The sequence below is a fragment of the Salvelinus fontinalis genome, chromosome 9, assembly GCF_029448725.1.
Source record: "Salvelinus fontinalis isolate EN_2023a chromosome 9, ASM2944872v1, whole genome shotgun sequence".
Classification (NCBI taxonomy): domain Eukaryota; kingdom Metazoa; phylum Chordata; class Actinopteri; order Salmoniformes; family Salmonidae; genus Salvelinus; species Salvelinus fontinalis.
The window spans coordinates 28970465-29114643 of NC_074673.1; the positions used below are offsets into that span (position 1 = coordinate 28970465).

General features: G+C 43.6%; 3 protein-coding genes across 10 annotated transcripts in view; all 3 read left to right on the top strand.

Moving 5' to 3' along the window:
• Positions 1–12565: 12565 nt before the first annotated feature.
• Positions 12566–22544, top strand: LOC129861813 (paired box protein Pax-3-B-like). The gene is made up of 6 exons (XM_055932965.1): positions 12566–12712; positions 13059–13190; positions 13234–13319; positions 13523–14111; positions 14461–14580; positions 22046–22544. Exons 1-5 carry the CDS (start codon positions 12566–12568, stop codon positions 14494–14496), a joined length of 990 nt encoding a protein of 329 aa, XP_055788940.1. The 3' UTR covers positions 14497–14580; positions 22046–22544.
• Positions 22545–25306: 2762 nt separating this feature from the next.
• LOC129862380 (protein bicaudal D homolog 1-like) lies at positions 25307–104809 on the top strand. 6 transcript variants are annotated; one of them, XM_055933980.1, is made up of 10 exons: positions 25308–25482; positions 25616–25888; positions 73988–74200; positions 90617–90769; positions 92238–92711; positions 94995–96158; positions 96384–96535; positions 98066–98279; positions 101723–101805; positions 104114–104809. In XM_055933980.1, the coding sequence occupies exons 1-10, from the start codon at positions 25429–25431 to the stop codon at positions 104409–104411; spliced, it is 3078 nt and encodes a 1025-aa protein (XP_055789955.1). In that variant the 5' UTR covers positions 25308–25428; the 3' UTR covers positions 104412–104809. The 6 variants fall into 6 exon arrangements, with proteins under 6 accessions (XP_055789960.1, XP_055789955.1, XP_055789959.1 ...); XM_055933984.1 differs by having other exon boundaries at positions 101733–101805; positions 104114–104199; XM_055933983.1 differs by lacking the exon at positions 101723–101805 and having other exon boundaries at positions 104114–104335.
• Positions 104810–107006: 2197 nt separating this feature from the next.
• Positions 107007–144179, top strand: part of LOC129862381 (FYVE, RhoGEF and PH domain-containing protein 4-like) — a 122048-nt gene continuing 84875 nt past the window's right edge. For 2 of the 3 annotated variants that reach the window (XM_055933988.1, XM_055933987.1), the window contains exon 1: positions 107012–107405. In XM_055933988.1, coding sequence (XP_055789963.1) covers positions 107219–107405 — 187 coding nt within the window. In that variant the 5' untranslated portion in view covers positions 107012–107218. Of the gene's footprint in view, positions 107406–144179 lie in introns of all 3 variants that reach the window. The other variant, XM_055933986.1, reaches the window with a different exon arrangement.

A 144179-nucleotide genomic window follows, 5' to 3' on the forward strand; every position in this document is an offset into this window, starting at 1 on the left:
TTAAACAAGCCTTAGAAAGTTGGTTGCAATTTCAGTTTAATCCACCTGAAAGGACGGAACAAATAGTACAACAAATATTGTGGTTAAATTCAAATATAATAATTGATAAAAAAACTGTATTTATCGAAGAAATGTTTAAAAAAGGTATAATTTTTGTGAATGATATCATAAATAGGACTGGTGGAGTTATGTCACACATGCAGCTAACACAGACATATGGAAAAGTCTGCTCTACCCAAAATTACAACCAATTAATTGCAGCATTACCACAAAAATGGAAGAGGCAAGTAGAAGGGGAAAAAAGTAAGGAACTTGTATGTCGGCCCTGTATTAAAGAACAAAAATGGTTAAAGAAAAGTGTGATAAATAAAAACATATACCAATTTCATTTAAGGACCAAAAAACTAACAGCTGTGCCATACAAATTGCAAAATAGTTGGGAAGAGATTTTCGATGTACCCATTCCATGGCACATGGTTTATGAATTGATACGCAAAACAACGCCGGATTCAAAACTTCGAATTTTTCAATATAAATTACTGTACAAAATTCTTGCAACTAATAGAATGTTATATATATGGGGTATACAATCTTCCCAGCTCTGCAGATTCTGTTGTGAGGAGGCAGAGTCATTAGATCATTTATTTTGGTATTGTCCATATGTAGCTCGTTTTTGGTCACAGGTCCAGGAATGGCTGAAGAATTGCAACATTTGCCTAAAACTAACGCTACAGATAGCAATACTGGGGGATTTGAAAAGCCATAGTCAATCAATCAATAATATAATAATTATTTTGGCAAAGATGTTTATTTTTAATTTACAATCTGTAGAAGCTATGAGAATAGGAAGGTTCAGGTCTTTTGTGAAGCATCACAGCACAGTTGAGAAATGTATGGCAAATAGAAATCCGAAATGGATGATGTTGGAAGATAGATGGGAGGGGTTGGGTGGAGCTGAAGGGTGGGACTAATAACAATATAAACAATATAGGGCATACGGGATCTGTGAAATGTGTATAGGTGCGGAGCTTTTGTGAAATAGCACAGTTACAAGTGGAAATAAAATTGGATGGACAACAGAAATAGAGGAAGGACTAAGAACAAATAAGAGAGAACTATTGTAAAGTGGACTGTGTCTGTAAGATAGGTATAAGATGTAGAAATTGAAGGTAAAAGCAGAAGTGTTTATAAGTTTACTCCAATTGGGGGATTGGTGGTAGGGTCGTGGGGAATAATAATAAAGGCATATTCTTTAAAAAAGTATGTATGTCTATATAGGTATGTGTATGTATATATGTGTATATGTATGCATACGTGTATGGATATATATATTTACCCAAAAAAATATGGGGGAATGGAAATGATGCAGACAATTACATTGGAAGCAGCATTCTTTCCGCAATACTAAGCTGATCCACCCCTAAAAAAAGAAAAAAAAAAAAAAAAAAAAAAAAAAATTGCTCCGCCCACAACCGTAAGGCTCTCCAGAGGGTAGTGAGGTCTGCACAACGCATCACCAGGGGCGAACTGTCTGCCCTCCAGGACACCTACACCACCCGATGTCACAGGAAGGGCAAAAAGATCAACAACCACCCAAGCCACTGCCTGTTCACCCCGTTATCATCCAGAAGGCGAGGTCAGTACAGGTGCATCAAAGCGGGGACCGAGAGACTGAAAAACAGCTTCTATCTCAAGGCCATCAGACTGTTAAACAGCCATCACTAACATTGAGTGGCTGCTGCTAACATACTGACTCATCTCTAGCCACTTCAATAATGAAAAATGTATGTAATAAATGTATCACTAGCCACTATAAACAATGCCATTTTATGTAATGTTTACATACCCTACATTACTCATCTCATATGTATATACTCTACTCTATACCATCTACTGCATCTTGCCTATGCTGTTCGGCCATCACTCATTCATACATTTTTATGTACATATTCTTAGTCATTCCTTTACACTTGTGTGTATAAGGTAGTTGTTGTGAAATTGTTAGATTACTTGTTAGATATTACTGCATGGTCGGAACTAGAAGCACAAGCATTTCGCTACACTCGCATTAACATTTGCTAGCCATGTGTATGTGACAAATAACATTTGATTTGATTTGATTTGTAGTGGATGGTGCTTGTTTACCATTACAAGAGAGCACTTTAGGTAAATGGAGTTTCTCCATTGAACATGTTTATCTTCAGTGGGGAGTAGGCCGGGTCTGGAAAAGCAGCCCTGGGGTTGTAATCCATATCTTGCTTTAAAGACAAAATAGTTTGTGGAGAATTTTTTTTTATGTCAAATAAAATTCCATTACTGTAAACATAAAATCTCAGGGGAGCATTGAGATATTTGGCCTAGCGCTATTCCACACCTCCTCTGAAATCCTTGGCAGTCTATAGGCCAAATTAACCCATCCTCTTCTGAAATGCCAGGTATAGACAACGCCCACCACCCCAAAATATTGATTCAAATAATCTTTAAAGAGGTCATCTGTAGTTGCTACATCCATATTTTTATCAGAACCCAAAATATAAGCTTGTTTTACTCTGTTTGCAAACAAAGTAAATGTAAACAAACACTATATAACCTCAAAACATAATTTTGCTATCATGGATGGTCGGTCCATGGATCCATAGCTCTGTCTATGAATTTGAGAGTCGTTAAATTTCTCCAACCCCATCCCTCAGCTTTTTACCAAAAGAGGGGTGGGGTATTTGCTTTGTTATTTTTTCAACTGCTGATTGCTACTTTAAGGATTTTTAAATGTATTTATTTCACTCCCTAGAGTCGATGTCCATGCCCCAGCAAAAATCGAATTAGCATAATAAAAAAATCCCTAGAAAAATCTTTGGGTTTTAAATAGAGATGTCTCAATCCACCACATCTGCGGTGAAAGGTGACAGAGCCAGAGCGGTGTTTGTCAGACCATAAGACATCCTGAAAAACGGTCTTCTCACAAAATCTTCTGTAGCGTCTTAACGGTCTGAACACAATGTTGTTCTCCATTTTGCTCTACGACCCCCACAAGTGTCTGAAGGTACAGCCGATCTGCTGTGATCTGTAGCGTCAGAACAGTTAGGCTACACACTAATATGACCCCTCTGTGGAAAGGTGAGACTCTCACGAACACGTACAGGTTGTTTTGCTCTAGGATGCCCACAGGCCTCACAAGACTCGTCTTAAGGTCCCCTGGTATGCTGCTGGCAGGGGGAGGGACTACTAAACATATGATGGCCCATGAGCAAATCCTGGTCATTAGCATGCAATAGTGTGGTCACTCTGTAATGGCCGGTTTGAAATCAACTTAATGATGTGCTGTTCAGAGGGGATCTGGAATCTGGCCCAATAATTGGCGAGTATCCACTGGGCCGCCGAGGTTTGTCATGAGTTCCCCTCGTGTGTGTGTGTAGACATTACTGTCACGTTACCATATCAGTCCCTACTAGTGTCACTCACAAGACTTCCCTCTGTGATGGAGACATGCATCAGTCAAGCCAAACACTTTTACTCAAAGGCACATGATGTCCAGACAGGGGAGCATCTGTAATGTATTCTACATTATGTTGTTATTATTGAATTGGGTTAAAGGTTGTTAGGTATCATGAAAGGTCTTTCTTGATTTTCATTGAAGTGTGGATCTAGAGTACATGTTTGTTTTTTAAAGCATTGAGTGGTTAAAGACACGGCAGTGGGAAAACCCTACTGTGCAAGAATCATTCTGACTAATGTACCCTATGCACCCTTTGGGAGTGAACGTTATTTATAACAAGGGTTACATGGAGAAAATCTGACCTCTCTGTAATGAAAATGGATGGTCCTTCCTTCAGCAAAATACATTTGACCTAAACCCTCCCTGAATGCCTGAAAAACAAGTGACTCTCCCCTATACTCAAAATAATAATTAAAAGAAAGTGGATAGCAGAGAACACTGTCTACCGTTTATCCACACTTTTGCACAGACCAGTTTTAGAAACTGGTCTTTGTCCTGTAAGTATTACAGTGCCTTCGGAAAGTACTCAGACCTCCTGACTTTTTCAACATTTTGTTACTTTACAGCCTTATTCTAAAATGTATTTAAAAAAAAATGTATCTCAGCAATCTACACACAATACCCCATAATGACAAAGCGAAAACAGGTTTTTTGAATTTTTTGCAAATTTATTAAAAATAATAAACAGAAATACCTTATTTACATAAGTATTCAGACCCTTTGCTATGAGACTCGAAATTGAGCTCAAGTACATAATGTTTCCATTGATCCTCCTTGAGATGTTTCTACAACTTGATTGGAGTCCACCTGTGATTGGACTTGATTTGGAAAGGCACACAGCTGTCTATATAATGTCCAGTTGACAGAGCATGTCAGAGCAAATACCAAGCCATGAGGTTGAAGGAATTGTCCGTAGAGCTTTGAGACAGGATTGTGTCGAGGCACAGATCTGGTGAAGGGTACAAAACAATTTTGGCAACCATGAAGGTCCCCAAGAACACTGTGGCCTCCATCAATCTTAAATGGTATGGAACCACCAAGACTCTTCCGAGAGCTGGCCGCCCTGCCAAACTGAGCAATTGAGGGAGAAGGGCCTTGGTCTGGGAGGTGACCAAGAACTCAATGGTCACTCTGACAGAGCTCTAGAGTTCCTCTGTAGAGATGGGAGAACCTTCCAGAAGGACAACCATCTCTGCAGCACTCCACAAATCAGGCCTTTGTGGTAGAGTGTCCAGACGGAAGCTACTCCTCAGTAAAAGGCACATGACAGCCCGATTGGAGTTTGCCAAATGGCACCTAAAGACTCTCAGACCATGAGAAACAAGATTCTCTAATCTGATGAAACCAAGACCTCTTTGGCCTGGATGCCAAGCGTCACGTCTGGAGGAAACCTGGCACCATACCTACGGTGAAGCATGGTGGTGGCAGCATCATGTTGCGGGGATGTTTTTCAGCGGCAGGGACTGGGAGACTAGTCAGGATTGAGACAAAGACGAACGGAGCAAAATACAGAGAGATCCTTGATGAAAACCTGCTCCAGAGTGCTCAGGACTTCAGACTGGGGCGAAGGTTCACCTTCCAATAGGACAACGACCCTGAGCACACAGCCAAGACAACACAGAAGTGACTTCGGGATAAGTCTCTAAATGTCCTTGAGTGGCCGAGTCAGGGCTCGGACTTGAACCCGATCGAGCATCTCTGGAGAGACCTGAAAAAAGCTGCGCAGCAACGCTCTCCATCCAACCTGACAGAGCTTGAGAGGATCTGGAGAGAGGAATGAGAGAAACTCCCCAAACACAGGTGTGCTAAGTTTGTAGTGTTCTTTCCAAGAATACTTGAGGCTGTAATTGCTGCCAAAGGTGCTTCAACAAAGTACTGAGTAAAGGGTCTGAATACTTGTGTAAATGGGGCAGCAGGTAGCCTAATGGTTAGAGCATTGGAATTGTAACCAAAGGTTGCAAGATCGAATCCCTGAGCTGACAAGGTAGAAATCTGTTGTTCTGCCGTCATTGAAAATAAGAATTTGTTCTTAACTGGCTTACCTAGTTAAATAAAGGTAATAAAAAATGCGGTATTTCCTCCTATTTGCAGGTCAGTGAAAAATGTGCATTTTATTAAAAAATTATACAATTCTATGTTATTTTACATAATAGCAGAATGTTTCATACCACACAAATTGACTAAATTATTGGCTAAGAATGGACAGAGAGATCAGCCTGGTCTCATAGACTAGATGTAACAATAAAAGTAAATCTGTAACACTCAAATTTGTATGATATGGAACGTTTAGTATGGTTACATGAGACGTATAAGGCGAACGTCTAGCAACCCAACGTTGCAAGTTCAAATCTCGTCATGGACAATTTTAGCTAATTAGCAACTTTTAAACTACTTTTTAGCTACTTTGCAACTATTTAGCATGTTAGCTAACTCTTCCCCTAACCCTAACCTTAACCCTTTAACCTAACTCCTAAACTTACCCCTAACCCTCACCCCTAGCCTAGCTAACGTTAGCCAGCTAGCTAACGTTAGCCACCCTGCTAGAATTCTTAACATATCATAATTTTGCAAGTTCATATCATATTGTACATTTTGCAATTGTAAATAGTGTACATAACATATAATATGAATTGTAATTCGTAACATATCATGCAAAATGGGTGATGGACATCCACAAATGACTACATACCATAAGGAACGTAACATATCATAATAAATGAACCTAGATATGCCTACCGACACAGAAAAATTGAAGCTTTAACTGCTACTCTCTTCCGTGGCTTAACCCAACGAGAGAAGGTCACAAGCGTTTCATTCAAAGCTGTCTGGGTTTAAACATATTCTATTGTACAGAAAGTGAATAGCTTAATCAATTGATTGTGACATAATTTGATTACTTCCCAAGCAAAGTAAATTTTTGTATCCTCGGCTATAGAAGGTTGTAGCTCAGCCTCAATGTCAAAGAAACAAAACCATGATATCCCCATATACATCTGAGTCACGTCTTTCCTGGGTATTTTAAAGCTTGTTTCTAGAATAAAGCATTATGAACCAAAGCTCTCCTATAAGTCACTTTATATAATCGGATCCATTTAAAATCGTAAGCTAACAAAGGGTAGCTAACAAGGGGCACCCGTGGCTCATCGGTCTGCATCTCAGTGATAAAGGTGTCACTACAGACCCTGGTTTGTTTCCAGGCTGTATCACAACTGGATGTGATTGGGATTGACCAGTTAGGGTTTTATTTTTTATTTTTTTATTTCACCTTTATTTAACCAGGTAGGCTAATTGAGAACAAGTTCTCATTTACAACTGCGACCTGGCCAAGATAAAGCAAAGCAGTTCGACACATACAACAACACAGAGTTACACATGGAATAAACAAACATACACTCAATAATACAGTAGAAAAGTCTATATACAGTGTGTACAAATGAGGTAGGATAAGGGAGGTAAGGCAATAAATAGGCCATAGTGGCGAAGTAATTACAATATAGCAATTAAACACTAGAATGGTAGATGTGCAGATGATGAATGTGCAAGTAAAGATACTGGGGTGCAAAGGAGCAAGATAAATAAATAAATACAGTATGGGGATGAGGTAGTTGGATGGGCTATTTACAGATGGGCTGTGTACAGGTGCAGTGATCGGTGAGCTCACAGCTGGTGCTTAAAGCTAGTGAGGGAGATATGAGTCTCCAGCTTCAGTGATTTTTGCAGTTCGTTCCAGTCATTGGCAGCCAAGAACTGGAAGGAGAGGCGGCTTGGCTATGGGGGTGACCCGTGAGATATACCTGCTGGAGCACGTGCTACGGGTGGGTGCTGCTATGGTGACCAGTGAGCTGAGATAAGGCGGGGCTTTAACTAGCAGAGACTTGTAGATGGCCTGGAGCCAGCAGGGTGGCTACGAGTATGAAGCGAAGGCTAGCCAACGAGAGTGTACAGGTCACAGTGGTGGGTAGTATATGGGGCTTTGGTGACAAAACGGATGGCACTGTGATAGACTGCATCAAATTTGTTGAGTAGAGTGTTGGAGGCTATTTTGTAAATGACACCGCCGAAGTCGAGGATCGGTAGGATGGTCAGTTTACGAGGGTATGTTTGGCAGCATGAGTGAAGGATGCTTTGTTGTGAAATAGGAAGCCGATTGTAGATTTAATTTTGGATTGGAGATGTTTAATATGAGTCTGGAAGGAGAGTTTACAGTCTAACCAAACACCTAGGTATTTGTAGTTGTCCACATATTCTAAATCAGAACCATCCAGAGTAGTGATGCTGGACGGGCGGGCAGGTGCGGGCAGCGATCGGTTGAAGAGCATGCATTTAGTTTTACTTGCATTTAAGAGCAGTTGGAGGCCACAGAAGGAGAGTATGGCATTGACGCTCATCTGGGGGTTAGTTAACACAGTGTCCAAAGAAGGGCCAGAGGTATACAGAATGGTGTCGTCTGCGTAGAGGTGGATCAGAGAATCACCAGCAGCAAGAGTGACATCATTGATGTATACAGAGAAGAGAGTCGGCCCGAGAATTGAACCCTGTGGCACCCCCACAGAGACTGCCAGAGGTCCGGACAACAGGCACTCCAATTTGACACACTGAACTCTATCAGAGAAGTAGTTGGTGAAGCAGGCGAGGCAATCATTTGAGAAACCAAGGCTGTTGAGTGCCAATAAGAATCTGGTGATTGACAGAGTTGAAAGCCTTGGCCAGTTCGATGAAGACGGCTGCACAGTAATGTCTCTTATCGATGGCGGTTATGATATCGTTTAGGACCTTGAGCGTGGCTGAGGTGCACCTATGACCATCTCTGAAACCAGATTGCATAGCGGAGAAGGTACGGTGGGATTCGAAATGGTCGGTGATCTGTTTGTTAACTTGGCTTTCGAAGACCTTAGAAAGGCAGGGTAGGATAGATATAGATCTGTAGCAGTTTGGGTCTAGAGTGTCTCCCCCTTTGAAGAGGGGGGTGACCGCGGCAGCTTTCTAATCTTTAGGGATCTCAGACGATACGAAAGAGAGGTTGAACAGGCTAGTAATAGGGGTTGCAACAATTTCGGCAGAACATTTTAGAAAGAGAGGGTCCAGATTGTCTAGCCCAGCTGATTTGAAGGTGTCCAGAATTTGCATCTCTTTCAGAACATCAGCTATCATGATTTGGGTGAAGGAGAAATGGGGGAGGCTTGGGCGAGTTGCTGTGGGGGGTGCAAGGCTGTTGACCGAGGTAGGGGTAGCCAGGTGGAAAGCATGGCAAGCCATAGAGAAATGTTTATTGAAATTCTCAATTATCATGGATTTATCGGTGGTGTGTTTCCTAGCCTCAGTGCAGTGGGCAGTTGTGAGGAGGTGCTCTTATTCTCCATGGACTTTACAGTGTCCCAGAACTTTTTTGAGTTTGTGCTACAGGATGCAAATTTCTGCTTGAAAAGCTAGCCTTTGCTTTCCTAACTGCCTGTGTATATTGGTTCCTGACTTCCCTGAAAAGTTGCATATCACGGGGGATATTCGATGCTAATGCAGAACGCCACAGGATGTTTTTGTGCTGGTCAAGGGCAGTCAGGTCCGGAGAGAACCAAGGGCTATATCTGTTCCTGGTTCTACATTTTTTGAATGAGGCATGCTTATTTAAGATGGTGAGGAAGGCACTTTTAAAGAATAACCAGGCATCCTCTACTGACGGGATGTGGTCAATATCCTTCCAGGATACCCGGGCCAGGTCGATTAGAAAGGCCTGCTCACTGAAGTGTTTTAGGGAGCGTTTGACAGTGATGAGGGGTGGTCGTTTGACCGCAGACCCATTACGGATGCAGGCAATGAGGCACTGATCGCTGAGATCTTTGTTGAAAACAGCCGAGGTGTATTTGGAGGGCAAGTTGGTTAGGATGATATCTATGAGGGTGCCCGTGTTTACGGATTTTAGGTTGTACCTGGTGGGTTCATTGATAATTTGTGTGAGATTGAGGGCATCAAGCTTAGATTGTAGGATGGCCGGGGTGTTAAGCATGTCCCAATTTAGGTCACCTAGTAGCACAAGCTCTGAAGATAGATGGGGGGCAATCAATTCACATATGGTGTCCAGGGCACAGCTGGGCACAGAGGGTGGTCTGTAGCAAGCGGCAACGGTGAGAGACTTGTTTCTGGAAAGGTGGATTTTAAAAGTAGAAGCTTGAATTGTTTGGGTACAGACCTGGATAGTAAGACAGAACTCTGCAGGCTATCTCTGCAGTAGATTGCAACACCGCCCCCTTTGGCAGTTCTATCTAAATTTCAGGGTTTTGGTGGTCTTCCTAAGCCAGGATTCAGACACGGCTAGGACATCCGGGTTGGCAGAGTGTGCTAAAGCAGTGAATAAAACAAACTTAGGGAGGAGGCTTCTAATGTTAACATGCATGAAACCAAGGCTTTTACGGTTACAGAAGTCATCAAAAGAGAGCGCCTGATATTAGGGAGAGGCATATGTAGCCGAGTGATCGTAGGGGTCCAGTGAGTGGTTGGGCTGGCTGGAGACTGCGATTCAGACAGCTAGCAGGCCAGGGATAGCAAGCCAGCAGAAGGACCTTAGAGGGACGTCGCAATGGAGGAAAGTCTGTTGTAGCCTCCGCGTGCGGTGACATCGATAGACCAGTCGTGATGGATTAGTAGGGTTCCGAGTAGCAGAGGGGTCCAAGTCCAATTGGCAAAATAGGTATAGCGGCCCAAGAAATTGCCCGATGGATCTATTCAGCTAACAGTCCAATATGCTCTAGACAGCTAGCGGGCCGCGGCTAGCAGGCTAGCAGATGGGCATTCAGGGGACGTCGCGACGGAGGGGCCTGTTGGGAAAAAAACCTCGGGCAGATTATGTTGGTAGTCCAGTCGTGATGGATAAGCAGGGCTTCGTTAAGTAAAAGGGGCCCAAAATAGGTATAGTGGCCCGATAAATTGGCCGATGGGCCTATTAGCTAACAGTCCAATATGCTCCAGACAGCTAGCGGGCCGCGGCTAGCAGGCTAGCAGATGGGCATTCAGGGGACGTCGCGACGTAGGAGCCAGTTGAGTACCCCCTCGAGCAGATTACGTCGGTAGTCCAGACGTGACGGCTCGGCGGGGTTCCGTGCCCCGTACTGGCAGTAGAAGGGGTCCGGGTATTGTAGCCCAGGAGTGGCTGATGGGCCTCTTCAGCTAGCCGGGAGATGGGCCTAGCATGGGCTAGCTCCAGGTTAATTGGTGCTTGCTTCGGGACAGAGACGTTAGCCACGAGTAGTCACTCAGATTGCAGCTAGCTTGCTGCGATGATACAGGTGAAAAGGTTCAGAGAGAAAATAGGTCTGGTTTGAACAGCGTTGTACAAACCGGCGAGAGCTTTCTGAGCTAGAGGTTAGCTGATGACCGTTAGCAGTGGTTAGCTGACTCCCCTCTGTTTGGGGATTCCGGTTCCGAGGTAAATAAAAAATACTTTCGAAAAAAAACAGATCCCCACCACATTGGGTGAGGCGGGTTGCAGGAGAGTATTTTGAAGTTGAGGTTTAGAAAAATATAAAAAATATATGCAAAGAAAAAGATATGTACATGTGACACGACAAGACGAAGGACAAAGACGTCTGACTGCTACGCCATCTTGGATATTCAAGGATATTCAGGGTGTGGCCCGGGGTAGGCTGTCATTATAATTAAGAATTTGTTCTTAACTGACTTGCCTTGTTAAATAAAGTTTTTTTTAAAGCAGGGTAGGTAGGTCAAACACACACGCCACACACTGTCTCTCTCTGTGTCGTGTGTACATCTCTCTCTGTGTCATCCAAAAAAGAAGTGGGGCATGGAGTCCTTCCTCGTACTCCCCACTCTGATTTGGTAAGGTCTCAGCTGCTTTCAGTATAATGTATGAAAACACAAAAGTTCCTGTGTCAATTGAATGCAAGCAATCTTCAGAGCAAACCAGACAGGTGATCTAAGATACATTTTATCAACATTTTTTGGACAGTCAAAGCCGTTGTTGCAACAAGAAATCTGGGGACTAAAAGGTCATTCAGGGTGGTTGTTGTTGTTGCTCTGAGTTGCTAAATTATTACGTTGATGTTATTGGACTGGATCTAATCCAAAGTCTCCTATAGGAGAAAATAAAGATATTTTACTGCCATACTTTTTCTACCATACTCCACCATACAGTGCCATACTTTTCTCCACCAGTAGAGAGAGACACCCTCAAACCTTCGATGGCTCTGCTCTGTAGTACCATAAGAAGTCCCTCACAAACAGCAGACTAAAAGGTGAAGCAAGGTAGGCTGCGTTTACACAATTCTGATATTCTTTTACTCTAAATTGGTCTTTTGACCAATCACATTAGATATTTTTTCAGAGCGTTTCTGATTGGTCAAAAGCCTAATTCTGATCTTTTAAAAATATGAACAAGTGAAAAGAAGATCAGAATTGGGCTGCTTGTGTAAACACAGGCGTAGTGTATGAGAGTTCATGTGGAGGCCAGAGTAGTAAACGTAAAGATATGTGGGCAATATACCTGTAAACAAGGAAGAGCAGCAACACTTACAACACTTACAACATGACACAAGATATTCTTAACTAAAGTTTCAAAACATTACATTGATTAAATTGATTAGAATTACACAACTACAAATAATTAAATATCCCTTCAGATATAGATAGTGTTGCTATTTTAGATAACGATAACGATGAAGTTGTTGGTACGTGTGTTCAACACTGTTCAAATTGCGCTGGTAGTAAAACATGCAGCTGTGAAAAAGAAAAAGTGACACAAGGTAAATTGGAGTTGGGATATCTCAGCTCAGCGCAACACTGATTAGTGTTAGTGGATTACCATGAAAGGCATAGTTCAACAGTAAACTTTACCCCTCCTCTTAATGATCATATGATGCTGGCCAAACACAATCTGCTTGATGAGGAAGAAAGGAGGAGGACAACTAGCTTACTCCCTTTACCTGACAGAAAGAAGAAAAGAACGACAGAAGGAGAGAAACAGAGAGTTGCTTTGAAGGCATAGGAATAGACCAAGAACAGACAACAGAAGACATCAGGAGCCTACAAGTACAAAGGATTTTAAAAAGGGGGAGCATGACTACTATGCAAGTGACGGTGCATGGACCAAAGAAACGTTTGAGAGAGAATTCTAATGAACTGCTCACTCTGGATAGAGGAGTGGACAACACTGCGAGTACTCCTAAAAAACTGTCCCACTCTATTGAGGAGATCCTGAAGAAGCCATCCAGAGTGGGAGAAGAGAGGCAAAAGGGGCTAGGTGGATGGTCGGTTAACAGACAGAATGAAGAATGTCCATACTAGCATGTACATACAGGCACTGTGTGTTCAATTGACCTTGACTTGTTATGTTACTATTATGGGCAGGCCTATGTAACATAAGAGATTTTGGGGGAGTATACATTACAAGGAGGCAAAGGGGTTAGATGTCAAACTGCTGATTCTGTCTCAAGTCTGGGAAATTGTATTCTGTGTATCATATTTTATGGTAACATTATCTGAATTGAGCTAGTAGTTCATAGAGTTATTTTTAGGACAAAGATAATCAGGCAATATTGTGCTTTCTTTCTGTCCACAGAAGGAACTTTTCAACACAGGGTGCTGCCACAGCATGTGCACATCGTCAGTGACTGGAGAGGTGACCACAACACAGAGGTCACAAGACTACACTCTGGAGAGTGCAATATTGACCGCATCTCCCAAGACCACAGTGGGGACTCCAGCAGCCACAGTAATGGCTCCTGTAAAGATAGTATTGTTCAGGACAGAGCAGGGAGAGAGGAGGGCCAGGACGAAGGCAGAATCCAGTGGGAGAGGAACAGCTGCCAAGCTCATCATGGTGAGATTTAGCACAAGTCTTACAGTCAATATTGCTGGAATCAAGGAGCGGAATCATATCTGAGGATGAACGACATTATAAAAAATGGGTTTTTGATTATGACGATGATAAGAATGAGGAGGACGAGGATGGAGGATGATGATGATGATAATGGTCATTTTGACGATGATACAGACTCTTTTGCTTGTGTTTGGTGTGCACAGTGCAGAGGAGGAGAAGAAAGACCTGGACAATCTTCACTCCAGGTCAGGTGGAAAAGGAAGATCCGGACCATCTTCACTCCAGGTCAGGTGGAGAAGGAAGATCCGGACCATCTTCACTCCAGGTCAGGTGGAGAAGGAAAATCCGGACCAGCTTCACTCCAGGTCAGGAGGAGAAGGAAGATCCGGACCAGCTTCACTCCAGGTCAGGAGGAGAAGGAAGACCCGGACCAGCTTCACTCCAGGTCAGGAGGAGAAGGAAGATCCGGACCAGCTTCACTCCAGGTCAGGTGGAGAAGGAAGATCCGGACCAGCTTCACTCCAGGTCAGGAGGAGAAGGAAGACCCGGACCAGCTTCACTCCAGGTCAGGAGGAGAAGGAAGATCCGGACCAGCTTCACTCCAGGTCAGGTGGAGAAGGAAGATCCGGACCAGCTTCACTCCAGGTCAGGAGGAGAAGGAAGACCCGGACCAGCTTCACTCCAGGTCAGGTGGAGGAGCTGGAGAAGGTGTTCTTGGAGACCCACTATCCTGATGTCCACATCCGGGACACACTTGCCTCTCATCTGAAGCTCACCGAGGGAAGAGTGCAGGTATGCTAGCATGAAACATCTGAGACATGCTGAAATATATCTACAGTATGAGCTTCTTATACGAGTACATTGGTTACAAGTACAATTCATTAAACATGGTAGTATATGGGTTCAACAAAGATTTCCAATTGAATCTTACAAAAAAATCATACAATATTACAGCAATAATCCGTGAGAATGAATCATTGACAGTGTTATGAAGAGTTGTCTTGAGTTATCACTGTTATCCATGTTTGCCATCTGGAGAAACAGAAACAGTCCTTATCATCTGCTTGCATAAGTCGAACACCAAGTTATCTGTCAGAGGGCACAAACATCCATTTGCTATCATGCTCACTGTTGTCTTCAGATTTGGTTCCAGAACCGCAGAGCCAAATGGAGATAGACTGAGATGCTAAGGGACGTGGAAATGATGGCCAGAGACCAGACCCCTATATGTACATCCTAACCTGGGCTTCTTTATAGTGAGGTGGGTGTAATATAGTTTTAATCAACACCAGCAAGTGTATAATTACATTACATAGGCATCGAAACAAACTATTAAGTACAACATGTGCAGTTTTAGAATACTTGTATTACCTGTCAGATAAGGATACATATACTCGGTATACAGTGGAGGCTGCTGAGGGGAGGATGGCTCATAGTAATGTCCGGAATGGAGTGAATGGAATGGTATCAAACCATTGTGTGTTTGATACCATTCCATCTACTCCGTTCCAGCCATTATTGTGAGCCGTCCTCCCCTCAGCAGCCTCCACTGACAGTACAGTCGTGGCCAGAAGTTTTGAGAATGACACAAATATTAATTTTCCCAAAGTTTGCTGCTTCAGTGTCTTTAGATATTTTTGTCAGATGTTACTATGGAATATTGAAGTATAATTACAAGCATTTCAGAAGTGTCAAAGGCTTTTATTGACAATAACATGAAGTTGAATGCAAGAGTCAATATTTGCAGTGTTGACCCTTCTTTTTCAAGACATCTGCAATCCGCCCTGACATGCTGTCAATTAACTTCTGGGCCACATCCTAACTGATGGTAGCCCATTCTTGCATAATCAATGCTTGGAGTTTGTCAGAATTTGTGGGTTTTTGTTTGTCCACCCGCCTCTTGAGGATTGACCACACGTTCTCAATGGGATTAAGGTCTGGAGAGTTTCCTGGCCATGGACCCAAAATATCGATGTTTTGTTCCCCGAGCCACTTAGTTATCACTTTTGCCTTATGGCAAGTTGCTCCATCATGCTGAAAAAGGCATTGTTCGTCACCAAACTGTTCCTGAATGGTTGGGAGAAGTTGCTCTCGGAGGATGTGTTGGTACCATTCTTTATTCATGGCTGTGTTCTTAGGCAAGTCTTCGCCTCACTGTGTGTGCAGATAAACTCACACCTGCTGCCATTCCTGAGCAAGCTCTGTACTGGTGGTGCCCCGATCCCGCAGCTGAATCAACTTTAGGAGATGATCCTGGCACTTGTTGGACTTTCATGGGCGCCCTGAAGCCTTCATCACAACAATTGAACCGCTCTCCTTGAAGTTCTTGATGATCCAATAAATGGTTGATTTAGGTGCAATCTTACTGGCAGCAATATCCTTGCCTGTGAAGCCCTTTTTGTGCAAAGCAATGATGACTGCACGTGTTTCCTTGCAGGTAACCATGGTTGGCAGAGGAAGAACAATGATTCCAAGCACCACACTCCTTTTGAAGCTTCCAGTCTGTTATTCGAACTCAATCAGCATGACAGAGTGATCTCCAGCCTTGTCCTCGTCAACACTCACACCTGTGTTAACGAGAGAATCACTGACATGATGTCAGCTAGTCCTTTTGTGGCAGGGCCGAAATGCAATGGAAATGTTTTTGGGATTTAGTTAATTTGCATGGCAAAGAGTGTCACGCCCTGGCCTTATTATTCTTTGTTTTCTTTATTATTTTAGTTAGGTCAGGGTGTGACATGGGGAATGTTTATATTTTGTTGGTTTTGGGTGTTTATTTGGTAAAGGGGTTATGGGGTGTAGTAGATGGTTTTGTGTTGAGTGTATATGTCTAGCGTTGTCTATGTTGGTTAGTTATCTAGGAGAGTCTATGGTTACCTGAATGAGTTCCCAATTAGAGACAGCTGATTTCGGTTGTCTCTGATTGGGAGCCTTATTTAGGGTAGCCATAGGCTCTCATTGGTTGTGGGTAATTGTCTATGTAAGAACGTTAGTAGCCTGTATGTTTGTGCACAACGTTTGTAGCTTCACGGTCGTTTTGTTATTTTGTTGTTTTGTTAAAGTGTTTTTGTGTCGTGTTCATCTTCGTGTTAAAATAAAAGAAGATGGCATATTTTCCAACTGCTGCATTTTGGTCCGTTAATCCGCCACACGATCGTGACAGAATTACCCACCATAGGACCAAGCGGCATGGAAGGCGGCAACAGGACCTACCTACACAGGATCTCTGGAGTTGGGAGGACGAATTGGAAAGAGATGGACCTTGGGATCAACCTGGAGAGTATCGCCTCTCTCGTGAAGAGCTGGAGGCAGCGAAAGCCGAGAGGAGGCGATATGAGGAGGGAGCACGGAGACAAGGCTGGAGACCCGTGAGTACAACCCAAAAATTTCTTGGGGGGGGCCTTAAAGGGAGTGTGGCGAAGTCAGGTAGGAAACCTGCGCCTACTCCCTGTACTTACCGTGGAGAGCGGGAGTACGGGCAGACACCGTGTTACGCAGTAGAGCGCACGGTGTCTCCTGTACGCGTGCATAGCCCGGTGCGGTACATTTCAGCTCCACGTATCGGCCGGGCTAGACTGAGCGTTGAGCCGTATGTCATGAAGCCGGCCCAACGCATCTGGTCACCAGTGCGTCTTCTCGGGCCGGCGTACATGGCACCAGCCTTACGCATGGTGTCCCCGGTTCGCCTACATAGGCCGGTGCGGGTTATTCCACCTCCCCGCACTGGTCAGGCGACGGGGAGCATAGAACCAGGTAAGGTTGGGCAGGCTCGGCGTTCAAGGGAGCCAGTACGCCTGCACGGTCCGGTATTTCCGGCGCCACCTCCCCGCCCCAATCCAGTACCACCAGTGCCTCCTCCACGCACTAGCTATATGGTGCGTGTCTCCAGCCCTTTACCACCAGTGTCTAAACCACGCACCAAGCCTCCTGTGTGTCCCCAGAGTCCTGTGCGTCCTGTTGCTGCTCCCCGCACTAGCCCTGAGATGCGTGTCCCCAGCCCGGTGCCACCAGTCCCGGCACCACGCACCAGGCCTACAGTGCGCCTCAGCCGGCAGGAGTCTGCCGTCTGCAAAGCGTTGACTGAACTGCTCGTCTCCCCAGCGCCATCTGAGCCATCCGTCTCCCCAGCGCCATCTGAGCCATCCGTCTCCCCAGCGCCATCTGAGCCATCCGTCTGCAATGAGCCTGCAAAGCCGCCCGTCTGCCATGAGCCTGCAAAGCCGCCCGTCTGCCATGAGCCCACTGAGCCGTCCGACAGACAGGAGCCGCTAGAGCCGCCAGCCAGACAGGAGCCGCTAGAGCCGTCCGTCAGACAGGATCTGCCAGAGCCGCCAACCAGACAGGATCTGCCAGAGCCGCCAACCAGACAGGATCTGCCAGAGCCGCCAACCAGACAGGAGCAGCCAGATCAGTCAGCCAGCCATGAGCAGCCAGATCCGTCAGCTAGCCATGAGCAGCCAGATCCGTCAGCCAGCCATGAGCAGCCAGATCCGTCAGCTAGCCATGAGCAGCCAGATCCGTCAGCTAGCCATGAGCAGCCAGATCCGTCAGCTAGCCATGAGCAGCCAGATCCGTCAGCTAGCCATGAGCAGCCAGATCCGTCAGCTAGCCATGAGCAGCCAGATCCGTCAGCTAGCCATGAGCAGCCAGATCCGTCAGCTAGCCATGAGCAGCCAGATCCGTCAGCTAGCCATGAGCAGCCAGATCCGTCAGCTAGCCATGAGCAGCCAGATCCGTCAGCTAGCCATGAGCAGCCAGATCCGTCAGCCAGCCATGAGCAGCCAGATCCGTCAGCCAGCCATGAGCAGCCAGATCCGTCAGCTAGCCATGAGCAGCCAGATCAGTTAGCCAGCCATGAGCAGCCAGATCTGTCAGCCAGCCATGGGCCGTCCCTCAGTCCGGAGCTGCAGTCCCTCAGTCCGGAGCTGCAGTCCCTCAGTCCGGAGCTGCAGTCCCTCAGTCCGGAGCTGCCATTCCTCAGTCCGGAGCTGCCCCTTACCCTGGTGCTGCCCCTTACCCTGGTGCTGCCCCTTACCCTGGTGCTGCCCCTTACCCTGGTACTGCCCCTTATCCTGGTACTGCCCCTGACCCTGGTACTGCCCCTTACCCTGGTACTGGTCCTTAGTCCGGAGCTGTCCCTTAGTCCGGAACTCCCCCTTAATGCAATGGGGTTAATGTGGAGGGGGGTCGTTTGGAGGAAGCCTAGGAGGTGGTTAGGTACTGTGGTGACGTGGGGACTACGACCAGAGCCGGAGCCGCCACCGTGGAGGGGAGCCCACCCAGACCCTCCCCTAGACTGTGTATGGTGCGCCCGGAGTTCGCGCCTCAAGGGGGGGGTTATGTCACGCCCTGGCCTTATTATTCTTTGTTTTCTTTATTATTTTAGTTAGGTCAGGGTGTGACATGGGGAATGTTTATATTTTGTTGGTTTTGGGTGTTTATTTGGTAAAGGGGTTATGGGGTGTAGTAGATGGTTTTGTGTTGAGTGTATATGTCTAGCGTTGTCTATGTTGGTTAGTTATCTAGGAGAGTCTATGGTTACCTGAATGAGTTCCCAATTAGAGACAGCTGATTTCGGTTGTCTCTGATTGGGAGCCTTATTTAGGGTAGCCATAGGCTCTCATTGGTTGTGGGTAATTGTCTATGTAAGAACGTTAGTAGCCTGTATGTTTGTGCACAACGTTTGTAGCTTCACGGTCGTTTTGTTATTTTGTTGTTTTGTTAAAGTGTTTTTGTGTCGTGTTCATCTTCGTGTTAAAATAAAAGAAGATGGCATATTTTCCAACTGCTGCATTTTGGTCCGTTAATCCGCCACACGATCGTGACAGAATTACCCACCATAGGACCAAGCGGCATGGAAGGCGGCAACAGGACCTACCTACACAGGATCTCTGGAGTTGGGAGGACGAATTGGAAAGAGATGGACCTTGGGATCAACCTGGAGAGTATCGCCTCTCTCGTGAAGAGCTGGAGGCAGCGAAAGCCGAGAGGAGGCGATATGAGGAGGCAGCACGGAGACAAGGCTGGAGACCCGTGAGTACAACCCAAAAATTTCTTGGGGGGGGCCTTAAAGGGAGTGTGGCGAAGTCAGGTAGGAAACCTGCGCCTACTCCCTGTACTTACCGTGGAGAGCGGGAGTACGGGCAGACACCGTGTTACGCAGTAGAGCGCACGGTGTCTCCTGTACGCGTGCATAGCCCGGTGCGGTACATTTCAGCTCCACGTATCGGCCGGGCTAGACTGAGCGTTGAGCCGTATGTCATGAAGCCGGCCCAACGCATCTGGTCACCAGTGCGTCTTCTCGGGCCGGCGTACATGGCACCAGCCTTACGCATGGTGTCCCCGGTTCGCCTACATAGGCCGGTGCGGGTTATTCCACCTCCCCGCACTGGTCAGGCGACGGGGAGCATAGAACCAGGTAAGGTTGGGCAGGCTCGGCGTTCAAGGGAGCCAGTACGCCTGCACGGTCCGGTATTTCCGGCGCCACCTCCCCGCCCCAATCCAGTACCACCAGTGCCTCCTCCACGCACTAGCTATATGGTGCGTGTCTCCAGCCCTTTACCACCAGTGTCTAAACCACGCACCAAGCCTCCTGTGTGTCCCCAGAGTCCTGTGCGTCCTGTTGCTGCTCCCCGCACTAGCCCTGAGATGCGTGTCCCCAGCCCGGTGCCACCAGTCCCGGCACCACGCACCAGGCCTACAGTGCGCCTCAGCCGGCAGGAGTCTGCCGTCTGCAAAGCGTTGACTGAACTGCTCGTCTCCCCAGCGCCATCTGAGCCATCCGTCTCCCCAGCGCCATCTGAGCCATCCGTCTCCCCAGCGCCATCTGAGCCATCCGTCTGCAATGAGCCTGCAAAGCCGCCCGTCTGCCATGAGCCTGCAAAGCCGCCCGTCTGCCATGAGCCCACTGAGCCGTCCGACAGACAGGAGCCGCTAGAGCCGCCAGCCAGACAGGAGCCGCTAGAGCCGTCCGTCAGACAGGATCTGCCAGAGCCGCCAACCAGACAGGATCTGCCAGAGCCGCCAACCAGACAGGATCTGCCAGAGCCGCCAATCAGACAGGAGCAGCCAGATCAGTCAGCCAGCCATGAGCAGCCAGATCCGTCAGCTAGCCATGAGCAGCCAGATCCGTCAGCTAGCCATGAGCAGCCAGATCCGTCAGCTAGCCATGAGCAGCCAGATCCGTCAGCTAGCCATGAGCAGCCAGATCCGTCAGCTAGCCATGAGCAGCCAGATCCGTCAGCTAGCCATGAGCAGCCAGATCCGTCAGCTAGCCATGAGCAGCCAGATCCGTCAGCTAGCCATGAGCAGCCAGATCCGTCAGCTAGCCATGAGCAGCCAGATCCGTCAGCTAGCCATGAGCAGCCAGATCCGTCAGCTAGCCATGAGCAGCCAGATCCGTCAGCTAGCCATGAGCAGCCAGATCCGTCAGCCAGCCATGAGCAGCCAGATCCGTCAGCCAGCCATGAGCAGCCAGATCCGTCAGCCAGCCATGAGCAGCCAGATCAGTTAGCCAGCCATGAGCAGCCAGATCTGTCAGCCAGCCATGGGCCGTCCCTCAGTCCGGAGCTGCAGTCCCTCAGTCCGGAGCTGCAGTCCCTCAGTCCGGAGCTGCCATTCCTCAGTCCGGAGCTGCCCCTTACCCTGGAGCTGCCCCTTACCCTGGTGCTGCCCCTTACCCTGGTGCTGCCCCTTACCCTGGTGCTGCCCCTTACCCTGGTACTGCCCCTTATCCTGGTACTGCCCCTGACCCTGGTACTGCCCCTTACCCTGGTACTGGTCCTTAGTCCGGAGCTGTCCCTTAGTCCGGAACTCCCCCTTAATGCAATGGGGTTAATGTGGAGGGGGGTCGTTTGGAGGAAGCCTAGGAGGTGGTTAGGTACTGTGGTGACGTGGGGACTACGACCAGAGCCGGAGCCGCCACCGTGGAGGGGAGCCCACCCAGACCCTCCCCTAGACTGTGTATGGTGCGCCCGGAGTTCGCGCCTCAAGGGGGGGGTTATGTCACGCCCTGGCCTTATTATTCTTTGTTTTCTTTATTATTTTAGTTAGGTCAGGGTGTGACATGGGGAATGTTTATATTTTGTTGGTTTTGGGTGTTTATTTGGTAAAGGGGTTATGGGGTGTAGTAGATGGTTTTGTGTTGAGTGTATATGTCTAGCGTTGTCTATGTTGGTTAGTTATCTAGGAGAGTCTATGGTTACCTGAATGAGTTCCCAATTAGAGACAGCTGATTTCGGTTGTCTCTGATTGGGAGCCTTATTTAGGGTAGCCATAGGCTCTCATTGGTTGTGGGTAATTGTCTATGTAAGAACGTTAGTAGCCTGTATGTTTGTGCACAACGTTTGTAGCTTCACGGTCGTTTTGTTTTGTTGTTTTGTTAAAGTGTTTTTGTGTCGTGTTCATCTTCGTGTTATAATAAAAGAAGATGGCTTATTTTCCAAAAGCTGCATTTTGGTCCGTTAATCCGCCACACAATCGTGACAAAGAGGGACTTTGCAATTAATTGCAATTCATCTGATCACTCTTCATAACATTCTGCAGTATATGCAAATTGCCATCATACAAACTGAGGCAGCACACTTTGTGAAAATTTATATTTGTGTCATTCTCAAAACTTTTGGCCACGACTGTATATGTGATTGTATAAGACGTGAGTCATGCTTGAAACAGTTGACAAAAACCTCAATAAAATTATCCTGTCATTTGTTTCCATGACCAAACAGTTTCCGTTGAATGCTTGCTCACTACCGTACGGGCCATACCAACTACTACAAAAGCTTTACCGAGGGGTATTGCCGTTCCAACCTTTTCTACCTATGTTGCCACACCTGCATCACCAAGCTCTATGCTCCCCCTGGACCCAACATTAATTCCCAATCCCAAGAGTCACGTTCAGTTGACACAATGAACACTAAAGAAATGTATCTTCAAAAGCTTTGTAAATAGGATGTATCTGTATGTTGTCATCTGTGTCCGTATAGAGGGAATCATGGTGCTGCTATCTCAGAAGCTGTTGAAACTGATGAATGAATTGATAATGGAGTATTATCTCTCACAGATAAAGCAATATGGCTGAGTAAAGTGAATAACATTTTGGTGTTTTTTTATCAACTCACTCTCCACTCATCCAGATATGTTGACTGGAATTGTATAATGATATTGTAAATACATGAATACACATACATAAATAAATACTGTAATACATCTCATTTCTAATGATTACATTTGTGTGGTGTCTGTATTTCTCATGTGGCTGTGGTTCTGAAAATATTGTTTAACGTTGATGTTAAGAATAGTCCCTGTACAGTAAAATAGTCTCTGAAAGATAATCCCTATTCTAGGACTTCTAATGTACAGATATAAATACATGTGAAAGTGTACATGTCTATATATAAAGTCCTTTATTTACAACAGAATGCATCTGAAGCTGCTTATTCAACCTACAGTACTAGTGTTTTGGTGATAACTCTCAATACAGATATTATGTGAGGAGTGTATATCTGAGTACAACGGTTTAATGGCATAATTATCTGCAGGACAGAAGGTTTAGCTATGTCTTCTGATCACACTACCTCCTCTTGTAAATCTTAGATAGTTTGACCATTGTATGACATACCCTTTTGACTTTAACATTTTTGCTCAGTGTGTTTATAGTCTACAAAGTTCTACTATTGCGTGCCCTAGCAGCCCTTCCCTTCCTTCTCCTTTCTATGGCTGTATTGTTATATTGAGCTATAGCTCTCCTTATCTTCATTTGAGCTGGGGTTATTTACGGGTCAGATGGTGAATTCAGAGAAGTACATTTCCAAGAATTTCAGCTATATTTGACCCATACTGACAAAATGTAGACAGGATATAACATTTTCAAACTTTTTTTGTGTCATCCTCGACGATTGTAAGTGCATTGTGTCCACATAATGTGGTTGTATTTTATGTTTTTTTAATGTTCAAATAAATCAAATAAAAAATACAGTATATCTTGTCCCAGGCAAGATACTGTACATATCTGATACTATTATGGTTCCAAAGACTCAGAACGTTGGATCATATAGTGCTTGCAACCTCATAATATACTGTGTTGTTTTGTGAAAGGGCCACATACGGAATGAGTTAACTGTATAACTCACTTTGGAGTAAAATTGTCTGCTTATACCTGATAAATATATATATTCTTATTTATCACTTATACATATTAACAATGCTGATACACCAATTAGTTAAGTAAAGGTGCATGTGGAAAGTGAAATGATTAACGAATAAAAAACACATTTTCTGTAGTACAAATGCATTTTATTGGACTTCATTTATTCTATATTTATTCCACTGAGCTTTTATTTTGTACTATTTTTCAAAGGAATTACTTCTATTTGTATTACTGTCACATTTTTGAGAGGTGAATCTGCAAGTACGCATTTCATTGTACTGTGTACACCATGTGTATCCTGTGCATGTGACAAATACACTTGACTTGACGTAATTGCTATATGGGGCCAAATGGGGCCATTTTGGATTTGTCGAACATCTCATTCCAACATCATGGGCATTAATATGGAGTTGATCCCCCCTTTGCTGCTATAACAGCCTTCACTCTTCTGGGAAGGCTTTCCACTAGACGTTGGAACATTGCTGCGGTGACTAATGTTGGGCGATTAAGCCTGGCTCGCAGTCGGCGTTCCAATTCATCCCAAAGGTGTTCGGTGAGGTTGAAGTCAGGGCTCTGTGCATGCCAGTCAAGTTCTTCCACACCAATCTCAACAAACTATTTCTGTTTGGACCTCACTTTGTGCACGGGGGTATTGTCATACTGAAAAAGGAAAGGGCCTTCCCCAAACTGTTGCCGCATTCTCCTAGCATCCACCAAACCCAGATTAATCCGGCGGGTTGCCAGATGGTGAAGCGTGATTCATCACTCCAGAAAACGTGTTTCCACTGCTCCAGAGTCCAATGACGGCGAGCTTTACACCACTCCATCCGACGCTTGGGATTGCGCATGGTGATCTTAGGCTTGTGTGCAGGTGCTACGCGCTTCAGCACTCGGCGGTCCCATTCTGTGAGCTTGTTTGGCCTACCACTGAGCTCTTAGATGTTTCCACTTTAAAATAACAGCACTTACAGTTGAACGGGGCAGCTCTAGCAGGGCAGAAATTTGACAAACTGATTTGTTGGGAAGGTGGCATCCTATGATGGTGCCATGTTGCCTATGACGGTGCCAAGTCACTGAGCTCTTCAGTAAGGCCATTCTAATGCCAATGTTCGCCTATGGAGATTGCATGGCTGTATGCTAAATTTTATACACCTGTCAGCAACGGGTGTGGCTGAAATAGCCGCATCCACTAATTTGAAGGGGTGTCCACATACTTTTGTATAGATAGCGTCCCTCGTCACAGACATATTTCAGACAGGTGTTTGTGCTTATAAAGTAGCCTAGGTCAGAAAGACCATAAGTTGCGACCTGTTGCCTTTGTCGGTCATTTGGAAAACAGAAGTGTAACAGGTATATACATTTTTGTTAATAGTTTTCTTCTTTAAAAAACTGCCTGAAGCAAGCACTGTAAGTTATGATCCTTACTGGCCATTGCGTTGCTGTGGGATGTTCCTGTATCATCCATTAGATGACCATGTTGAGTGCAATTAATGTAACCAACATTAACCCAGTTCAAATGACTCTGCTTGTATTTTATTTTTATTTTTTGTAGCATCATGAAGCTAATTTAACATTTAAATTGTTTTATGCATATAATACACTTTAACACCATAGACATGGGCTTATATGGTTTGGTCATTTATTCAGCATAATACACGAATATTGACAGTGATTGAATCCAATATCTCTTAAGAAGATAACGTTTTCGGTATCTCTAAAGATAATATTTGCCTAATAATTTTATATTGTTCAAAATTCTGATCTTCACAGGTTTCAGGTAGGCCTATTAAAATGTACTCAGACAATACATTTTATTTTCTCAGCGTTGACAGCAAAATGCGTCGACGTGTAGTCCTAGTGACGACACGAGAGATGGATGCTTCGTGGACCACTTTTCTTTAAAAAAATCGAGAGATGGCGTCCTGCATCCCGTGAATAATCAAAAATGATTATAAAGAATTGATGAAGAGGTCACTCTACCGTAATGTATCATTATGCTACGACCCCTCAATTGAAGTAGGCTAATAATCGTCATCTTTCACTGATAGAAACAGCATTTATTTTGGTGCTGTTCTGCCATAGCCTATTCGTATTCCACCTGGCTTTCCCACATTTAACAGGGGGGTTTGTTCCGCTGCGTTTGTTTCAGCATCCTCCAACTTCCGCCTCTGCGTGTCCAACGCAAGGAGACAGGGAGAGAAGGGTGATGGCTGCCGGTGGAGGATGCGGGGAGACTGTGGATCAGTACCGGGCGGAGGTGGCGCGGCTTACCCAGGAACTTGCGGAAGCGAACAGAGAGAAGATAAGGGCGGCAGAATGCGGTCTTGTTGTGTTGGATGAGAACCACACTCTAAAGCACCAGTATGCCGATCTGGAATCGGAACAGGAGACGCTGAAGCAAGAGTTGGAACAATTACAAGAGGTAGGTTATACAGTATGTTACAGTAGGATACAGCCTTTCTTTCCTTAGTCAAGAGAATTCAATGCTGGATGGGTCAATCAGTACCAAACCTATTATTAGATCATTTTATTAGGCTACATGAAATGGCAAGATACATATATTGTATATAAACTATAGCATGTTTATTTAAATTTGGGTGACCTTATTGCCATATGTTGGTAAATTCTGAGACATTAATTACATATTATTTGTATGGAAAAGGTGTGTGTGTGTGTGTGTGTGTGTGTGTGTGTGTGTGTGTGTGTGTGTGTGTGTGTGTGTGTGTGTGTGTGTGTGTGTGTGTGTGTGTGTGTGTGTGTGTGTCTCAGTGTTTCCGTTAGCTGATAATATCTGACTTTAGGTAACAACAACAAAAAAGAAAAGCAATAAATAAAATTGGCACCAGCCAATGTCTGGGAGAACAAAAAAATCCCATTGCTAACTAAACATGTTTAGCCTATTCTTTGATGAAAACAACCATTCAATGTAAATATAGATGAATTTGCATAATGTAGTGGAATTGGTGCTCGTGTATTTTCATTAGTTATTATGATTCTTACTTGTCACATGTGCACAACATACAGATACAGAGCATAGTTTAAGCAGAAAATCTGTCAGACAGAGCCAGAGCTGCTGCTCCTGTTGCTGCTGGAGTGAATTGTGCTTTTATAAACCCAGTGGTGGAAAAAGTACCAAATTGTCATACTTGAGTAAAAGTAAAGATACCGTAATAGAAAATGTCTCAAGTTAAAGTGAAAGTCATCAAGTAAAATGTTACTTGAGTAAAAGTCTGGAAGTATTTGGTTTTAAATATACTCAAGAATCAAAAGTAAAAGTATAAATAATTTAAAATTCCTTATATTAAGCAAACCAGATGGCACCATTTTCTTGTTTTTTTAATTCATGGATTGCCAGGGGCCAGGGGCATGCTCCAACACTCAGAAATTATTTACAAATGCAGAATGTGTTTAGTGAGTCCGCCAGATCAGAGGCAGTAGGGATGACAAGGGATGTTCTCTTGATAAGTGTGTGAATTAGACCATTTTCCTTTCCTGCTAAGCATTCAAAATGTAACGAGTACTTTTGGGTGTCAGGGAAAATGTATGTGTATGTTTGTATCTGTGGGTTAGTTTACCCATGGGCATGGGGTTGCTGCTGTGAGGTCATTATGAGCTAATAAGTAATACAGTTATATCATTCATATACTATCATTTTTGATAACAATGAACTTGGATAGAAGATGTAAAAATATGTAAAAATATAACCATAGACCAGACCAGATATTCCCCCTCACTATTCCCCCTCACTAATATCACTAATGTTAGTGAGATATACACTTTAGTTGTTTTCTTCCGATAAAGAGCCAGACAGAAGCTGTATTGTGTTATTCATCTCTGAAGTGTTTCATTGTTACTGTAAAGAATATCATAAACTCCATAGATACTGAGTTTTGTCTGCCTCCACTTGCTAGAGCTTGAATAATGTATGACTATGTGTTTATGAATTCTGTCATTACTGCAAACATGCATGAAGCAACAGGAAGAGGCAGCTGCTGACAGAGCTCAAAGCTCAAGGTCCGTGTGGACATGGGGAAGCTATAGGGCTATTGGGAGGAGAGACTGGAGGCAAGGATGGTCGACGTGGCGTGAGAGGTGGGCAGTAATGGCAGTTTGATATGGAATAACTTCCCTTTGCAAAGCAGCCCGGTTCTATATCAGATTTAACCAGTCATCTCTTACAGTACAGTACATGGGTAACAAGCACTTACAGTCTTAGTTCTCAGGATGTATTTTGCTGGCCTGAATCTAAAGCCTGGATAATCTTGGTCGACCGAAAGTTTTCTGTTTTTTCGACCAATGGATTGGTCGACATTTTTAAAGGTGTATTTTTCCATATATAGTGAAATCAATTTAATAAAATGAACTATATGCATTGAGCTTTCTCTGATGCTTTAAGCTTACGGTTTGATTAAATAAGACACATGCCTCAAGAGAGATCTAGAAACCAGAAGAAAAAAACTTAACCTGAGCCAACTATTCTCCTCCCGCTCCTGATGGCTTTCGCAGATTCTGCCATTACTCTCCTGAAGTTGCCGGTAAATGGATGCATGAGGAGTCGGCAACCTTTCTCATTTATCTTACCATTTCTGTGTACCAGTTATGGTTTTCATATGTACATTTTTGTGAAACAGTTTATACTGTCTTCATATCTCAAAATCATTGCCATGTGGTGAATCAACATTCTATCCAAATTTAAATGAAAATTATACAAACCTAAAAAGTAACTTATTTTACCATTGCCAACTATATAAAAATAGCCTACATAAAGCGAACAAATAAAAACATTGCAGCCTGCATGTAGAAAATATCCTGATAAAAATGAATATCCTATGAATCTCATTGGCTACACATGGCCTGTATGTAACGAACTTGAAACATTGTATCAACTTTTAACATGGGTCTGGCCTGAAGTTCACACTAGCGAACTAGCAACAATTTATGAAATATTCTGGGCCTTCAGGTTCCTCCGCCAGTGAGCTCGGGACCGACACAGCTGTCGGCTATTTGCGGAAGGGATAAGAAGCCGTGCTTGACTTGGGCAGGAGCTCACCGGAGCTGAGTACCAAATGTTCTACTGCTTGAGCTCCTGTTCCTCTTACAGAATTTTAGCTAAAAGCTATTGTGGGGCTCTTGCTACTAAATATAAGCAGTACCAGCATCCAAAATGAGTACCGGTACCTATTTCAGTCCAAGTCAAGCACTGATAAGAAGTAATCAGGGAAGCCTGTTTTATGGCGTTTCCACTGGATCAGAGCAGGACATTTTCCCTTTCAAGCTGAGTGGTTACCGCGCATCATTAGCTCATTGTTATGTATGTATCCAAATAAATGTCACTAAAAAACAGCTTAAACATTTGCAAATGCATCTACTTTGCTATTATTCTGGCTTTCTGATGTGTCTGTAAATTAGCCATAGTTGGCTAGCTAGAAAGCGTTGCCAGCCAGTATGGCAATGGAACATTTAAAACGAACAATTGGGTCACGTCTATAGATGCAGAACAAAAAGACTGAACGTCTGGGTCGCGTCTCTAGCAACCGAACCGATAGAACGACCAGCCGGCTTGGGTAGCAACCCTAGATTTGTGTCGGGAATATAGCTTGTGGAAGGTTAAAATAGTATGAAAAAATTTATGAAAATAACCTTTTTAATAAAAATATGTCAATTATTATTTTAATATGTTGGTAACCCGTTGAATAAAAGTGATAATGCCCTCGAAGCCGGTGTTTGGAGGACATATTGGCATGGTTTGCCGGCCCTCGACGAACAAGAAACGTGACAATATATCCTCCAAACACTGGCATTAACACTTAAATGGATGTGCACACATTGGCGGGAGAGAGCGCATTCTGGAGAGAGAAGTGCATTGTGCATCTGGGCGCATGTTCAATCTGACGTCTGCGTTGGCTATGCAGCATTTCATGGTGATATGGCCTCAGCAGAAGTCAGGGCATTTTAAAAATGTTATTCCACCTTTATTTAACCAGGTAAGCTAGTTGAGAACAAGTTCTCATTTACAACTGCGACATGGCCAAGATAAAGCAAAGCAGTGCGACACAAACAACAACACAGAGTTACACATGGAATAATAAAGCTTACAGTCAATAACACAATATGGGAAAAAAGTCTATATACAGTGTGTGCAAATGGCGTGAGGAGGTAAGGCAATAAATAGGCCGAAGTAGCAAAGTAATTACAGTTTAGCAAATTAACACTGGGGTGATAGATGAGCAGATGATGATGTGCAAGTAGAAATACTGGTGTGCAAAAGAGCAGAAAAGTAAATAAAAACAATATGGGGATGAGGTAGGTAGATTGGGTGTGCTATTTACAGATGGGCTATGAACAGCTGCAGCAATCGGTTAGCTGATGTTTAAAGTTAGTGAGGGAAATATAAGTCTCCAGCTTCTCCATACTCCATACTTCTTGCGTTTCGCAGAGCTGTTGTCAAGGAAGTGAGTTTGTGTTTATACAGGATGTATAACGTCCACCAATCATGTCAATGCGGAGCTATACAGAGCCCTCTGCTTTGTTACAAAATGTGGGAGGCGCAATGAGATGGAGTATGCAGCTCGATTTGGCCTCCTCATGCCGATGGAGGAAATTATGTCACACTCTCCATATGGAGCCTCCGACCATCAAGCTCACTTAGATGGGCGCAAATATATATGTACATTTGTTACTGCTCGACTAAAACAATCTTGGTCGATCAACAGCCTAACGACCAAACAATCTAGCAGTTGTTTGGGGTCAATGTGGTCAGCCCTACTGCACTTAGACCTGGGTTTAGACACCTTAGAAAGTTATTAGCGCCATATTTTTGTAGCTAGCCAATAACAGAGTTCCCTTGTCAACTTATTTGAATATTCGTTAAGTTTAGCCCTGGGCTAAGAAAGTTTATCTTTTACAAGATTCCTAATCTGATATAATTGTGGAATTTCACTCCTTGGTTTTGTCTTGTGTCTTATAGCCAAAGAAATGTTGTCATTATCCCTTTCCCCAAAGCCAGTTTAATACTTCACTTATATACTGTAGTTCATATGCACTCAATCTGGGAATGGCCAACCTGAGCCTGAGAACTGATTGGAGAACATCTGCTCTGTTATTCTCTTTCTCTCATTTTCTATTTCTACCAACACAGTGGGTGTTCTGTTGTTAATCCATGGCTGAGCATATATGTGCCAGATTAGAAAGTCATGATAATATCCCACTGGGCACACACAGGTTGGGTCAACGTTGCTTCCATGTCATTTCAATGAATTTATGTTGAACCAAGATGGAATAAACATTTAATTGACGTCTGTGCCCAGTGGTATAGCATGCTCTGGATGAGGAACTTCAAATATTAAATTCTACATGCATCATGGCTAGTTTTGTGTGCATTTCTGGGTTGTATGCATTCTGGACTTCAAAGGATGGCATGAATATGTTTTTGCTTTCACTAGCACTCAGATTGCAGATCATCAAAATGAACTAGGCCTCCTGCTGAATTTGTATTTATACTTGTTTATTCAGATTGATAAAATATTGATTTTCAAAGCATTTTGTTGTAGTATAGTGTATGATGTTTGTTTGAGTGTGTGTTGTGTTGATGCCACCCTTTCATCTGACGATCGTATCTGAGAGAAATAGAGAGACTTACTAATGCCTAGCAGTATACTCATTGTTAGAGTGGGATTGGCGTGGGGTGTCGGTGGGGGTGTCGGGGGGTCCGTTGATGACTTTTGACCGCTTCTTTGGATTCCTCATGTCTTACACATTGTTTAAAAAAGGTTTGGTCAAAATCGAATGCTAGGTACTACAATCATTGAATATTATATGAATCCTCTAAATTAAAATGATCCATTTGGGTGCAATCTATTACCTTAATTTCTCAGAGATCAAATTATATTTCAACAAAATAATTTTTCAGTAATGCTAATCTTATCTGTTTCTAACAGTATAAACTACAGTACCAGTCAGAAGTTTGGACACTCCTACTTATTCAAAGGATTTTATTTATTTGTACTATTTTCTACATTGTAGAATAATAGTGAAGACATCAAAACTATGAAATAACACATGGAATAATGTAGTTAAAAAAAGTGTTTAACAAATAAAAATTTATTTTATATTTGAGATTCTTCAGAGTAGCCACCCTTTCTTTGACAGCTTTGCATGTTAAAGCATCACTCCCTGTCTCTCAAGAGCTCTGCTCCACACACGTCTGCTTATTGATTTAGATATGGTGTTTTGATTTGTGTGTACGTTTGTGTTTTCATATGTCTTTGTGTGTCTGGCATTGTGGATGTTTATTCTGACTCCACCACGGTTGTATAACAGAAGCCAGTGTTGACTAAGCCACATCACTCTGGCTTGGCTGGGCCGGATCTTAGCTGTGCTGACTTGGCAGGGCCTCAGCATGGTCGGTCCACTATAGTGATGAGTCTGTCTCAGAGACTAGGTCAGTCAGAGCAGAGGGCTCAGCAACCAGCCCACACTGGGCTAGAAAGCTGATGTTGCATTCTACACACTGACACATTCCTATGGACAATCAGTATGACTCAGGGGTGAACCCATACCTGAGAAATGTCAAAAACTTGCTAATGACATGACGGTAATGACATGTTGGTAATGACATGTCGGTAATGATGTGTTGGTAATGGCATGTCTGTAACGACGTATTGGTATTGACGTGTCGGTAATAATATGTCGGTAATGACTTTTTGATAATGACATGTTGGCAATGATGTTCTGGTAATGACATAAAATCACCAACACTGACCAAACACAGACCAAACCGCCACTGTTCTCACTGTGTGGAACCATATAAAGTATCAATGTCAGTAGCTTACTGTATATGCATGTTTCTAACATCGATTTTCATGCTCTCCACAGACTGTTGCATCATGCTTATTGTTCTATGCCTGAAGGACAGAGCAGAAATAGGCTCTAGTACTGTATGTGCTTGTTGCACTAAAAGCAACCAATACATTTTTATCTCTTATGGGTGAATCCCCAGTGTTTATAGAGTATTTGGGTTGGCTGTCATGGGTTGTCCATTGTTTACTCACAGACCAGTGTTTTAGTGACAGGCCAGACTCCATGGTTGCAGCTGGATCCTTTTCCACAGTGATGGTGTCTCCATTACCCTCCATTTCAAATCAAATGTTATTGTTCACAAACACATATTTAGCAGATGTTATTGCGGGTGTACCGAAATACAGTAATATCTAACAGTGTACAGTAATATCTAACAATTCACAACAATATACACAAATCTAAAAGTAAAATAATGTAATTAAGAAATATATAAATATTAGGACGTGCAATGTCGGAGTGGCATTGACTAAAATACAGTAGAATATAATACATTTCAAAACAAATCAAATGTTATTGGTCACATACACATGGTTAGCAGATGTTAACCGGAGTGTAGCTAAATGCTTGTGGTTCTAGTTCCGACAGTGCAGTAATATCTAACAAGTAATCTAACAATTTCCCAACAACAACAGTGGCTTGCGAAAGTATTCACCCCCTTAGCATTTTTCCTATTTTGTTGCCTTACAACCTGGAATAAAAAAAATATATTTTGGGGGGTTAGTATCATTTTATTAACACAACATGCCTACCACTTTGAAGATGCAAAATATTTTTTCTTGTGAAACAAACAAGAAATAAGACAAAAATGTAAACTTGAGCATGCATAACTATTCACCCCCCAAAGTCAATACTTTGTAGAGCCACCTTTTGCACCAATTACAGCTACAATTATCTTGGGGTATGTCTCAATAAGCTTAGCACATCTAGCCACTGGGATGTTTGTCCATTCTTCAAGGCGAAACTGCTCCGGCTCCTTCAAGTTGGAAGGGTTCCTCTGGTGTACAGCAATCTTTAAGTCATTCCACAGATTCTCAATTGGATTGAGGTCTGGGCTTTGACTAGGCCATTCCAAGACATTTAAATGTTTCCCATTAAACCACTCGAGTGTTGCTTTAGCAGTATGCTTAGAGTCTTTGTCCTGCTGGAAGGTGAACCTCCGTCCGGCGTACTCATTACGGTTACATGCACACAATAATGTAATTATTGTGGATTGTGTCAGATAAATATAATAGTTAGATTAAACTTCTTCGGGATCGGTGTCCCTCCCACGGGACGGTTGAGCTAACGTAGGTTAATGCGATTAGCATGAGGTTGTAAGTAACAAGAACATTTCCCAGGACATAGACATATCTGATATTGGCCGAAAGCTTAAATTCTTGTTTATCTAACTGCACTGTCCAATTTACAGTAGCTATTACAGTGAAATAATGCCATGCTATTGTTTGAGGAGAGTGCACAATTTTGAACATGAAAAGTTATGAGGCACATTTGGGCAGTCTTGATACAAAAGTTTGAACAGAAATGCAATGATTCATTGGATCAGTCTAACACGTTGCGCATATACTGATGCCATCTAGTGGCCAAAATCTAAATTGCACCTGGGCTGGAATAATACATTATGGCCTTATCCCAGAGTCGCCTCTTCACTGTTCAAATCAAAGTTTATTTGTCCCGTGCGCTGAATACAACAGGTGTATACCTTACAGTGAAATGCTTACTTACAGGCTCTAACCAATAGTGCAAAAAAAGGTGTTAGGTGAACAATAGGTAAGTAAAGAAATAAAACAACAGTAAAAAGACAGGCTATATACAGTAGCGAGGCTATAAAAGTAGCGAGGCTACATACAGACACTGGTTGGTCAGGCTGATTGAGGTAGTATGTACATGTAGATATAGTTAAAGTGACTATGCATATATGATGAGAGTAGCAGTAGCGTAAAAGAGGGGTTGGCGGGTGGTGGGTGGCGGGACACAATGCAGATAGCCCGGTTAGCCAGTGTGCGGGAGCACTGGTTGGTCGGCCCAATTGAGGTAGTATGTACATGAATGTATAGTTAAAGTGACCATGCATATATGATAAACAGAGGGTAACAGCAGCGTAAAAAGAGGGTTTGGGGGGGGGGGGGGGGGTGCAAATAGTCCGGGTAGCCATTTGATTACCTGTTTTGCCTGTCTTATGGCTTGGGGGTAAAAACTTTCCAACTGTCTGACGTTGAGACTGGTGTTTTACGGGTACTATTTAATTAAGCTGCCAGTTGAGAACTTGTGAGGCATCTGTTTCTCAAACTAGACACTCTAATGTACTTGTCCTCTTGTTTAGTTGTGCACCGGGGCCTCCCACTCCTCTTTCTGTTCTAGTTAGAGCCAGTTTGCGTTGTTCTGTGAAGGGAGAAGTACACAGCGTTGTACGAGATCTTCAGTTTCTTGGCAATTTCTCGCATGGAATAGCCTTCCTTTCTCAGAACAAGAATAGACTGACGAGTTTCAGAAGAAAGTTCTTTCTTTCTGTCCATTTTTAGCCTGTAATCGAACCCACAAATGCTGATGCTCCAGATACTCAACTAATCTTTAATCAATACACCAGTTTTCAGCTGTAATAACATAATTGCAAAAGGGTTTTCTAATGATCAATTAGCCTTTTAAAATGGTACATTTGGATTAGCTAATACAACGTAACATTGGAACACAGGAGTGATGGTTGCTGATAATGGGCCTCTGTACGCCTATGTAGATATTCCATTAAAAATCTGCCGTTTCCAGCTACAATAGTCATTTACAAAATTAACAATGTCTACACTGTATTTCTGATCAATTTTATGTTATTTTAATGGACAAAAAATGTGCTTTTGTTTCAAAAACAAGGACATTTCTAAGTGACAACCAAACTTTTGAACGGTAGTGTATGACGTAGAAATTTGACTACTATTTGACTACTTTTGTAGGGAGGCGAGATTTTTCTTGAAGAGTTCAGTTATGAAGCTAAGGATCAGGACGCCATGTTAATCATGGATGATTAATGGTTGTGTTTGGTGGTGAGCATGGTAACCATCTCTGTAGTTCTGGGCCTGTGGTTGGAGTGTGTTGGAGTCCATAGAAGACCAGCTCAAAGTCACTTTAGTTAGCAGGCTGGCGATAGAGGACCTCTGTGTGTCAGAGATTAAGATATTGTTTTCATAATGTATTGTGTACTTTTATAACCAATTGCCTCCACTACATTGTAGCAGAACTGTCTTCAATGCCTAGTTGGAAAAACTTTGTTGATGCCTGATTGTTCACTTCATTGACAATGCCACTGAAACCCGTCGTGGTGTGAAATGAAGATAAGTGAAGATCTGAATGTTCTCTCAGTTCGACAGGTTGTGGCATATGGAGAGAACATTGAAAAGTTAGAGAATAGATGAAAATAAAAAAACTTCAATTTGGAAAAGTATGCTTATTAGCCCTACTTTGCTTTGCTGATTCTGCCTACTGTGGTTGCCTCCATCCAGTGACTAAAGAAGGAGTGGGAAGGAGATATGCTTCAGCCCTACTGTGGGGACAACTCTGGTAGTAAATCTGTATTTTCTGTCTGGAAAAAAAGAGAATGGAGAGATGCATCACGGATGTCTTTACCCTGCTCTCCACCTCCCTCCTAATGACATCAGCATTGGGAAATGGGAACGGGGAGGGCAGAATCGATACCCCATGAAATCCCCTTCCCCCCTGCAAAGTCTCTCCTCCCTCTCCCTGCAACTCCTTCTTTCCCCCTCACCTTTTCCTGCTCCTTCCCCCTCCTTCCCTAGCTTCAGAGAGACTTCCATGTGGCTCCCCCTGGGGAGAGGAAGGGGGAAATATGCATTGAAATGGGGGAAATATGCATTGATTTCTGCCTGTTGTTGTAAAAAATATATTATGCCTGAGAGGCATTGTGTTGGGCTGGTTAGTAACCTGCAGTATGTGGAGAAGCATGTGGAAACGAGAGGGAGGGGGACGTGACATGGGGGTGTGTGGGTGTTATTACTGAGTACACAGAGGGACGAATGACAGGGGAGGGGTGGAGGATGACACTGACCTGTCACGCTCCACAGAAAGTGATCTTGTGTGTTGTTTCAGGCTTTTGCGACAGTGTGGACATTGTGACGGTGTTGACTCTGGAGAGAAGAGGGGAGGGAGCCGCAAGCAGATTACACAATACGCAGTAGTAGGAGAGGTGTGGCCTGCAGATAGAGAGATAATCCAAAAAAATAGGTAGCAATAACTGATACATGTGGGGTAGAAAGTTTACCCTTAAGGCCATGCAAACTTGAACAAATCGAGCGAGCAAAGAAATGTGAAGAGGGGCATTATCTAAACATGGTACATTTTACTTGTTTTAGATTAAGCATTAAAAAGATGGTTACTGTGAGGATTAAGTCAACTTTGACGTTCATCAGATAAAGCTAATCAATCATGTTGCCAGCGAGGCCTCTTAGAAAGTCTATATCCTGTATAATTAGTCTATGTGTATATTTAGTCCCCTCTGTGTTTTTTTTGTCCTCCCTTGTGATTCTCGTATGAGTAAATCAAGGTCTAATGCTGGTCTATGGGAGCAGCCTGGGGTGCGTCCAAGATATCATGTTTTTCAAATAGCTCTTTTTACTGCAGTGAAATGATTCTGGAAAGGGAACTGGACTCCTGTGCCTGTAGGCTTCTGTATTGATTGTAGAACCCTACTTCAGCTGTTTGTGCCACAAACTCAACTTTGAAGTCACTGCAAAAAGGAGTAGACCCATTCACAAGAGAAGGTTTGTTTTAGTTGGTTTTATACCCAAATGGCCTCATTGTGCTGTTTTAGGCTATTTTGAGGAAACTATTTCTGTTGATTTTTGTAAGTATACTTCATGTACTTTTCACTGTTATACACTTTTGTATGTCAGTGTGAAACTTTTTTTTTTCACCTTTATTTAAGCAGGTAGGCTAGTTGAGAACAAGTTCTCATTTACAACTGCAACCTGGCCAAGATAAAGCAAAGCAGTGTGTAACGGCTTTCTTCGTGGGATGAAGGAGAGGACCAAAACGCAGCGCGGCTAGTGTTCAACATGATTTAATAAAGATAATAACGTGAACACTACAAGCAACAAAACAATAAATGTGAAAACCAAAAACAGTCCTATCTGGTGCAGAACACAAAGACAGGAAACAATCACCCACAAACAAACAGTGAAAACAGGCTACCTTAATATGGTTCCCAATCAGAGACAATGACAAACACCTGCCTCTGATTGAGAACCATATTAGGCCAAACAACAAACCCAAAATAGAAACACAAAACATAGAATGCCCACCCAGCTCACGTCCTGACCAACTAAACAAAGACTAAACAAAGGAAATAAGGTCAGGAACGTGACAGTACCCCCCCCCCCCCCCCTCCCAAGGTGCGGACTCCGGCCGCAAAACCTGAACCTATAGGGGAGGGTCTGGGTGGGCATCTGTCCACGGTGGCGGCTCTGGCGCTGGACGTGGCCCTCACCCCACCATAGTTAATTCCTGCTTCCGTGGCCTCCTCTTAACGGTGACCCTCCAAATTAACCCCACTGGACTGATGGGCGCCTCTGGACGGAGGGGTAGCTCCGGACCGAGGGGCAGCTCCGAACCGAGGGGCAGCTCCGAACCGAGGGGCAGTTCCGGACTGACTGACGGCTCTGGCAGGTCATGGCTGGCTGACGACTCTGGCCGGTCCTGGCTGACTGACGGCTCTGGCAGGTCCTGGCTGACTGACGGCTCTGGCAGGTCCTGGCTGACTGACGACTCTGGCCGGTCCTGGCTGACTGACGACTCTGGCCGGTCCTGGCTGACTGACGTCTCTGGCCGGTCCTGGCTGACTGACGACTCTGGCCGGTCCTGGCTGACTGACGACTCTGGCCGGTCCTGGCTGACTGACGACTCTGGCCGGTCCTGGCTGACTGACGACAGGTGTGCCAAAATGTTTGCGTCATACCCAAGAAGATTTGAGGTTGTAATTGCTGCCAAAGGTGCTTCAACAAAGTACTGAGTAAATTGTCTGAATACTTTTCCCCGTTTTTTATTTTTAATACATTTGTAAAAATGTCTAAAAACCTGCTTTGACTTTGTCATTATGGTGTGTTGTGTGTAGATTGACGAGAAAAAACTAACGTAACAAAATGAGCCGCTAGTGCTGATGACATCACCCCTGTGAGTGGACCTACCGTAGACCCAAATTCCAAGGCCTACCAGCACACATTCACACCAAGAGCGCTTTGTTGACTGCTCTGTAAACTCTCTCCTGTAATGATTAATGTTGTGTAAGGAGAATACTGGATTGTTCCCAATCACCCAGTGCACTAAAGACTGGCTGTGGGTCTTGTTCCCAGCCCAGTACTCCATGTTCCTGGCTATAGACCTGGCAAGCGAGTCACGGAGACTGTAGACTCTCTCGGTCTCTTACATAACTCCTGCTTTGTGACACAGCCATAAGTTGCCTCTGTCTCATACTCACCTCCTGCTCTGTAACACAGCAATTAGCAGCCTTTCTCAGGGTGTCTGCTGGAAAACCAATCAGCCTGCCTGGGATTAACAGTGTCTCTCTCTTTCTCTCTCTCTCTTTCTCCCCCTTTCTCCACCCTCTCTTCCTATATCTCTCTCCCTCTCTAACATGCAATTAATCGGCTAATGCAGATTTGTCAAAGAGAGCGTGTGTGTGGGAGGGGTTCTCCACATTAGAGCTTTGATTCTATCTCACCCTATGGTATCAACGGAACACTTGGCATAAAGATTCATACTGTAGAATTGGAAGGGTGAAAGGTGTTGTCAGTCAGATGCTTCTGGATGGAGGAACCACATGGACCTTGACATAAGAGTTGTCAGGGTGGAAGGTGTTGTGTCATTCAGAATGTTCTGGATGGAAAACCACAAGGACCTTGAGATGTATTGTTGGTTGAATGGGTTCATTTAATTAGACCTTCAGTTAATGTAATTTATAACCTTTAATTTCTTCAAGAAGCGGAAAACTGGAGAGACATTCTGAAATATGACATTTGAAACAACTTGCAACAAAAAAGTAAATGGAAAACAAATGTATGATTTGATTAAACACAGTGCTTCCCCAATGTGCTTCCCTAAACATTGATATATAATGGTATTCTACAGATACTAGGGCCGGGAAACGATACAATTTTAAAATCTAATTAATCGCAGGACTTGCTGTGATTAATCACAATTAATTGCATATTCAGAATTAGCTCAAATTGAGCTGTAATTTAAGATTTTTTTACACAAAAAGCATTACAAGAATATTCAGGTCTTAATTTTGTCCAAATTAACGGTAGCCAAATCAGGTAAATTGATAAAGCACACTTTCTTTAACCTTGTTGTGACATCACAACATTTTTAGCTGTATATGATATGTATTTTCGATGTTTTCAATTTATTTTGAACGCATTCAGACAATGCGATTCATTAAAAAATGTAAACTAACTCTGACAGCCTCAATACATTGAGTGTACAAAACATTAGGAACACTTGCTCTTTCCATGACATAGACTGACCAGGTGAAAGCTATGATCCCTTATTGACGTCACTTGTTAAATCCACTTCGATCAGTGTAGATGAAGGGGAGGAGACAGGTTAAAGAAGGATTTTTAAGCCTTGAGAGAATGGAGACATGGATTGTGTATGTGTGCCATTCAGAGGGTGAATGGGCAAGACAAATTATTGTAGTGCCTTTGAACAGGGTATGGTAGAAAGTGCCAGGCGCGAGTGTGTCGCTGTAGGTTTTTCACGCTCAACAGTTTCCCGTGTGTATCAAGAATGGTCCACTACCCAAATGACATCCAGCCAACTTGACACAACTGTGGGAAGCATTGGAGTCAACATGGGCCAGTATCCCTGTTGAACGCTTTTGACACTTTGTAGTCTATGCCCTGATGAATTTAGGTTGTTCTGAGTGCAAAAGTGGGGGGTGCAACTCAATATTAGGAAGGTGTTGCTAATATTTTGTATACTCAGTGTATATACACATTGTAAGTTGCATTTTATCAATTTTCAGGCTTTTTCAAAAGTTAAGAAATGAATACTCAGATGTTGATTGACTGGGGTAATGACTAATGGGGCTGAGTTTTCACCATCATCGTCAGTGCCAGTGCTAAAGAATGGATAGAGTTTCTTATTGAAAGTGTAACCAGTGAAGGAGTAGATATGAGACCTGTTATCCACATCATAGAAGGAGACCTGGCCTTGTTCATAATCAACATAAACCCCTATCTTCTGGGGCTTCTGACTAAGAGCAATGAGGATAGCAGGGCTTTCAGCAGCTACATACCTATCCCCATCCCTCAGACATATAGCCAGGTATCCATGGCCAGGGCTCAGGGTGACCCCACTCTTCCTGTTGATGGACTCTACGGCCACTCCTAAATCCAACCTAGTCTTACCTTTCACCTGCACCTCATAGTAGAATCTCCCTGAGGAGAAGCCCTCCTTTGCTAGGACATTAACACCTAAATTAAACCTTTCAGGGCCATCTGTGACATTTTGCCAGAGATCTCCAATTCTCACTTGTTTCCCGTCTTCAGAGACAATGAGGTACGGATGTGCTGTATCAGGGTCCAGAGTCACATTCACTGCACACTTTTTAATCCTTCCCAACTCAGCTGCAGACAGCCTGCTCTCTTCACTATTGAGTGCTTCTCTCAGCTTGTTCACAGCTCTCCTCATAGACCCCACACTGGGATCACTGTGAACGCTGACCTCAGACCAGTCAATGATGGCCGGTGGGGTACACAGGGACGGGAACATCTGGAGAAGGCGAAGGTGGTCCTCAGTGTGTGAGAGCTGCTCCAGTTCAGAGCTTCTCTCCTGTAGTTTAGAGATTTCCTGTGTTAGCTCTAGAATGTGTTCTATAGCCCCGGTTGTTGCTGCTTTCTGCTTCTTTTTGATCTCCTCAATGACATCTACGTAGGTCTTCTGAACGAGCCGTGCCACTTCAGTCAGGAACAGCAAAGTGTCCTCTTTCTCCCTCTCCACATTTTTCTCTGTGAGTTTTGCAGAGTGTACAATCTCCTTCATCTTCTTTCGTCGGTCCTGGATCATCAGCTGCATTTCCCCCCGCACTTTCTTGAAGTCTGTCTCTCCACACTCATCCCTTGTGTGGACATAGTGGTGAATGACCTGGTCCTTGTCCTTACAGAATGGATACTGACCAGTTTGGCCGCTTCCACAAGTGTGTCTGTCTTGTTTCATACTGTACTCATACTCCAGGTCTTCCTCTTCATCATCAATCTCAATATCTTCTTCGTCCAGAGTAGCGGTGCGCACCAGGCACACAAATAAAAGCAGGTACAACAGGCTGGCATGCAGGCCCCTCACTATCCACTTGTTGTTTGGCGACATAGCTGGGAACAAGACAACACAGTCAGTTATTTTTTTGTTTTGTTTCTATTTAGTTTAGTTCAGTTTAGCTTAGTTTCAGTTCAATCTATGTAAAACATGAATGGAAATTCCCATTCATGAACTGAAACTTGATTGACTGGTGCAGATCAGATGTACAGATTAAGCCAGCATTGGTCACAGGTATTCTCGGGGTAAAACCTTTGGTTGGCACAGTCTGCCAGTCAGTGACTCATGCATCACATGCCTTGTTAAACTGAAACCAAAACAATGATAGAGATACGTATATTTGCCTCTAAAATAGACTTTAGATTTCAGTTTTAAAAAGACTACAAAAAAAACACAGTAGGGACAGTAGGGTTGTTCCACTAACAGAGTGTCCTTTGCCTCCCTTTGATATTTTATACTGAACAAAAATATAAACGCAACATGTAAAGTGTTGGTCCCAGAAATGTTCCATATGCACAAAAAAGCTTATTTTTCTAAATTTCTGCACAAATTATTTTACATCCCTGTTAGTAAGCATTTCTTCTTTACCAAGACAATCCATCCAGGAATGGAAAAAGTACCTAATTTTCAAACTTGAGTAAAAGTAATGTTATGTTAATAGAAAATTACTCAAGTAAAAGTGAAAGTCACCCAGTAAAATTCTACTTGAGTAAAAGCCTAAAAGTATTTGGTTTTAAATATGCAAATCAAAGTAAATGTAATTGCTCAAATATACTTAACTATCAAAAGTAAAAGTATTTACAATTCAAATTCTTGATATTAAGCAAACCAGACGGTACAATTAAATTTCTTATTTTTTTATTTACACATAGCCAAGAGCACACTCCAACGCTAAGACATCATTTACAAATGAAGCATTTGTGTTTAGTGAGTCCGCCAGATCAGATGCAGTGGGGATGACCAGGGATTTTCTCTTGATAAGTATGTGAATTGGACCAGTTCCCTGTCCTGCTAAGCATTCAAAATGTAATTAGTACTTTTAGGTGACATGGAAAATGTCTAGGGTAAAAAATACACCTTTTTTTTAGGAATGTAGTGGTGTAAAAGTAAAAGTGGTCCAAAATATAAATACTAAAGTAAAGAACAGATACCCCCAAAAAACTACTAGAGTAGTACTTTAAAGTATTTTTACTTAAGTACTTTACACCACTGAATACATCCACCTGACAGGTGTGGTATATGAAGAAGCTGATTAAACAGCATGATCATTACACAGGTGCACCTTGTGCTGTGGAAAATAAAAGGCCACTCTAAAATGTGCAGTTTTTTCACACAACACAATACCACAGATGTCTCAAGTTTTGAGGGAGCGTGCAATCGGCATGCTCTCGGCATGGTCAGATGAAGCAGATGCTAAACTACAGGACTGTTTTGCTATCACAGACTGGAACATGTTCCCGGGATTCTTCCAATGGCATTGAGGAGTACACCACATCAGTCACTGGCTTTATCAATAAGTGCATCGAGGACGTCGTACCCACAGTGACTGTACGTACATACCCCAACCAGAAGCCATGGATTACAGGCAACATTCTGAGCTAAAGGGTAGAGCTGCCGCTTTCAAGGTGCGGGACTCTAACCTGGAAGCTTACAAGAAATCCTGCAACGAACCATCAAACAGGCAAAGCGTCAATACAGGGCTAAGATTGAATCATATTACACCGGCTCTGACGCTCGTCTTATGTGGCAGGGCTTGCAAACGATTACAGACTACAAAGGGAAGCACAGCGTCGAGCTGCCCAGTGACACGAGCATACCAGATGAGCTAAATCACTTCTAGAGCCTGTTGGAGCTAGGAACACAAGCATTTTGCTACATCCGCAATAACATCTGCTTAATATGTGTATGCAACCAATAACATTTTATTTGACTACCCAAAATGCACTCTATTGGTGGAATGGCCCAGTAACCAGCTACACATCCACCAGAGCAGTACAAAATGAAAAGCACTGTGAATATCACTTAATAAACACCAACCACAAACAAATACAATAATGTGTACCAGAGCCCAAAGAGTTTCATCTATCCTGGGGCATATTAGTAGTATACTACAATACAATAACATTTGTGCTGTATAATGCAATGTAGAACTGCCACACGTTATGTAATGTTGAACAGTCAGCTGATGACTGTCAAGCAAATAACTGTCAGTCTCATGGTAATTGACCGTTAATTAACATAAACATATTTAGCATCTCCTGGCTTCCAATCCTACAAGCCACTGATGCAGACCTTTGGAATATCTACATTTTAAAAAGTCTATTAATTCCATGTAATATAGCCTACACAATAAATCCATTATTTATTTTAGACCAGTCTAAAAAAAAACATGATATGAATAAAATGTAGTCTATTTCAGAAGAGCAGAATAGCATACTCTGAGTTGTGCTTATGTTAGGCCCTGATCAGGCTACGCCATATGGCTGTGAGCCACACTAGTTCATTAGCCAGACAAGATTTGCTTAGAATTCCGTGTCATTATTATATATTATTTTATAGTGTGAAGAATACAATTGAACGTAGCTGAATAAAATAGAAAGGATATTTTCTCCAAACGAATTGAGGCAGTGCGCACATGTAGCTATTATTTCTGTGTTGAGCGGTTAACAAAGAAACAGTTCCTCCTATATGCTTAATTTAGAGTTATTTATGCAACTTTAATTGTGATATGAACGTTGGGCTGTATGTTTTGATTTTTAAAACATTCTAAGGCTGCATGATGCTACTCTAATAATGATTTGAAAAAATCTCATGAAAGGCATGAGCTCTGCTTTGTTTTTTTAGCAGGCTGCACACATTTCATCAGTCTCTCGTTCACAATTTTACAAGCACTTGATAAAGCATATCCCTTTGGTGTGGCCGTAATGCCCCCTAAAAAAATGCATGCCTTTTGTGGCCAGTATCCTTGGGCTTAATATAATAAATATAATTCCCTTCTCCCGGCTGTTTGCTCCGAAGCATCTGTCACTCACATGGCTCTCTCTGCCCTTCACGTGATCAGGTCTTTCTCACAGGCTACAAGTGAAGACAGACACTTCGGGGACGCAACTGCGCTCGTCCTTATCCAATTCCGAGGTGCACATTGAAGACATTGGAAGAACTGGCCACATTTACATTTTGTCAGCCAACAAGATGAGTAGACCTAATGAACAGCGAAAGCACTAGCCTATATCAATCTACTTTTCCCCATAGTACAAAAGTTGATCTTTTCTATTCTGTGTGAGAAATAAATATTCCAAAGATAGTCTGAGACAGTTGTGGGATGCAATAGATCCCAAATGAATACACCCACTAGCATCAAAAAAACTTTTACGCGATGAGGCTGAAGCAACAGATCAGAACGTTTAGCTTAAAATATTGATCAACAATTAGGCTATTTCTTTGCATTATAAGCGTAGTAATGCACACTAGGCTATAAGCTCAAATGTTCCAAAATGCAATCAATTAGCAGAAAAATACCATTCTCAAAAGTGACCGCAAATCCAATTACCCATGTAATTCTTTTATTATAAAAGTGAATTGTTATGGTGAAAATTATCTTCCCCAAACTTGGAACTTATGTGCTGTGTATGTATGCCAGGTCGGGTTTACACCCGTTGTAAATCAGGATTAATGTGCTTCATTTTAAGACGTTAGTTGTGATACAAACCTTATCAAAAATAGGCCTATGGACTACGCTACATGAGGTGTGCGACTATTATTTGAAAAAGTTGCAAAAAAGGTATGTGCTGTATCTTGCCTTACTGCACACAAGCTGGGCATCACTCACAAGTGATAGGCTAATATTGTCACCCATCAGACTATTCTTGATTTAATCTTGTCTTTACATACTGTATACTAAATAATATATGTGTGAAATTTGTTTAGAATGGCCCATTATCATGCACCTTTCTTAAAAAATGTCATGTTTTGTCTTTGATCTTCTTGTCTTGTCCCTGTGCTTCCCTCTGCTGGTCTTATTAGGTTCTGTCCCTCTTTCTATCCCTCTCTCTCCTCCTCCCTCTCTCCCTCTCCCGCTCTCTCTCTCTATCGTTCCGTTCCTGCTCCCAGCTGTTTCTCATTCTCCTAACGACCTCATTTACTCTTTCACACCTGTCCCCTATTTTGCCCTCTGATTTGAGTCCCTATTTCTCCCTCTGTTTTCCGCTTCTGTCTTTGTCGGATTCTTGTTTGAGGTTTGCTGCTCTGTGTCCTTGTTCCGCCCTGTCGTGTTTTTGCCTTTGTCAGATGCTGCGTGTGAGCAGGTGTCTATGTCAGCTACGGTCTGTGCCTTCCTGAAGCGACCTGCAGTCTGTGGTCGCGTCTCCAGTCGTTCCTCTCTACTGACGAGAGGTTTTCAGTTTCCTGTTTTGGATTTACCTTTGATAATATCCAGGAGAATCATTGTTTGTTTAAAACTGGAATAAAGACTCTGTTTCTATTACGTCGCTTTTGGGTCCTCCTTCATCAGCATAACAGAAGAATCCGACCAAGAATGGACCCAGCGACTACGGATTCTCGCAAGACTGCCATCGAGATCCAGGGAGCAATGCTCGGCAGACACGAGCAGGAATTGTCTGCTGCTCGTCATGCCGTTGAGACCCTGGCCGCTCATGTCTCCGATCTCTCAGGACAGTTTCAGAGTCTTCGTCTCGTGCCACCAGCTACTTCCTGGTCTTCCAAGTCTCCGGAACCTAGGGTTAATAACCCACCTTGTTACTCTGGGCAGCCCACTGAGTGTCGCTCCTTTCTCACCCAGTGTGATATTGTGTTCTCTCTCCAGCCCAACACATACTCAGGAGAGAGAGCTCGGATCGCTTACGTCATATCGCTCCTTACTGGTCGGGCTCGGGAGTGGGGCACAGCTATCTGGGAGGCAAGGGCTGAGTGTTCTAACGTTTATCAGAACTTTAAGGAGGAGATGATACGCGTTTTTGATCGTTCTGTTTTTGGGAAGGAGGCTTCCAGGGTCCTGGCTTCCCTATGTCAAGGTGATCGATCCATAACGGATTACTCTATAGAGTTTCGCACTCTTGCTGCATCCAGTGACTGGAACGAGCCGGCGTTGCTCGCTCGTTTTCTGGAGGGACTTCACGCTGAGGTTAAGGATGAGATTCTCTCCCGGGAGGTTCCTTCCAGCGTGGACTCTTTGATTGCACTCGCCATCCGCATAGAACGACGGGTAGATCTTCGTCACCGAGCTCGTGGAAGAGAGCTCGCGTTAACGGTGTTTCCCCTCTCCGCATCTCAACCATCTTCTCCCATCAGCTCAGAGACTGAGCCCATGCAGCTGGGAGGTATTCGCATCTCGACTAAGGAGAGGGAACGGAGAATCACCAACCGCCTTTGTCTCTATTGCGGTTCTGCTGGACATTTTGTCATGTCATGTCCAGTAAAAGCCAGAGCTCATCAGTAAGCGGAGGGCTACTGGTGAGCGCTACTACTCAGGTCTCTCCATCAAGATCCTGTACTACCTTGTCGGTCCATCTACGCTGGACCGGTTCGGCTGCTTCCTGCAGTGCCTTGATAGACTCTGGGGCTGAGGGTTGTTTTATGGACGAAGCATGGGCTCGGAAACATGACATTCCTCTCAGACAGTTAGGGAGGCCCACGCCCATGTTCGCCTTAGATGGTAGTTCTCTCCCCAGTATCAGATGTGAGACACTACCTTTAACCCTCACAGTATCTGGTAACCACAGTGAGACCATTTCTTTTTTGATTTTTCGTTCACCTTTTACACCTGTTGTTTTGGGTCATCCCTGGCTAGTATGTCATAATCCTTCTATTAATTGGTCTAGTAATTCTATCCTATCCTGGAATGTTTCTTGTCATGTGAAGTGTTTAATGTCTGCTATACCTCCTGTTTCTTCTGTCCCCTCTACTCAGGAGGAACCTGGTGATTTGACAGGAGTGCCGGAGGAATATCATGATCTACGCACGGTCTTCAGTCGGTCCAGAGCCAACTCTCTTCCTCCTCACCGGTCGTATGATTGTTGTATTGATCTCCTTCCGGGGACCACTCCGCCTCGGGGTAGACTATACTCTCTGTCGGCTCCCGAACGTAAGGCTCTCGAGGATTATCTGTCTGTTTCTCTCGACGCCGGTACCGTGGTGCCTTCTTCTTCTCCCGCCGGAGCGGGGTTTTTCTTTGTTAAGAAGAAGGACGGTACTCTGCGCCCCTGCGTGGATTATCGAGGGCTGAATGACATAACGGTTAAGAATCGTTATCCGCTTCCCCTTATGTCGTCAGCCTTCGAGATGCTGCAGGGAGCCAGGTTTTTTACTAAGTTGGACCTTCGTAACGCTTACCATCTCGTACGCATCAGAGAGGGGGACGAGTGGAAAACGGCGTTTAACACTCCGTTAGGGCATTTTGAATACCGGGTTCTGCCGTTCGGTCTCTCTAATGCTCCAGCTGTCTTTCAGGCATTAGTTAATGATGTACTGAGAGACATGCTGAACATCTTTGTTTTCGTTTACCTTGACGATATCCTGATTTTTTCACCGTCACTCGAGATTCATGTTCAGCACGTTCGACGTGTACTCCAGCGCCTTTTAGAGAATTGTCTCTACGTGAAGGCTGAGAAGTGCGCCTTTCATGTCTCCTCTGTCACTTTTCTCGGTTCTGTTATTTCCGCTGAAGGCATTCAGATGGATCCCGCTAAGGTCCAGGCTGTCAGCGATTGGCCCGTTCCTAAGTCACGTGTCGAGTTGCAGCGCTTTCTCGGTTTCGCTAATTTCTATCGGCGTTTCATTCGTAATTTCGGTCAAGTGGCTGCCCCTCTCACAGCTCTGACTTCTGTCAAGACTTGCTTTAAGTGGTCCGGTTTCGCCCAGGGAGCTTTTGATCTCCTCAAGAAGCGTTTTACATCCGCCCCTATCCTTGTTACTCCTGACGTCACTAAACAATTCATTGTCGAGGTTGACGCTTCAGAGGTGGGCGTGGGAGCCATTCTGTCCCAGCGCTTCCAGTCTGACGATAAGGTTCATCCTTGCGCTTACTTTTCTCATCGCCTGTCGCCATCGGAACGCAACTATGATGTGGGTAACCGCGAACTGCTCGCTATCCGCTTAGCCATAGGCGAATGGCGACATTCGTTGGAGGGGGCGACCGTTCCTTTTGTCGTTTGGACTGACCATAAGAACCTTGAGTACATCCGTTCTGCCAAACGACTTAATGCACGTCAAGCTCGTTGGGCGTTGTTTTTCGCTCGTTTCGAGTTCGTGATTTCCTATCGCCCGGGAAATAAGAACACCAAGCCTGATGCCTTATCCCGTCTCTTTAGTTCTTCTGTGGTTTCTACCGACCCCGAGGGGATTCTCCCTGAAGGGCGTGTTGTCGGGTTGACTGTCTGGGGAATTGAGAGACAGGTAAAGCAAGCACTCACTCACACTGCGTCGCCGCGCGCTTGTCCTAGTAACCTTCTGTTTGTTCCTGTCTCTACTCGTCTGGCTGTTCTTCAGTGGGCTCATTCTGCCAAGTTAGCGGGCCACCCCGGTGTTCGGGGTACGCTTGCTTCTATTCGCCAGCGGTTTTGGTGGCCTACTCAGGAGCGGGACACGCGCCGTTTCGTGGCTGCTTGTTCGGACTGCGCGCAGACTAAGTCAGGTAACTCTCCTCCTGCCGGTCGTCTCAGACCGCTTCCCATTCCTTCTCGACCATGGTCTCACATCGCCTTAGACTTTATTACCGGTCTGCCTTCGTCTGCGGGGAAGACTGTGATTCTTACGGTTATCGATAGGTTTTCTAAGGCGGCACATTTCATTCCCCTCGCTAAGCTTCCTTCCGCTAAGGAGACGGCACAAATCATCATTGAGAATGTGTTCAGAATTCATGGCCTTCCGTTAGACGCCGTTTCAGACAGAGGTCCGCAATTCACGTCACAGTTTTGGAGGGAGTTCTGTCGTTTGATTGGTGCTTCCGTCAGTCTCTCTTCCGGGTTTCATCCCCAGTCTAACGGTCAAGCAGAAAGGGCCAATCAGTCGATTGGTCGCATTTTACGCAGCCTTTCGTTTCGAAACCCTGCGTCTTGGGCAGAACAGCTCCCCTGGGCTGAGTACGCTCACAACTCGCTTCCTTCGTTTGCTACCGGGCTATCTCCGTTTCAGAGTAGTCTTGGTTACCAGCCTCCTCTGTTCTCGTCCCAGCTCGCCGAGTCCAGCGTTCCCTCCGCTCAGGCTTTTGTCCAACGTTGTGAGCGCACTTGGAGGAGGGTCAGGTCTGCACTTTGCCGTTACAGGGCGCAGACTGTGAGAGCCGCCAATAAACGTAGGATTAAGAGTCCTAGGTATTGTCGCGGTCAGAGAGTGTGGCTTTCCACTCGTAACCTTCCCCTTACGACAGCTTCTCGCAAGTTGACTCCGCGGTTCATTGGTCCGTTCCGTGTCTCTCAGGTCGTCAATCCTGTCGCTGTGCGACTGCTTCTTCCGCGACATCTTCGTCGCGTCCACCCTGTCTTCCATGTCTCTTGTGTCAAGCCTTTTCTTCGCGCTCCCGTTCGTCTTCCCTCCCCCCCTCCCGTCCTTGTCGAGGGCGCACCTATTTACAAGGTACGGAAGATCATGGACATGCGTTCTCGGGGACGTGGTCACCAGTACTTAGTGGATTGGGAGGGTTACGGTCCTGAGGAGAGGAGTTGGGTTCCATCTCGGGACGTGCTGGACCGTTCGTTGATTGATGATTTCCTTCGTTGCCGCCAGGGTTCCTCCTCGAGTGCGCCAGGAGGCGCTCGGTGAGTGGGGGGGTACTGTCATGTTTTGTCTTTGATCTCCTTGTTTTGTCCCTGTGCTTCCCTCTGCTGGTCTTATTAGGTTCTGTCCCTCTTTCTATCCCTCTCTCTCCTCCTCCCTCTCTCCCTCTCCCGCTCTCTCTCTCTATCGTTCCGTTCCTGCTCCCAGCTGTTTCTCATTCTCCTAACGACCTCATTTACTCTTTCACACCTGTCCCCTATTTTGCCCTCTGATTTGAGTCCCTATTTCTCCCTCTGTTTTCCGCTTCTGTCTTTGTCGGATTCTTGTTTGAGGTTTGCTGCTCTGTGTCCTTGTTCCGCCCTGTCGTGTTTTTGCCTTTGTCAGATGCTGCGTGTGAGCAGGTGTCTATGTCAGCTACGGTCTGTGCCTTCCTGAAGCGACCTGCAGTCTGTGGTCGCGTCTCCAGTCGTTCCTCTCTACTGACGAGAGGTTTTCAGTTTCCTGTTTTGGATTTACCTTTGATAATATCCAGGAGAATCATTGTTTGTTTAAAACTGGAATAAAGACTCTGTTTCTATTACGTCGCTTTTGGGTCCTCCTTCATCAGCATAACAAAAAAGGGTCTCAGGAAAAAATACATGTCATCTATGCACTTAAATAGCGAATGGAGCACGCTTTCTTCTGGGGTTAATTTTCATGCCAGCCAGGTAGGCAAACTCCTGTTGTAAAGAGAAGCAATGTGCTTAATATTAGGAAAGTTGAGAAATAAATATAGTAGGCCTAGCCTTTAGAAGTTGATGGGATCCTCCTCTTTTTAATAGAGGTCATCACTCTGTTTTCTCACACAATTGCATAGCCTATAGAAATGTTGAGCAACATGAGCTCATGGGCTCTCATGAATTGTTTGATTTTCGACCATATTTGCATTGATGTCCGAGTGAATTGAGGGACAAAAGAGGGCTGAGTACCAGGCAGTTAACAAGTTTGGTAGGCTACTGATGACCATCAGCAGCATCAGAGCTTGGAGAAGTCTAATTACCATGACTAAACGGTAACGTGAAATTTGACCGCCGTCATGACTCGTGACGGCCGGTGTGGCGGTAATACGGTCCCCATAACAGCCCTAGTCCAATCTATACATTACTTTTCTATCGAAGCGTTAAGAAATATCCCCTTGGTAAATCAACCTGTTCACTCACCTGATTGTGTGCTTGTCTAGTAGTGTTTCTGTATGACTATCTTCTTTCACTTCAGTGATAATCACTTGAGGCGATTACTTTATATAGCCTACAGTACCTGGCCAGGACAGTTTCACTTTACTGTATTACCCTGAAGTCAGTTACCGTAACAGTGTAAAATATGTATTTCCTACTCCCCTTCTCCTAAAGAACTATTACATCATATCAACATGAGGTAAGTTAAGTTAAATATTAACTTCGCCGTAGCAGTGCTCATTCTATCATGTTGGCTACAATAAAACACCCTCATTTGATTTAATTCATAAAACCACTTGTTCAGTGAAATAAATTACTTTTTCACACCGAAATACATATTGATTCTGACTGTCCTGCCCATTGTCTCCAGCCAGGCCAGTATATAGGACAGGGATGGGCAATTGGACAGGGATGGGCAATTTTGTTAGTCACTCTCACTGTCACGATCGTCGTATGAGTGAGACCAAGGTGCAGCGTGGTATGCGTACATTCTCTTATAATGAATGAACACTTAACAAAAACAACAAAATCAACAGACGAAACGTGAAGCTATACAAATAGTGCAGACAGGCAACTAAACATAGACAAGATCCCACAAACACAAAAGGGAAATGGCTGCCTACATATGATCCCCAATCAGAGACAACGATAAACAGCTGCCTCTGACTGGGAACCATATCAGGCCACCATAGACATACAAATACACCTAGATAACCCAGCCAAGTCACCATCACGCCCAAACCAACACAGAGAAAAAACAGCTTACTATGTTCAGGGCGTGACACTCACTCAGATATCATATTAAAAAACTGCAAACATTTCTCTTTACCCTATGGCAAAATTTGTAGAATTGCAACAAACTTAAAACAACAAACAGCAAAATTAAAACTGCAACATTTTCTCTGTGTAACGGTCCTGACCTGTTTTATGTTGTTTTTTGTATGTGTTTAGGTCAGGGCATGTGTTTTGGGTGGGCAGTCTATGTTATCTGTTTCTATGTTGGTTTTGGTTGCCTGGTATGGCTCTTAATTAGAGGCAGGTGTTTTGCGTTCTCCTCTAATTAAGAGTCATATTTAGGGCAGGGTGTTCTCACTGTTTGTTTGTGGGTGATTGTCTCCTGTGTCGTCGAATGTATGTACCATACGGGACTGTTTGGCTGTTCGTTTATTTTGATGTCGTCTGTTTCCTGTCCGTGAGTTTACGTTTAGTTATGTAAGTTTATGTTCAGGTTTCGTCAACGTCGTTTTCTTGTTTTGTATTTTTGAAAGTGTTTTGTTTTTTCGTGTTGCCATCATAGTTTTTTCAAATAAAGAGATGGCCTATTTCCCTACTGTTGCATTTTGGTCTGATGATCCTTCTCTCCTCTCCTCGTCCGAGGATGAGGAGAGAGACAGCCCTTACAGAATCACCCACCAAATTAGGACCAAGCGGCAAGGGAAAGCTCGACAGGGCAACAAGGACTCCTGGACTTGGGACGAAATATTGGACGGGAGAGGTCCATGGGCACAGCCGGGAGAATATCGCCGTCCCAAAGCTGAGCTGGAGGCACTGAGGAGAGTAGAGGCTACCGGAGAGAGGAACCGGAGTTATGAGGGAACGCGTCTGGCACGGAAGCCCAAAAAGCCCGTAAGTAACACCCAAAAATTTCTTGGGGGGGGGCTAAGAGGTAGTGGGCCAAGGGCAGGTAGGAGACCTGCGCCCACTTCCCAGGCTTACCGTGGAGAGCGGGAGTACGGGCAGGCGCCGTGTTACGCAGTAGAGCGCACGGTGTCTCCTGTACGAGTGCATAGCCCAGTGCGGGTTATTCCACCTCCCCGCACTGGCAGGGCTAGATGGGGTATTGAGCCAGGTGTCATGAGGCCGGCTCAACGCGTCTGGTCTCCAGTGCGTCTCCTCGGGCCGGCATACATGGCACCTGCCTTACGCATGGTTTCCCCGGTTCGCCTACATAGGCCGGTGCGGGTTATTCCACCTCCCCGCACTGGTCGGGTGACCGGGAGCATTCAACCAGGTAGGGTTGGGCAGGCTCAATGCTCAAGAGTGCCAGTACGCCTCCACGGTCCGGTATTTCCGGCGCCACCTCCCCGCCCCAGCCTAGTACCTACAGTGCCTATACTACGCACTAGGCTACCAGTGCGTCTCCTGAGCCCAGTTCCTCCTCCACGCACTCTCTCTGTAGTGCGTGTATCCAGTTCGGTGCCTCCAGTTCCGGCACCACGCACAAAGCCTCCTGTGCGTCTCCAGAGCCCTGTACACACTGTATCTTCTCCCCCTACTAATCCTGATGTGCTTGTCCTCAGCCCGGTGTCACCAGTGCCGGTACCTCGCATCAGGTATAGAGTGGGCTTTGAGAGTACAGTGTGTCCTGTCCCTGCTCCCCGCACTAGTAGGAAGGTGCTTATCCTTAGCCCGGTGTCTCCAGTTCCGGCACCACGCACCAGGTCTACAGTGCGCCGTATCCGGCCAGAGCCATCCGTCTCCCCAGCGCCATCTGAGCCATCCGTCTCCCCAGCGCCATCTGAGCCATCCGTCTCCCCAGCGCCATCTGAGCCATCCGTCTCCCCAGCGCCATCTGAGCCATCCGTCTCCCCAGCGCCGTCTGAGCCATCCGTCTGCCATGAGCCTGCAAAGCCGCCCGTCTGCCATGAGCCTGCAAAGCCGCCCGTCTGCCATGAGCCTACAGAGCCGTCCGCCAGACAGGAGCCGCTAGAGCCGCCCGCCAGACAGGAGCCGCTAGAGCCGCCCGCCAGACAGGATCTGCCAGAGCCGCCCGCCAGACAGGATCTGCCAGAGCCGCCAACCAGACAGGATCTGCCAGAGCCGCCAACCAGACAGGATCTGCCAGAGCCGCCAACCAGACAGGATCTGCCAGAGCCGCCAGCGAGCCATGAGCAGCCAGAGCCGTCAGAGAGCCATGAGCGTCGAGAGCCGTCAGCCCGCCATGAGCGTCGAGAGCCGTCAGCCCGCCATGAGCGTCGAGAGCCGTCAGCCCGCCATGAGCGTCGAGAGCCGTCAGCCCGCCATGAGCGTCGAGAGCCGTCAGCCTGCCATGAGCGTCGAGAGCCGTCAGCCTGCCATGAGCGTCGAGAGCCGTCAGCCTGCCATGAGCGTCGAGAGCCGTCAGCCTGCCATGAACGTCGAGAGCCGTCAGCCTGCCATGAGCGTCGAGAGCCGTCAGCCTGCCATGAGCGTCGAGAGCCGTCAGCCAGCCATGAGCGTCGAGAGCCGTTCAGTCAGGATCTGCCTGAGTATATCAGCCGGGACCTGCCCCTTGTCCCGGTGTTGCCACTTGTCCCGGTGCTGCCCCTTATCCCGGTGCTGCCCCTTATCCCGGTGCTGCCCCTTGTCCCGGTGCTGCCCCTTGTCCCGGTGCTGCCCCTTGTCCCGGTGCTGCCCCTTGTCCCGGTGCTGCCCCTTGTCCCGGTGCTGCCCCTTATCCCGGTGCTGCCCCTTATCCCGGTGCTGCCCCTTATCCCGGTGCTGCCCCTTATCCCGGTGCTGCCCCTTGTCCCGGTGCTGCCCCTTGTCCCGGTGCTGCCCCTTGTCCCGGTGCTGCCCCTTGTCCCGGTGCTGCCCCTTGTCCCGGTGCTGCCCCTTGTCCCGGTGCTGCCCCTTGTCCCGGTGCTGCCCCTTGTCCCGGTGCTGCCCCTTGTCCCGGTGCTGCCCCTTGTCCCGGTGCTGCCCCTTCTCCCGGTGCTGGCCATTCATTTAGGGGATGTTAGTTTTAGGGTGGTCATTGGGAGGGGAAGACAGAAGCGGGGAGTGACTATGGTGGTGTGGGGACAGCGTCCAGAGCCGGAGCCACCACCGTGGTCAACTGCCCACCCAGACCTTCCCCTGGACTTTGTGCTGGTGCGCCCGGCGTTCGCACCTTGAGGGGGGGGTTCTGTAACGGTCCTGACCTGTTTTATGTTGTTTTTTGTATGTGTTTAGGTCAGGGCATGTGTTTTGGGTGGGCAGTCTATGTTATCTGTTTCTATGTTGGTTTTGGTTGCCTGGTATGGCTCTTAATTAGAGGCAGGTGTTTTGCGTTCTCCTCTAATTAAGAGTCATATTTAGGTAGGGTGTTCTCACTGTTTGTTTGTGGGTGATTGTCTCCTGTGTCGTCGAATGTATGTACCATACGGGACTGTTTGGCTGTTCGTTTATTTTGATGTCGTCTGTTTCCTGTCCGTGAGTTTACGTTTAGTTATGTAAGTTTATGTTCAGGTTTCGTCAACGTTGTTTTCTTGTTTTGTATTTTTGAAAGTGTTTTGTTTTTTCGTGTTGCCATCATAGTTTTTTCAAATAAAGAGATGGCCTATTTCCCTACTGTTGCATTTTGGTCTGATGATCCTTCTCTCCTCTCCTCGTCCGAGGATGAGGAGAGAGACAGCCCTTACACTCTGCAACATTTTCTCTGAACTCAAAAACATTAAAGTGTTCTCTCTGCTGTCAAGTGTGCCACAATTATTTTGGGGGGAGGCAACAACATTTCACTTATGGCCCCCAAAAGGCTAGGTCCGCCTCTGACTGCATGGGTTGTGGGTACGCAGAACCGCCCCCACCCCAATCCCTGATATAGGACATAAGGCTTCTGAGGCCCTAATGAATCTCTGGCTTTATGGAGAGCTGGAGACAGACACACACAACTTGATTTACCATGCGGCTGCCTGGAGTTTACTAGACAGGTCCTCTGTGGAAGAGTAATACGGCCCAGGCACACCTGTGGTTCTTAACAGTTTGATGGATGGAAGATGAGATGCTGTCACAGCCTGAGGGAATCTGGTTAGTGGTTAATGTGAGGCTACTCTGCACTGGGCTGTATGAAGATTTTTGAGCTTTCAGAGCAGAGACTGATTTAAATTGAGCCCACAGGCACATACTTATCACCCAGTCATTTAATGTAAGAATATCTGTAGTTATTAGAGTATCTTAGCCGTAATGACTTATGACTGTGGAGGATATTATAAGCTTTATTCTTTCAATTTGTTCTATGGCAATAGTCCTTTATCTGAAACACTCTAAGAACAAAGGCTAGGCAGTATTTACAATGGTGTTTGTTCTTCACTGGTTGCCCTTTTCTTGTGGCAACAGGTCACAAATCTTGCTGCTGTGATGGCACACTGTGGAATTTCACCCAGTAGATATGGGAGTTTAACAAAATTGGATTTGTTTTCGAATTCTTTGTGGATCTGTGTGATCTGAGGGAAATATGTGTCTCTAATATGGTCATACATTGGGCAGGAAGTTAGGAAGTGCAGCTCGGTTTCCACCTCATTTTGTGGGCAGTGTGCACATAGCCTGTCTTCTCTTGAGAGCCATGTCTGCCTACGGCAGCCTTTCTCAATAGCAAGGCTATGCTCACTGAGTCTGTACATAGTCAAAGCTTTCCTTAAGTTTGGGTCAGTCACAGTGGTCAGGTATTCTGCCACTGTGTACCCTCTGTTTAGGGCCAAATAGCATTCTAGTTTGCTCTGTTTTTTTGTTAATTCTTTCCAATGTGTCAAGTAATTATCTTTTTGTTTTCTCATGATTTGGTTGGGTCTAATTGTGCTGTTGTCCTGGGGCTCTGTGGGGTGTGTTTGTGTTTGTGAACAGAGCCCTAGGACCAGCTTGCTTAGGGGACTCTTCTCCAGGTTCATCTCTCTGTAGGTGATGGCTTTGTTATGGAAGGTTTGGGAATCGCTTCCTTTTAGGTGGTTGTAGAATTTAGCGGCTCTTTTCTGGATTTTGATAATTAGGAGCATTATCTCTCTCTCTCTCTCTCTCTCTCTCTCTCTCTCTCTCTCTCTCTCTCTCTCTCGGAGTGACTGAAGCTAGGGTGATGGAAGGGGTCCAACAAGAGCCCATGCAGTCTGCCATTGCATCATGCTGATGAGTCAGGACAGGTCTTACAGGGCATCTTGCATCAAAGCCTCTTCTCTTTTCCTCTCGTCCTTTCAGCCCACTTCGTCTGTGTTCTGACCTTTTGGCGCAGTTACCACTCTGCTGAGCCAATCGTCCCCAACCGTCCTCTCTAGGGCATATTACCCAGCTGAGAGAGCTGGTAAAATACGTTATAAAATGATGTGTTAGTAAATACTGTAAAAAGCCATCTCTTTTCTCTTCCCGCTGTTTGTCTGTATTTCTCTCTCTTAATAAATGAATACAGTTACTGTGACACTAGCACTCCTATCCATCTGGGTTATGCTGCCATTTTGAACCACTTCTTGTATAATAGATTTTATCTCAGTAAGACCGTAAGGTTAGATGAGATGCAATCCTTATCCTACCTGCTGACTTGTTTGTCACATATGTGATGTGTGGAAGAGTTAATGCCACTCCACTTAATAATCTCACACAGGGCAGTGAGCTGTTAAGGGCCAGTTTGCAAACCATCTGTTCTCAGCTGGAGAGATGAGGAGAGAAGAGGGAAGGGGAGGAGATATGAGGAGAGGGAAGGAGAGGAGATATGAGGAGAGGAGAGATGAGGAGAGATGAGGAAAGGAGGGGGAAGGGGAGGGGGAAGGGGAGGGGATATGAGGAGAGGAAATGGAAGGAGAGGAGAGATGAGGAGGAGATACGAGGGGAGGAGAGGAGGGGAGAGGATACATACAGAATGAGCCTTAATAAGTGATGGGCATTCTGCGCTCTGGACCAAGCGTCCCTCTTATCAGTGGTGGAATGATGACTGGGGGCCAGATGTAATTGCTTCAAAAAGACAAGCTAAACATTGGCTTTCCTGGCTGACCTTTAGAATGAACACAGCATGTGGACAGACCACACACAACCAGAGATGGGAGGGAAAGCACTAGACTGGATAGGATACTATTGTTGGTTGTTGTGTCTGGTACAGTTTTGGTACCACCCACACACACACAGTTAGTCATTATAATACCTGCTCACAAATCGGCAAATGTGTGGTATAAATGTGCACACACACACACACGCACATACACACGTGCACACCCAATCCTTATGATACCATTCATATCACACACACAGAATTCCTGAATCAGTGAGAGCTTTCAGTGGGCCTGGCAAATTAAACAAAGGTGCAGCAGTAACATGCCTCTGCTCTCAGCCTTGTAATAAACATACTTACTGATTTAGATGGAGATTGATTTTGGTCAATTTTACACGCTCATACACACACACACACACATCAGTGCAGCAGCTTTAGAGTTGGCAAGCATCATGTGGGGAGGCAGAGTGCTGAGAGCTCTTCCCTTGTGTGTTACAAGGGGACATAGAATGCTGTTGTCTACAGGCTAAATATCTGCTGTTTGTATGCCGTTACTCTAGACAGTCTGCTCTTGGTTGTGTTATGATACAGTTTTATATGTTAATTGCTTGGAAATCCTAGACAGTGTTTTCTATAGCTGCATTCAAACACCTCAGAACTCAATGCATTGAATAGTTCATCTTGGGGGCGGATTCCCATTCTGCTCCTGTTATTCTGAACTATGCCCCTCCCCAAGGCTTTTGTTTGTACTTATTTTGGTCCAATAGAATGAGTGAAAAATAAGCTACATCATGTATATTTTTATTTCCTGTTTTTGACTGACTGGAGCTTAATGTATCCCATTCTGCCCTCTGACTAATGCTGCCTGAGTGATGCCTGTTTATTTATGGGATTTTGAGTGTTTCAGTCTGGCAGCCTGGCAGAGCAAAGGGAACAAACATTTTCACAATGTAAAGATATTGTTGTTTAAACCTAATAGACGATATACAGCAGGCTGCCCTACTGGAAATGTGCAAGCACTGAAGGAGCATTATACATCTAATTTTATCGCTCAGATGTTCCATTGCTGTGCACATACACTCACACATTCACAGGCAGACACACATTCATACACAGACAGACACACGCAAAGCTCTCCTGAGCTTGTTAAGATGACGCCGAAGAGGATGGCTGAGGTTTTACATGCCCCTAACCAATTGCGCTATTTTGTTCATTTTTTTTGCGTTGTTTGTAACTTATTTTGTATATAATGTTGCTACTACCGTCTCTTATGAACAAAAATAACTTCTGGACATCAGAACTGGGATTTCTCACCACGAACTGGAAGAAGCTTTTTCATTTAACGAGTCCGATGAGAAAGATATACTGCTCTCCCGGGAACAGGCCCAGATCCCAGTCATTTGTGTGAAGAGAAGATGGAGGAAAAGAGGATGCAGATCGGGCTGCCTTTTGTCAATCCGTAGGCGAGCGAGTAAACTCCCACTGCCATCAATTCTACTTGCTAACATGCAATCATTGGAAAACAAAATTGATGACCTTCGATTACGATTATCCTACCAACAGCACATTAAGAACTGTAATATCTTATGTTTCGCCGAGTCGTGGCTGAACGACAACACAGATAATATAGAGCTGGAGGGATTTTCAATGCAAAGGCAGAACAGAGAAGCTATGTCTGGTAAGACGATGGGTGGGTGTGTGTGTCTTTTTGTCAATAACAGCTGGTGCGCAATGTCTAATATTAAAGAAGTCTCGAGGTATTGCTCGCCTGAGGTAGAGTAACTTATGATACGCTGTAGACCACATTATCTACCAAGAGATTTCTCATCTATATTATTCGTAGCTGTCTATTTACCACCACAGACCGATGCTGGCACTAAGACCGCACTCAACCAACTCTATAAGGCCATAAGCAAACAAGAAATTGCTCACCTAGAAGCGGCACTCCTAGTGGCCGGGGACTTTAATGCAGGCACACTTAAATCAGTTTTACCACATTTTTACCAGCATGTCACATGTGCAACCAGAGGGAAAAAAACTCTAGACCACCTTTACTCCACACACAGAGATGCATAAAAAGCTCTCCCCCGCTCTCCATTTGGCAAATCTGACCATAATTCTATCCTCCTGATTCCTGCGTACAACCAAAAACTAAAACAGTAAGTACCAGTGACTCACTCAGTATGGAGTGGTCAGATGACGCAGATGCTATGCTACAGAACTGTTTTACTAGCACAGACTGGAATATGTTCCGGGATTCATCCAATGGCATTGAGGAGTATACTACCTCAGTCATCGGCTCAATAAGTGCATCGCCGACATTGTTCCTACAGTGACCGTACGTACATATCCCAACCAGAAGCCGTGGATTACAGGCAACATCCGCATCGAGCTAAAGGCTAGAGCTGCCGCTTTCAAAGAGCGGGACACTAATCTAAATATACTAACGAGAAGAAATCCCGCTATGGCCTCAGACGAACCATCAAACAATCAAAGTGTCAATACAGGATTAAGATTGAATCCTACTACACCGGCTCTGAGATGTGGCAGGGCCTGAAAACTATTACAGACTACAAAGGGGAACCCAGACGCGAGCTGCCCAGTGAAACGAGCCTACCAGACCTAAAGCTAAATGCCTCTTATGCTCGCTTCGAGGCAAGCAACACTGAAGCATGCATGGGAGCACCAGCTGTTCTGGATCACTGTGTGATAACGCTCTCGGTAGCCGATGTGAGCAAGAACTTTAAACAGGTCAACATTCACAAGATGGATTACCAGGACGTGTACTCAAAGCATGTGCGGACCAACTGGCAAGTGTCTTCACTGACGTTTTCAATTTCTCCCTGACTGAGTCTGTAATATCTCAAGCAGACCACCATAGTCCCTGTGCCCAAGGAAGAGAAGGTAACCTGCCTAAATTATTACCGCCCCGTAGCACTCACGTCGGTAGCCATGAAGTGCTTTGAAGGATGGTCATGGCTCACATCAACAGCATCCTCCCAGATACCCTAGACCCACTCCAATTCGCATACCGCCCCAACAGATCCACAGATGATGCAATCTCAATTGCACTCCACACTGCCCTTTCCCACCTGGACAAAAGGAACACCAATGTGAGAATGCTGTTCATTGACTACAGCTCAGCATTCAACACCATAGTGCCCATAAAGCTCATCACTAAGCTAAGGACCCTGGGACTAAACAGCTCCCTCTGATACTGAATCCAGGACTTCCTGACGGGCCGCCCCCAGGTGGTAAGGTTATGCAACAACACGTCTGCCATGCTGATCCTCAACACGGGGGCCCCTCAAGGGTGCGTGCTTAGTCCCCTCCTGTACTCCCTGTTCACCCACGACTGCCTGGCCAAGCACGACTCCAACACCATCCTTAAGTTTGCTGATGACACAACAGCCTGATCACTGACGACATAGAAACAGCCTATATGGAGGAGGTCAGAAACTTGGCAGTGTGGTGCCAGGACAACAACCTCTCCCTCAACGTGAGCAAGACAAAAAAGCTGATCATGGACTACAGGAAAATAAGTGCCGAACAAGCCCCCATTCACATCGACGTGGTTGTCGTGGAACGGGTCGAAAGTTTCAAGGTCCTTGGTGTCCACCTCACCAACTAACTATCATGGTCCAAACACACCAAGACAGTCGTGAAGAGGGCATGACAACACCTTTTCCCCCTCAGGAGACTGAAAAGAATTGGCATGGGTCCCCAGATCCTCCAAAAGGTCTACAGCTGCACCATCGGGAGAATCCTGACCGGTTGCATCACTGCCTGGTATGGCAACTGCTCAGCATCCGACTTTAAGGCGCTACAGAGGGTAGTGCATACGGCCCAGTACATCGCTGGGGCCAAGCTTCCGGACATCCAGGACCTATATACTAGGCTATGTCAGAGGAAGGACAATTTTTTTTCCGAAGACTCCTTAACAGCTTCTTCTCTCATGTCACACACCTGATCTGTTTCACCTGTCTTTGTGATTGTCTCCACCCCCCTCCAGGTGTCGCCCATCTTCCCCATTATCCCCTGTGTATGTATACCTGTGTTCTGGGTTTGTTTGTTGACATTTCGTCTTGTTTGTCAAGTCAACCAGCATTTTTGTTTCAGCTCCTGCTTTTGCCAGTCTCTCTTTTTCTCGCCCTCCTGGTTTAGACCCTTGCCTGTCCTGACTCTGAGCCCACCTGCCTGACCACTCTGCCTGCCCCTGAACCTGAGCCTCCCTGTCGACCTGTACCTTTGCCCAACCTCTGGATTATTGACCTCTGCCTACCCTGACCTTGAGACTGCCTGCTGTCCGGTACCGTTGCCCCACCTCTGGTTTACTGACCCCTGCCTGCCTTGACCTGCTCCTGTTGGAATATTAAACCATTGTTAATTTGACGTTGTCTGCATCTAGGTCTTACCTTCATACCTGATACCCCAAGCCATAAGACTGATAAACAATTAATCAAATGGCCACCAGGACTATTTACATTGACCCCCCCCCCCCCCCCTTATATATAGCCTCATTGTTGTTATTTTATTGTGTTACTTTTTATTTGTACTTTCGTTTATTTAGTAAATATTTTCTTACCTCTTTTTCTTGCAATGCATTGTTGTTAAGGGCTTGTAAGTAAGCATTTTCACTGTAAGGCTGTATTCGGCATATGTGACAAATCAAATTTGATTTGATTTGAAAAAATCTGTGCAGCGACGCTCCCCATACAACCTGACAGAGCTTGAGAGGATCTTCAGAGAAGAATGGGAAAAACTCCCCAAATACAGGTGTGCCAAGTTTGTAGCGTCATACCCAAGAAGTCTTGGGTATGAGAGACAGCCCTTGCTGTCTCTGCCTGGCCGGTTCCCCTCTACTGGGATTCTCTGCCTCTAACCCTATTACAAGGGCTGAGTCACTGGCTTACTGGTGCTCTTCCATGCCGTCCCTAGGAGGGGTGCGTCACTTGAGTGGGTTGAGTCACTGACGTGATCTTCCTGTCTGGGTTGGCGCCCCCCCCTTGAGTTGTGCCGTGGGGGAGATCTTTGTGGGCTATACTCGGCCTTGTCTCAGGATGGTAAGTTGATGTTTGAAGATATCCCTCTAGTGGTGTGGGGGCTGTGCTTTGGCAAAGTGGGTGGGGTTATATCCTTCCTGTTTTGCCCTGTCCGGGGGTATCATCGGATGGGGCCACAGTGTCTCCTGACCCCTCCTGTCGCAGCCTCCAGTATTTATGCTGCAGTAGTTTATGTGTCGGGGGGCTAGGGTCAGTCTGTTATATCTGGAGTACTTCTCCTGTCTTATCGGGTGTCCTGTGTGAATTTAAGTATGCTCTCTCTAATTCTCTCTTTCTTTCTCTCTCTCGGAGGACCTGAGCCCTAGGACCATGCCTCAGGACTACTTGGCATGATGACTCCTTGCTGTCCCCAGTCCACCTGGCCGTGCTGCTGCTCCAGTTTCAACTGTTCTGCCTGCGGCTATGGAACCCTGACCTGTTCACCGGACGTGCTACCTGTCCCAGACCTGCTGTTTTCAACTCTCTAGAGACAGCAGGAGCGGTAGAGATACTCTTAATGATCGGCTATGAAAAGCCAACTAACATTTACTCCTGAGGAGCTGACTTGTTGCACCCTCGACAACTATTGTGATTATTATTATTTGACCATGCTGGTCATTTATGAACATTTGAACATCTTGGCCATGTTCTGTTACAATCTCCACCCGGCACAGCCAGAAGAGGACTGGCCACCCCTCATTGCCTGGTTCCTCTCTAGGTTTCTTCCTAGGTTTTGGCCTTTCTAGGGAGTTTTTTCTAGCCACCGTGCTTCTACACCTGCATTGCTTGCTGTTTGGGGTTTTAGGCTAGGTTTCTGTACAGCACTTTGAGATATCAGCTGATGTAAGAAGGGCTATATAAATACATTTGATTTGAGTTGAAGACTCGAGGCTGTAATCACTGCCAAAGATGCTTCAACAAAGTAATAAGTGAAGGGTCTGAATACATTTTTAGATTTTATGTTTTTGCAAAAAAATCTACAAACCTGTTTTTTCTTAGTCATTATTGTGTGTAGATTGATTGGGGAGGAAAAAAACAATTTAACACATTTTAGAATAAGGCTGTAACGTAACAAAATGTGGAAAAAGTCAAGCAGTCTGAATACTTTCCGAATGCACTGTATTTATTAAAAGTCCAAACTAAGTGTGAAATAAATAAGTCATAGCTAATCTACATAGTCCACTGATCTATCCACTATGACTCCACCTACCTTTGACCTTAATCTTGAAAATTCACCTATCTTACATTGAAACTTGGGTTCCAAGTTTCTTTTCCATTTAAGCAATCAGGTGGTCGTTGACAAGTCTTGGTTTTTATCATTTGTGTTGCATACTATCACAGAAGAAGTGAAGTCCAAGAGGGCTCTACCGTGGAGGTTAGGTTGGAGATGAATCACTGTTACACCGAAGTAGTTCAGTCTCCTGCGTGCTGAGCTCCCTGGGTCTAAAAATGGCACAGAGCTGTCCCACGACTCCCAAACAGGGTATGTCGTAGGGGGGAAGGATTTCAGAGTAGCACTCCACTCCACAACACACCAGACTACACAACATACCAGTCAACCGTCCCGTGTCGACCAGAGAACTGTCTGCTCCTCATCCTATTCTGAGGGATGAATATCTATAGAAAGGGCTTTCTTTGTGTGGCTTCTATCGCAGATGGATCAGAATGCCTCAGGGTGGAATCCACAATGCAGTATACAACTATAATCAGTATAAAACACCGTACTGGAACCCACTTGTTAACCACATATTATCACCCCAGGATATGACATTCAACTTTAAACATCCTCACATCCACCATGTTTAATGTGACATGATTAGACGATCTTGTTATTCTGTGGTAGCAGTGCAGCTTATATTTTTGTTGATCTTCATATACAGTTACAGTACAGACATGGAGTTATTTTAAGCCGTGCATCAGAGGAGGATGCCTCATGCAACAGGGAGCCAGAGCACATTTTCCTCATATGTGTTTGAGCTGTGTTACAGAGTGATGTGTTCTGTAGAGAATAACAGGAAGCAGATGGAGAGAACAAGCTTTGAGGTCGCCTAGCTTCCCTTTGTTCGAAAACCATCTGCCTCTCCCACTATGCATCCAAGATCCCCTGTCTCTATGGATGAGCTTCACTGACTCTGAATCACAGGCAGCCTCCACTGTCTGTTCTCCCTCCATCCTCCAGAGTGGAGCCAGGGGGAGAGAGGCCTCAGAGTGGGGCCCAAGCCAAGCTCCTGCTCCAGGGACCCAGCTGGACTCTCGAGGGGCCTGTGGAGTCTGGCCCTCCTGCCTGTCTGGATATTGACAGGCTTTCATCTAAAAGCAACAATGCCAGCTCATTCACCCTGGTCAAGCCCCAAATTAATCACATCTTTTGTTCTAGGGACTACGGGGCCTCTCACCTAATCACTTACAGAATCACTCTGTGGCGTTGCACTTGGAGGAGAGGAGACACGAGGGACATCTGAAACAAGATAGAAAGAGAGACAGAGAGAGAGAGAGCGCTCCTCACATCAATGCATGTTTTTGTAGTGGCCAGACAGAAGCTCCTTAGTGACTGTTTGTGTGTGCAATTAAGGATGGTTACTCTCTTGTGTGTTTATGTGTAGTTCCTATGCAAACGTGATTAGCACTAGAAAAATAGAAGACAAGAGAAACACTGTGCACAGCTGTGTTTGTTCACATGCTGTTGGTACATGTGTGAATAGACAAAGGTGACTTACACTGCAGTCAGTGTCAACGTCAACAAATTGAAAACACATTCTAGATGTGACGTAGGGACTTCCAAAGAGCCATAGACCTGCTTTAACCCAATCCTCTCCTGTCTCATGGGCCGGTTGCTCACTCGCTGACTAAGCATTGAATGATTGAATGGTGTGACTATCTGTGTCATATGGGGCAGTTTGTGGTTAATTGACCATGATGACCGTGACCGAGGCTTTGCATTCCAGTTATTCAGTAGTCATGACTGGTTGAGCTCTCTTTCTATGAAAGAGTCATCTCATCCCTGAGTGGGTTAATTGTCTGTGTGTGTGGGGGTGTCAGTTTGTTCATCGGTGTGCTGTGTTGTTTCAGTGGAGATGGGATGGGGATCAGCTGTCAGTGTCTGTGTGTGACGTAGGAGGTGTCCAGCTGTCAATGGAAGGATGGTTATTGTATACATCTTCTGCTGTTAAATCTGCTTATCTCATTCACACACACACAAACACAAACACACACACAAATAAGTAATGCTATACATGTACTGACTCGATCCCCCTCCACACACAAATGAACAGCCAAGGAAAGCTGGTCAAACCTTAAAATTTAATAACTATATCATCAGATTGTATGTACATCCACTTTTTGTTGGGGAGCTTTAACTTAATTCACACTAAGCTCTCCATTTGAGCGGAGCCCTTGCTTATATTCTGTATTGAGCTCCCTTCCTGTATTAAGATCTGCTCTGGAGCAGAAGGGATTTAACAATGACAAATTACCACTATCTACAAACACACCTCAAAATGCTGCATGCGGCTTATTAGAAAAATGGTGCATTGAGAAAGAAGTCTATTGAAGGTAGTATGACCACAAGTAATAAAGGCTGGTATCTTATCAATGAGTCATCCTTCTGCTCAAATGTTGTGGACATGATGATGATAAGGTGGAAACAGTGTTCCTGAATTATTCATTCACCAATCAGAGAGAACCTTTCTCAAGCTCTCTGGGAGAATCATTCAACTGGGTTTGGTTTTGAGGGAGTGTGGTGCTGAGACTATTACATCTGAGAGGACACAGCTCTCTGTCCAGACCTTTCCCACTGGGCAAAAAGTGGCTGAATCAACATTGTTTCCATGTCATTTCAACAAAAAGAATGTAATGTGATTATGTTGAATCAACATGGAATACTGATTGGATTTGCAAAAAGTTATCAATGTAAGGGTCTTTTTTCATGTAACTTTTAACCTAAAACCAATGATATGGTGACATTTTTGTTGATTTCACGTTGAATTCACATTAGTTGAAAATTCAACCAAATCAAAACTAGACGTTGAACAGACATGTGTCCCCAGTGGGCTGTCTCTCAGACATGCACCAGAAGCACATTCACATAGCAATACGATTATTAGACAAAATTATTTACTTTTATGTTATGTCAGTATTATACAATAAAGAAATGTTGTAAAATGAACATATACATTTTTAATGAAAAAGTCCTAATAAAAAAAGGTTTGACAGTTTGACACAATTTGACAGTTAAATTCAAATCTGAGCCCTGAGCCTCACGTCCCTCTGCAAACTGACCAGACAGCATTTTTCTTCCTCTGGCAGATGCTGGCTGTATTGGGAGATTAACAGCCTTATTTGGCGTGACCAGCGCTGCCAGTACAGCATACGGATGCTGAAATCATATACACTGATTGTACAAAACATTATGAACACCTGCTCTTTCCATGACATAGACTGACCAGGTGAATCCAGGTGAAGCTATGATCCCTTATTGATGTCACTTGATAAATCCTCTTCAATCAGTGTAGATGAAGGTGAGGAAACAGGTTAAAGAAGGATTTTTAAACCTTGAGACAATTAAGACATGGATTGTGTATGCGTACCTTTCAGAGGGCGAATGGGCAGGACAAAAGATTTAAGTGCCTTTGAGCGGGGTAGGCGTACCTGTCTGTGTCAAGAACTGCAACGCTGCTGAGTTTTTCACCCTCATCAGTTTCCCGTGTATAGCAAGAATGGTATATATCGTGTGGGTTAGCTGAACTCATATCCCTGAGCATGTGTGCCAAATGTCATCACTCTGAGTCAAACAGACCAAGAGTAAACATGTGCCTGTTATAGCGCCACCGTGAGGTCAATATGAATGTTCTTGCATATGTTGAGTCTTGGCAGTGTTTGCAACATGTGGACCAACTTTTCTTACAATACAAATATGATTGCATTTATGTGCCAGACCACACCCAAGTGAATGTTTATTGGTCAATAAATGAACATGTTTTAGGTACTGGTGTGGAACATGTTTTAGGTACAATTAATTGACAATTAATTGAACACATACACACATGGATATGATGGCGGCAGGTAGCCTAGCGGTTAGAGCGTTAATCCAGTAACCGAAAGGTTGCTAGTTGGAATCTTTGTGCCGACAAGCTGAAAAATCTGTCAATGTGACCTTGAGCAAGGAACTTAACCCTAATTGTTCCAGTGTTGCCGTTGATAATCACATTGATTGTACTCCATAAATGATGGTGTTTTGTCATAGAGTAAGCCCTTAATTCACGTGTGTGTAACTCATTCCACAGAGGGCTGAGGGTCTTCGGGGTTTCCGTCCTCCGCTGTACTTGATTGATGAATTAAGGTCACTCATTAGTAAGTAACTCCCCTCACCCGGTTGTCTAGGTCTTAATTAAAAAGAAAACCCCAAAACCAGCAGAAACTAGGCCCTCCATGGCATGAGTTTGACACCCCTGACTTAATTGATTCCCTTCTCTGACAAGAGGCCTCTTCATGTACTAACTCCCATCCCAGGCATGTTCTGACTAAGACCTGCTGGTTGATATGGCAGTATGAGATATCTGATGAACCATTGAGTGGTGCAGAAGCTAAGAGAGAGTGTAGTGTGTGTGTGGCTTTTTTTAATACTTTTCTGTGCCAGTAGACAACCAAGTACAATCTGATTTAATTGCATACTCTAATCTTCTGCACTTGACCTGACATTACATAGAACCTTTATATACTCAAAAATAAATAAATGTAACATGCAACAATTTCAATTACAGTTCATATGAGGAAATCAGTCAATTGAAATACATTCGTTAGACCCTAATCTATGGACATGACTGGGCAGGGGTGCAGCCATGTTGGGGCTGGGAGGGCATAGGCCCACCTACTTGGCAGCCATACCCACCCACTGGGGAGCCAGGCCTAGTCAATCAGACTGAGTTTTTCTACAAAAGGGCTTTATTACAGCCAGAAATACTCCTCACCCGCCCTCAGAAGCACCAAGCCCCCCTCCCCCCACCCGCCCTCAGACGATCCCGCAGGTGAAGAAGCTGGATGTGGAGGTCCTGGGCTGGTCTGCAGTTGTGAGGATGGTTGGACGTACTGCCAAAATTCTCTAAAACAATGTTGGAGGCAGATTATGGTAAGGAATCGAACATTCATATCTCTGGCAATAGCTCTGGTGAACATTCCTGCAGTCAGCATGCCAATTGCACGCTCCATCAAAACTTGAGACATCTGTGGTATTGTGTTGTGTGACAAAAACTGCACATTTCCGGCGCCGACCGAGATGGCCGCCTCGCTTCACGTTCATTGGAAAATATGCAGTATTTTGTTTTTTTATGTGTTATTTCTTACATTGGTACCCCAGGTGATCTTAGGTTTCATTACATACAGTCGGGAGGAACTACTGAATATACGATTAACGTCAACTAACCATCGTTCCTACCAGGAATATGACTTTCCCGAAACGGATCCAGTGTTTTGCCTTCCACCCAATACAATGGATCTGATCCCAGCCGGCGACCCTACGCGACGCCGTAAAAGGGGCAAACGTAGCGGTCTCCTGGTCAGGCTTCGGTGACGGGCACATCGCGCTCCACTCCCTAGCATACTACTCGCCAATGTCCAGTCTCTTGACAATAAGGTTGATGAAATCCGAGCACGGGTAACATTCCAGAGAGACATCAGGGATTGCAACGTGCTCTGCTTCACGGAAACATGGCTAACTCAAGAGACGCTAACGGAGTCGGTGCAGCCAGCTGGTTTCTTCACGCATCGCGCCGACAGAAACAAACATCTTTCTGGTAAGAAGAGGGGCGGGGGGGTATGCCTTATGATTAACGAGACGTGGTGTGATCATCATAACAACACACAGGAACTCAAGTCATTCTGTTCACCTGATCTAGAACTCCTCACAATCAAATGTCGACCGCATTATCTACCAAGGGAATTCTCTTCGATCATAATCACAGCCGTATATATTCCCCCCCAAGCAGACACATCGATGGCCCTGAACGAACTCTATCTGACTCTTTGTAAACTGGAAACCACACACCCTGAGGCTGCATTCATCGTAGCTGGGGATTTTAACAAGGCTAATCTAAAAACAAAACTCCCTAAATTCTATCAGCATATCGATTGTGCTACCAGGGCTGGTAAAACCCTGGATCATTGTTATACTAACTTCCGCGACGCATATAAGGCCCTCCCCGCCCTCCTTTCGGAAAAGCTGACCACGACTCCATTTTGTTGATTCCAGCCTACAAACAGAAACTAAAACAACAAGCTCCCGCGCTCAGGTCTGTTCAACGCTGGTCCGACCAATCTGATTCCACGTTTCAAGACTGCTTCGATCACGCGGATTGGAATATGTTCCGCATTGCGTCCAACAACAACATTGAAGAATATGCTGATTCGGTGAGCGAGTTCATTAGGAAGTGCATTGACGATGTCGTACCCACAGCAACGATTAAAACATTCCCAAACCAGAAACCGTGGATTGACGGCAGCATTCGCGTGAAACTGAAAGTGCGAACCACTGCTTTTAACCAGGGCAAGGTGACCGGAAACGTGACCGAATACACACAGTGTAGCTATTCTCTCCGCAAGGCTATCAAACAGGCTAAGTCCCAGTACAGAGACAAACTAGAGTCGCAATTCAACAGCTCAGACACAAGAGGTATGTGGCAGGGTCTACAGTCTATCACGGATTACAAAAAGAAAACCAGCCCCGTCGCGGACCAGGATGTCTTGCTCCCAGACAGGCTAAATAACTTTTTTGCCCGCTTTGAGGACAATACAGTGCCACTGACACGGCCCGCTACCAAAACCTGCGGGCTCTCCTTCACTGCAGCCGAGGTGAGTAAAACATTTAAACGTGTTAACCCTCGCAAGGCTGCAGGCCCAGACGGCATTCCCAGCCGCGTCCTCAGAGCATGCGCAGACCAGCTGGCTGGTGTGTTTACGGACATATTCAATCAATCCTTATCCCAGTCTGCTGTTCCCACATGCTTCAAGAGGGCCACCATTGTTCCTGTTCCCAAGAAAGCTAAGGTAACTGAGCTAAACGACTACCGCCCCGTAGCACTCACTTCCGTCATCATGAAGTGCTTTGAGAGACTAGTCAAGGACCATATCACCTCCACCCTACCGGACACCCTAGACCCACTCCAATTTGCTTACCGACCCAATAGGTCCACAGACGACGCAATCGCAACCACACTGCACACTGCCCTAACCCATCTGGACAAGAGGAATACCTATGTGAGAATGCTGTTCATCGACTACAGCTCAGCATTTAACACCATAGTACCCTCCAAACTCGTCATCAAGCTCGAGACCCTGGGTCTCGACCCCGCCCTGTGCAACTGGGTCCTGGACTTCCTGACGGGCCGCCCCCAGGTGGTGAGGGTAGGTAACAACATCTCCACCCCGCTGATCCTCAACACTGGGGCCCCACAAGGGTGCGTTCTGAGCCCTCTCCTGTACTCCCTGTTCACCCACGACTGCGTGGCCATGCACGCCTCCAACTCAATCATCAAGTTTGCGGATGACACTACAGTGGTAGGCTTGATTACCAACAACGACGAGACGGCCTACAGGGAGGAGGTGAGGGCCCTCGGAGTGTGGTGTCAGGAAAATAACCTCACACTCAACGTCAACAAAACAAAGGAGATGATTGTGGACTTCAGGAAACAGCAGAGGGAGCACCCCCCTATCCACATCGACGGGTCAGTAGTGGAGAAGGTGGAAAGTTTTAAGTTCCTCGGTGTACACATCACGGACAAACTGAATTGGTCCACCCACACAGACAGCGTTGTGAAGAAGGCGCAGCAGCGCCTCTTCAACCTCAGGAGGCTGAAGAAATTCGGCTTGTCACCAAAAGCACTCACAAACTTCTACAGATGCACAATCGAGAGCATCCTGTCGGGCTTTATCACTGCCTGGTACGGCAACTGCTCCGCCCACAACCGTAAGGCTCTCCAGAGGGTAGTGAGGTCTGCAGAACGCATCACCGGGGGCAAACTACCTGCCCTCCAGGACACCTACACCACCCGATGTCACAGGAAGGCCATAAAGATCATCAAGGACAACAACCACCCAAGCCACTGCCTGTTCACCCCGCTATCATCCAGAAGGCGAGGTCAGTACAGGTGCATCAAAGCAGGGACCGAGAGACTGAAAAACAGCTTCTATCTCAAGGCCATCAGACTGTTAAACAGCCACCACTAACATTTAGCGGCCGCTGCCAACATACTGACTCAACTCCAGCCACTTTAAAAATGGGAATTGATGGAAATTATGTAAAAATGTACCACTAGCCACTTTAAACAATGCCACTTAATATAATGTTTACATACCCTACATTACCCATCTCATATGTATATGTATATACTGTACTCTATATCATCTACTGCATCTTGCCATCTTTATGTAATACATGTACCACTAGCCACTTTAAACTATGCCACTTTATGTTTGCATACCCTACAGTACTCATCTCATATGTATATACCGTACTCTATACCATCTACTGCATCTTGCCTATGCCGTTCTGTACCATCACTCATTCATATATCTTTATGTACATATTCTTTATCCCTTTACACTTGCGTGTATAAGGTAGTAGTTGTGGAATTGTTAGGTTAGATTACTTGTTGTTATTACTGCATTGTCGGAACTAGAAGCACAAGCATTTCGCTACACTCGCATTAACATCTGCTAACCATGTGTATGTGACTAATAAAATTTGATTTGATTTGATTTTGACATTTTAAAGTGGCCTTTTATTGTCCCCAGCACAAGTTGCACCAGTGTAATGATCATACTGTTTAATCAACTTCTTAATATTCCACACCTGTCAGGTGGATGGATTATTTTGGCAAAGGAGAAATGCTCACTAACAGGGATGTAATGTAAAGAAATTCTTACACAAAATTTGAGATAAATAAGATTTTTGTGCAAATGGAACATTTCAAGGAATATTTATGAACTCATGAAACATGGTATCAACACTTTACACATCGTATATATATTTTTGTTCAGTGTGTTTTTCATAAGGCCAGGTAATCCTGTTTCAGTCTGTTTCCTTTAGTTTGGTACCCAATTAATACAACCTTGGTGCTGTAGAGGTAGCTGTTACAGGTGTGAATAGGAGCCACCTTTCCAACATGGCCGGTATCCAGGGGTCATTGGCTGTTGTTGATCAATGCTGTCATTCCCTCAATCAAGCATCAAGCCAGGATTCCTTTGTCATGACAAGTCAGCTTGGAGCGCTGTGTGAAAACCTGTGTCAGGAGAATGGGAACACAGTGTCTATCGATCAGAGACAGGGGCTGAAATATCATTGCACAATACCCTTGAGGCGGGGAGGGACAACCTTGGAGCTTTGTGGGTGATAAGAAGGTACCTAGTGACCACAGGGGACATAGTCTCCTCCACAACCATATCCAAAGTGTATAAGATTTTTTGTTATTAGCTACTTCAGGGATGCTGGTGTCAGATCATTACTACCTCTACCGTTGTGCACTTGAGCAAGGCATTTAACCCAAAAAATAGCTTTCTATCTACGGACGCTGTACCATGGCTAACCCTCTGCCTTTTGAAGAAAAATTCCTTTCTAACCAAACAGTATCTGTATCTCATTCTGGTCTATTCCCTCTCTGCCTCCCCAGGCGTTTGGCCAGGCATACTCCAACCAGCGTAAGGTGGCGGAGGATGGCGAGATCAACGAGGAGTCGCTGCTGCAGGAGTCAGCGTCAAAGGAGGCCTTCTACATGGGCCAGCTGCTGGAGCTGCAGACGGATCTGAAGCTGAGCCGCTCCGTGGCGTCCAACGCGTCCAACGAGAGCGAGAGGCTCAACACCGTGCTTCAGGAGCACAAAGAGGTAGAGACTTTTGTCTACTGATGTCACTCTCTCACACCTCTGACTAGTGTCATGCTGTAATACATTTTGAGCTGTAGTATGGTATTTGGGTCAAAAGTGGATTTTTTTTTTTTACAGAATAATTAGTATTTCTCTTTTTTTTCTCCACTTTTGATCCAAAAACCGTGCTACAGCTAAAGCTGTATTACACTTTTTGTGTTCCCATGAGTGTTACATATGCACTTTCAGTTTTTTTTTGCAATATATAATTGTTAAAAATGTGATTGTTATAAGATTGTTAAATTTAGTCATTCAGTGCACCCATGAATGTAAACAAAAAACTGAGTGTTATGTAAAGAAATGAATAATAAAATATGATTAAATGCATGGTCTCAAATATTTAGGTTTTAGGTTTTTAGGTTTTATTTATTCGCACCAAAGAAAAGAAGTGAAAGACAAAACAGTACAGATTTTTAAAAAAATGTAAAAATGGTGTGCAGGTGAGGTTAAAAGCCCAAAATGGCAACAAAAAAAAGTTTGTTCAATCAGTTAAACAAAGCATATTAATTATAATTGTACATGATATACAATTGGTCTAAAATATTCAACATCTATGAGGTCAGAAGTTACATTTTAATGATTTTTTTTCCTTCACTTTTCACTGCAATTTATGTTAGGGAAATAAAAACCATGTGAAATGTCTCTTATCGGCTGAGCTTCTCTCTGCATTTTTTAGACAACAAAATAATGTCATAGTTTTTTTTACATAAAAAATACTGGTTGTATGTATGACTTTTCTCACTTAAACATGTTTTACAGGCGACTGCTTGTGCACCCATGTGAAAACTTGACTTTCAATCTTAAGTATTGAAATAAAATATTAATAAAGTTTCCGATAATTCACATTTTTTATTGTTTTGTAGCAGTTGTATGATGTCACACCCTGTCAGATCAGCATCGTAATGTGATTTGATCCAAAATTGTGACTTTTTTCGGTTGCACCAAACGATAATCATTAAGGACATTTTTCCAGACAAAAGTATTTAAAGTATTTAAAAGCTTTCTGCATAAACTGTCTTACCCATATAGCAGTATAGTGGTATAGACCTTACAAAATCATGCTAGTATAATATTTGTTGATCATTTTATTATGATTTAAGATGTTTTATTAACATTTATCTACATTACCTTTGCCTTCGGACGGTTGCTCCTAATCCCATTTTTTTTTTTTTTACTTCAGAGCACCAAAAGTAACCATTTTTTTTCTTCACATTTAACCATTAACTCTTTTAGAACTCATATAAAAGAGAAAAGTCAAAATTACATTATGTAGAATTTGTAAACATTAGTTCTTGACTTTGGAAAATATTTCATTTGGACACCAACATTTACACGTCATTGGCCCTTTTACATGTTTTCCTGTGTAGGCTACTGTGAATCCACAAAATGAGGTTATGTACTCAATTTAGCCTACAGCCTACTGTAATGTCACACATTGAGATATTATTTGTAGATTAACATGAGGTGCATCTTGCTACCCTGCTGATAGGGACCAGCTGTTTGGTGTCAAACTCTGTGTGAGGTACAGTAGCGGTCACAGGGTCACTCTAAAGGGCGGATAGGGGTCATGCAGAGAGTGACTGTGTGGAATGTGTGTGGAGTGTGTGTGCAAGCGTACGTGCCTGTGTTTGTGCGCTTGGTGCATGCCTGTGTGTGTGGGGGGGGCTACGTACATGTGCTTGTCAGCAGAGGCAGAGGGGTTCAGGCCGGGGTCAGACGCCGCTGTGGACATGACCCCATTGTGGAGGGCAAATCCGGGGCTAAGCTAGGGAATAAGAAAAATGCCCTGAGCTCGGCACATGTGCATCCCTGAGTGAGCCAGGCTGCTCTCTCATCACACAGTACAGAACAAACTGTGCCCTCCCAGCCCGGGGGTGGCAGCAGTTCATTCACTAGTTAGATTAGATGCTTCACACACTGTTGGCAGGACCCGCTGGGGTCGCACAGTCACTGTTTGTGTCTGCTCACTTGTCATTCCAAGCATTCCAAAAATGTGAGTTCAGTTATTGTGAATAAAAATTTTGTAAAATATTTACACTACCGTTCAAAAGTTTGGGGTCACTTAAAAATGTCCTTATTTTTGAAACAAAAGCACATTTTTCATCCATTAAAATAACATAAAATTGATCAGAAATACAGTGTAGACATTGTTAATGTTGTAAATGACTATTGTAGCTGGAAACGGCAGATTTTTAATGGAATATCTACATAGGCGTACAGAGGCCCATTATCAGCAACCATCACTCCTGTGTTCCAATGGCACATTGTGTTAGCTAATCCAAGTTTATAATTTTAAAAGGCTAATTGATCATTAGAAAACCCTTTTGCAATTATGTTAGCAGAGCTGAAAACTGGTGTGCTGATTAAAGAAGAAATAAAACTGGCCTTCTTTAGACTTGTTGAGTATCTGGAGCATCAGAATTTGTGGGTTCGATTACAGGCTCAAAATGGCCAGAAACAAAGCACGTTCTTCTGAAACTCGTCAGTCTATTCTTGTTCTGAGAAATGAAGGCTATTCCATGTGAGAAATTGCCAAGAAACTGAAGATCTCGTACAACGCTGTGTACTACTTCCTTCACAGAACAGCCCTAACCCTAACTGGCACTAACCAGAATAGAAAGAGGAGTGGGAGGCCCCGGTGCACAACTGAGCAAGAGGACAAGTACGTTAGAGTGTCTAGTTCGAGAAACAGACACCTCACAAGTCCTCAACTGGCAGCTTCATTAAATAGTACCCGCAAAACACCAGTCTCAACATCAACAGTGAAGAGGAGACTCCGGGATGCTGGTCTTCTAGGCAGAGTTGCAAAGAAAAGGCAATTTCTCAGACTGGCCAATAAAAATAAAAGATTAAGATGGGCAAAAGAACACAGACACTGGACAGAGGAACTCTGCCTAGAAGGCCAGCATCCCGGAGTCTCCTCTTCACTGTGAGGCGTCTGTTTCTCGAACTAGACACTCTAATGTACTTGTCCTCTTGCTCAGTTGTGCACCGGGGCCTCCCACTCCTCTTTCTATTCTGGTTAGAGCCAGTTTGCGCTGTTCTGTGAAGGGTAGTACACAGTGTTTTTGTACAAAACATTTACTTTATTTTTATTATTTTATTTTATTTTGGGGTCTTATTTTGGGGACTAAAATAACCAGGAATTCAGCTAAAATGAATTTCATTTAGGAAATGAATTTAATGAAGAGACATGATTGTGTCTCAATGTAATCAAGGTAGGAAATTATTGTTATTTTGAAATATAATCACTTTTTGGGCTTAGTTGTCGTCAATTTGCTGTGAACAAATTATTAGAATTATGTTCTGGCCCCCCTACCATCCACTCTGACAAAAATCAGCCCACGGCTGTATCTAGTTGCCTGTTTGTGATATCTTTACTAGGCCTAATTGAATAAACCTTGTAAAATGTCTCTTGCTTTTACAATAAACCTTGTAAAACTTCTCACGTGCACCTGTTTCATGTGCACCTGTCACCTGTTTGCTCCGTGACCTGGGTGGCCCTTGGCTCTTTGATGATTTGCTGATTAGCCTGTTGCCTTGCTGTGTGGGTCTCCTTAGCCTGTGTGGTGCATATTAATTAGAAGACAGTCTCTTTTTAATGTGCTGGAGCCACACAAGGGGCTTAATTTGTCTCTAACTGGATCTAATCAACTGGTTTAATGTGGATCCCAAACAGATTCTAAAGATGTAGGATCTTAATTTGATCTCTCTTTTTTTTCATCCTGTTGCTGCAGGATTAATTAAGATCCTACATGTTTATCTCCTAAAATCAAAGGAATGTACAGAAAAATGATAGAGACTAAGTTAGTAGTAGGTTCTGTGTGTTTTACTGTTTGTATTTAAAATAGGCTCTGGCCTACCGCTAGTAGTTAACCTGCATTGTTTAAATTAATACTGGCCCTGATGTAGAGTGGGACACAGGGCTACAGTATTGGCCTTTCCCAAAGCGGTTGTGTTGTGTGAGTGTTTGGTGGTGCACTGGCCATGCCCTGATCCTGTGGTGGTGTTGAGACAGTAATCATTGGCCAGTAATTCCCCGGACTTAATGGACAGCTCAGTCCTAATGCCCTGCTTTGTGGGGAATATATAATGAGACAACACCACCCATTAGCAAACCACAGTGGTCACGTACAGTGAATCAATAATGTCACAGATTTAGAGTTTGTTAATTAGCTGTTTGTGTTTTGCCTATGGTCCATATTGGAATATCGGTATTTCCATTGTCACAAGTGTAGCGGTAGAGCTGCATAAGGATCTGCAGCAACGCTGTACTTTCAAGTACAATGCTGTACAGTGTGTCATGACATGGAGATCAAGTGTCAAATAAAATGCTGCTACAGGCTTGAATACAGAAACAGCAGCATGTACAATTGACTGTACATTGAATTGACCTTCCATTTCTCAGTCCATTTCCCTGAGTCCTGCTGTTCCTCCGGTGACTGAAGATGTGGTCAGTCAGGTACTGGAGGGTCCATGTCTGTCCCAAGACCATCTGTCTCCTCTAGGGCTGGGAATTTCAAGAGACCTCACAGTATAATATTTTCACTATACTTAGATGCCAATACGATATGTATTACGATTCCCACAATTCTCACTATTCTATATGCATTGCAATTCAATACTGCGATTTTATTGCGATTTTATGTTCCAAACATATTGCTCACTAAATGTCTGCTGCAGAGAGACCATGAGAAAACGAGTTGTAATTAGTCAGGGAAATAAATAGCTGAAAACATGTTGGCTCACTATTTAAAACCATGAGAAAACGAGTTGTAATTAGTCAGTTGTAACGGTTCTCCTCTTCCTCTTCATCCGAAGAGGAGGAGCATGGATTGAACCAAGACGCAGCGTGATACTTAGACATGATATTTATTTAGACACGACAAAACAACTAAGACAAAAAACGAACTATACTTGATTAACTACAAAACAACAAACGACGTAGACGCACCTGAACATAAGAACTTACATATAACGAAGAACGCATGAAACAAGAACAGACTACATAAACCGAAAAAACAAAAACAAACCGACAACAGTCCCGTGTGGCGCAACGACAGACACAGGAGACAACCACCCACAACAAACAATGTGAAACAACCTACCTTAATATGACTCTCAATTAGAGGAAACGCCAAACACCTGCCTCTAATTGAGAGCCATACCAGGCAACCCTTAAACAAACATAGAAACAGAAAACATAGACTGCCCACCCAAACTCACGTCCTGACCAACTAACACATACAAAACTAACAGAAAACAGGTCAGGAACGTGACATCAGGGAAATAAATTGCTGAAAACATGTTGTCTCACTATTTAAAACCATGAGAAAACGAGTTGTAATTAGTCAGGGAAGTAAATTGCTGAAAACATGTTGGCTCACTATTTAAAACTAAGTTTTGGTGCAAGTACAGCCAACTTTTATTTTGTATTTTTCTTTACAATTTGATACTTGAAGCCAAATATCGATATAATATCATCCAAACATAACTGTATCGATATTTTATCCCATCACTAGTCTCTTCTCCTGGTGAGGCTCTGGCCAGGGTCCCACTGTTCACCCCATATCTAAAACCCAGAGTCTGGGTCAGCACTTCAGTGTAGGGCAGGCTAGGAGCCACTAAGCAACTTTATTGAGGAGAGGGGAAATAAGAAGCCCTGAATAGATACTGTATGAGGGGCTATGGAGGACTAAAACCTGTTCATCATTTATGGTGTAAATATAGGCTAACATGCGTGTACATGCATGCACACACATTCTGTACACACACACACACACACACACACACACACACACACACACACACACACACACATACACACACACACACACACAATGTACTAGCTGCAACCCAAACCAATTTGAATTTAGTAATGCAATTCTATTGGCTGGTGTTTGAGTTATGACTCAGTGTAAATTATGTTAAATGTTTGATAATGTGTGTCCAGCCATGTAAAGCCAGAATCTGAGGCTGCTGTACTGTAAATCCATACAAATTTATAGTACCCGTAACCAATGCTCTTAGGATTCACAACTCCTCTTCAGGAAATTGCATTGTGTGTGTTTGTGTGTGTGTACACATTTTTACCAAAAGACCTCTCAAGAATAGTAAACCAACAAAAATTCAGAGAAGTGCGGACATTTTGATGGTACTCATTTAGGAGTTATCGTTAGGGTTATGGTTATGGTTAGGGTAAAAGTTAGGGGTAAGGGAAAATAGGTTTTTGAATGGGAATCAATTGTTGGTCCCCAAAAGGTATAGTAAGACATAGCTGTGTGCGTGTGTGTGTGTGTGTGTGTGTGTGTGTGTGTGTGTGTGTGTGTGTGTGTGTGTGTGTGTGTGTGTGTGTGTGTGTGTGTGTGTGTGTGTGTGTGTGTGTGTGTGTGTGTGTGTGTGTGTGTGTGTGTGTGTGTGTGTGTGTAACTGTAATAAAGCTGTGCATATTGAAATTATGTTATTTTCTTACTTCTTCTTCTTCTTGATATTTAGATTAACATGAAAACGTTGCTGAGACTCAGCTTCCTTCCTTCTAACCCATTTCCCAGATTTATGACATTACCAGAATTTCTCCTACCTAATATATCATCTGATCCACCACAGCATGTTCAGATCTCTATGGCTGCTGCCTCCATTCTCTGTGATTGGCCCGAAGGAATGATCTTGCAGAGAATGAGAGTGCTGACTCTTTGCTTACAACTCAGAGGGCCAATTTGTTTCATAGAGTGTCAGGCTGATCCCGTCTCTGAACTGAACTCTGGACTGCCTCATAATCATCACATCGGAGGAGATACTGTGTGTGTGTGTGTGTGTGTGTGTGTGTGTGTGTGTGTGTGTGTGTGTGTGTGTGTGTGTGTGTGTGTGTGTGTGTGTGTGTGTGTGTGTGTGTGTGTGTGTGTGTGTGTGTGTGTGTGTGTGTGTGTGTGTGTGTGTGTGTGTGTGTGTGTGTGTGTGTCCTGTTTAGAGTTGGTGCATTAAAAAGAGGCGAGAGGCCAGGTATCTGGACTGGACTTATAGAGCAAAGACATCTATTATTACTGCATTCAGAGGGTTCAGAACATGCAGCAAAGTGACACTAATTCACATACTATGAGTGCTGATGCATGCCATACTGTTCTAGTTCATGTTTTTGACACATAGATACTGTAAGTATTATAATGACATCATATTGTAACTACCGAGTATAGACAGGTTGGCAGCTAGCAGGTGATCTACACAGTCAGTGCAAACTATTATATGTTATATAAACATGTATTGTGAATGTATATACAGTATATTATACAGTGCCTTCAGAAAGTATTCACACCAGATGACCATTTCCACATCTTGTTGTGTACAACCTGAATTTAAAATGGATTCAATTGATATTTTGTGTCTACACACAATACCCCATAATGTCAAAGTCAAAATATGTTTTTAGCAATTTTTATAAATTAATTAAAAATGAAATGCTGAAATGCCTTGATTCAATAATTATTCAGCCCCTTTGTTATGGCCAGCGGTGAAGTAATGCAGTACAGTTCGTTACCGCGTCTCGACAAAATAATTTGTGGGGGTACGCTGTACCAGTAAAACATGACCCTATCACAATAATTAAAACAAAATGTCAAGAAAACTGTAGGCTATTACAACACTTTTTATCATAACCTCATGTCAGAGGCATGAAAATGTATTGAATGTACTTGAAAACAGCTGGTATAGCCTACGCTCCAAAGTGTGATGTGGTTCGATGAGAACACTAAGCTTCAAGTAAATTTTATGATATTACCAAAATTATATAACCTAATTAGCCTACTCCTGTCTATACAGAAATACATCAAATCATTACACCAGAAAGCATGATTTGGACACAGAGGATCATTAACTTATTGGAATATGATTTTTTTTTTTTTATCGCAATGCCTAATTTGGGCAGCGCGCGCGGCAAATACCAAATACAAGATTGTTGAGTATAGAGGCCCAGCCAGGTATATCGCAATACTTAAAAATACAATCACTGGAAAACAACATTTCTAAAGAAAATGGCTATTGCTGTAAAGAGAAGACAATGAAAAAACTCTAATCTCTCTTTTAGTTATCAAAATTCTCAACTTTATTGAGCGAACAGTAGGCCTATAGCCTCGGCAAAAATCTGATATCAACTTTGGAGGGGACAAGTACATTACATTTTCTCAAGTGCAATTCCTGAGGGGGATACCAAAAGTAGTGCTGTAACACACAGCCTATGTTGTAATATGTTAAATGTATATTGAGGAACCATAATTACTACTACTGGATAATTGATAGGTAGTTAAATGAAGGGTTGTCCCAACTTGTTCAAATGTTTAAATAGTTATAATACTAGTAAAAATAATAGTTATACCAGTGTTCCTTATCAGTCCAGTATGTATTTACAACCAGCAATACCAAGAAAGGCCAGTAGGTTGCAATGCTACTGTACACTGTGTATGGGTGCAGTTTTCGTAAATACAATGAACATGGTGCGATCTCATCTAAAAGAACCTCCATTGAGAACCCTCACAAAGTTGGTCTCCGTATTGAATTTACCTTTTAATTAGACTTTTTCTGATACATTATTATAGTCATTAAATATCTGCCACTGGCCTGAGTCTTCTACAATAGCTTTATAAGAACAAAAGGCTCAAAATAAGTACAGTTCTAAAAGCGAAATAACTACTTCAATGAATAACTCAAATAAATCAACCAAAATGTCCTTCTAAAATACATATTTACTGTTCAGTCAGTGTCTCAACTCTTCAAACAGCAGCTATGGACAAGTATGTCACACAAAGTACTCCATTTTAAATAAAATAACATAAAATAAATAATTAGTAACTGTACTGTCATGTACTAAAAACTGAAAACTACTAAACAAAAGAACAAATATCATACTATACACCAGGGGTTCTCATGGTTCCGTGGACCCCCAGGGGTCCCTGGTGTAATTGCAAGGTGTCCGTGAAATAAAAAAGTGTAATGAACGTATTCAGCACAAGGATTCCAGTAACTTTACATATAATATAGAGGGGTGGAGGTCCCTGAGGACCACTCAAAACCTTGCCCGCTTTGCTCAAAATATGCAGGGGTTCCAGTACCAGAAAAAGGTTGAGAACCACTGCTATGCACACTACTGAACAAATCAAATCAAATGTATTTATACAGCCCTTCTTACATCAGCTGATATCTCAAAGTGCTGTACAAAAACCCAGCCTAAAACCCCAAACAGCAAGCAATGCAGGTGTAGAAGCACGGTGGCTAGGAAAAACTCCCTAGAAAGGCCAAAACCTAGGAAGAAACCTAGAGAGGAACCAGGCTATGAGGGGTGGCCAGTCCTCTTCTGGCTGTGCCGGGTGGAGATTATAACAGAACATGGCCAAGATGTTCAAATGTTCATAAATGACCAGCATGGTCAAATAATAATAATCACAGTAGTTGTCGAGGGTGCAGCAAGTCAGCACCTCAGGAGTAAATGTCAGTTGGTTTTTCGTAGACGATCATTAAGAGTATCTCTACCGCTCTCTACCGCTGAACAAAAGAACCGAACATATGTTTGCGGGTTTCAATGGATCTAACAAATTGCTGGCAGATATTTTCCCTCTTGAGATTGTCCAGCCTATCTTTATGTACATTACAGACAACTATGCCGTTCAGTCTCTCTTGGTCCATCCTGGCCCGTAACCAAGTCTTCAACCTGCGGAGTGCACTGAAACTCCTCTTAGCCTCACATGAAGACACTGGCACCACAAACAAAATTCTGATCAGCACCTCAACTTGGTCAACCCCCGCACCTCAACTGGAACCCTCCTGAGGACATCTGCTGCCAACTCCCCCGTGAGAAGCGCTCTTTCCAACTTTTGCAGGATGTTTAGACTGTCCTGGTCAAAACGGTCGCCAAACTGAACCTCCACACCATCCAACACTTTAAAAAATTCTGCCCTATAGTGATCCACTGCTTTGCCAGCAAATCGTCTTGAGTGTGACTCAATGGATTCAATGGAGTCAATCAATGTTGTTGCTTTGTCATTTCTCTTGCCACTAAGAGATGACCGCACACAGTCGACTGCAGCCTGCATACCAGAGACAGTCTGAGTTTTCTTCTGCAGTGAAATGTTTAGACATTCAAGCTCTCCAAGAACAGCAGAGGCAAGTGTGAACCCAAACAGTCTTGCCTTTGCTGAAGTGCTCGAATAAGCCACTGGCAGTTGAAGCTATCTTGGATGCAGTTTTTGCCATCTCCTCTAGGCTGCTTAGTACCCGCTCATGCTGCCCTAGCACAGGTCTAAAAGCAGTATTCCACACAGTCCACCTTGTTGAACATAGGGGTTTCAGGGTGGTCAAATTTGTATCTTTGGACGGCAATTAATTCAAACCTGCTCTTAAACTTTCCTGACTGGGCATGGAGAACACCTAACTGACGGACCCAAGCAAGGGAGTCCCGGATCAGTGGGGAGGCTGAGCAGGCAGCCTGTGTAATCAGATTTCCACAATGCAAATAGAGGGCTAATGGCTGCTGCCTCCTCACAATTACCTGTGCACCTGTGTATTTTCCTGCCATGTCCGAGGCACCATCGTAACTCTGCCCACGTAAGGCAGACATGGGCAAATCAACAACACATCAGTTGCCACTTTCGTAATGCCCTCGCCTGTTGTTTCCTACACCCTGTATAGCCCAATAAACTCCTCGTGAGGGACAAGGTCATGGTCAACATAACGCAGACAGACACTCTCCTGTTCAGCACCAGAGACATCTTGAGTATCATCAACAATTGCTGAAAATTGTACAATCGGAAGAAACTTAATCTCAGCTGCAATGCCTTGAATGACTGTATTGGCCATGATGTTCAGAATTTCTTTCTGTGCTTTGAGGCCTGGGTACATTGTGGTACGCTCTGTTAACCAATTCAGTAAAATGGGATCATCCTCTTTTGCCCTAAGTTTCAAAAGCTGGTATAAATTCCCACTGTCATTCGTGTGGCCTCTAAAGGCTTGTCCCTGTCTTACTACATGCCTCACTGAACTAACAATTTTCATCAAGCAATGCCTTGCATCCTCCTGCTGTTTACCCCACGCGCTGGATAACTGGACACTGGTTGGATTTAGTTGGTGTGCTGTTACAGTTACAAAGTGGCGGTGGGTTTGGCAGTTTTGATGTGCTGTGAATTTTTCAATGGCTTTTCTCCAGTTCCTAAATCCTGCACTAATGAAGGCAGCATCCGCTATTTGGCCAAAAGATGGCTGGCTTGAAAACCTGTCACGACTTCCGCCGAAGTCGGTCCCTCTCCTTGTTCGGGCGGTGTTCGGCGGTCGGTGTCACCGGTCTTCTAGCCATCGCCGATCCACCTTTCATTTTCCATTTGTTTTGTCTTGTCTTCCCACACACCTAGTTCCAATTCCATAATTACATGTTGTGTATTTAACCCTCTGTTTCCCCCATGTCCTCTTCCGGAATTGTTGATTGCAAGAGTTTGTGCACGTTATGTCTGGCGTGTGAAGGGTTTTTTCCCATTGTATATATTTATTGTTTTTGTTCACGGTGATTTGTATTATTAAACTGTGCTGTTGTAACACAGTCTTTGCTCTCCTGTGCACTTCTCTGCCGCCAGTACGCACTCATTACAAAACCCTTGGCTACAGTGAAAACACAACACTCCTTTTATTGATGGATTATAATGTAGCCAGGGGAAATCACGAAACCATTTCTCTTGAAATGTCAACACTCTGTTGGCAAGAGTTTGCGGTTCTATAAATTGTGGGTATGGCTGATATGGTTTTGTGCCATCACTGAGGTAACTGGACAATGCTGTGCCACTGTCCCCTATACTGGTGCTGCTGGCAACAAGGGTGACACCTGATCCTGCCGTGGCTGTGACACTGTCCTCTGAAGTCTCTCTCCCTGGCCATTTCCCTTTCACCACCCTCACTGACTCACAGTCTGTCTCCTAGAAAATAAATAAGGTGTTTGCCATACTCCTAACTACCGGTACCCAAAACTACACAATTAATCACAACAGCAATACCATTGCCTTAAAAAATCTTAGTTCAGTCACCAGTTTAAGTGGTGTGGGGGTATCCATGGCATTGTCCAATTATGTCCCTATTTTACAAGTCCAAAAAAGAGAGAACCTTTCATAATGTTGCCAAACAGACTCAACAAACTTACCTGAGACGCCCTGTCTCTGCCAGTCTGTCCCTGCCTATCTGTCCCCAGCTCTGCAGTCTGTGTGTCATCTGATGCCTGCTCTGCCTAATGACACATTTGAAACATGTCCATTAGTATTTCACTTCTTTCTTATGAACATTTTATCAACTACTATATGAGATATTAGGCTACTAGGGTTCTTACTTAGCGTTTTACTGTACTGTACTAAAAAATGTTCTTATGTCCATCTTTTTAATTTTTTCTGCCATTTTTCTATCTGGCTGGCTGGCTACACACACACACAGTGTGCAGGTTATTTACAGTAGGAGATGTCTATCATCTATTATTATTCTATAATGGGCTTCAATCTACAAGGTAGCTAGCTAGTCAGCTAGCAAATGTGAAACGGATTGCGGTGACAAGGGTTGACAGCTGAATGAGTTCACCATTTACACAACGTATGCTGCAACTTTTTGAAATGTTTATATAGTTTATGCTTTCGTTTTATATTGGCTGGCTTTCCACAATAGCTGAATTTGCTGAGCTAGCAAGCACCAATTCCGTTTCTGTGGTGTATGCTATAACCTTTGCTGTCGTCAGTTTACTCCAAGATCGGCACACAGGTGCTTCAAAGTCCCGTAGCGACAATTTAGCTTTTGCAAGGAGACCAGAGAGTGTAGTTCTGTTCAGTTTGGAGATCAGTTTATCACTAACCTTGTCACAGGGACTTCGAAGCACTACAGAGGGGGGGGGGGGGGGGGGGCAGTGGATCAAACCATTGTGAGGCAAAGGGCGGGAGGTCGCAATCTTTTGAAACTTAAAAACACGCTATTAAGTGTCAATAATCAGCACAAGTGCTTTCATTGCGTATTATTAATATTACTGAAATTACATAGCTTTGTTTACAGTGATATATTGGGGGGGACAAATCATATTTTTCCCAGGAAGTCCTCTCTGGGATTTCCGCCTATGCCTATAGCCAATTTTAGGATATTGGCACCAGCGTAGAGAGCATCGGCCATATCTCCGGTGGATGCGCATATTTACTATTTTATCATTGTTGGGTCAGTGCCACTTGAAAGTTTGTTTTTGGACAATAATTTCCTCCCCCAGGTTAGATGGACGTCATATAGTATTCGAGTCTCCCCTTCTCGTTGGCCTATTATATGGATCAGACAACGTTGTTTTTATTCTGTTTGTCAAAAGTTCCTTCTTTGACCTCGTGGGTGGAATGTTATTCATATTTTTCATAATTTCATAATTAATAAATATATATATATTTTTACAACGAAAATCCGGTGTTTGTTTCTATGTTAAACAGTTTTGTATTATTTCAGTTTTCTGTGATGTCTATAAAGTGTAATATTTGGATGCAAACAAAAAAGGTAATACATTTCAACTCTATATCTGACATGGTACAGGTGTCTTCTTTTTTAAGTCCATAACCATGTGTGTGAGGTGTATACTTTTGTTTCAAAGTAGATTTGTTTAAGACTACCAATAATCACTCTATGTGACCCTGATTTAGCCCAGTGTAGTAAAAGGTTAAAAAAAATACTCTGCAAATGTGTCCAGTCATATAAAGTGTAGTAGAATTGCATGAAATATGTTTATAAAATGTCAAATTCTTCCCTTGCAAGGAAAGGATAAGAAACGTATCTGCTATAGCCTACTGAAGGGCTACTCTACGTTAAGATTTCCCTTCACTGGAACTAATGAGCTGAGACCGAAACCACGAAAAACAGCCCCAGACAATTATTCCTCCTCCACCAAACTTTACAGTTGGCACTGTGCATTGGGGCAGGTAGCATTCTCCTGGCATCCGCCAAACCCATAATCGTCCGTTAGACTGCCAGATGGTGAAGCGTGATTCATCACTCCAGAGAACACGTTTCCACTGCTCCAGAGTCCAATGGCGGCGAGCTTTACACCACTGTAGCCGACGCTTGGCACTGCGCATGGTGATCTTAGGCTTGTGTGCGGCTGCTGGGCCATGGAAACCCATTTCTTGTTTCTCCCGACGAATAGTTCTTGTGCTGACGTTAGTTCCAGAGGCAGTTTGGAACTCGTTAGTGAGTGTTGCAACTGAGTGCTTCAGCACTCGGCGGTCCTGTTCTGTGAGCTTGTGTGGCCTACCACTTCCCAGCTGAGCCGTCATTGCTCCTAGCCGTTCCCAATTTACAATAACAGCACTTTCAGTTGACCGGGGCAGCTCTAGCAGGGCAGAAATTTGACGAACTGACTTGTTGGAAAGGTGGCATCCTATGACGTTGTCACATTGTAAGTCACTGAGCTCTTCAGTAAGGCCATTCTACTGCCAGTGTTTGTCTATAGCGATTGCATGGCTGTGTGCTCAATTTTACACACCTGTCAGCAATGGGTGTGGCTGAAATAGCCAAATCCACTAATTTGAAGGGGTGTATACAGTTGAAGTTGTTTACATACATACACTTAAGTTGTAGTCATTAAAACTCATTTTTCAACCACTCCACACATTTCTTGTTAACAAACTATAGTTTTGGCAAGTCGGTTAGGACATCTACTTTGTGCATGACACAAGTAATTTTTCCAACAATTGTTTACAGTTGTTTACAGTCACTTATAATTCACTATCACAATTCCAGTGGGTCAGAAGTTTACATACACTAAGTTGACTGTGCCTTTAAACAGCTTGGGAAATTCCAGAAAATGATGTCATGGCTTTAGAAGCTTCTGATAGGCTAATTTACATCATTTGAGTCAATTGGAGGTGTGCCTGTGGATGTATTTCAAGGCCTACCTTCAAACTCAGTGCCTCTTTGCTTGACATCATGGGAAAATCAAAATAAATCAGCCAAGACCTCAGAAAGAAGAAAATTGTAGACCTCCACAAGTCTGGTTCATCATTGGGAGCGATTTCCAAACGCCTGTAGGTACCACATTCATCTGTATAAACAATAGTACGCAAGTATAAACTCCATGGGACCACGCAGCCGTCATTCCGCTTAGGAAGGAGACGCGTTCTGTCTCCTAGAGATGAACGTACTTTGGTGCGAAAAGTGCAAATCAATCCCAGAACAAGAGCAAAGTACCTTGTGAAGATGCTGGAGGAAACAGGTACAAAAGTATCTATATCCACAGTAAAACGAGTCCTATATCGACAGGGGGAGGCTTGCAAGCCGAAGAACACCATCCCAACCGTGAAGCACGGGGGTGGCAGCATCATGTTGTGGGGGTGCTTTGCTGCAGGAGGGATGTGCACTTCACAAAATAGATAGCATCATGAGGCAGGAAAATGATGTTTATATATTGAAGTAACATCTCAAGACATCAATCAGGAAGTTAAAGCTTGGTCGCAAATGGGTCTTCCAAATGGACAATGACCCCAAGCATACTTCCATAGTTGTGGCAAAATGGCTTAAGGACAACAAAGTCAAGGTATTGGAGTGGCCATCACAAAGCCCTGACCTCAATCCTATAGAAAATTTGTGGGCAGAACTAAAAAAGTGTGTGCGAGCAATGAGGCCTACAAATCTGACTCAGTTACATCAGCTCTGTCAGGAGGAATGGGCCAAAATTCAGCAAACATATTGTGGGAAGCTTGTGGAAGGCTACCCTGAACGTTTGACCCATGTTAAACAATTTAAAGGCAATGCTACCAAATACTTATTAAGTGTATGGAAACTTCTGACCCACTGGGAATGTGATGAAAGAAATAAAAGCTGAAATAAATAATTCTCTCTATTATTCTGACATTTCACATTCTTAAAATAAAGTGGTGATCCTAACTAACCTAAGGCAGGGAATTTTTTACTAGGATTAAATGTCAGGAATTGTGTAAAGCTAAGGTGTATGTCAACTTCCGACTTCAACTAAGTATTCACACCCCTGACTGGAAAATGGCTGTCTAGCAATGATCAACAACCATCTTGACAGAGCTTGAATAATTTTTTAAAGAATAATGTGCAATTATTGTACAATACAGCTGTCCAAAGCTCTTAGAGACTTAACCAGAAAGACTCACTGCTGTAATTGTTGCCAAACGGTGATTCTAACATGTATTGGGGTGTGAATTCTTAAGTAAATGAGATATTTCTCTATTTCATTTTCAATACATTAGCCAAAAAGGGTTTTTACTTGTTTTCAAAATGTGGAATAAGTCAAGGGGTTTGAATACTTTCTGAAGACACTGTATATATTGATCTGTTGAATTGCTTGCAGATTATGACCCGACAGTCCTTCTCTTTCCTTCCCAGAGTAATGAGATGCTGGAGCTGCAGCGGAGCAGAATGAGAGAGGAAATCAGGGAGTATAAATTCAGAGAGGCGCGACTCCTACAGGACTACACTGAGCTGGAGGAGGAGAACATCACCCTGCAAAAACTAGTGTCCACCCTCAAACAGAACCAGGTCAGCATCAACACCATTACTTTTGATGGTTTACTGCACGCCAGTGGAGGCTGGTGGGGGACGCTATAGGTGGACGGGCTCATTGTAATGGCTGGAATGAAATTAATGGAACGGAGTCAAACATGTGGTTTCCAAATGTTTGATTTGTTTGATACTGTTTATATTCAGAACCACATTCCTGTAAAGATTAGAGAGGATCTCATTTTAAATACTGTTGAAGTAAGATGGCTACAGGTTCATCTGCCACAAGCCCATTCTTGTGGGAAGCTGCTATAGACCACCAACTGCTAACAGTCAGTATCTGGAAAACATGTGTGAAATGCCTGATAATGTATGTGATATCAACAGAGGTATTTTTTATGGGTGATTTTAAATATTGACTGGCTTTCATCAAGCTGCCCACTCAAGAAAAAGCTTCAAACTGCAACCAGTGCCTGCAACATGGCTCAGGGCTCAGTTAACCAACCAGACTATCTACAAACAGCACAGTAATGAAATCATCAACATGCATTGATCACATCTTTATTAATGCTGCAGAAATGTGCTTGAAAGCAGTATCCAGATCCATCGGATGTAGTGATCACAATATAGTAGCCATATCTAGGAAAAACAAAGTTCCAAAGGCTGGGCCTAATATAGTGTATAAGAGGTCATACAATACATTTTGTAGCGATTCCTATGTTGTTGATGTAAAGAATATTTGTTGGTGTGTAATGAGGAGCAAACAGACGTTGTACTTGACACATTTGTGAAATTGCTTATTCCAGTTACTAATAAGCATGCACCCTTTAAGAAAATGACTGTAAGAACGGTTAAATCCCTGTGGATTGATGAGGAATTGAAAAATGGTATGGTTGAGAGGGATTAGAGGGATGAGGCAAAAGGAATGGCAAATAACCGATTGGCAAACATACTGCAAATTGAGAAATCATGTGACTAAACTGAATAAAAAGAAGAAGAAACTTCACTATGAAACCAAGATAAATTACAAAGAATGATAGTAAAAATCATTAATTGAATCAGATGGCTCATTCATCACAAAACCGACTGATATTGCCAACTACTTTAATAATTGTTTAATTGGCAAGATTAGCAAACTTAGGCATGACATGGCAGCAACAAACTGACACTGACACTACACATCCGCTGACACTACACATCCAAGTACTATATATCTGACCAAATTTTGAAAGACAATAATTTTTGAATTTGCTTTGAATTGACAACAGACTTTCAGCATGCTTATAGGGAAGGACATTCAACAAGCACAGGAACTTTTTTGTCATTTTTTTTATCTGACCTTAAACCTACTTACAATGTACTTTACTTGACCCTATCCTCTTTCTGTGTCCTTTGTGTCCTTTCTGTCTGACTGTCCTCTATGTGTGTCCCCTTTACTCTATCTATGTGTCCCTTTTCCCTCCTGTCCTCTGTCTGTCCCCTGTCCCCTGCTCCCCCTCTCCACCAGGTGGAGTATGAGGGTCTGAAGCATGAGATCAAGGTTCTGGAAGAGGAGACGGTGCTGCTGAACAGCCAGCTGGAGGATGCTGTGCGTCTGAAGGACATCTCTCAGTCCCAGCTGGAAGAGGCTCTGGACACCCTGAAAATTGAGAGGGAGCAGAAGAACAGCCTGAGGAAGGAGCTGGCCCACCACATCACCCTCAGCGACAGTGTGTACGGGGCCGGAGCCCACCTGGCTCTCACCGCCACTGTCGACGGGCTTAAATTTGCCACCGAAGAGGTCGGGAGTAATGGTACAGCCATGCATAATGGAGCCAACGGGAATGAGGATAGCAACGGCCACTGTAATGGACACCTGGGATTGGCTACGATGAACGGCGACTACCGGCTGCCCAGGGAGGGGTTGCATGGTCCTGTGTCTGACCTCTTCAGCGAGCTCAACCTGTCTGAGATGCAGAAAGTAAAAAAGCAGCTGTTTCAGGTGGGTCTCTAGTCTAGATGAACAGTTGAGAGACATAATGTGTTCTTCTCACTACTATGGCTGAGTGATTGTTAGCCTGGTCTCAGATCTTTTGTCCTGTCTTGCCAGGCTAAGTTATTGTTGGGACCAGGCTAAGTTATTGTTGTGACAATGTTCAAGGGAGGTTGTACCTGGGTCTTGTTGTTACCAGGGAGTATTTTAATATCCTTCATCCAACCACCTTCCTCATTTGCTCTGAGCAAATCAATGTGGTTAGAGAGACAAAACCAGTGATTTACACACCCAATGCATTAGGAGACTGTTATCACCTCCTCTGTCCACAGCACATTTCATTAAGGAATGGGAGTGTCTCACCATCATCATTGGACAACCTAACAACCTGGCCCTCTGATAACAACCGTCCTTTCATCACACTACTGCAGCCTGCAGCCAACCAATGACAAGGTGATGACATTTTGAGAACAAGACCCCCCCCCCAAAAAAGCTTGTCAGATGTCATCCATCTTTTATTCTCTAACAGACCATGAGTCTGTGACCACGCTCATTATGATTTACCAATGGCTTTACATGACTAGTTTCAGAGCTGTTTTGGACTCAAAAGACTTCTGTCTCAGAAGGGCCATAGGGGGCTGATTTGGATGATTGTGGGGACATGTATTAACAATAGCAGGGGGAGAGTAGAACGGTAGGAGTGGAGGAGGACGGCGTGTGCCGGATGGGGAGGCCTGTCAAGGCGATTAGTGTCCGACAGCGCAGCGCAGGGCGGAGGATCCAGAGGAGAGTGGAAGGAAGGCAGAGAAAGAAAGACAGACTGCCGCACTACTACGCTGCTTAGAGACAGAGGACAGGAATAGAAGCCCTTACAAGACAACAGTACAGAGGGATAACACACACACTGTTTAAGAGAATGCCTAGCAATGAATAGAAAGCTTACTTGTTTTTCTTACTCAGGTCAGTGGGGAAATGAATGATTACATTTGTGGATCCAAACTGTATTACTGTAGAGGTTTGAATGTCTCTATAAATGGATGTCCCCTCTTGGATTAATCACGGTTCCATTATCCCTAAAGTAGACAACAGCAGGATCTTAATTGCTTTCAGTAGAGGGCTGCTTTAATTTGTCATCCTCACGGTGCTGTCATTTATATCTGTTCCCAACAAGCATTACATTAAACTCACTCAATTTAACCTCAATAGTAACCATATAAAATACGAGATGAACATTTGGTATAAAACTAAAACATAAAAGTGGTTTATAATTAAGGAATAAGGCTCGGGGGGATGTGATATATGGCCAATATTCCATGACTAAGGGCTGTTCTTATCTGCAACGCCATTGCGGAGTGCCTGGATACAGCCCTTAGCCGTGGTATATTGTCCTTTTACCACAAACCTCCGAGGTGCCTTATTGCTATTATAAACTGGTTATCAACATAATTACAAGAGTAAAAGACATGTTTTGTCATTCCCGTGGTATATGGTCTGATATACTATACTATGGCGTTCAGCCAATCAGCATTCAGGGCTCGAACCACCAAGATTCTAATTCCTGTTATATATCTCCTGAGAGGCCCCCAAACCTCTTTTTTTCTCAATGGGTGAAAAATGAAATATCTGATTGCTGATGCTATGGCTATGCATACAAATCAGTGGATCAGTTCTGTGTGAGAATTTACAGATTGAGCTTTGTATTGTTTTACCTTTATCTCTGTCTGTAGAGACGTGTAGATAACCTGGGACTGTGCAGTACCTTTGTATTTATAGGGTGTTGTCTGGTCAGAGGACAGGAACAGACACAAAATTATAAGACACAATATTCTGTTCTTTCAAGTGATCTCTTGCCAGGTTTCACAGCAGTGGAGTGGAAATCTCTCAGCTCACCTGTGGTGCAGTTCTAATAGGTCAAATATGAGGTCCCAGATGGCAACCTACACACACACACACACACACACACACACACACACACACACACACACACACACACACACACACACACACACACACACACACACACACACACACTAGTCAGACAGGGTTATTTATGGGACTAGCGTACTGTACTGCTGAACTCATTGAAAGTTTCGCTGTTTGACTGCTTCTAAACTTTCTTCAATAATTCATTTTACTTTGTTTCCCTGGGCCTCTTCCAATAGTCAGCCAATAGGGGATGGCTGACTAGCTCCTCTGATATGATGACTGATCACAAATACGTTAAACTGTCTGTGGTAATGCTGGTCTGGTCTGAGTGGTCCTCACCCTGCAGTATGTCCTCCCGACCTATAGGTGGAGCGTGAGAAGTCATGCCTCCTGATGAACCTGCAGGAGTCCCAGACCCAGCTGCAGCACATGCAGAGCGCCCTGACGGAGCAACACGAGCACGTCCAACGCCTCACCGAGCGTGTCAACGTCATGAAGCACCTCCAAAATGACAAGGAGATGGCTGATGCTCAGGAGACTGAGAAGTCCAACGGGTCGCCCTCGCCCTGTCACCGCGACTACGAAGTGGACATCCACGGGATGGACATCCTGGAGTGTAAGTACAAGATGGCAGTAACCGAGGTGATGGACCTGAAGGCGGAGCTAAAAGCCCTGAAGGAGAACTATAACCAGTGTGTGGAGGGCCAGGGGGAGGAGTGGAGCAGCAGCGATGGGAAGGTCCAGGCTCTGGACGAGCAGGTCAACCGGCTGGAGCAGAGCTCCCACGATTCCCACGATAGGGTGGCGTGTTTGGAGGCGGAACTAAAGACGGCGACGGGTGTGGCCTCAGAGAGCCACAGCATGCTGAACACAGCACAGGACGAGCTGGTAACATTCAGCGAGGAGCTGGCCCAGCTCTACCACCACGTGTGTCTCTGCAACAATGAGACGCCCAACCGCGTCATGCTGGACTACTACCGCCAGAGCCGTAACACCCGCAGCAGCAGCCTCAAGGGCTCTGAGGACCCCCGGGCACTCCTCTCCCCTCGCCTGGCTAGACGCCTCTCCGCTATCAATGCAGGGTTCTCCGATGCCCCACGGAGCCCCATAGACTCGCCCTCCAAAGAACCCCCCAGTGTGGACAACGGGGAAACAGGGAGGGAGTCCCCAGCACCAGGCAGCCAGGGGAGCCCAACCCGCACCCTCATGGGCTCCCCGGTCATCAACGGCACCAACGGCCCTTCCTCCTCCTCCCCCGTGCCTCCCGAGGCAAGTGGAGATCTGCGTAAGGAGCCCATGAACATCTACAACCTGAACACCATCATCAGGGACCAGATCAAACACCTGCAGAGGGCCGTGGACCGCTCCCTCCAGCTGTCTCGACAGAGGGCAGCCGCCCGGGAGCTGGCCCCCTTGTTCGACAAGGACAAGGAGGCCTGCATGGAGGAAATCCTCAAGCTCAAGTCCCTCCTCAGCACCAAGAGGGAGCAAATTGCCACGCTCAGACTGGTGCTCAAAGCCAACAAACAGGTGAGCAGAGCACTAGGGTTGAGTACCTCTGGTTCCAGATCTGGGACTAGGCCACTACCCGGGAATGTCATCACATTGTTTTGAGCATTCTCTAACAGGTTTGATCAATGTTCCTTTAAATAGAACATTACATTAGACCTGTTTTTTTTGGTAGAGATATAAAGTCGAAACCACATGTTTAAAATCTGATATCTTGAATTGAACTTAACCCACTCTCTATTCCAGACTGCAGAGGTGGCGCTGGCTAATCTAAAGAGCAAGTATGAGAATGAGAAGTGCATGGTGACAGAGACTATGATGAAGCTGAGGAACGAGCTGAAGGCTCTGAAGGAGGACGCCGCCACCTTCTCCTCTCTCAGGGCCATGTTCGCCACCAGGTGAGGGGCGTTCTGGGATCTCATGCAGCTAATTACAACACAGATATGTAAGACTGTGCAAAGAGGATGAGTTTGATCTCAGTGTATTCCCGGCTTGCACAAGGGTATTTCTTAGTCTCTCTCTGTCTCTCACTCTCTGTCTGTCTGTCTGTCTGTCTGTCTGTCTGTCTCTCTCTCTCTGTCTGTCTCTCTCTCAATTCAATTCAATTCAATTTGCTTTATTGGCATGACGTAACAATGTACATATTGCCAAAGCTTATTTACAATATAAAAATGAGAATCAAAATGGTCAACGGGACAACAGTAACAACAATAACTAAGTGTCAAAATAACCTTACATTCAACAATAACAATAAACATACAGTAGAGTACATGTGCAGGTTGATTGGTCTGTCAGACACTGTCCCTCAACTTATGGCAGGCAGCAATGTAGTTCGCTGCCAACCCACAGCTCTCTGCGTCCTCCCCCAACAGGACGGGTAGCCTATCCTCATCAGAGAGGTCTTTAAAACCTTGAATAAGAGTTTCAAATTTGGGGAAATGACACTCTCTAATTGTTTTATATTTTTGACATTTTGTCAGGAAATGCAGCTCCGTCTCAGGTTCTGCTATTGTGCAGTGGTTGCACATCCTTTCCTCTACAGGGAGCCAGGTTTTCCTGTGTCTACCCTTCTCAATGGCAAGGCTGTGCTCACTGAGCCTGTACTTTGTCAAGGTTTTTCTAAGGTTTTGATCAGTAACCATAGTCAAATAGTTAGCCACGGTGTACTGTCGATTTAGGGCCAGATAGCACTGCATTTTGCTCTGTGCTTGTGCTTGTGTTTCCCAATAAGCAATGTAGTTTTGTTTTGACTGTGTTGTAATTTGGTTTATTCTGATTGATTGGATGATCTGGTCCTGAGGCTTCAGTGTGTTAGTAGAACAGGTTTGTGAACTCAGCCCCAGGACCAGCTGGATGAGGGGACTCTTTTCTTTGCTCAGCACTTGGCATTGCAGGGCTTGGTAATGATATGAGAGGGGGTCACTGTATTTGAGATGTTTCCAAAACTTAATTGCTCTTTTTTGAGTTTTTATTATTAGTGGATATTGGCCTAATTCTGCCATGCATGCATTGTTTGTAGTTTTCCTCTGGGCATGTAGGAGAATCTTACAGAACTCTGCATGCAGGGTTTCAATGGGGTGTTTGTCCCATTTGATGAAATCTTGTTTTGCAAGTGGACCCCACACCTCGCTGCCATAAAGTGCAATTGGTTCAATTACATATTCAATTAGTTTTATCCAAATATGAATCGATATTTCAATTTGAATTTGCTTTTTAATGGCGTAGAATGCCCTGCGTGCTTTCTCTCTCAGTTCATTCACTGCATCATTAAGGTGTCCAGTTGAGCTTATTTTTATACCTAAGTAATTGTAGTGTGTGCAGTACTCTATATATTTTGTACCAATTGAGAACTTTGGTCTGTCTCTCTCTCGCTCTGTCTCTCTCTCGCTCTGTCTCTTGCTCTCGCTGACTCTCTCTTTCTCTCCTAGGTGTGATGAGTACGTGACTCAGCTGGATGAGATGCAGAGACAGCTGGCAGCGGCGGAGGATGAGAAGAAAACCCTGAACTCCCTGCTCCGCATGGCCATCCAGCAGAAGCTGGCCTTGACCCAACGCCTGGAGGACCTGGAGTTTGACCACGAGCAGGCCAGGGACCGCGGCCGCGGCACAAAGGTGCCCAAGATCAAGAGTAGCCCGCCCAAAGTAAGTCGACGAGCCGCTCTCACCGCTCCCCCCAGCCCTACCATGATACACAGCCCTTCCTCCACCAGCTCCCACCCCTTCAACACCTCCCTGACCCTCTGCAGCCCTCCCTCCCTGGAGCTGCCCCTGTCCTCCAACCCCTGGTCGTCCTCAGACAGAGGCTCATCCCAGTTCTCTTCCTTGCCTCCCCTGGGTGACCCCCAATGGTCCCTAGGCACTCAGACCTTCATTATTGACCCAGAGTCGCTGAGTTTAGAGTTCTGTCGACTCGTTAACAGTCGAGACTCTGGTCTGCACTCTCCTAGCTCTGCCCCTGCGTCTCCCTACCGCTCACCCATTCCCAAGACTTGGCAACACTTGTCGCCGGGGTCGGTGAGAACTCGTACCCAAAAAGACGCACCTCGGCCCTCTGCTCTGGCCACATCTCCCAGCAACCCTGTCCCTCGCTCCTACAGTTCCCAGATGCCCCAGCCCTGAGTCCGGGGGGGTGGGTTGGAAACAGAGAGGAGGACAGACTGGTTTCCTGTTCCCTGTGTCTAGGTTGACCTATGCCTATGCAGTACTGTGACACTCTTCTCAGGGATTGGCTATGAGAAGGAGCCCAACAGAGCTTGTTCCATCTGCAGACAATACTCAACAGTCTGTTTGTAGTTTTGGGCTCTTAAGGCACCACAGTTGCTATTGTCCATTTCTGTAAATAAAGGGATTTAGAGAATAAATTAAATATACTGTATGTGAGAAATATACTAGGAAATGTGAAGTTCTAATGAAAAATAATGTTGAATTTTAGTGTATGAGGATGTGGTGTGTTTAATGAGCTAAGATAGTGTGAGGGGATACTTGTACATTTTGGAGATATTTGATGCGCTATAACACAATGTTGTATTTCCCACCCTTGGCACATACTTCTCATATCACACAACCTAATTATTTTCCCAATGGCTATTAACATTCTTAGGCAATTGATTTTCCCTGTTGTATTCAATGCATATGATCAAAGTCTCTTTGTAATCAATACATGCGTTGCTTTTTCCAACCATCTATAGACTGTGCGTAGGGCTACCATGTGTACTGTGAGCCTCATTGACCCATGGTGCCACTCAGTGGCTGATTTACACAGTTACAGCTGAAACACATTGATAGCCATTGGAATTCCTCAGTCTGTCCCAGTAGAGGCTGGTGGGAGGAGCTACAGGAGGACGGGCTCATTGTAATGTCTGGAATGGAACTGAGTCTAACATGTGGTTTCTATATGTTTGATGTGTTTGATACTGCTCCATTGATTCCATTCCAGCCATTACAATGAGCCTGTCCTCCTATAGCTCCTCCCACCAGCCTCCTCTGATCTATCCCTATGAATGTTTGCCACAGAAAATATTAAACCTTGTTTAAATCTCTGGGAATCTTCTTTTGTTAAGCAAAGATGGCAGCGATGCAAATTATACAAAGGAACCGTATCTATTTCTTTACGGTACATTACTATGTAGGCCACTTTACAGTACTTCTCTGGCTTCGTTTACACAGGCAGCCCAACTCTGATCTTTTTTTCACTCATTGGTCTTTTGACCAATCAGATCAGCTCTGAAAAATATCTGACGTCAAAAGATTTGATGTAATTGGTCAAAAGACTAATTAGTGGTGTAAACGCAGCCTCTGACACACAGTCTATCAATTAAACAATTTTGATAACACTGCAAATCATATTATTATTCATGTTATGAGAAAGATTTCAAGGAATCATTCTAGTTTGTATTCCTCATGATTGATTAACATTTTCAAGCCATTGTATAATATTAATCTTCAATTTTCCACATCTCTAGAGCAAAACGTATTTGACAGAAGTCCCTTCCACGTGTCTACAGAGATACACTGACTGACCAAGCTCTACCTGATTTCAGAGCCCTATTCAGTGCCACAATCCATTGTCCCTTCTCTACATTATACTAAGTACACTATAGCTTGACTTCCTTGTTCCTTGTGACCTTAGTCTATAATGAATATAGAAAACATAGCAAACACAGTGTGTGTGTGTGTGCGAGACAGAAACTGAGAGAATGATCTATCATGGTTTTTCTGTCAGTGTTGATAGATGTTTGTTGTGGCATACATGTGACTTTGCTCAGTCCAATCTAAGAGAAAGTATATAAATGGTTTAAATGCAGATAAACCATTCAGAGCAGCATGGAAACCAGTATGACCTCCTCTCTATGATACCCTAACCACACAACCAGCCCTACTACGCTCATCACCCTGAAAAGAACACGCCTTGAAAAGCACCCCAAATCAACCCTATGCCCATGCCATGTAGTGCCAGCAGATAGCAGTGTCTACCAGTTACTTCTCACACTGACCTATCTGTGGTTATTGGCTTATGGCTCCTACAGTGGTCAAATGTTTTTATTGACACAAAAAGAGGTGAAGAATGCTCATGTACATTCAGCTCCAATCCCTGTGACATAACATTGGTTGGACTTTGACTCTATAAAAATTTAACCCAAGGCTGCAGGGTCATTCGTTCATTCATGTCTTATATTTGTGTATGATATTATAACTCATCTGATCTAAATATGCTGATTTGTTTTTAGCCCATAGCTGTACATGAGCAGCAGTTGATTACTAAGTCTGACAGCCACCATGATGGTGGTTTGCTTTTTGTTTGTTTGTCTCCTTTTGGTGCCGCACAGAAAAATACATGACTGGATTTGAAACTGCGTAAATGTTCTATGTGTGTCTGTGTGTTTCCTTGTGTGTGTCCTGTACGTTAATAGTGCTGTCCATCCTCCTCGGGGGATGGATAGAGGAATGCCTTGTCAGTTGGGTCAGATGAGGCTGGTTTTAAATAACGAGCAGTCATTCAGTGATGCACAAGCCCATTATTGGCCTTGCAAAATGAACAGAGAGCTCTCTCTCCCCCTCTCTCTCTCTCTCTCTCTCATCATCTCTCTCCTCTCTCTCTCTCTCTCTTTCTCTCTTTCTCTCTTTCTTTATCTTTGTCACTCTTATATAAACATAAATAACAATTCTCACACAAAATGAACTTCTGTTGTATGTCTGACTGTAGAAAGCATTATTCATTTACTTTCTAGACAAATAAATCATTAACAAAAACATAAGAATGCGTAAATTGTATTAACTCAAATGGACTGTATTACAGTTAGATGTTAACTTCCAAAATGTGATATTCCAATAAAATTAAAGTGATTACAAGAAAGATTGCTAAAAGCATAAACATTATAATGCCATGTGCTCTCATGTTATACTCCAAAAGAGAGCAGAATGTTTCCCAACTGACGTCCTCTCCTCAGACATGTTGAGTTATTACATGACAAGGCCACTGTGTATCTGTCCCTGACAAGTCTTTCCTCCTGTCTTTTCCACCCGTGTGTCTGTCTGTCCCACTAACTCTGACTGTCACCTCTCTGTATATCTGTCTAATGTATCAGTTTCTCATAGATTGTCAGCAGCCTGCTGCCTCTGCCTCAGTATCGTCACTCTCCCCACAACTAAGAGCCTCCATAGCCTGCAGGTAACATCCCAGAGGCCTGAGCTCTACATCTCTTTCCACTTCTCTTACTCGCACTACTTGTGCCTTGGGCCTGCAGGATATACACAGCATGCCCCACATGGCTGGTTCTTAAAGGCCCAGTGTAATCAAAAACATTATTTCCTGTGCTTTATATACAGTGCCCTCCACACTTATTGGGACAGTGAAGCATTTTTTTCTTATTTTGGCTCTATACTCCAAAAGTTTAGATTTGAAATCCAACAATGACTATGAGGTTACTGTGCAGACTATCAGCTTTAATGTGAGGGTATTGTCATCCATATCGGGTGAACCGTTTAGGAATTACACCACTTTTTGTACATTGTCCCCCCATTTTAGGGAACCAAAAGTATTGGGACAAATTCACTTATGTGTATAAAAGTAATGTAAAGTTAAGTATTTGGTCCCATATTCAAAGCACACAGTGACTACATCAAGCTTGTGACTCTGCACATTTGTTGGATGCATTTGCTGTTTGTTTTGGTTGTGTTTCAGAATATTTTGTGCCCAATAGAAATTAATGGTAAATAATGTATTGTGTCATTTTGGAATCACTTTTATTGTAAATAAGAATTGAATATGTTTCTAAACACTTCTACGTTGTGAATGCTACCATGATTATGGATAAACCTGAATGAATCGTGAATAACGATGAGTGAGAAAGTTACAGACCGACAAATATCATACCCCCTCAGAAAAGGTGAGAGGTTAGCATGTCTTGGGGTATGATATTTGTGCGTCAGTAACTTTCTCACTCATCATTATTCATGAGTCATTCAGAATTATCCGTAATCATGGTACTATCCACATTAATGTCGAAGTATTTAGAAAAATATTCTATTCTTATTTACAATAAAAGTGACTCTAAAATGACACAATAGATTATTTACCATTCATTTACACTGGGCACAAAATAATCTGAAACAACCAAAATAAATAGCAAATGCATCCAACAAGTTTGTAAAGATACAAGCTTGATGTAGTCATTGCGTGCTAGGAATATGAGACCAAATACCAAACTTTTGACTAATTCAATACACATATTAGTGAATTTGTTCCAATATTTTTGGTCTCCTAAAATGGGGGGACTATGTACAAAAAGTAAGGCTGACAGTCTGTACTTTAACCATAGTCATTGTATCATTTCAAATCCAAAGTGCTGGAGTACAGAGCCAAAACAACATGTGTCACTGTCCCATTACTGTTGTAGCTCAATGTATATTTCCACAGTATGAGGTTGGAATAATACTGTGAAATTGTGAAAATCATAAAATTCCCTTTTAGTGTAAGAGCTGTTTGAAAATACCACCTGGAATTTCAGCCTGTTTTGGTGGGATGGCGTTGTGGCCTGCCTGGTGACATCACCAGGCGGAAAATAAGTTAATACGTCAATAAGAAAAAGAGTTCCAAACATCTGCCAATAAAGCTAGTTTTTAGTTTTCCCTCCCCACTCAGACTACTCCCAGAGAAATGTTTTTTTTCTTGGTTCTTCCTGACCATTTGAATTGAAAACAGTCACAGTAAGGTTATCCAGAAATGATTTGATATTGAGATAATAACGGCTGCATTGGACCTTTAAGACACAGATATGAATGAATGAACTATAGTTGTTTCATCAAACACATTTCATCACGGGTATCTGTATAATAGTTCACACACACACACAGAAAATATTAACTAACTCATTAAGACGTGAAGACTTGTGTATTTTTACTCACAGCACATGGAGTAAAAGGGTGAGGCGTTGGTTTTATAACTTAGCCACATGAAACTGTTTTGTACTATTGAGCAGGATAATGGCTATATTACTGTTGGCAAATGCATTGGTTTTGCATGACACTTTTGCCACCAGTAATACTCTGCTTATTCTACTAATGCAGTCCTAGATCCGAGTCATACAGAACTAACTAGTTCATCTCACTACAGTCCCCAACCTCAGCCCTCTATAACCCACCCATACAGTAGGTATCTCATTGCCTCTGAATCTTCACTACAGGCAAATACGTAACTGCTGACAAATCTAATGTCCTGTCTATTTCTTTTCTTATTCATAGTGTTGTTTGACCAAGTCGGTTCTCCCAAAATATTTTAAATGTGCTTCACCTTTCCTGAAATTTTAACAATTTCTATCGCTGTTGTTTCTGGGAACAGTTTTGGTCCCTCCCATTTTTTTGTTTGTTGATTTCTGAGCACTTTATAGCACCATTGGGATACATGTCCTTTTTACTATATTCCCTGCTATCATGTCCTCTTTCACTCTACTCTCTTCTCCCTCCCATCCTCCTCGCAGTCCGAGTCCGAACATTGTGACAGCGCTCCAGGAGGACCAGACACCACCCCTCTCCAGCAGCAGCAGGGGCCCCCTGGACCCCCTCAACAGCCTGGTCCAGCAGCATCACCCCCCAGGTCCCTGGGCATCTAGCCAGCGCGCCCCTACCCATGGGCCCAGGCCTCCTGGAGACACACAGCACCAGGGACTCCTGTCTCCCTTCTCACTCAACCTGGCATCCCACTTCTGTGTTCCCTCAGCAAGCCCCGCCTCCACAGGCCACACTTTCTCCTGGTTGGTCGAGTTACAGAGAAGATGATGTATAACTTTAGTGTGGTGCTCCTCACTGGTTGGGCTGGAATGACGTCAGATCCTGTCCAGAAAAGATAGACTGGAGGACCGGACTGCAGCGCACACGCCAGACTAACAAATATTATTGACTTAAACGATGTATTGTATCTATATGATTATTTATTATCTATTTAACTGACTTGGTTATTTATTGATTTGTGTTTTGTTCATTTATTTATTACTTCTAATTTGCGTGTGATATCATTTGATCGTTGTTGGTCATTCTTTAAAATGGAATTCAAAATGAGTATTATTGCTGTGGTGTTTAGACTTAAGTCATGAGGATTGATTCACTAAACTATGGCTGTTATGTTCTCATTGATATCGTCAAAAAAATAAAAACATTTGAACTCTTTTCCAATTGAATATGGGATGGTCTATATCCTACAAGTTTAGCATCACATTTTCTGTCAATAACAAGGTTTCCTTTTGGTGATGTGAGTTGCTTACAAACTTGCCTAACAGACTAGACAGAATATTAGCCATGTAAAAGCATCAGTTTGTAAGGATCATCTCTACATGTGTAATAGCTTCTGTCTTTACATGGTAGTGTTGAAGTACACATTGAATTTGATATCATTGTGGAGAGACTAATTGAATGGAAGTGATATTGCATTACAATGGTAATGTTTGATGAGGTGGGCTGTCTTGATTTTAACTACCAATCTAACATCACTACACTTGAGATACTTTTTTATACAACTTTTTTGCAAGACAAAGATTATATTTTTGACATCCGTTTTTTTATTTACCACAGCTACTACTGAGGTGATTGATTATGTTTGTCATGTAGGTGAAATCTTATTTGACATAGACACTCTGATACTAAAGGTAGGAGATGAGGAGGTGACGTATGGGTTAGTAAGCCTGGATGTGGCCTTTAGAATTGCACAAGTTGACTCGACCCTGATCTGTGTGACAAGACTCCCCTCCTCAGTTTAGTTTTAACACAATCCCCCAATGCTGTGGCCCCCTAGTATCATGTTTCTGTCTAAATAAGGCATTTGAATTCGCTCTTCTTAAACATGGCGTTGTTTGTGTCAGAGATTGCTTGTTTAATGTCTAACCCAAAGGTAATTACGGTAATCAAATATCATTCTGGGGCATGAATGAAATACTGTAGATTCAAACGAAAGGTATACTACCTTCTCCTCCAAACATTGTTCTTTACAAGCACAATAAGGACTTTGCAATGAAGAAATAACAGTGGACATGACTTAGATTAGTTGTCTGGATGCTCTGTGGAATCCAATGACTGTGATGGTATCTCCATCCAGGCATCTCTCTTCCGGTTATCAGAGCCATGTATAGATCTATATGGCTTTGTCGGATATGATATCATGACACTAACCAGCAGGCTGAGAACAGGGATGAATACCAAAGTCTTCCAGGATATCGGAACGATTTTGTGAGTCACACGCTTACACCTTCAGATCAATTTGTATAAAGCTTTGATGATCTGGCTAACCTAGTTGAAACATTAATGCAAGAAGAGCCCAGAACAAACCGTGTGTTTGAGTTGATGAGGTAACTAATGTTTGAGTTGCCTGATTCCCGTCCACTGTATCTCTTTCTCTTTCCTTTGAGTCGATAGTAATGATTATGTCTTATGTTTGACTAGTCGGCTTAATTGAAGGGGAATCTGAACACCTAGTTCCTTATGGATTGGAGCCAGACGCATTGTGATAGATTCTTACAGTTCTGTATTCATTCATTCACAAATGTGGGTGGATTTATTGAACTTAATTGGGTTTATTCTGGTGAGACATGTGTATACTGTGACCACAAAGGACAATCACCCTTAGAATCCACACAGTTAGTGCTGGTGAAAGCATGTGTGCATGCTGTATTATGAAACCTTGGGTGGAACAGAAGAAGATGAAGAAGAGGAGTGAGGTCCAAAGCTAGTCTAGTGACTGGTGTCTGGAGAACATTTTGTCAACTCCCTTGGTTGTTGCACAAGTTCCTTCATCATTGGAAGATGGCGATACAGTACAGTGCCCTGACGTCAGAGACACTAATCAATAAAGAAAAAAGGAATTAAAAGGCAGCAATATACTGTATTGGGTTTCTTGTTAATAATTTTTACTCCATTTAGAACAGTGTAACATCGACTTCAATATCAAATAAAAACAACTGTCTTGGAGTAATATGGACTGTATTGGCTGAGTATTTTTTCTCAAGTATGATGGTCCTAATAACCTTATGTATGTCATCCATTTCATAACAGTTTCCATTTATTTGGAAATGTTACGTTATCATTATGGATGTTTATTACAATCAGTACCACAGGCACAGCACAACCTGTCATTATTTTACATTAGATTGTGTGCAAAACACCTTTCAGCTATTCAAGGAAGTAGTACGTTCTCTCTGTAATCTATTGTTTTCCTACAACCAACACGATATTCATATCGTAATAATAGCCTATTGATCACTATCTTGTTCCATTTCGAACGGGGATGGGGGGGGGTTCCTCCTCCAATCAGAGCAACGGATACAGTCTGCAACAGTGAAACAGGGCGGGGTTTGGAATAGTCTGCTTCAAAGTGATTGTACAGAGATAAACGGATCATGATGATTTAGGGGAGCGCAGAGCGGACGCACCAGCGCATTGACTTTGGACTTAGCCACAATAAACGTTGATGACTATCTGGGAAAATATATGTGTACTTGCCAGTAACACCTTCAACACGTTTGTTTCATTTTGCTGTCGATGATTAGTTGGAATATTGTTTGACATGGAATGAAATGAACTGTAGCCTAATATGTTGAATGCTAATTGTGCATTTTAGTGCTCGAGTATGCTCGACTACCCGATTGAGCTACTCACTCTATAAATCGTTTTCGATGTTGGAACGGACAGCGGAGGATAAGGACATGGACGACTTCAGACGGGTCGCCTTCCGGAGGAAACCCCGAACTTTTGTCGAATCCGACATGGAGCATGAGGAATATTCAGGTGAGTGACTGCCGGACCGATGGCGGTGCGTAGCTGGTAGTGACGTGTTTCGCTCAAACGGCCAAAAAACATAAAACTCAGATCCTCAACATTGGGTACAGTGAGTGTAATATGTTGTGTAACATGTCTAATAACCTGTGTAGTAGTGCCTTGATACTGTGAAATGGTAGGGTTTGCTTTTGGCTATTCCATCACAGTGATCATTTTTTACTTTTGTGCATGTGCACATAGAAACTAAAAGAGATTCTGTTGCCTGGCTTCACTGTCCACACTATTACTTTAACAATCTCATCGTGTTACTGTAGTTGTATGTACTGTTTCACATACCTTGCACATCATCAATCAATCAAATGTATTTATAAAGCCCTTTTTACATCAGTCGATGTCACAAAGTGCTGTACAGAAACCCAACCTAAAACCCCAAACAGCAAGCAATGCAGATGTAGAAGCTCAGTGGCTAAGAAAAACTCCCTAGAAAGGCAGGAACCTAGGAAGAAACCAGGCTCTGAGGGGTGGCCAGTCCTCTTCTGGCTGTGCCGGGTGGAGATTATAACAGTACATGGCCAAGATGTTCAAACGTTCATAGATGACCAGTGTAACAGTAAAAATGTTGTCCGAACCCTCGCCCCGACCCGGGCGCGAACCAGGGACCCTCTGCACACATCAACAACAGTCACCCACGAAGCATCGTTACCCATCGCTCCACAAAAGCCGCGGCCCTTGCAGAGCAAGGGGAACCACTTCTTCAAGGTCTCAAAGCGAGTGACGTCACCGATTGAAACGTTATTAGCGCATACCACCGCTAACTAGCTAGCCATTTCACATCGGTTACACCAGCAGGGTCAAATAATAATAATCACAGTGGTTGTAGAGGATGCAACAGGTCAGCACCTCAGGAGTAAATGTCAGTTGGCTTTTCATAGCCGATCATTCAGAGTTAGAGACAGCAGGTGCGGTAGAGAGAGAGAAAACAGCAGGTCCATGACAAGATAGCATGTCCGGTGAACAGGTCAGGGTTCCATAGCCGTAGGCAGAAAAGTTGAAACTGGAGCAGGAGCACGGCCAGGTGGACTGGGGACAGCAAGGAGTCATCAGGCCAGGTAGTCCTGAGGCATGGTCCTAGGGCTCAGGTTCTCAGAGAGAGAGAGAGAGTTAGAGGGAGCATACTTAACTTCACACAGGACACCGGATAACACAGGAGAAATACTCCAGATATAGCAGTCTGAACCTAGCCCCCCGACACATAAACTATTGCAGCATAATTACTGGAGGCTGAGACAGGAGCCTCCAGTCATTGGGTGAACATAACCTAGTCATTGGGTGAACATAAATTGTTGCCATAATCTTGGGCTAGGCTATTGAGCTATTGTGAAAGTATGGAATGGCCAACACACCTGTAGTATGTGTTTGTACAGAGAGGGGATTGCATTGCATTAGACTGCTGAACAGATATGTACGAGGTGGAAGGTTGCAGACATGTCTTAACCTGTTATGTAATTTCCTTAATGCCTCAAATATTTTTCTATTTCAACCCCTTGACTAGTGTTCCTTCTTTCTGTTGTTACTGAGAGTCTGTCCAGCCTGTGCCTAGGCATGCTACAGAGAGAGAGGGGTGGAACACTTACATGGCCCAGTCTTGTCTCTCCCCGTCCTGGGGAGATTAAATGTGGTTGTGCAAACAACATGGAGCATTGCAAATATTTTATTGAAAGCAGAGCCAACTATAGCCTACGTACCTGCTGTTTGGTGAAAACTTTGCCTTTGGGCAATGTCACCTCCAGGATAGATTGATGAGGTGACCCTTTAAGGCTGAGTTCGTACTAACGGAAATAGACATATTAGATGTCATTAAATCAAGTGGGGTGAGCCAGCAGCAGACTCTATAAGAGGTGAGGTAATACTGTAGAGTTCAGAGACACCATGTGATCAGTCATGAGTCATCCTCAAGCGTCTTCTCCTCTGACCTGCAGTCACCTGCAGGTCATAGGTATAGGGCGATTCCACGCCAGAGCAAGCTGAACAAATATTTTGGGTATCTCAGATTATTATGGCAATTCTCACATAGACACTTCATTGAGAGGAAGGATGTTTTTTTTTATTATTAAATTATTTTTTTTATCCCCTTTTCTCCCCAATTTTCGTGGTATCCAATCGCTAGAAATTACTATCTGTCTCATCGCTACAACTCCCGTACGGGCTCGGGAGAGACGAAGGTCGAAAGTCATGCGTCCTCCGAAGCACAACCCAACCAAGCCGCACTGCTTCTTAACACAGCGCGCCTCCAACCCGGAAGCCAGCCGCACCAATGTGTCGGAGGAAACACTGTGCACCCGCCCCCCTTGGCTAGCGCGCACTGCGCCCGGCCCGCCACAGGAGTCACTGGAGCGCGATTAGACAAGGATATCCCTACCGGCCAAACCCTCCCTAACCTGGACGACGCTAAGCCAATTGTGCGTCGCCCCACGGACCCCCCGGTTGCGGCCGGCTGCGACAGAGCCTGGGCGCGAACCCAGAGACTCTGGTGGCACAGCTGGCGCTGCGATGCAGTGCCCTAGACCACTGCGTAACCCGGGAGGCAGAAGGATGTTTGATATGATTTTTACATTTATATAAAAAACAATTGTGTGAAAATCATGATGAAAGTGGCCCTTTTTAGAACTATACATGCCACCTGTCAGACCATATGATCCGTGAACCGTACAGACAACATCTTGGTGTCATTATAGTCCTTATAGTGTGCTCTAAAATAAGGACTATGTCTATATTCTGGAGATTTTTTTTCTTCATATGAATTTATAAAAAATTACAAATATTATTATTAATCCAGCACAGTACAAATACCTTATTACACTTATATGACTAATTTATTACACAATCACTGCCTAAAAGATTCTTCCAAAAATAAGAACAATTGGGCATATTTGTGGTGTTATAAGCAATTTGACATTACTTTTCACAATGCACATCGTTTATAATTATATGCTAAGCTACAGGACTGTTTTCCTAGCACAGACTGGAATATGTTACGGCATTCTTCCGATGGCATTATGGAGTACACCACATCAGTCACTGGCTACATCAATAAGTGCATCGATGACGTCGTCCCCACAGTGACTGTACGTACATACCCCAACCAGAAGCCATGGATTACAGGCAACATTTGCACCGAGTTAAAAGGTAGAGCTGCCGCTTTCAAGGAGCGGGACTCTAACCCCGAAGCTTATAAGAAATCCCGCTATGCCAGCCGACAAACCATCAAACAGGCAAAGTGTTAATACAGGACTAAGATTGAATCGTACTACACCGGCTCCGATACTCGTTGGATGTGGTAGGGCTTGCAAACTATTACAGACTACAAAGGGAAGCACAGCCGCGAGCTGCCCAGTGACACAAGCCTATCAGACGAGCTAAATGACTTCTATGCTCGCTTCGAGGCAAGCAACACTGAAGCATGCATGAGAGCATCAGCTGTTCCGGACGACAGTGTGATCACGCGCTCTGTAGCTGGTTTGAGTAAGACCTTTAAACAGGTCAACATTCACAAGGCCACAGGGCCAGACGGATTACCAGGACGTGTACTCCGAGCATGTGCTGACCAACTGGCAAGTGTCTTCACTGACAATTTCAACCTGTCTAATCTAACACAGCGATTGCATTAAGAACTAATTTATCTTTAATTTGCTGTCCAACCTGTATTTTTTAGTCAAGTTTAAATTTAGTTACTTATTAGATTAGGTGCCTCTCCCAAGATTTCTCCCGACATATTGTTGGCAGCTTGGCTACTATTCTCATTGTATAACCACGATTTGTGCCACTAAATATGCACATTTTCGAACAAACTCTATATGTATTGTGTAATATGATGTTATAGGACTGTCATCTGAAGAAGTTTGAGAAGGTTAGTGAAAAAATTAATATCTTTTGCTGGTTTATTCGTTATCGCTATTGTTGGCTTGAATCAATGCTGTTGTGTGGTTGGCTATTGTAGTAAGCTAATATAATGCTATATTGTGTTTTCGCTGTAAAACACTTAAAAAATCTGAAATATTGGCTGGATTCACAAGATCTTTGTCTTTCATCTGCTGTACGCTGTGTATTTTTCATAAATGTTTTATGATGAGTATTTAGGTAATTCACGTTGGTCTCTGTAGTTATTCTAGTTGCTTTGGTGAGAGTTGTGATGGTGGCTGCAATGGTAAACTATGATTTATACCTGAAATATGCACATTTGTCTAACAAAACATATGCTATACAATAAATATGTTATCAGACTGTCATCTGATGAAGTTGTTTCTTGGTAAGTGGCTATTTATATCTTTATTTGGTCGAAATTGTGATAGCTGCCTATGCAGGAAAAAAATGGTGGGAAAAAAAGTTGTGTCTTTTGCTATCATGGTTAGCTAATAGATTTACATATTGTGTCTTCCCTGTAAAACATTTTAAAAATCAGAAATGATGGCTGGATTCACAAGATGTGTGTCTTTCATCTGGTGTCTTGGACTTGTGATTTAATGATATTTAGATGCTAGTATTTACTTGTGACGCTATGCTAGGCTATGCTAGTCAGCTTTTTTACGGATGGGGGTGCTCCCGGATCCGGGATTGTGATGAAGTAGAAGTTAACAGCTTCTACCCCCAAGCCATAAGACTCCTGCACATCTAATCAAATTGCTACCCAGACTATTTGCATTTTCGTCGTCCCCTTTACGCTGCTACTACTGTCTGTTTATTATCTATGCATAGTCACTTTAACTCTACCTACATGTACATATTACCTCAAATACCTCGACTAACCTGTGCCCCCACACATTGACTCTGTACCGGTACTCCCTGTATTAGAGGTCCACCGATTATGATTTTTCAGTGCCGATACCGATACCGATTATTGGAGGACCAAAACAAGCCGATACCGATTAATCAGCCGATTAATTTTTTATTTATTTGTAATAATGACAATTACAACAATACTGAATGAACACTTATTTTAACTTAATATAATACATCAATAAAATCTATTTAGCCTCAAATAAATAATGAAACATGTTCAATTTGGTTTAAATAATGCAAAAACAAAGTGTTGGAGAAGAAAGTAAACTCGCTACTGTTATTTTACTGCTGCTCTTTAATTGTTATTTTTTACTTATCTATTTTTTACTTAACACCTTTCTTAAAACTGCATTGTTGGTTAAAGGCTTGTAAGCAAGAATTCCACTGTAAGGTTTACACCTGTTGTATTTGGTGCATGTGACCAATCACATTTGATTTGATTCACCATATGACCATGTGATGTGCTGGATCCCCCTGCAGTTTAACTCCTCTGAGATATGCATCCCCGTGGTTCCTGTAAACACACTCTTCCCCATACGGTCCAAAGACTGATTTTGTGTGTATGTCCAACATCTCCAGCCATCACGCTATAACGTGTCAGTTTAACACCTGCACCGCACTTTTGTTTGTTAGCATCTTAGGAATTGTTCTGCTTGCTGAGTGAAATTTCCCTCATTAACCACAGACAGCAAGTAGCTGGATCTAAAAGTGTTGTCTGGTTGCCTGGTCTTAGTATGAGGCCATCCTCTGGGGCCTTAACAAAGGTTCTGTTTGTGTTCCCTTTGCCCTGGGAAGGAGCAGGGCACCCTGGGATAGCATAGCTGGGCTGGATGCATCAATGGCTCTGTGGTGTATTGTTATTGTGGTGGTTGTTGCGCTGAGCTGAGCCCTCTCTCTCTCAACTAGCTTTAACTCACTCTCAACCCCTTGTGTTGCACAACTCACTCAGTTCATTATAAATATAAGAGCTTTATTATAGTCTGTTAAATTGGCATGCCATAAACATGGGTTATTACCACCTCATTCATTGTTAGCCATGAATTACAGTGACAGCCTTCCTGCAGCTGAATCTTTCTGCATAGACTAATGTATGCATTGGTTTGTCAGAATGAGGAACCAGAGGTTTTCAGGTTTCCCCACGGAGGCACTATTGAACATGCTATAGTATTGGTTACTATGCTAATGCTCTCGGTGCTTTCTGTGCTTTTTGTGTTTTCTCTCTGCGCTCCTGCTTTGGTATGAGCATGTGACTGTGTATAAACCCCTGATAGCCCATATCATGAGGTTCGAGTCAAAGCCAGACTACATTGATCTTCATCACATGCTTTAAGTTCAAGATATTCACCCAATGTCAAATGTTTTTTTTTGTTGCCACAAAGTCAATGAATGTTTATTGGAGTGTTCTCTTAATAATAAATGAATGTTTATTGGAGTGTTCTCTTAATAATAATTGAATGTTTATTGGAGTGTTCTCTTAATAATAAATGAATGTTTATTGGAATGTTCTCTTAATAATAATTGAATGTTTATTGGAGTGTTCTCTTAATAATAATTGAATGTTTATTGGAGTGTTCTCTTTATAATAATTGAATGTTTATTGGAGGGTTCTCTTAATAATAAATGAATGTTTATTGGAGTGTTCTCTTAATAATAATTGAATGTTTATTGGAGTGTTCTCTTAACCTCTACTTCCTCAGAAACCCGCGTCCGGGAGCACCCCCACCAGTAAAAAAGCTGACTAGCATAGGCTAGCATAGCGTCACAAGTAAATAGTCTAAATATCATTAAATCACAAGTCCAAGACACCAAATGAAAGATACACATCTTGTGAATCAAGCCATCATTTCTGATTTTTAAAATGTTTTACAGGGAAGACACAATATGTAAATATATTAGCTAACCACGTTAGCAAAAGACACCACTTCTTTACTCCACCATTTTTTTACTCCATCAGTAGCTATCACAAATTCGACCAAATAAAGATATAAATAGCCACTAACCAAGAAACAACCTCATCAGATGACAGTCTGATAACATATTTATTGAATAGCATATGTTTTGTTAGAAAAATTTGCATATTTCAGGTATAAATCAGAGTTTACCATTGCAGCCACCATCACAACTCTCACCAAAGCGACTAGAATAACTACAGAGACCATCGTGTATTAGCTAATTACTCATCATAAAACATTTCTTAAAAATACACAGCGTACAGCAGATGAAAGACACAGATCTTGTGAATCCAGACAATATTTCAGATTTTCTAAGTGTTTTACAGCGAAAACACAATATAGCGTTATATTAGCTTACCACAATAGCAAACATCACACCCGCATTGATTCAAGGCAAAAATAGCGATAACGTATAAACCACCAAAATATATTAATTTTTTCACTTACCTTCTCAGAATTCTTCAGATGTCAGTCCTGTAACATCATATTACACAATGCATATAGAGTTTGTTCAAAAATGTGCATATTTAGTGCCACAAATCGTGGTTATACAATGAGAAAAGTAGCAAAGCTGCCCAGAAAATGTCAGGAGAAATCTTTGAAGAGGCACCTATTCTAATCAGTAACTATTCCAAAACTTGACTAAAAAATACAGGTTGGACAGGAAATGAAAGACAAATTAGTTCTTAATGCAATCGCTGGGTTACATTTTTAAAATTAACGTTACTTCAAAATACAGCGTGCGATAAAGCAAGGCTACACTGCAAGTAATGGCGTCTTATGCATTTGACTTTTTTCAACAGAACAATGAATTATCAGCATAAATAGTTCTTACTTTTTGATGAACTCTCATCAGAATCTTTGGATAGGTGTCATTTGTCCAAAAGAATCGTTGCTAGGTTGGAGAAAGTCGTCTTCCACGTTGCAATTAGCAGTAAACAATAGCATGCGAGAGAGAGATACCCAACTTCCTACAATGCCAGAAAATGAAATACCCGAAAATCGCAATATACTGACATAAACTGATATAACTTGGTTTAAAATAACAAGATTATGATGTCTTTAAAGCCTATATCGAATAAAAACAGAGCCGGATATATCTAGGAGCTAAAACAGAAGCTTCTAACACGACATGCCAAGATCCTCCCTGCGTCAGAGCGAAGAGTCAAAAGAGGGGACACTTCGATTCCAATCAATTTATAGACTTTCAGATCTGCCTAGAGACTCTATTTCAAGACCCTCTATTCGCTGACACCCAGGGGAAGGCGTATGCAGTGCATCTCAACCAATAGAAGACAGGCAGAGTTATACACAGGTCTGAGAGCAGGCTGGAAAATTCTGCATTCTCATATCCACATAGGGAAATTGCTCTAAGTCCAGTTCTGTTTCACTCACAGACATAATTCAAACGGTTTTAGAAACTGGAGAGTGTTTTCTATCCAATAGTAATAATAATATGCATATTGTACGAGCAAGAATTGAGTACGAGGCAGTTTAATTTGGGAACGTCAAGATTACATAGTGCTAACAGCTCCCCCTATTGACAAGAAGTTTAATAATAATTGAATGTTTATTGAAGTGCTCTCTTAATAATAATGAATGTTTATTGGAGTGTTCTCTTAATAATAATGAATGTTTATTGGAGTGTTCTCTTAATAATAATGAATGTTTATTGGAGTGTTCGCTAAATAATAATTGAATGTTTATTGGAGTGTTCTCTTAATAATAATGAATGTTTATTGGAGTGTTCTCTTAATAATAATGAATGTTTATTGGAGTGTTCTCCTAATAATAATGAATGTTTATTGGAGTGTTCGCTTAATAATAATTGAATGTTTATTGGAGTGTTCTCTTAATAATAATGAATGTTTATTGGAGTGTTCTCTTAATAATAATGAATGTTTATTGGAGTGTTCTCTTAATAATAATGAATGTTTATTGGAGTGTTCTCTTAATAATAATGAATGTTTATTGGAGTGTTCTCTTAATAATAATGAATGTTTATTGGAGTGTTCTCTTAATAATAATGAATGTTTATTGGAGTGTTCTCTTAATAATAATGAATGTTTATTGGAGTGTTCTCTTAATAATAATGAATGTTTATTGGAGTGTTCTCTTAATAATAATGAATGTTTATTGGAGTGTTCTCTTAATAATAATGAATGTTTATTGGAGTGTTCTCTTAATAATAATGAATGTTTATTGGAGTGTTCTCTTAATAATAATGAATGTTTATTGAAGTGCTCTCTTAATAATAATGAATGTTTATTGGAGTGTTCTCTTAATAATAATGAATGTTTATTGGAGTGTTCTCTTAATAATAATGAATGTTTATTGGAGTGTTCTCTTAATAATAATTGAATGCATTAATTTCATCCATCCAAGTCTCAATGTGATTTCGATTTTATATGCGATTCAAGTTTTGGCATGAAGCTATGACTATCAATATTGTAACTCTTGGAATGTAACAGTGCATCTCTATGGAAGATACAGGTACAGTGGGTATCAGTATTCACCCTACTTGGATTTTTTTCACATTTTGTTACGTTACAAAGTGGGGTTGAAATTAATTTAATTGTGATTTTATTTTGTCATTGATCTACACAAAATACTCTGTAATGTCAAAGTGGAAGAAAAAACTCCTACCTTCTGAGTGGCGCAGTGGTCTAAGGCACTGCATCGCAGTTGCTAGCTGTGCCACTAGAGATCCTGGTTCGAGTCTAGGCTGTGTCGCAGCCGGCCATGACCGGGAGACCCATGGGGCAGCAAACAATTGGCCCAGCATCGTCCGGGTTAGGGAAGGGCTTGGCTGTAGGGATGTCCTTGTCCCATCGCGCTCTAGCGACTCCTGTGGCGGGCCGGGTGCAGTGCACGCTGATGCGGTTCCTCCGACACATTGGTGTGGCTGGCTTCCAGGTTAAGTGGGGATTGTGTCAAGAAGCAGTGTGGCTTGGTGGGTTGTTTATCGGAGGACGCATGGCTGTCGACCTTCGCCTCTCCCGAGACCGTACGGGAGTTGCAGTGTTGAGACACTACTGTAACTACTAATTGGATACCACGAAAAAGGGGTAAAAACATTTATTTTTTAAAAACAAATTAAAAAGTGGAAGAAAAAACCCTGTCTTTGCCCAATGTCAAGCACCACACCATGATGCATCCACCACCATGCTGGAAAATGAAGAGGCAGTTACTCAGTGAAGTGTTGTGTTCAGTGGAGGCTGCTGAGGGGAGGACGGCTCATAATAATAGCTGGAACGGAGCAAATGGAATGGCATAAAACACCTGGAAACCATGTATTTGATGTATTTGATACCAGTCCACCAATTGTGCTCCAGCCATTACCATGAGCCCATCATCCACAGTGAAGGTGTCACCAACCTCCTGTAGTTGTGTTGGATTTGCACCAAACATAAGGCTTTATTTAGGCCAAAAAGTGTTTTCATTTGCCGTGTCTCAGATTGCTCTGGTAATTTCCACACTTCATTGAGAGGAAGGATGTATGATATGCTTTTTACATTTGTATATGTATTTTTTTGTGAAAATCATGATGAAACTGGCCATTTTAGGCCCTTTTTAGAACTATACATGTCTCCTGTAAAACCCTATGATCCGTGAACCGTACAGACAACATATTGGTGTCATTGTACTCCTTATAGTGTGTCCTATAATAAGGACTAGGCCTATATTCTGGATAATTTTTTTAATCTTTTCTCATTTATTCAAAATTATAAATATTATTATTAATATCTCAAAGGTACCCTTTCTGATTTAGCTTTATTTTTAAATATTTTTTTAAACATATTGTTAGGAACAATATACTCTTCAAACAAGTTACATTTCCAGAGTTGGCTCTCTATTACTTTTTGAGATATGACCCATTTTATACATAGAAACTTACATTATAGGTAATTAACCAATCACAACCCTCCTTTAGGATTTGTTGGGTTCTGAGAATATGAAAATATACTTATTCATGTCACTGATGGAGTGCTAAGGTTTAGAGGGTCTCCACCAGAAGTTAAGGGTTATAGGAGGAAGGTATATAGTGGGTGCAGCTAAGCTTGGAATGTGTTGAGTACAGGGAAGCGATTACATGTGGCAGGCATTGATAAGGGGAGACGGGTGGAGATCTTATAAACTAACAATGTCACTGAGGGAGAGAGGGTAATGTATAACGTTTACATTATGTCAGGATATGTCACTGAGGGAGAGAGGGTCATGTATAACGTTTACATTATGTCAGGATATGTCACTGAGGGAGAGAGGGTCATGTATAACGTTTACATTATGTCAGGATATGTCACTGAGGGAGAGAGGGTCATGTATAACGTTTACATTATGTCAGGATATGTTATTGTTAGCCATCAGGGATCCTCTGTGAGGAGAAGAGACACAGTCTGGTATCAATCACCATGACAGCCTTGAGTTGCGGAGGAGTGAGCACTTTGGGTTAGAGGTCAGGTTAGATGAAGTGAGGTAGAACAGATATCACTAAGGTTCTGTCTAGCAACAGAGATGCATTGGCTGTTCGGTTGTGGAGGAAACTCAGCCTAGGAGAAAGGGTTAAATATCAGTGCTTGTGTGAAATGTTTTTTGTCTGAATTACAGCTGTATCGACCCTTTGGGAAGAATTCAACTTGGTTAAACTTCTCTAGTGTCCGTGAGTTATTTACTCAAAATTAGAACCCAACAGATTGTACAGTACATTCAGCAAATCACCAACAGAGGGAGTTCCCTTTGAATCCATTTTCCCATTCACTGTGTTGGTGGTGCTCATGTATCATAGCTTAAAAAGTAGCAGAGAGCCCACTCTGGAAATGTGATGTACTGTAGTTGTAGAGTATATTGTTGGCAGAACAATCTGAGATAGCAAAAATATTTTTTGGTGTGGTTTAATACATCATCCACAGCATAATTATTAACTTGACAATGCTGATTTGTTATTGTTACCCATCTACCAATCACATTCCTTCTTTGTGAGGCTTTCGAAAAGCTCCCTGGCCTTTGTAGTTGAATCTGTGCTTGAAACGCAATACTTGACTGAGGGACTTTACAGATTTTGTATGTATGGGGGACAGAGGATGTCATCGAAAAATCATGTCAACCCCTATTATTTCACATTATTGGTATGCCGAGAAGCCCTCCCTCCTTCCCTCTGGGAATATATAATCACAGTGAAGTAGGTGGGTGTGTTCCTCACATAGCAGGAACTGGGTAATATAGCTCGTTCAATATTCCTCAGAGGGTTTTAGTCTACACACCCGTACCCCTATTTTGAACTGTGGTGTAATGAATGATTCCAGTTCCCAACAACTCCACTAGATAGCAGTGAATGCTCACTAAAATGTCTCTGATAAAATGCTTTTGATTAATACCAGTGGAAGGGATTGGTGAGTCTGCAACCACTAGGTCAGGGGTAGGCAACTAGATTCAGCCCGAGGGATTTGTCGGAGCGCATGGTCGGGGGGCCGGAACATAATTCTAATAATTTGTACACAGCAAATTGACCACAACTAAGCTCAAAAATAAATTGTATTTCAAAATAACAATAATTTAATACCTTAATTACATTGAGACACGATCACATATTTTAATTTTATTTTACCTTTATTTAACTAGGCAAGTCAGTTAAGAACACATTCTTATTTGTCTATTTTTTGTCTTTTTTTTATTTGTGGGAATACTTGAACATATTTCTTAAATGAAACTAATTTGTAGCTGAATTCCTGGTGATTTTACAGTCTCTTGACCAAAAACTATTTTTATTTTATTTTTGTTTATGAAAAACTGTGGGGGGGCCAAAAAAATCCCTCTCCGGTTTTGATAACATACAATGATAACGTTGCCCCTCTTTGTTCTATTAGATGTTATGGAAAAAGATAGGTTCCCATGGTTTGGTTTACCTTATGTTCATATGAAATGATCCTCTGTTATTGCATTATACCCCTCCTATCTGGCCAATGACTGGTTTTCTACAGATAAAGAGAAGTTGACAGTGCAGCCTCAGCCGTGTGTTTCTTTACCCAGGATGTGAATGGTCAATTTGATAGGAGGACTCTACTATTATCAGACGTGTTTGCCAGAAGTGTTTTTCTCCAGCATAGTGGGCAATACGTTTAGTGGTGGGAAAAGTAGGAGTCAAGGCCACTCACCCTTTTCCCAGGTGTGAAGGAGTACCCCACCACACACACACACACACACACACACACACACACACACACACATACACACACACCCTACCGTTCTCATTCTGGGAAGACGGGGCATTCCTTCCCCAGGCCCATGGGGAAAACAATGAGGAGGTGAAGGGAAGGGGATTATTTGAGTGTGTTTGTACAGAAATGTGTGTATGAGTTTGTCTGGGCTGGAGGGAGGGGAAGGGTCTGGTGACACACTTCCTGCAGTTGTCCCCCCACCACCTGCCCAAGGGGTTCTCTGTTTGTTTCAGTCAGCACACCCACGTGTTCAACGCCACTGAGTTTTCCAACACCAGTCCTATTTAATGTTGTTGTTTCTTTCAACCGGAAAGCTTCCTGACCCCTCATACAATTAGCTGTCAAAGCCACTCCCCTGGTTTGAGGCAAGGGAAACCCCAAATCCATCAGTCAGTGAGCCCATAGACCCAACAGAAAGGAGAGGGTACGATACTAAAGAGACTGTACACTCCTAAAGCCCACTGAAGCAACACCAGCCCAAACCCATTCTTGCCAAAAGGTAACTGGTTAGCTGGCTCAGTCACAGTTCCTGTTTTTCTTTCCATGCAACTGCCGGTGCTTCCTGACTGGTGTGTTGTTTCCCGCCTGGCTGACAGCGTGCTGCTCTGAGGCTCCTCTGAGCTGACTCAGCTCTCTGGTCCAGTCCACAGTCTTAGAGCTCGGCAGAGGAGCGTAGGGAGAGACACAGACACATCTCACTCTGGACAGAGGAACTTACAGGGAAACGGAGAGCACCCCATCCTTCATATAGGCCTACTACTGCTTCCCCCCAACTCTCTCTCCAGCTCACCCCAGCACAGGGAGCTCCATAGCCCCATCCATTGTTCAGCTGGTGGAGAAAGAGGGAGAGGGCGAGGTAGAGAGGAAGGTGTATTTTGGGCAACCATTCACATGCAGGAAGTGGGGCCTCAGTCCCAGTGTCAGATGCACTTTCCTTGCCTCTCTGGTTTTCTGGCTCTGTATTCCTCATTCTGTCCTTCTCTGCCTGACTGCGCCCAGCGACCTGCTCCAGTTGTAAGCCCTACCGACCGGACAGGGAGACAGGATGGACTGCCTGGCCAGTGGCTACCGCAGGTCCCCAACGCTGCGCCGCCGCATCTCCTCGGGTAGGTGACCTTTAGGAGGGGACCTGGGAGTTACAGGAGTAGGACACACCATGTTGGACACAGTGACATTCATCAAAGGATGCAGGGGACCCCCAAGGCCATGTGATGTCACCCTAGTATAGAGCCTACAGGGTATGAAAATGAAAGATTTTGAAAGGTGTTCTCTAAAGATAAGGCGTTGACTTTGGATACTGAAAATGAACCGACGCCAAAAATATTGGTTTTGGAGAAGAAAAGGTAAAGCTGTTTCTGTTGTTAAGATGTGGAGACTTACTGTGGTCCTGTTGGATTGAAGTCAATCGTTCCAGTTTTTGCACATTTCCACAGTGAGAGAGGGATGTACTCCCTGTGTATCTCTTTAAGCTGGCTCTAAACTGAAGTGTTGACTATATAAACTATATAGATTCAGACAGAGTACAGGTATGACGCAGGAGTAGACATAAGTCAAAGTGAGTGTCTGAGAGAACGAGGGATGGTGTGCAAATGGTGATTTGAATGTAACAACTTCATCCCACTTCATGTTCCAATCTAAACCTGGGATTTGTGTCCCTAGGCCCCTACACCATCCCTGCCACCCACACAGCCATCTTAGGAGCATGCTAACCCCTCTCCTCCATTCCCGCTGGCCTCTATCCTGCCCCCCATTAACTGATATAACCTGCAACTAATCTGTATTCTCCACCAGTGAGGGCTCTATTTTATGAAGATTATCTTTGGCTGTGCTCCCAGACGTCAGCTGTCCATTCTAACATATTACAGCTCTATGACCATATGTTTTTAAAAGGGACATATTGTGTCACATAAACGGGAGCAAATCACACAAAGAAGTTGTTGACACGAGAGACCGAGAGAATGATTAGGAAATTGATACTGCCCTGTCCCAGTGAACTAACTGCGTCTGTCTAATTTATTCTTATATAATTTGTTTATTATTATTTATGTATCTAACAAGTATTTCATCCAATATTACATAACATTTATTACACAGCAAAAGGCAACAGCTATAAGACCCATGAGCTAAGCAGTATTCTGTTTGATACTCATTCAGTCTCATGGTTGAATTACATGTTGTTGAGCATGAGCGCACTTATAGCTACCAGCCTGGGGGAAAATACTGTCTTGATCTCTGAGTCCTCGGAACCATCCCCGCTCTCAAGTGAGTGAGTGTGTGTGTGTGTGTGTGTGTGTGTGTGTGTGTGTGTGTGTGTGTGTGTGTGTGTGTGTGTGTGTGTGTGTGTGTGTGTGTGTGTGTGTGTGTGTGTGTGAGAAAGCGTAGGGATAACTCTCCCTCCGTTCATTGTAGAGGAAAAGAAAGGGAGGAAAGAGTGTGAAGCATGATTTCTTTCTGTGGGCCAGCACAGCCTGGTCTAATACGCTAGACGTAACATAGTAAATGTAAATCGGGGACACTCAAATGCATGAGATATGTTACGTTTGGTATGGTTACATAAGACACAAGGTTACTTTAGGCAAAAACATCTAAAACCCAGAGGTTACGTGTTCGAATGTCATCACAAACAACTTTAACATTTTAGCAACTTTGCAACTACTACCTTTTACCTACTCTGCAACTACTTACCATGTTAGCTAACCCTAACCCAGGCGTTCCAAAACTTTTTTGGCCCACAACCCAATTTTGATATTTGAAAATTCTCGAAACCCCAATCATGTGAAAAAAATTATGTAATTAACAGCCAATGTTAACTTTTTAATATGGGGCTATGACAGTCGATTGCAAATTAGTCTGACTTAACGTATCTCATCTCACCAACACTAATGAGATGGGAGTGCTTGATAAATGTCACGTCGGAGCTTCATCAAAGTCAGGGGGTATGGTCGACAGTGCACACCTGATCTCTGCTGTCACATCCAGCCTGGATCGATATTTGGTTTTAATGCAGATGAGAGCACTGATAGTGCTTTCAAGACAACTGGGAACTCTGAAAAATACAAGGTAAATCATAATGTCAGCGATCTTCAGGTCGCAAAGTCGAAGCTCTAGAAAGAGGCCCGAGTTCTCGAGTTGGAATTCGGAGTTGGATGGCCGTTCAAAACGAGTTTTCCCAGTCTGAGCTCGTTTTTTTTCAGAGTTCCCAGTTGTCTTGAACGTGCTGAAGTCAGAAGTCTGACATTTCCGATTTCAGAGTTCCCAGTTGTTTTGAACGCGGCATTAATGCTCAGAGGGAGACGGCAAGGTATTCCCTTTGAATCAGGAACCAGAAATCCTCCGTAGTGACCCGTGAATGCATTCGGTCATATGACAGCTCGATCAGCTGTCATGTGACCGAATGTCATGTGACGGCATGTCAATTGAGCCAGCATCACAGTCAAACGGATTGGGAAGTAGGTCCCAAAGTACTTTTCCAATCGTTGGAGGTGAGCAGTCATCACTTGTGTGGGACACTTACTGATGATGTTTTCTGTTAGAAACATGCACAGCCGAGGCAATGGAGCATGCTTCGCTTTTGAAATATTGTCTCTCCAATAAGAATTCTTTCCTCTAAATTCACTGATTTGGTCACTCATCTGTGTAACTTTTTGTATTTCCCCTGCATGGTTGGCCAGCTGGAAGGAGAACGCTGGGAGCAGCAGGCTTGCTCCTTTCAGCACACTCATTGTTACAATGTGGGGAGGGTCACATGAGAGAGGAAACACTAAACACAGCCTTATGGTTACTAGAGAAAATACTTAATTGACTGCTGCATCAGTTCAGTTGCATCATGTAGAATGAGTCGTCACAGTGGAATAAAATGTATATTTTTGATTGGGGGGGATGTTGTCAATTTAGAATTCCAGAATGGAGAAAATCTAAATAAACATTCATATTCTATTAATCTCTTTATGTATGTCCCTCTGGCCATCTGGTCATGGCCAGCTGTTCTCTGGCTGTGGTAGTGAGGATGGCTATGGGCCTGGGTTAATGAGCAGGGTTACTGAGTGGAAAGGGGGGAAGCTCCCACATGGAACAACCGACCATGTCTACAGCTTACTAGGAAAGGAATGGAATGAGAGGAGATTTGACCATTGGGATCTGTCAGCAGATATCTTTTGTTCAAGGTTATCAATTCGTTGTGTGCACAGATGTTGTTCAGAGGCACATGGAACATACATGTAACTGGAAAAATTAAGGAAACACTTGAGTAAATGAGGGATAGAAAGTATATTGAAAGCAGGTGCTTCCACACAGGTGTAGTTAATGAGTTAATTATTAAGCAATTAACATCCCATCATGCTTAGGGTCATGTATAAAAATCCCCACTTGCCCATTATTTTGGCTAGCATGGCTAGAAGAAGAGATCTCAGTGACTTTGAAAGAGGGGTCTTAAAGGATCATAGGGAATTTAAAGGGTGTGTCACCAGATCTCAACCCAATAGAACAAATGCCCGAGAAAAAGTTTTCCACCACCATCAATAAAACACCAAATAATGGAATTTCTCATGGAAGATGGTGTCGCATCCCTCCAATAGAGTTCCAGAGACTAGTAGAATCTATGCCAAGGTGCATTGAATCTGTTCTGGCTCGTGGCCCAACGCCCTATTAAGACACTTTATGTTGGTGTTTCCTTTATTTTGGCAGTTACAGTACCTGTAGCTAATTAAACAATTCAGCTTGTATGTACAGATGATTGATTCTATTACCAACAGGACTGATCTGTGTTGCGATGTTTTAGTGGAAGAACAATTCTGGTGAGATACCTTAGCGTTACCAATAAAGGGCTATGTTTAGCATTGTAACAGTCTCTGTGTGAGGTTATTATATCTCTGTACTTCCCGGTGTGAGTTCCTCTCTCTCTCTTTCTCTCTCTCTGTCAACATCCTCCGTTGATCACATCAATGAGCACACTGACAGGAGCTGCATGCTCTCACAAACAATCCATATCACACACTACATTATGTAAATACACACATTACTTCAAACACACAAGGCTATAGAGGTGTCACTGCTGTGTGTAATGTGTGTGCATGTATTTGTGCGTGCGTGTGTGTGGAGTGGTGTCGGTCAGAAGATGTGACTGAGAAGGGGGGAGAGTCTCGTCTTCCTGCAGCAAAGTGTGATTTGACTGTGGTGAGGTCTCATCTCCCTGCAGCAAGGTGTAATTTATTGACTGGATGTGATCTGTGATGTGGTCTCATGAAAGAGTTGAAAGACCAATAAGGTTATGTGTTTTCTGCTTAGAATAGCGTTACAACTGTCAATAACACAGTTATTGACAGTTGTAACAGTTATTACACAGTTATTATAACACAGTTATAACAAAGCAAATCAGGGGGGGAAATAGGTTTATTCAAAGAGGACAAATCATACAGGGAAGTAGATGGTCATTCTCCCCTGTCCTCAGTGATGCTCTCCAGTGATTCTCTCCTGTGAATATCTCCACACAACAAAGGGACATGATCTAGTTTTATCACCCAGCCCTAGCCTGTGGTTGACCAGTTAGAAGTCCTTGCAGTACAACTAGGCCAATGGCCAAATAACAAGTATCCTATGTCGTGTCTTTGGTGTAACGGCTGTCTAAGTCGTTCTCCTCCTCAGGCGAGGAGGAGGAGTAAGGGTCGGACCAAAATGCAGTGTTGAATGTAGACATACTGAATTTATTTGACAAGACGAACACTGACACAAACTACACTTGATAATTACAAAAAATTACAAAAATAACAAACAAACGACGTAGACTGACCTGAACATGAGAACTACATATAACGAAGAACGCACAAACAGGAAAGACTAACCAAACGAATGAAACCACGAAACAGTCCCGTGTGGTGCAACGGACACAGACACAGGAACAATCACCCACAAACAAACAGTGAGAACAGCCTACCTTAATATGGTTCTCAATCAGAGGAAACGTCAAACACCTGCCTCTAATTGAGAACCATATCAGGCAACACATTTAACCCAACATAGAAACACATAACATAGAATGCCCACCCCAACTCACGCCCTGACCAACTAAACACATACAGAAACAACAGAAAACAGATCAGGAACGTGACATTTGGCATCATTAATTTGAACTTTAACGTCCTTGCTATGGGTGTTTATTCCTGCGGACCTGGTGTCCGGTAATTCCCCGTCTAGTCCTTTTACCCTTTTCTCAAATTGTTCTCGCTTTTGTTCATCATGGAACTTCTGGAGAACATTGGTCTACGTTTTGATCATCCTTTTACCCTTTGTAACCCTTGTGCTCTGACACTTTTTGTGGGTTGGGTGCAGGAACGTATCGAACAGGTCGATTGTAGAGGTAGTCGTTTTGATGGCGACGTACGTTACAGTTATTTTGACCGCGGAGGTTATTGGAATCATGGTTTCGTGGTAGAAACCGTTGTTGTGCAACATCTCTCAATGCTCCAATACCTGATAATGCACCCTCTAACTGGAGTGAGTGCTCCTAGTCAAACTTCAAAACCGAGTGATCAGGGCTCTTAGCGTTGTGAACTTTTGATGCCTGCACGGCCCAAGTAGGTAATGAAGGTGGGATACATGTTCGACAGAAACATTTGTTTGAATGGTAACAGCTCTTCCATTCCTGTTTCAGTGAGTAGGCCAAAGTAAGCTGAACGAAGCCTATGATAGTAAGCTTGTGGGTGTTCGTTCCAAGCTTGTTTGACGGTGTTAGCCAGTGAGCTATCGTGTTTGCGAGTTTACTGAATTCTAATTTCAAAGCTGTGGCAAGTTTAACGTAGTCATTTAGCACGTGTTGCTGTTGTAGACAAATTAACCTCGTCACGTGTCTATTCGACATTCGCTTCAACAGGTAAACCCTGTCAGAACCTGTAGCATTCGGGTAGCCATCCAACGCATCCTCTATGTCAGCTAGAAACGTCTCAGTATCGTTTGGCTGACCTGGAATGGGGTCAAAGGTGGGGAAATTCTTGACGAGTTTGTCAAGGTATTCCGCGCCAAGCGGGCGGAGAGGGTTGGCTTCATCCTGCGGGGAGATTGGGACCGAAAGGCCAAGAGGAGAAACCAAGCCTTGTTGTTGTTGGCCAAGAGGCACCATATTACTCAGTGCCGAATGGCCAAGAGGAGAAGACTGAGGGACACATGAGGGAGGCAAGGTCTGAAACCTATCGTCTTTACTCCTGTGAGTACAGGGCTCCGGTTGCTTGGATGGGTTGTCACGCTGTAGAGCGTGACCATTCTGGACTTCCTCCAGATGATACCTAAAGGTGGTATTCTGCTGCATTGCAGAGTCCACTTGAGCGCTTAGAGTACTGATTCTGGACACGTGAGTGTCGCACTTGCTCCTTTCGGTCTCAAACTTATCTGTCATGGTTTGCAAATAGAGGTCTTGAGTACGGAGCGAGAGATTCAGTGATGAGATTTCTTCCGCTTGCTTAGAAATCAATATTTCCATCTTCATCACCTGAGTTTTCTCATCATTCATTTGGTCAGCGACTTCAATGAGTTCTGCTGATTTGTCATCCAACTTTGTCATTGTGTTCATTAACTGATTGTCTTTGGTCTGCAGCGTTTTGAGTAGAGCCGTGTTACTTTGAGTAACGTTCAACAAAACTGCATGCATGTTATCAAGTTGAGCGTGCCTGTTTGTAGATAACTTTTCAGATTTATCTAGTTTGGTGTGGACATCATCGTATTTGGTTTTGTCTAAATCGAGTTGTTCCTGTAGAAGACTATTTTGTTGAAGATTTTGTGCTTGTTCATCGTCATAAGTTTTTGCAATTACATTTAATTGTTCAGTTTTCAAGCGCAGTTCCATAGCTAGCAGAATCTTTCCCTTTTCTGCATCATTGGTTTCCCTGTTCTCTCCACCTGTCCCTTTATGTCTTCCATTACCTGCTTTTGCTTCCATTGTGCACTGTGGTTTTGGACCGATACCAATTTCGGATGGCAAGACATCAGGGCTAGACTGGAAAGAACCTTTACGAGGCCTGCGCCCGATGGTTGATTTAAGAAAGCGTTGTTGTCTGCTGTTTTTCCGCTAATGGCATAATTAGGGTTGGTATCGCTGCTGAGGTCAGAGATCAATCCATTTATGGGTGAAGGTTCACTAATAAGCGGGCGAGTGGGGACTACCCCCTCTGATATCTTGCACATTAATAGAACATTTAAAAGGAAAAATATTTTTCCTGGTCTGGTTTTGGAATATGTTGGGAGCTGCAAAGGCAATTTTAATATATTTATAGACGTTAATGAACCATTAGTACTGTACCAGTACTGTGGGAGTTGGACGTGAATGAATTTGCAAAAGCAAATTGAATTAATCAATGATAATGATTAATCATACCTGGATAGGCTATCTGGGAATTCAACTTTAAATTAACCTGGGAAGTTGGTTCATCTAGGTTACTATTGCAAAGTTTAAGATGTCTCATTTAATTGGAAGAACCTATGTTCGACCATTTAAATAATTAAATTGAATGAGTCTCCTCCAGGAATTTACAACCTGAGCGCAGCCTGGGTGCAGGCGAGAGAGAGAGGGGGAAGGCACGCTATACCCAAAGAGGGCCACGTCATGACACCTATTTCAGACTCACTGTATAGACAAATTCCTCCCATGTCTCTGACCCATTGATCAATAATTCCCTATTACAGAAAGACCACTATTTCCATTGATCGTTAATTCTATTGACTTCTCGTCCTCTTGACCTCTCGTACTCTGTCTCTGCGTTGTATTTAGACTGAAAAGATTTGGCATGGGCCCCCAGATCCTCAAAAGGTTATACAGCTGCACAATCAAGAGCATCCTGACCGGTTACATCACCGCCTGGTATGGCAACTGCTCTGCATCTGACCGTAAGGCGCTACAGAGGGTAGTACGAAGGGCCCAGTACATCACTGGGGCCAAGCTTCCTGCCATCCAGGACCTATATAATAGGCAGTGTCAGAGGAAAGCACATAAAATTGTCAGAGACTCCAGTCACCCAGGTTATAGACTGTTTTCTCTGCTACTACATGGCAAGCGGTACCGGAGCACCAAGTCTAGGACCAAAAGGCTCCTCAACATCTTCTACCCCCAAGCCATTAGTGTCACGTTCTGACCTTAGTTCCTTTTTTATGTCTTTATTTTAGTTTGGTCAGGGCGTGAGTTGGGGTGGGCATTCTATGTTGTTATTCTATGTTTTGTTCTGTGTGTTATATTTCTATGTGTTTGGCCTAGTATGGTTCTCAATCAGAAGCAGGTGTCGATCGTTGTCTCTGATTGAGAATCATACTTAGGTAGCCCGTTTTCCCACTATGGGTTGTGGATAGACTATGGGTTGTGTCTCATCATACAGAACTCTTTCGGTTGTTTGTTCGTGGTTTTTGTTATTTTGTTCTGTGTTCATTTGATTTATTAAAAATCGAATTATGGACACTTACAACGCTGCACATTGGTCCGATATTTCCTACTCCTCCTCAGATGAAGAGGAGTACCATTACATCCAGAGCGCTCAGGACCTCGATGGCGCGTGCCCGGTCTAGTCAGCATGTAAGTATGTCTTGTCTGTTTAATGAACAAAATAACTTGATTTAATTTGCATGGCACAGCCATGTAGCCTATAGGCTGCACAGACCAGTAACATAATTAAACAAAAAATATGCCATTGTATTCTTATGAAAAGTGTATTGCCCAAAACAAATGAATAATGGATTTCTTTGTGATGGTATATATTCATCGCCCACGTTTACTCTCACTCCTAAACTTGCCGGCATGTGCACGGGAGATATAAAAGCCTTATCCCGGCAAGAATGTGGTACAGGCAACATACTATAAAGTCTGTCTGAATGGTATAAGTGACCCAACTGGCTGGGTCAGAATAACCCAATATGTGTTGTGGCCACTATTTACCCAGCACTGGGTTGTTTTTTAACCCAGCATTTTTAAGAGTGCACACCCAAAGACCAACTCACGTTTGAATTCAGTCATGCCCGCTAGCATTTCTTAATGAACCAAATCTAAAACAAGGCCATATCAGGAAGTGCAGTGCCCCTTTAATGAGAGATATGTCTCTCTCTGCCAGGCAGAGACACACTATGTATCACACATTCCCTTTGACACGCACACATAGGGGGATAATTAAAGCATCCAAGCGTCTACAGTAATTTCAAATGCACTCAGTTACTTAACTTGTTTAATCAATTGTGTTTTGTAGATGAGTGCTGTTGCCTGGCAGATTATTATCTTGCAGTTCTACGGGGGCCTGCTGTTCTCTGTTCAGTGTGACTGTATTCAGTTTGATTGGCCCAGATCTGCCCTCAGAGCAGAAACCCATTTTTTTCACAGCAGGTCATGCCAGCCTGACTATGTAAGATTAGAACAGCCAATTAATGTGGCCGGGTGTTGTGACGTGTGGCAGATTCCATCCATGCAATGCCACAGTCCAGTGACAGATGTGCCCTTATGTGTCCATTATGGGGACAGCAACCCATCAGCCATGCAGGCCACCCTCTGGGGGTGTGGGTGTATGCATGTGCATGTTCGACTGTGCGCATATGTGTGTGTGCATGTGTCTCCATTCTGCAACGTTCTAGTTCTTTCCCACTGTGACCTTCATTATGTGGGAGGCAGAGGGAGAGCTAAAGATTAGGGGAGAGACGGCCAGGCTCAGATGAGAGAGTGGGAATATGCAGCCAGGGTGTGTGTTTAATGCAGTAAGTGATGTGTGTTTAATTATGATGTGTGTGTGTGTGTCTCTTAGAGACTGGGTAATGGCTTTGTGCCAGGCTAGGTTCTGAGAGGTGCTGCAGGAGAGCCCAGGGGCTGGGATGAGACTGAGGGAGGAAGGGAGATATTCTTACTGAAACAGCCTAACTACTAATTATAAGGAACCACTTGGAGACTATTCAGAGACTTTCTCATTAACTATACTAACGTAAGGGGATCTCCTCAGTACCTGTTAATGAATGAATTTGACACCGGGCAGAATAATTATCCTACGGTATAGGGTCTTCTTCTTTCATATTGCTTAGTTTGCTGCTCCATCATTGTGGACATGACAGGTAAACTTGCATGCATGATATCATGCACGCTATGATTTTTTTGACATACTGTAGCTAAATAAGCTATTTTTCTGACTGTTTAAGAATGATTGATAGCCAGAATAGTAGTGTTTCACTGTGAAGCTAATATTGTACTAGAGCTGCTGTTTTTTGCATTGTGATTAATTCATACAAATATCACACCTGTGCATATTTTTAAATGACACTGATGTTCTACATAGTTTTATATTCTTTGATAACTAATATTGAAAGGTGATATGATGCAGTCTAACTAGGCCTAGGCTACTGCATCCTATTGTAAGCTAAATGCATTGGATACAAAACAAATACTGGCGTGTGATAAAGGATAACATGTCCAATGTAATTATATACTGTAAATGCATATCAAACAGGAATATATATTCAATTAAATGAATACAGCATTGTAATATTATTGATGCTTTTCTCTCTCCTTACACAGATGAGCTCTGCGTCACCTGATGCCCTAGCCTCAAAACCAGAAACAAGTGTAGACATCAACACTACTACTTTTTTTAATTTTTTTTAATACACCTTTTGGTTTTCCTGTATCTGTGCATGAGTCCTTAAAACATAGTCCATTGTACAAAATAAGTTATTCCCAAGTGTGGAACATCTCAAGGAAATGAACCTCCAACGTTCGTAAGCTTGTTCAGTACATGATGGCAAATTTTCATGACAGCCACTTTTTTTTTTACACATAACAGGAGTTCCAGCCCTTCTCTAACACCTAATTCAACTAATTGTGGTCTAAATTAAAGACTTGCACACAGTGCAATCCCCTAGGACAGAAATTACGTCTGTATTTTAGAATGAGCTTCATAAATTACAATGTGTTGTTCCAAGATGGCGTAGCAGTCAGACGTCTTTGTCCTCGTCCCGTGTATATATATTTTTTCTTCGCAGATCTTTTTAATATTTTTCTAAACCTCAACTTCAAAATACTCTCCTGTTACCTGCCTCACCCAATGTGGTATGGATCTACTATTTTCTAAAGTGTTTTTCTTTACTTTCGAACCGGAATCCCCCAACAGAAGCTAGCCAGCTAACTAGCTACTAGTTAGTAGTCAGCTAACCACTGCTAGCGGTCATCAGCTAACCTCTAGCTCGGAAATCTCTCACCAGTTTGCACAACACGACTCAAACCAGAGCATACGAGACTTATTTTCTCTACATATCCCCGGATTCCTACCGCAAGTTCTGAACCTTTTCACCCGGATCATCGCAGCTAGCTAGCTGCAATCCGAGTGGCTACTCCTGGCTAACCTCTCTGTCCCGAAGCAAGCACCAATTAGCCTGGAGCTAGCCCATGCTAGGCCCATCTCCCGGCTAGCTGAATAAGTCCATCGGCCACTCCTTGGGCTACAATATCTATTTTGCCAATTGGCCTGGACCCCTTTTACTACACAAAGCCCTGCTAATCCATCACGACTGGACTACCGACGTAATCTGCCCGAGGGTTCTTTTTCCAACGGGCCCCTCCGTCGAGACGTCCCCCTGAATGCCCATCTACTAGCCTGCTATCCGCGGCCCGCTAGCTGTCTAGAGCATATTGGACTGTTAGCTGAATAGGTCCATCGGCCAATTTCTTGGGCCACTATACCTATTTTGCCAATTGGACTGGGCCCCTTTACTAATCCATCACGGCTGGTCTGCCAACGGAGCCGCACGAGGAGGCTCTGCACGAGGAGGCTACAACAGACTTCTTCCGTCACGACGTCCTTCTAAGGCCCTTCTGCTAGCTTGCTAGCTCCGGCCCGCTAGCTGTCTGAATCGCCGTGTCTCCATTCAGCTTAACTAATCACTGGACCCCTATGACCACTCGGCTACGCATGTCTCTCCCTAATGTCAATATGCCTTGTCCATTGCTGTTCTGGTTAGTGATTATTGTCTTATTTCACTGTAGAGCCTCTAGTCCTGCTCAATATGCCTTAGATAACCCTTCAGTTCCACCTCCCAGACATGCGGTGATATCACCTAGTTTAAATTGTTTCTAGAGACAATAGCTCTCTCATCGTCACTATGCCTAGGTTTAGCTCCACTGTATTCACATCCTACCATACCTTTGTCTGTACATTATGCCTTGACTATATTTTATCACGCCCAGAAACCTGCTCCTTTTACTCTCTGTTCTGAACGTAGTAGACGACCAGTTCTTATAGCCTTTAGCCGTACCCTTATCCTACTCCTCTGTTCCTCTGGTGATGTAGAGGTTAATCCAGGCCCTGCAGTTCCTAGCTCCACTCCCATTCCCCAGGCGCTCACATTTGTTGACTTCTGTAACTGTAAAAGCCTTGGTTTCATGCATGTTAACATTAGAAGCCTCCTCCCCAAGTTTGTTTTATTCACAGCTTTAGCACACTGCCAACCCGGATGTCCTAGCCGTGTCTGAATCCTGGCTTAGGAAGACCACCAAAACCCCTGACATTTCCATCCCTAACTATAACATTTTCCGACAAGATAGAACTGCCAAAGGGGACAGAGTGGCAATCTACTGCAGAGAGCCTGCAGAGTTCTGTCTTACTATCCAGGTCTGTGCCCAAACAACAATTCGAGCTTCTACTTCTAAAAATCCACCTTTCCAGAAACAAGTCTCTCACCGTTGCCGCTTGCTAAAGACCACCCTCTGCCCCCAGCTGTGCCCTGTACACCATATGTGAATTGATTGCCCACCATCTATCTTCAGAGCTCGTGCTGCTAGGTGACCTAAACTGAGACATGCTTAACACCCCGGCCATCCTACAATCTAAGCTTGATGCCCTCAATCTCACACCTCATAGATATCATGCTAACCAACTTGCCCTCCAAATACACCTCTGCTGTCTTCAACCAAGATCTCAGTGATCACTGCCTGCATCCGTAATGGGTCTGCGGTCAAACGACCACCCCTCATCACTGTCAAACGCTCCCTAAAACACTTCAGCGAGCAGGCCTTTCTAATCGAACTGGCCCGGGTATCCTGGAAGGATATTGACCTCATCCCGTCAGTAGAGGATGCCTGGTTATTCTTTAAAAGTGCCTTCCTCACCATCTTAAATAAGCATGCCCCATTCAAAAAATGTATAACCAGGAACAGATATAGCCCTTGGTTCACTCCAGACCTGACTGTCCTGGACCAGCAATAGCCCCCGTGATATGCAACTTTTCAGGGAAGTTAGGAACCAATATACACAGGCAGTTAGGAAAGCTAAAGCTAGATTTTCAAACAGAAATTTACATCCTGTAGCACAAACTCAAAAAAGTTCTGGGACACTGTAAAGTCCATGGAGGATAAGAGCAGGACCTCCCAGCTGCCCACTGCACTGAGGCTAGGAAACACTGTCACCACCGATAAATCCACTATAATTGAGAATTTCAATAAGCAATCTTCTACAGCTGGCCATGCTTTCCACCTGGCTTCCCCTACCCCGGTCAACTGCCCTGCACCCCCCACAGCAACACGTCCAAGTCTCCCCCATTTCTCCTTCACCCAAATCCAGATAGCTGATGTTCTGAAAGAGCTGCAAAATCTGTACCCCTACAAATCAGCCGGGCTAGACAATCTGGACCCTCTTTCTAAAATTATCTGCCGACATTGTTGCAACCCCTCTTACTAGCCTGTTAAATCTCTCTTTCGTATCGTCTGAGATCCCCAAAGATTGGAAAGCTGCCGCGGTCATCCCCCTCTTCAAAGGGGGAGACACTCTAGACCCAAACTGCTAGAGACCAAAATCTATCCTACACTGCCTTTCTAAGTTCTTCAAAAGCAAAGTTAACAGATAGATCACCGACCATTTCGAATCCCACCGTACCTTCTCCGCTATGCAATCTGTTTTCCGAACTGGTCATATGTGCACCTCAGCCACGCTCAAGATCCTAAACGATATCATAACTGCCATCGAAGAGAGACAATACTGTGCAGCCGTATTCATCGACCTGGCCAAGGCTTTCGACTCTGTCAATCACCACATTTTTATCGGCAGACACAACAGCCTTGGTTTCTCAAATGACTGCCTCGCCTGCTTCACCAACTACTTCTCTGATAGAGTTCAGTGTGTCAAATTGGAGGGCCTGTTGTCTGGACCTCTGGCAGTCTCTATGGGGGTGCCACAGGGTTCAATTCTCGGGCCTACTCTCTTCTCTGTATACATCAATGTCACTCTTGCTGCTGGTGATTCTCTGATCCACCTTTACGCAGACAACACCATTCTGTATACTTCTGGCCCTTTGGACACTGTGCTAACTAACCTCCAGATGAGCTTCTATGCCATACAAATCAAATTTTATTTGTCACATACACATGGTTAGCAGATGTTAATGCGAGTGTAGTGAAATGCTTGTGCTTCTAGTTCCGACAATGCAGTAATATCCAACGAGTAATCTAACCTAACAATTCCACAACGATTACCTTACACTTGTGTGTATAAAGGAATGAATAAGAATATGTACATTAAAAAATATATGAATGAGTGATGGTATAGAATGGCATAGGCAAGATGCAGTAGGCGGTATAGAGTAAAGTATATACATATGAGATGAGTAATGTATGTTAACATTATATGAAGTGGCATTGTTTAAAGTGGCTAGTGATACATTTATTACATCAATTTTTCCATTATTAAAGTGGCTGGAGTTGAGTCAGTATATTTGCAGCAGCCACTCAATGTTAGTGATGGCTGTTTAACAGTCTGATGGTCTTTAGATAGAAGCTGTTTTTGTGGCTCAGGTGGTTGTTGTCCTTGATGATCTTTATGGCCTTCCTGTGACATCGGGTGGTGTAGGTGTCCTGGAGGGCAGGTAGTTTGCCCCCGGTGATGCGTTGTGCAGACCTCACTACCCTCTGGAGAGCCTTACGGTTATGGGCAGAGCAGTTGCCGTACCAGGCAGTGATACAGCCCGACAGGATGCTCTCGATTGTGCATCTGTAAAGGTTTGTGAGTGTTCAGGGTGACAAGCTGAATTTCTTCAGCCTCCTGAGGTTGAAGAGACGCTGCTGCGCCTTCTTCACCACGCTGTCTGTGTGGTTGGACCATTTCAGTTTGTCCGTCATGTGTACGCCGAGGAACTTAACTTACTACCCTCTCACTACTTTCCCGTCGATGTGGATAGGGGGGTGCTCCCTCTGCTGTTTCCTGAAGTCCACGATCATCTCCTTTGTTTTGTTGACGTTGAGTGTGAGGTTGTTTTCCTGACACCACACTCCGAGGGCCCTCACCTCCTCCCTGTAGGCCGTCTCGTTGTTGTTGGTAATCAAGCCTACCACTGTAGTGTCGTCTGCAAACTTGATGATTGAGTTGGAGGCGTGCATGGCCACGCAGTCGTGGGTGAACAGGGAGTACAGGAGAGGGCTGAGAACGCACCCTTGTGGGGCCCCAGTGTTGAGGATCAGCGGGGTGGAGATGTTGTTTCCTACCTTCACCACCTGGGGGGCGGCCTGTCAGGAAGTCCAGGACCCAGTTGCACATTGCGGGGTCGAGACCCAGGGTCTCGAGCTTGATGACGAGTTTGGAGGGTACTATGGTGTTAAATGCTGAGCTGTAGTCGATGAACAACATTCTCACATAGGTATTCCTCTTGTCCAGATGGGTTAGGGCAGTGTGATTGCGTCGTCTGTGGACCTATTGGGGCGGTAAGCAAATTGGAGTGGGTCTAGGGTGTCAGGTAGGGTGGAGGTGATATGGTCCTTGACTAGTCTCTCAAAGCACTTCATGATGACGGAAGTGAGTGCTACGGGGCGGTAGTCATTTAGCTCAGTTACCTTAACTTTCTAAGGTAACTCTCCTGCTGAGGCCTCCAACTGCTCTTAAATGCAAGTAAAACTAAATGCATGCTCTTCAACCGATTGCTGCCAGCACATGCCCGCCAGTCCAGCATCACTGCTGTGGATGGTTCTGACTTAGAATATGTGGACAACTACAAATACCTAGGTGTCTGGTTAGACTGTAAACTCTCCTTCCAGACCCACATTAAGCGTCTCCAATCCAAAATTAAATCTAGAATCGGCTTCCTATTAAGCAACAAAGCATCCTTCACTCATGCTGCCAAACATACCCTCGTAAAACTGACTATCCTACCGATCCTCAACTTTGGCGATGTCATTTACAAAATAGCCTCTAACACTCTACTCAACAAATTGGATGCAGTCTATCAGTGCCATCCGTTTTGTCACCAGAGCCCCATATACTACCCAACACTGTGACCTGTACGCTCTCGTTGGCTGGCCCTCGCTTCATACTCGTCGCCAAACACACTGGCTCCAGGTCATCTACAAGTCTTTCCTAGGTAAAGCCCCACTTTATCTCAGTTCACTGGTGACCATAGCAGCACCCAGCCGCAGCATGCGCTCCAATAGGTATATTTCACTGGTCACCCCCATAGCCAATTCCTCCTTTGGCCGCCTTTCCTTACAGTTCTCTGCTGCCTATGACTGGAACGAACTGCAAAAATCACTGAAGCTGGAGACTCATATCTCCCTCACTAGCTTCAAGCGCCAGTTGTCAGAGCAGCTCACAGATCATTGCACCTGTACGTAGCCCATCTGTAAATAGCCCATCCAACTACCTCATCCCCATACTGTATTTATTTATTTTGCTCCTTTGCACCCCAGTATCTCTACTTGCACATTCATCTTATGCACATCTATCACTCCAGTATTTAATTGCTAAATTGTAATTACCTCACCTTTATTGCCTTACCGCCCTTATCTTACCTCATTTGCACACACTTGTATATAGACTTTTTTTCTACTGTATTATTGACTGTATATTTTTTTTCATGTGTAACTCTGTATTGTTGTATGTGTCGAACTGCCATGCTTTATCTTGGCCAGGTCGCAGTTGTAAATGAGAACTTATTCTCAACTCGCCTTCCTGATAAATAAAGGTGAAATTAAATAACTGAAAATGTCCTGACAAATAAATCTGCATGATAAACAGTGACATGGGTGAGTCTATTTCTGTCTATCATTGTGATGTTGCGTACTCCTGAATAATATCCTGGGAAGTTCTTCATATCTGCAGGGTGTTAGGGTTTGATGTCCTGCGACCCGGAACAAGCAGAGACAATTGGTGAGAAATTAACCTCACTGCTCAGATTTCATTGCTGGTTCAAGTTACTAAAGCCACAACTCCCTTTATTACCTCTCTAGGGTATGTGGGACGGTAGCGTCTCACCTCATCAACAACCAGTGAAACTGCAAGGCGCCAAATTCAAAACAACAGAAGTCTCATAATTCAAATTCCTCAAACATACATGTATTTTACACCATTTTAAAGATACACTTGTTGTAAATCCAGTCACAGTGTCCAATTTCAAAAAGGCTTTACGACGAAAGCAAACCAAACGATTATGTTAGGTCAGAGCCAAGTCACAGAAAAACACAGCCAAAGAGAGGAGTCACAAAAAGCAGAAATATAGATAAAATTAATCACTAAACTTTGATCTTCATCAGATGACACTCAAAGGACTTCATGTTACACAATACATGTATGTTTTGTTCGGTAAAGTTCATATTTATATCCAAAAATCGGAGTTTACATTGGCGCGTTATGTTCAGTAGTTCCAAAACATCCGGTGATTTTTGCAGAGAGCCACATCAATTTACAGAAATAGTCATCATAAATGTTGATGAAAATACAAGTGTTATACATGGAATTTTAGATCCACTTCTCCTTAATGCAACCGCTGTGTCAGATTCTTTTTTTTAATTACGGAAAAAGCAAACCATGCAATAATCTGAGTACGGCACTCAGACGACAAATTAACCCAAAGAGATATCCGCCATGTTGGAGTCATTTTTTGTATTTCATTTCATGCCTATACAGTACAGTGTGTGTTTTGTATTTCATTTCATGCCTATACAGTACAGTGTGTGTATGTGTGTTTTGTATTTCATTTCATGCCTATACAGTACAGTGTGTGTATGTGTGTTTTGTATTTCATTTCATGCCTATACAGTACAGTGTGTGTATGTGTGTTTTGTATTTCATGCCTATACAGTACAGTGTGTGTTTTGTATTTCATTTCATGCCTATACAGTACAGTGTGTGTTTTGTATTTCATTTCATGCCTATACAGTACAGTGTGTTTTGTATTTCATTTCATGCCTATACAGTACAGTGTGTGTATGTGCACTGCAGTTCAAAACAGGTATGGAGATGGAATGGTTCTCTGAGTCTACATTTTCATTGATTATTGTCAAGGCGACCCTTAGTTGCCACGATGACATTTAACAGCACTGTTAAGACAGTGAGTGATAGGCCTGCTTTAGTATTCCATTTTTTGACATAATATTCAAATGAGGAAGCCAGATGTTTGACTTTCATCTCAGTCATTTTCATGTGAAATGATGAACTCTCTACAGGCACTTCCAGAGTCTGCTGCTCCATCCACTATCTGTCTTCATTGAAATGCCAGACTCAATGTTTTATTACTGCGTATCTTCATCAAGACTCAATGTTTTATTACTGCGTATCTTCATCAAGACTCAATGTTTTATTACTGCGTATCTTCATCAAGACTCAATGTTTTATTACTGCGTATCTTCATCAAGACTCAATGTTTTATTACTGCGTATCTTCATCAAGACTCAATGTTTTATTACTGCGTATCTTCATCAAGACTCAATGTTTTATTACTGCGTATCTTCATCAAGACTCAATGTTTTATTACTGCGTATCTTCATCAAGACTCAATGTTTATCACTGATAAACTTCATCAAGTTGATATTTCAGCCACACTGAAATTAAGGCTGGGAATTGCCAAGAATCTCACATTACAATATTATCACGATACTGTCGTGTCTTTGGCTATGCCAGATTAATTGCTATGACATACTATTCTATAAAATAATTTCTCCGTAATTAATATTACCTGATTGAACTAATCATGTAAATGTAATTAACTAGAGAGGGACACCACAAAATAATATTTATAGAGCTGTTATCTTCCGAATAAACTCTTAAAGATTTAGTAATATTTTACATCCATAGCAGTCACATTAATCGTTATTTCATTCAGTCTCATCTGAAAGTTGTAAATCCTTGGTTATCTGCAAGAATCCTGGCTAACAAGTTGAATCAGCAATACAAAATTAGGTTTAATTATTTATTTACTAAATCCCTAACTAATCACACAGAATCACACATACACAATTAAATCATAACTTGATTACAAATTGCCGTCATAAAGGAAAACGTCCCTAGCGGGCGGAATAGATATGACAGCTTGTTACACAAAGGGAAGGGGCTGAGTTTTAGTGAAAGAGCGGGAGACTGGAACAGGGGCGAAGCTGTGCTATCGTAAATACAGTATCTTATGCATTCTAAATTACCGCCCATTTGGAAAAGGAAAATGCAATAAATATTTACTCTGAGCTGCGCTTCAGTAGGTTGGTGGTAGATGGACCGTATCGCCAACCCGAGTCCTCTGTCCTTTGAAGAATGTCTCTGGTGGTCACTGGATATGTGGTAACGTCGTTGTGGAGTAGACGGGATACTCTGACTGTCCTTCCTAACCTGCGTTTGTAGCAGCTGTTGCTAACTCAACGGCTAGGAGGTATCACTTCTGTAGTAAATACGAGTTCAAAGTTCATACCATTTACAACCAAAGTCCATGCTGATGTTGGCTTAGTTCTGTAGTTATTATCTGAACCATTCTGACATCGGATCGTCATCCTAATGTATCCGGAACAGGAAGTTATATTTTTGTCAATGGCTTATATGGTGGAGGGAGAGGGGTGTGTCTGAAAAGTTTATAACCCATGTCTCTTCACAGGGGCAGGCCCCTGGTTGAGCAGAAGCCAAGCTTATGAAAACCCAAATCTCTCATTTGGAAGCTAAAATTACATTTCATCTCTTCACAAATAATTTCATATTCAAACATTTGAATTAAACAACAATTCCATGTGAATCCGATACCTCTGAGGTTTAGACTTTCCACAGTAGAGTTTATGTCATTCTATCATTGATGAGACTGTGTCAGAGGGCAACCGAACTGACATAATATACCTTAAGTACCACCGCATATGTTCCGTTGGTCGGATTACCAGAATATAGTTCATTTCCCTCCAACTTCTGATGTTCCCAGAATCTCTATGTTAATCAAGGGGTTTTCTTATGTCACATCAGTAGGGAAGAGGAACGGGGGAGGGGGGAAAGGTATTTATGACTGTCATAAACCTACCCCCAGGCCAATGTCATGACAATACTTATTTGCCAATATATGTATTGTGATATTTTATTACTATGTAACTTCATCAAAACATTGTTTTATTACTGCGTAACTTCAAGACTCAATGTTTATTACTATGTAACTTCATCAAGACTCAGTGTCTTATTACAATGTAACGTAACTTCATCAAGTTGATGTTTCATTCACACTGAAATTAGCGCTCGGAATTGTCAGGGATCTCACAATACGATATTATCACGATACTTAGGTGCCGATACGATATGTATTACAATTGAATATGTATTGCGATTCGATACTGTGATTTTATTCCGATTCGATGTTCCAAACATATTGCTCACCATATGTCTGCAGCAGAGGGACAGAGAGCCATGAGAAAATGTGTTTTGATCAGTCATGGAAATTAAGTGCTGAAAACAAATTGGCTCCCTTTTTAAAAAGAAGATGGAGAACAAGCTATGAAAGAACAATACTGGAGTTTTGGTGTAGGTACAACCAACGAGGGGGGAAATTATTTTGTGATATTGTCCAAAATAATATCCCGATATGTAACTGTAGAGATTTTTTTCCTCCATCACTAACTGAAATGATATAGACTGAAAATGGCAGTAACATAACTGAACTGAAATTGGCTCCTTGGTCATTTTTATGTGCATTGCTAACATACTGAAGTATCATGATGTCCAGTAACATATAATGGCGCCGGAGGGGATGGCTGCTGTTTTACGGGCTCCTAACCAACTGTGCTATTTTGTTTTATATACTGCTTTGTCAAGACAAGGCCCAAATCCCTCCATCAGTGTGAAGAAAAGACAGAGGAAAAGGGGGAGGAAGGCGGGGTGCTTTGTAAAAATTTGCAGACTACTAGGTAAACCACCACTTTTCTCTGTATTATTGGCCAACGTGCAATCATTGGAAAACAAACTGGACGATTTACGATTAAGACTATGGACATTAAAAACTGTAATATTTTATGTTTCACCGAGACGTGGCTGAACGACGACACGGATAATATAGAGCTGGCTGGCTTCTCCGTGCATCGGCAGGACAGGGCAGCTACGTCTGGTAAGACGAGGAGCGGGGGTATGTGTCTATTTGTCAATAACTGCTGGTGCTCGATGTCTAATATTAAAGAAGTCTCGAGGTATTGCTCGCCTGAGGTAGAGTGCCTTATGATTAACTGTAGACCACACTATCTACCAAGAGAGTTCTCATCTATATTATTCGTAGCCGTCTATTTAACACCACAAACCAATGCTTGCACTAAGACCGCACTCAGCGATCTGTAAAAGGCCATAAGCAAACAAGAAAATGCTCATCCAGAAGCGGCGCTCCTAGTGGCCGGGGACTTTAATGTAGGCAAACTTAAATCTGTTTTACCTCATTTCTACCAGCATGTCACATGTGCAAACAGAGGAGGAAAAAAACTCTAGACCACCTTTACTCCGCACACAGAGACGCATACAAAGCTCTCCCCCGCCCTCCATTTGGCAAATCTGACCATAATTCAATCCTCTTGATTCCTGCTTACAAGCAAAAACGAAAGCTGGAAGTACCAGTGACTTGCTCAGTACGGAAGTGGTCAGATGACGCGGATGCTACGCTACAGGACTGTTTTGCTATCACAGACTGGAATATGCTCCGGGATTCATCCAATGGCATTGAGGAGTATATCACCTCAGTCACCGGCTTTATCTGTAACGGTTGTCCTCCTCCTCTTCGTCTGAAAAGGAGGAGTATGGATTGGACCAAAGCGCAGCATGGAATGTGGACATAATGAAGTTTATTAAAGTAAAGACGAAAACACTTAAACAAACTACAAAATAACAAACGACGTAGACTGACCTGAACAAGAACTTGCATAAACACGAAGAACGCATGAAACAGGAACAGACTACCTAAAACGAACGAACAAACCGAAACAGTCCCGTGTGGTGCACCGACACAAACACGGAAGACAACCACCCACAAACGAACAGTGTGAACAGCCTATGCACACGTACATGAGACACCATGCGCTCTACTGCGTAACACGGTGTCTGCCCGTACTCTTGCTCTCCACGGTAAGTACAGGGATTAGGCGCAGGTCTTCTACCTGACTTCGCCACTCTCCCTTTTAGCCCCCCCCAAGAAATTTTTGGGGTTTACTCACAGGCTTCCTACCGCGTCGTCGTGCTGCCTCCATTCGCCGGTATCCCTCCTCGCACTGCGCCAGAGAATCCCAGGCGGGCTCCAGCATTCGCCCTGGGTCGATCGCCCACCTGTCGATCTCCTCCCACGTAGTGTAGCCCAGATCCTTCTCCTGCTTCCGAGCTAGCTCCTCGAAACGCCGCCTCTCTGCTTTCGCTGCCTCCAGCTCAGCTTTGGGGCGGCGATATTCTCCTGGTTGAGCCCAGGGTCCCTATCCGTTCAATATTTCCTCCCAAGTCCACGAGTCCTGGTTCTTTGGCCGCTGCTGCTGGTTCCTCTCACGCTGCTTGATCCATGGTTAGGTGGGTGGTTCTGTAACGGTTGTCCTCCTCCTCTTCGTCTGAAGGGGA

Excerpts from the sequence above, each read along its gene's own strand:
- LOC129862380 (XM_055933979.1), top strand. The coding sequence starts at position 25,429 with ATGAAGAGGTCACTCTACCGTAATGTATCATTATGCTACGACCCCTCA. Across the intron at positions 74,201-90,616 it reads TGCTTCAGGAGCACAAAGAG|AGTAATGAGATGCTGGAGCT; the intron begins GTAGAGACTTTT and ends TTTCCTTCCCAG. Across the intron at positions 96,159-96,383 it reads TGCTCAAAGCCAACAAACAG|ACTGCAGAGGTGGCGCTGGC; the intron begins GTGAGCAGAGCA and ends TCTCTATTCCAG.
- LOC129861813 (XM_055932965.1), top strand. The coding sequence starts at position 12,566 with ATGCAAGTGACGGTGCATGGACCAAAGAAACGTTTGAGAGAGAATTCT. Across the intron at positions 13,191-13,233 it reads CCGCATCTCCCAAGACCACA|TATTGTTCAGGACAGAGCAG; the intron begins GTGGGGACTCCA and ends CTGTAAAGATAG. Across the intron at positions 13,320-13,522 it reads CAGCTGCCAAGCTCATCATG|TGCAGAGGAGGAGAAGAAAG; the intron begins GTGAGATTTAGC and ends TGGTGTGCACAG.